Source organism: Limanda limanda, chromosome 3 (genome assembly GCF_963576545.1).
Source record: "Limanda limanda chromosome 3, fLimLim1.1, whole genome shotgun sequence".
Taxonomy (NCBI): domain Eukaryota; kingdom Metazoa; phylum Chordata; class Actinopteri; order Pleuronectiformes; family Pleuronectidae; genus Limanda; species Limanda limanda.
In genome coordinates, this window is record NC_083638.1 from 11,987,250 (window position 1) to 12,125,648 (window position 138,399).

General features: G+C 42.1%; 5 protein-coding genes across 5 annotated transcripts; all 5 read left to right on the forward strand.

The window, feature by feature from the left end:
* The first annotated feature begins 28,213 nt into the window (after nt 1–28,213).
* LOC132998061 (cytochrome P450 1A1) lies at nt 28,214–31,876 on the forward strand. The gene is given in 8 exon segments (XM_061067548.1): nt 28,214–28,333; nt 28,741–29,244; nt 29,246–29,612; nt 29,704–29,830; nt 29,922–30,011; nt 30,144–30,267; nt 30,441–30,527; nt 30,806–31,876. Coding segments are annotated over 7 exon segments (1,563 nt in total). The 5' UTR covers nt 28,214–28,333; nt 28,741–28,774; the 3' UTR covers nt 31,104–31,876.
* Nucleotides 31,877–32,080: 204 nt separating this feature from the next.
* Nucleotides 32,081–53,492, forward strand: LOC132998639 (enhancer of mRNA-decapping protein 3-like). Its single transcript, XM_061068366.1, has 7 exons — nt 32,081–32,146; nt 34,297–34,476; nt 35,640–35,836; nt 41,835–42,197; nt 49,158–49,311; nt 51,578–51,795; nt 52,229–53,492. Exons 2-7 carry the CDS (start codon nt 34,313–34,315, stop codon nt 52,561–52,563), a joined length of 1,431 nt encoding a protein of 476 aa, XP_060924349.1. The 5' UTR covers nt 32,081–32,146; nt 34,297–34,312; the 3' UTR covers nt 52,564–53,492.
* A 2,908-nt stretch (nt 53,493–56,400) lies between these two features.
* LOC132998300 (tyrosine-protein kinase CSK) lies at nt 56,401–96,395 on the forward strand. Its single transcript, XM_061067856.1, has 13 exons — nt 56,401–56,643; nt 81,478–81,561; nt 82,418–82,531; nt 83,141–83,253; nt 86,904–87,123; nt 91,246–91,339; nt 92,202–92,267; nt 92,393–92,492; nt 92,639–92,729; nt 93,530–93,603; nt 94,175–94,370; nt 95,650–95,736; nt 96,199–96,395. Exons 2-13 carry the CDS (start codon nt 81,547–81,549, stop codon nt 96,379–96,381), a joined length of 1,353 nt encoding a protein of 450 aa, XP_060923839.1. The 5' UTR covers nt 56,401–56,643; nt 81,478–81,546; the 3' UTR covers nt 96,382–96,395.
* A 27,219-nt stretch (nt 96,396–123,614) lies between these two features.
* On the forward strand, nt 123,615–127,310 carry cplx3b (complexin 3b). Its single transcript, XM_061068801.1, has 3 exons — nt 123,615–123,772; nt 126,757–126,844; nt 127,049–127,310. The coding sequence occupies exons 1-3, from the start codon at nt 123,615–123,617 to the stop codon at nt 127,271–127,273; spliced, it is 471 nt and encodes a 156-aa protein (XP_060924784.1). The 3' UTR covers nt 127,274–127,310.
* A 5,406-nt stretch (nt 127,311–132,716) lies between these two features.
* On the forward strand, nt 132,717–134,273 carry si:ch1073-459b3.2 (growth arrest-specific protein 1). The gene has a single exon (XM_061068625.1). The coding sequence runs from the start codon at nt 132,717–132,719 to the stop codon at nt 133,464–133,466; it is 750 nt and encodes a 249-aa protein (XP_060924608.1). The 3' UTR covers nt 133,467–134,273.
* Nucleotides 134,274–138,399: the final 4,126 nt, after the last annotated feature.

Sequence of the window (138,399 nt, forward strand, 5' to 3'; positions counted from 1 at the left end):
TCCTAAAAATATTCAATGCATCCCAAACATGCAACTTATAGAAAATAAGTAAATCATCCTAGCATTTATGTGGGAGGCTCATGCCCCCTCCTCATTGGACTGCCACTGACTGTGGGACTGTAGCGTGGCTAGGTGTCATTATAGGTGTAAGCATCAGAGGTCAGAGGTCAGAGGTCAAATGCCTGGGCATAAACAGCTGGAGGGATAATTATAGGCCGCGGGCTTTCTGAAGGGGGCCTGTCTGGGCTCGTACCCACCACCAAGCAGAGGGTGTTCAGAAAAGGAGAACACACACACATGTTTGATCTGTTGGGGCTGAGTTCACTCTCCCTGGCCTTACTGATGCCTTTGAGTCTTTGATCCTGACGCACAGGTCTCAGTGAAACTGTGTGTGACTGTGGGTGTGTGTGTGTGTGTGTGTGTGTCTGTAAGTGGGTGTGTGTGTCTGTAAGTGTGTGTGTGTCTGTGTTTTACTTGACAGGCTTCTCACCTAACAGCTCCGCCCCCTGTCGTGCGGTCACTGGTCGTTGCCAGGGGAACCAGGATCAGGAAAAACAACATGAAACAATTTAAGAACCATGTCAGTGAGAGAAAGAGATTATCTTATTTCCTTCACCACTTGTCATGCAACTGGAGGCGCTGCTCTCAGCCTGTAGGGGACGGCAGAGAGGAGGTCACCAGAGTCCAAGTGGAAGCAAAAAGTTCACCCGCGTCAAAGTAGTTGTTCATTATCAGATCAGCACTCAGAGCAGAGACTGTCTTACTGTCAGTGAGGCCGGCGTACCGCACACGTAGAACTAATATCTCATGTCAGCTTGTAAGAGTCATTGTCTTTTATTAGCTATAGAGTGAATGTAAATGTAGTTTCCTTTTGCTCCTCATATGATCATAACTGTGACTGTCAGTTCCATCCCATCTGAGGCAGTTGTGATGGCAGCCTCACTGATGTTGCACTGCGAGCAGAGTTGTGCAACTATTTGCTGGCATCTTCAGATGAGAATAAATACACAACAGATCAAATTTGGCCAGATATTTCCGAGTATGAGGGGAATTTCCGTACTGGCACACAATGGCCAACCATAAATACACCTCATGCACGACAGGGCTGTCACTTCAAACAGTCTGGGCCTCACTGTGTGTGTGTGCATGTGTGTTTATGTGGGAAGCAGCTTATGGGAGCGAGCGAGTTAGCGTGTCTGTGAGTGGGTGTGTGTGTGTACTGTAGTGTTATCGGGAATACAATTGAGTGCATTTAAGTACACACTCAGCTCAATTAATGCAGTTGTTATGGGCTCCCCTGCCGATTTGTGTCTGAGTCTTTTTGGGCTGCTTTCAGTTCAAGTGCATTGTTTATTTTTCTCCATCTCACTGTGCACCAGTTATTATTAATGTAAAAGACCAAGTCTAAAATATACTATGAATCACCCATAGTTCAAATTTTGGGATTTATTTTATTGATTCCAGGTGAGAACTGTTGTCTGCAGTAGTAAGCTACTAAGTAAAATCAACACACAAAAATGACACTGAAAACCTGTGTAATAGATTGTTATAGATAATCCAACGTAGTGATATTTTTAAATGTTTATTTGTATATATTTGTTACGCCACAATAACAATGTGATCTAGTTCAAGCCGTTTAAATCAGTCACACTTTTTGCCGAATTACAATGTAATTATTTCTTTCCTTAGAAAACACATTTAAAATGTCGGTGTCCTGTCATTTCATTACTGTTAATGATATAATACGTATGTAAAATACATTAATCACATTATCTGGAAAATGTCTACATTATACAATAATGATTTTGTTCTTCTATAAACACTGGTTGATCGTTCCTCTTCACTTCATGCTCAAAATCAGATGAGGTCATGTTAATATCTATGTGTGGGCTTTCTGAAACTTCCCTGCACTGTTCTATTAAAGCCTCACAGTACTATTAGGTATACTGTCATATGTGAGCCTACGTGAGAAGTATAAAAATTGTTTTCAGAATGAATGCAGGCCTTAGTAGCAAGTCAGCAGAGCTGCAAGTTTATCATCAATCGTTTCTTTGTAATACATGAATTCAACGCCTAGCGAGAGAAAGAAAAGATAGATTGAAATTGTGCTGATCTTTCGAGGAAATACCACAAATGTATCAGGCACATCTAGGTCAGGTTCCCGCTCATCAAAGGTCCAACACACATAACAATGTTACAGTTAAAATCTTCTATTCTACTATATACAGGGGGTGTCAGGGCGTCTAAGTGACTGGTTGATTGACACTTGAGACCCCCTGAAAGCCTCAACACCAAAATTTATGGTGGCTTTGGGAAATATTAAATAAATTGTCATTAATATGTCTTTTTAAAGCGTACTTTGTCCAAAATTTATTGAAGTTTACTTTGTGTGTCATTTCGGTTGACTTTTACTTGAGTCATATTAGCTTTGCCCATCACTGCTGTAACCTTCTTAGGAAACAAAGTATGACAAAGGAAACTCACACTGCTAGCCAGTTAGCCAAATAGCCAGTCAGCGTCTTTTTCCTTCCACTATTTGAATTTGTTGCTTGAATGGATCCCTATTATTTGCTGAATAACATTTAATATATTACCTCATCAGCGAACATTATTTGTGCCTGAGTCACATAAGGTAGATTTTCATCTGCAATGGTGGTGAAGACAACAAATCCTCATCATCAAATAGGTCTTTGTCCTGATTGAGAGACCCATAGCAGCTGAAGTTACATATTCTACACGTTCAAAGCTGCAGTAATTAATATTTGTTGCATTATAAAGGCTCAAATTACAATGTATAGGCCAAATAATTGTATCATTGAATATATGTGTAATATATGTAATATACATGTAGTCTAACAACAAGTACAGGTGACATATGGAAAACCAGCAACTAACAACAGCTGCAGACAGTTCTGGTTGGTGCAGCTTCAGTCTGACTCCATGACTAAAATTGGAAAAGATATCGTGATAATCGGCAATTGTGATATTCAGAGGTGACAACCTCAACGTGTATGTAATCAGATTTAATGACTCAGCAAAAGGGCGAGGAAGTTGCCTGGCCCAGCAGGGGAAGCTTTCCACTTCTTTTGTAAATACCTCAGGGTCCGCAGCCATCGCGGGCGTTAGGTAAATCACATGTGTCCATCATCGCTGGGGTATGCAGCTGCGTGCAACAAGAAAAGGAGCACACACATATGAAAACATGTCTTACTATCTAACATGCAGCCTCGCACACACACATATGATCTCCCGCACGAAACACAGGCATGCCACAGAACACCTGACAGGTGCAGGCGTGGTCTGCTGCAAGACACGCTATCTTGACACGCTAACTCATTCTTAAATCTGAGTTACATGCCTGAGGCAGAGTACTGAGAAACCTAGTTTACTCTCGGAAGCCTGTTCCTCTTCCAGTCCTTGTCTCTGGGCACACCCTCTTCCGATTGTAGGCTAACTTCTGTCACTCCGCTCATAATGGAGCTGCTAAGAGGCCTGAGAATATGAGCTCGTCTGATGAGTAATGGCCTTATTAGCTGTGTCAAAAGCATGCCACCAACCCCATGATCAGTATGTATTTACTGTTGTCCTGCAGGTGTCTCTTCAAGAAGCTACTGGATGAGACTCTTTGAGAAGCATTGATATCTCAATCAAGACCTGACCAGCGGTGGCTGGACTTAGGCATCCCAGTGCCATAGGTGGTGCCTTAGAGGATTTCTTTGCAGGTCCCTCTGAGGCACATATGGAAGCTCATTGAAGCTCAGTGGGTAAACAAATGGTTAAAAGACACAGTTTTAAAGTAAAAATGTGTGTGGTTTAGGCTGCCAAACCGCAAGCTTCCCACATTTTCTCACAGTTTGAAAAGCCAGATTTATTTAACATGTGAATAACACACATGACTTGATTCTCCAGATAGAACATTAGTACTATACCATATATTTAATAACGCATAGCAAAGAGTTTCCAGGAGGTTTCACTTTGCTTCACAGGACAGTTGCACTTGATTGGCATTGTTATTGCAGAATTGGAAAGAAGAATCTGAGAGGGCGGATTGATGGCAACACGCTGTGTAAACTCCCCTTGCCCGAGGCACTTGGTCTTTATACACCTTGGCTTCCTCTGTCATTAACAAGCTGTTTTCATGCGCGCACCAGAGCCAAGAGTGTGAAAAAACCGGATGAGCGAGTCCACAGGTCTCTTGTCTTTTGGGGAGAAGGAGAGCGTTGCCTCTGGTTAAAGAGTTGCATGCTTGCGTGAGGACAACAGCTTCATCATTTTAGACCTCCTGACCTGGCCCGTGGCAGCACGTTTACACCTTGCTTTTCTTCTTTTTGCAGGCTCAGAGGCATACAACTTCTCAATGACAGGTGTTAACGTGCATGTATTTCAGTTACACGTTGACAGATGCACATTTGTCGTGTGAGCAGCAACCCATGCAACACAACTGTGGAGATGTTGTTCAATGTCTGAACCTGGTCAAAAGTTTACAGTAGGCCCTCAGGGCCCTTATTGAGGGTGTAAAAACAAATAAGGTCCCAGGACAGCCTTCCTCAAAACAGAAGGGACACTACTCATTTATGAGAAGAACCAGGCTTGCATCCTAAAAAGGCTGCACAGACATTAGGTCTGCTGTTGCCCTCTGCTGCACAAACAGCTTTAGTGACTTTTAGCTAATTGTTTTGATTTTATGGGCCATTACGCTGCTATTTACTATTGTTTAAATTGTTAACATGTTTCCAGATGCAACACGCAGGCATTCTAAGCTAACCAAACAGTTTCATGATTAGCCAAGCTCAGAGGCGATCAGCTAGCGTCTGACAACGAATTAGCCTCTGGGGGCAACAGCCAGTGTTTTAGGGCTTCTGGTGTAGAAATCTAGGCCAAGACCATACACTTTTAACCATCCGATTAATTCTGTTTACACAAAACACAAAAACTGATATTTTTTGTAAATGTTTTAGATCCAGGCAACATTTTGGCTAATCTCTATTAGTCCAGCCTCCCTGGCTCTCCTTACATGGACTACCAAACCAACTAAAGCCTGCTCAAACGTGATTGGTCAAACTAGAAATTGAAACTTTCAGCCTTCTGCCAAATATCTTGTCCCTTGCACTAACTTTGTCATATGTGACCTTTGCTGCGAGGTCGCATTTGATGTCAGTCCCAGGATAGAGGAGTATCTAGGACCTGACTGTGACTCGGTTATACAGTAAAGACAGATTGTTACTTAATCCAATCAGAAGGTCAGCTGAGGGAGGCCTTTACCCTCACATTTACACTCTGAACTTGTTTTTGTTGGATGCAGTAATACATAGTTAAGTTGCACATAATCACCTATCTGCAAATAAGTTAAATGAAAACATGCTTCTCTTCCACTTCAATCCATCAAAACATCTATTAGCCTATTTCACAATGTCACCAGTGTCTTGTGCACATGATGAACACTGATTCAGAGAGATCAAGAGAGTTCCCACAGCCGCAGCCACTCTTTGCAGTCTGTCAGTCATTTTGCTGTCAGCAACATAATAGGAGTATTTTATACTGGCTTGTTTTATGATTATGAAAATGGCAATGTTGCTTTGATGACGTCTGTTCCTAAAGCCTTCACATTCTTCGAAACAAATGCAAGTTGTAACATCTCCTGTCAACAGTGTTTCGCTTTGCAATGGCAGTTAATCTTTTGTGTTCTTCCCTGTCAGTTGTTCTGTGAATTTGAGGATGTGTTGATGTGCTTGGGCCAAACCACAGCTAGATAACTGCGGTGGCATGCTGACAAATCCCTAAATCAACCTATAGCACACATGGAGGCAATACGAATTATCTGTATAAGACACCTGAAGCGTTCAATCTCAAATACAAATCACCTTGATTGTCAAAACTGATACATCCACAGTCATTCATCCTGCTGAGAGTGCAGACAAATGGACACAAAACACACACACACACAATACATAAAGACCCACCACACACAGCGCAATATCCCTGACTGTTGTTTTTGGCTCAAGCAGGCTGGGATTTTTGGCATGATATTGGTATCTATAATAATGGAAGTTCCAAGTGGCCTCCTTTTGGAAAACTGGCTGATAATTCAATTTGAACTTGGCAACCAATGTGCAGTCACTAGTAGCATTACGAAATTACTCCCACCATAACAAAGGTCTTGCTTAGGCAGCAGTTGGAGAGTGGCAGAGAGTCTGGAGCCTATAGTGCCTCTCTTTGAATCTTTATTTATCCATACTGCCAATGCACTGTCTTGTTATGCAGTAGTGTTACAGGTTGTTGACGGCTTCTTTTACCTGCCAGGCAGTGGTTTCTTATGAATCAACTTACAGAGACTTGCCTTCGGGTTAATCTAGGACTTCCTATCTTGTTAAAATTTTAATTAAACTTACCTTACTGACACAATAATTAAAACATGCGATAATGAAGATGTAAAAAAAATATGAAAGGTCCTTGGAGACAAAAAGCAGTGCTACCACGTGATAAACACGGATATGTTTAATGACAACAAAATACCATCAATATTAGAGCCAATAAAGAACTCAACACCAAACACCTCCAGTTTCAGTTGAATGTGTTGGTATAGGTAGATAGGTAGGTATATGTGTATGGTTTCACACATACTCAAAAGTAAGCACACAAACAAACACACACACACACACACACAAAGAGAGAGAGCTTGCCTTTCCTTTTTGCCTATTAAGGTAAAACAGCGGATGGCCTGCTTGGTCATGAAAGTTTGTTAATAAAACATGACCATGTAATTAAGCCTGGCTCTGCTCTCAATGGTATTTTTGTTTTGTGCTTTCTGTTATACTGCAATCAGCCACAATGAGGTGTAGAGCAGTGACTGAGGGTTAAGTACAAAACCTAAATGCCATTCACAGAAACAGGATACATTCATCATCTCTGTTGCATAACTGTGATTCACACACACTTGTTGTTGACTCATACAGTGAAGGTGATAATTATAATACGTTTTTTTGTTTTCGGCGGGAGGAAGTAGACAATTGTCGATGTCCTGTCCCTTGAATAAGGTAAAATCTGGTCCTTTTCACCTTTGAAATATTCCAGGTCTCTGATACTTGTTTGTTCTGGGCACCATGTTCTTGGGACCTGAATCTTCTGTCAAGGTGAACCAAGGCAAATGAGTCCCAGTTGACGGACCAGACATGATGATTCAGGAACACTTAGTACAGTACAGTATGAACACGCCAAAAGAGGCTGACCGCTTTCATTCTTGTTGTTATGTCACGGATGACACATATTTGTGGGACAGTGGCCTCAGATTTGCAAAGAAGACGGTGAAATTAGCGTTTACAGACACGCCAGAGGCCACGTGGGGATGCACGTAGACACAGGAAACAAAGATTTAATGACGGCAACAATCAAACAAAAGATTCACATACTGTGCTAATAGCTCAGCACAATTTTAATTGAGCGTCTTTTCGATCTACCAGACATTTTCATCAGGCGGTATCAAATCACCATACATCACGTACAGAACAAGGCAGTATGTATAGATGCAGACACATTCATCACGCACGTGTTTGGAATGTGCATGACTGGTAAACAATTAACTCTCAGGGTGGACCAATCAGAGCAGAGATGGACAACAGTGTCCTATACTCCCACATGAGGGACAGAGCACGCCACTATGAATGGGGCAGAGGCCACTAAAAACATCAAGATCAACATTATACAGTCAAATATAGGTCATCAGACATAGTAGGTTAATAAAAAGACTGATGTATTTATTTATTCTTTACCTGTGTGATTGATGACCTATGTTTGATTGTAGATGCTGAATATATGGGTAGAAATAGCTGTAGCTAATTTCATATTCACATTCATTAGGTGTTGAGATATTTCAGTTTGGACAGAAGCGGTTGAAGTGTGGGATTTACCGGCGTATACTGAGGTTGCTGTAGCAATACATTAATTAACTGGGTGTTGAAAGTCAGAGCTTTATGTTTACATTCTTGGCAGGAAGTTGGGCATGTCGGGAATGGGCACTGGATTCTGGCAAGGTTGTCACCTCTTTAATATGTGATATTCATACAGTCATTTGGTCAGGGCAGACAATACTTTAATATTTTTGATTCTTACCACTATATAACACATTGGACTGTCACAGGCGGACACATCATCTGTCAGGCTCAATCAACTTTTAGTTCATTTTCTGCAGTAAAAATTGATTTCATTTGCTTGTTTTGCCTCCCTCATCTGATGATTACACCATATAAACATGACTTGTTCAATCAAGTATGCTACAATTCGGTTTTTTTAATGCAACACAAGATCTGGGTTCAGTCTTGTCTGCAGTGCCTCCAGCTCCACATGGGTACAACTGGTGGTTTTTATTGCGGGCAGGCCCATAAGAGACAGTGTTTTTGTTGCACCAGTCACTCCCGACTGCGTAGCAAATATGAAAGCGCTTAGCATTGGCCAGGTGAATTCACATTGATAAATTGATTGCCCAACTGTGTACAACTATAATACCAGTGTTTTGTATATCCATTTCACCTAAATCTTACACATCGAAATCTTTCAAACTAAAATAATTACATAGTTAATCAAAGGCTATATTTCAAAGTGTTCCCAATCTTTATTGCCTTCTGGTCCTCAGTGAAGAAGCAAAATGGAGATGTATCTATTTATTTGTTCCTACATTGTACCTGCGTCGATCCAGACCAACATTACAAAACCTGTGAGTGCATTTTTTTTTTTGTTCCTTATGCAAGGAGAACCAGTTGAACTGAATTAACCTACTCGAGTGGTTAAGACAATAACAATGGTAAACAGCTCTCATGTCTTTACTGGCAGAGTTCTCCTCTGCCCTACAACTGCCAAATAAAACAACTTGTAAACAGTGCGAAAGATCCTGAATGACAGACAGAGAGAACACTTTGTCAAGCTGCCGCTGTCATTCACAAAAAGCTTTTTCATTCATCTGTTCCTGGGAGTGGCTCCAAGATTGTTTACATGCTCACTGCGGCGCTTGGAACTCCGAAATTACAAGTCGACTGTTCTGTTCGATGCTTAATTTATTTTTCTTTGATAAAAATAAAAACACAGACATAATATATTGTGCATTTTACCAGGTCAATGTATCTTTGTTAACCACATCATTAGTCTCTATGCAGGTTATCATCCTATATTTTACAGAACTTTTGTTGCAGCTGCTACCACCTCCATTCATAAGTTACATGTTTCCCTGACAACAGAGTGCTGTTTGCAGGATGGGAGTATTTGTTCTGATTGCTCAAAAGTGTACGTACAGTTCAGTTACACTGTGGCAACTGGACGGTGAAATAGCATACCTGCACATTGACTCACATGTCTTTGTGCATATACACGAAACTGAGGCGTATGCTTAGCAAGGACATAGTTTGTGCCACACCCATTCTTTTACATTTCTCCTTTTTATGACCTTACTTTATTGCCCTTGCTAAACTCACTACATTTACAGATATTTTGCATTACAATCCCAAATATTTTATATTATTTCAAGGATAATTCCTAACAGTTGTCTTGGCCTTTATTTTATCAATTTATTTATTTTGTTTTATGACAGGGACAATGCAGAGAAACCTTCCCTTATATCAAAATAGTTTTGGCCATGAGGTGGCCAACTCTGCCACATCCGGACCACATACTGCGTGGAGTGATGGCAATTTGGCAGTCCGCTTCTGATTGCCAGATCTGGGCCACAAGTAAGCCTGCATGTCAACCAAAGGTGGCCAACATTTTTTTTCTGCAATTTGGGCCAAATTCACCGTGTTCCACTTGAGCCACACATTAGGTTCATATCCAGCTTACAACTTGCCTACACCACCGCGTGCGTGCATGCCAGAAAAAGGCCCAAATTGGTTTGAGGATATTTGGGCAACATTTGCTATTTTACAAGTGGGACACTTTAGGCTCACATCCATTATATCCTGGGACACAAGGCGGACTAAAGTGGCCCACTTCAGGACTTTTCAATTTAAAAGGTCAAAGGCTGCATGATCAGTGACTGCAGGCTTGATGTAGTTTCAGCGTTTAACTCTTATTTTCAGCTCAGATCAGTTTGTGTTCGTATATATGTAGGTAGGTAAGGGAAATGTTTAGGTAGTGAATTGCAAAAATGATTTTCTACTATTGAGAAAGATGACTGACCGAAAGTAGTTTTTCACTGTGTCATCCTGCAATTACAGGTCTCCGATCCTCTGGGGGTTTACACATATACAAGCCATTTTTACTGGAAATGATTTGTTGTTATATGTGGATACAAATTTAGGGAGATTTCCAGTATTTTCCCAGGAAACACGGAATGTTATCCTTTGAAACAATCGCCGGCCTTTTAGGAAAGGAATCTTGCAGGTTTCAGTCGGACACTTTACTGTAACTCACACATGATTGTGTTGTGTCTACGTGTACAGTCACTTTATCGCTCCATACTATAGCTGGATGTGCTGTATGATTGTCGGTTGGACAATTCATACTGGGTCATGTTGTGTCATTGTGGCGTGACAGAAAGTGCAGTCACTGAGACTATAGACACTAATTATAATCATGTGGGAAACATTTGCTACTTGTGGTGGGATCACACGCAGAGATTGAGCTCACAGATCACAGAGACTGTCCTGCACTCAGTATATAAAGGATGTGATGTCATGGCTGCAATGTGAGCTCATAATTGTGTATGTAATTTGTTCAATTAAGTTCAAGTTCAAATTTGGCTTGCAGCAGCGCATAGATGAAACAATGAGAATATTGACATGCAACATAACACAAAACACAGCAATACAAAGAAAGAATACAAACAGTTTTTCATTTGTAAGCACAAGCATAACCTCAAATTTAGTGCAACATCTGAGGAAAAAGTTGGACAAAACCATCGGCACCATCTGCTCTGCTGCTGGTCGCTGCTGGCACAGTGTTTATAAGCCATGTGATGAGATTTAACACAAAGTCAATGCAAATATGAGGATACAAATGCACCAGCACAGAACTTGGCAATGCTCTTAAATGAACAACCTCTCCATTTCCAAACGAAACTGCATCAAGGCCACATAGCTCATATTTTGAAAAAAGGTTCAGTTTGCCAGAGCCGTCCAGGAGCTTGCACCAAAACAGGAAACTCATTCTTGACCCCGAGCAAATATTTACACAGGCTAAAGCTTGTGACTTCTCTACTTATCTCACTATCACAGCAGCTATAGTATCCACCTTTTCAGCTGATGTCAGCACTGGGTCAACAAAAGGTCTAGTGTTTATTTGACACATCAAATGACACACAACAGCTGATACCAGAACCTCTTTACAATTTAAGTGGTTAACATGAAAAGGGAGCATTGATTGAATGACAGTCTACAAATTATCTTTGAACAAACCTACATGTACAACATGTATGGGTTTAGATGACATACTGCACTATTTTAATGCAGCAGGGAGCTTGTAGAGGTATCCAGAATGTGTCAGTGAGCAGAACACATTATCATCAAAAACATCAGAGGCACTGAGTCCGACAGTAAAACGCTACAGTATATTCACCTGAGGCCAGGCAGTTTTTTTTGTAACTGCTACAATTATGATTGCTCATAAATTTCATTTGAAAGTTGAGAACTGGCTTGAGATCAAATCACAATAATTTCTCACTTGACTGGCAAGGTAATGGGCTGTTGGCAGATCTATTTGTAACCTCATTTGATGTGGCACTGGAGGGTAGACTGTGTGAACTCTTCGCCTGTCACCACACGTAAAATGACATAAGCAGCCTTTCTTCGAGTGATGGTCTTGAAATTATCACACAGGATTTCCATATCATTCATAAGTTTCTGTGAACCACATTCGCTTGAATGGAGAAGGCCTGCAGAGTGTAGACGTAGAAGGACTGAATGTGGAGGAGGAGCTTAAAAGTAAGCAAGGAGAATATTTCTTTGTTTCGATAACTACGAGATGTTCACATCCCAGAGAGGGGTGGATGACAAGCAGAGCTGCCCGGCGAGGAGCAAAATTTATTTAAGCAAGGTTACACCCATTGGTGACAAACAACTAGATTCTCGCCGCTGTCATTTTCACACACTCAGGTTTGCCTTTTACACGCATCTAAACCTTCACACATATCTACATAGACGATCACACACACACACACACAGACAAGTATTGCGACATATACATGTCAGGTGTGGCAGTTCCTCATGAATAACTCCAGTATTTTTTAACCTTAATTTCCCATGGGTCTGTACCTGTTAATGGGTAAAAGTGAAGGTGAAGTAAATGTACAAATAAATATACAAAATGTACTCATATAAAAGTCAAAGTACCACATTCACTTTTCCTCTCAAGTAAACGTTAGTAATACTTGCGTTAAGTAAGTGCTTGCTTAGAGAAGACTATTCCATAATGGTCTAATGCATCATTAACTGTGTCTCCTGTATATTATATATTTAATACAACAATAATACAGACTGTAAATTATTAGAATCAGAATTCTTTTATTTGCCAAGTATATTTACAAATACAGGAAATTGCCTTGGTGTGGTTGGTGCATTTGTACATAAAACAACAATCGGACATAAAACAACAATATATACAGTAAGAACAATATTTATAGTTATGGGCATGTGCAGTACTAAGGTGCAGTTATTGGTTTCGGGATAGTGCCAATAATATATAAATTATGTCCTCTTCCCCCATGATGCTGCTGCAGCAGGAGGCGGGGTCTAATGTTACCTGCCGGCTCTAATTGGATCAGTGAACCAATTCCACTCTCATTATTGATTAGTTTTGAAGATATAAAACAATTATGTGAATATGAAAGGCAATGCACTGTATGCTGATATATGTTGTGGAGTAAAAGTGAAAAGTACCTGAAAATATATGTACTTCAGTTAAGATGCATGAAAAATGTACTTAAGTACGGTGAAAGAAAATGTACTTTGTTTCATACAGCCACTGCTGGCAACAGTGAGATGCAATGTGATCTCATTGAAGGGTGAAAAAAAAAAGGTTCATGTTTGTTCATTTTGTGGTGACACAGTGACCCAGGACACAAAGCTCTCACAGATGACAGTTTTTACGGATAGAAACACAAGTTGTGTTACAAATGTTACACTGCACCTTGCTGACTATTTTGACTATGTTGAGCAGGATGAAGACCAGTTGTTGAAAAACGGAGAAGAAATCCTTCACCAAAGAACTTTATTCATGTAGAAAAAACAAACTGTTCAAAGAGCGAAAGTCCTGCTGCAGACGGAGCGCAGCTAATGCTATTAGCAAAAGTTATTGATGTTGTTGACCTGGCATCAGTACTTTGACACAGAAAAATGCCTCATGGGATTATAACGCAACCATTTCTCAGTTGCTGGTTACAGTGCTCTCTCTCTCTCTCTCTCTCTCTCTCTCTCTCTCTCTCTCTCTCTCTCTCTCTCTCTCTCTCTCTCTCTCTCTCTCTCTCTCTCTCTCTCTCTCTCTCTCTCTCAATATTGCGCTGATTCCCAATGTTTTTGTCCCTAATATTACCTGAGAAGAAAAAGACGAGGAACAGGGAGCCCAGGTTTAAAAATACCAGATTTTTCCTTTAACATTCCTGTATCATGATCAACATGTTTAATCTCCTGCTGCGTGAGGGTCTGAGAGCTAGCAAGCTGCTGGATTACTGCCTTTACTTATCACACATGCCGGCACAGCAGCCAGCGGAGTTATGTTACCTCCTCTCCTTCTATCTGCTTCTGTCTGGACTGCATTACATTTAAGTGCATAATACATATAAGATCACTTCTCCTGATCTAAAATAATATGTGAAACTGCAAAAATACACATCCACAGACATGCATCCTTGCAACACACACACAAACCTAAAGGCCACATGAATCATCCTTCATAAGTTTTTTTGTGTTTTTTTATTCACTTATTGTCATAAAAAGAGCACGTTGAGCCTAAAAGGTCCACATTTGCTCCACAAAGCACACGATAAACTCTATTCCCACAGGTACGAAAATGGGGCCGGCAACTGTAAATTACGCCACCGTCCAGCCGCTAAGTCAGCATTATCAGGCATGGTGTCATCATCCTGCCTCTGTTTTCCCACTGCGTGTAATGAATCCAGTGTGTCTGAGCCCTGGCGTGCACAAATGATTAACTGGTGGCAAAGAGAACTGATTAAGGAGATAAAGCTTGGCACACAACCGCCTCAGTGCTCCACGTGTACCTGCATAACTAGAGCTTCCTCACGCAAGGGAATTATGCATCTCTGCCAATCTTCCTTGTCGGATTCTTACACCCTGTACGACCAAGATTCCTTGAATGTAGAGGACAGAAAATGTAGACACTGAGATATACATGGCCAGCTCTCTTATTCACTAAGTCAAAATATACTGATCAGATTGGTGTGTAGATCTACTATGTATTGTCAAGAGACAATGAAACCAGAAAATGTAAAAGTACAAATTATTTTGCAAACATGTAGTAAAATCAATATACACTCTGTGGTATGATACGCAATACTCACATGAGTACTTACACTATGTTCTCCAGACCAAACCTGATAGTGTTCATCAGTAAAAATGAATTTTAGTCAATCAGAGCATAGACCACAGTGAAGCCAACAAAGTACAACGTGCAGCTGACTTCTGGTAGCTGTGTGGCTGGGGCTGTATGGTGCACCCGTGGGCGACATGGAAACGAGGTGGGCTTAGGAAGAAACCATTATCATACATTATCAGTGGGTCTGTTCACAGCTGGTTATAATCACTGACATTCACAGGGGCTTCTCTCATCTCCTTAAAAAGCTGAGCGTTCCGTCATGATGTAAGTTCGGTTACAAGAGAGGAGAGTCCAGACCACCTTCATTTATACCACTCTTTCTTTATTATGATGCAGTCGCAAGTATAATTATACAGCAGCTTAAATATGGTGGTGGTTGTATCAGCTTGATGGTGGTTGTGGACTCAAAGAGGGGGAGTTTGGACCCTTAGTCTCCACCAGTAACGTGGTGCTATCAGGTTCAGAAAAGTCACTGTATTGTAATTCGAATTCTAGATTATTGAAGATAAGAAAATACTCATTTCATCTCCCTTGAAGAAATTCCATTATCCAGTAGCTCACACATAACATATACCAACAGTAAGGCAGTAGGTTAAAATCAGGGGGAAGAGCATCCTCCCTAAGAAAGCAATCCTGATCCTCTTTAAGATGAAGCCATCTTCCCCCTCTCTGCTTCTTTCATTTTCATTAACAAAAGCACATACTTGTATCTCATATGTTGTGAGATCGTAACCAACACACGTGTCTGTGTCATCACCAACGAATTCGGACATTTGTTCTGTAGCTTCATACGCGTGAGCTTGTTTTTAACCTTTGATTTATGTTTTAACTCAGTTTTTATAGCTCACCCTTTTGTCTTTTCATCCTCAATCTAGGTGTTTCAATCTCCTTTTTTACTCACATCAGATTTCATTGTAGCTGTGTTATTATCTAAATTATGTGTGACCTTCTAAATCCTCAAAATGTTCCGTATGAATATCTATTCATAAAGTAATTGTGTTTGCTGACCATGCTGCTGACCAACCATGTTGTACTGGATATACAGGACTGTTGTAAATATTATTATTTTGTTGATGGGCTATGTCACATGAGACATCTATGGCACTTCGGTCCTGAGAGAGGGATCGCTCACCTGGGACTCTCCCTGACGTTTCTGTGCTTATGCTCTGTGGAAAGGTTTTTAGTTCAAGGTGCGACAGAGGACATCACACCTTGAACAGATGATTAAGTCCCAGGACAATTTAATTTGATTTGACTGTAGCTGCATTACTGGTATTCTCTGGGTCCAAATTCCATATGTACTAAAATATAAATAGCTGATTATTCATCTCCCTAATGCCAACAGAGGTGTCTGGCCACAGAATCCTATTGAATTCCTCCTGCAAATATAATTGTCAAAACCAAGTTGTCTGCAGGTTTCTGAAACCAAGATAGCCGGCAAATGTACATACACATTCCAATCACATCAAGCTCTCTATAATCTGAAAAAAACAAATAATTACCATTAGTCTGACAAGTAGGACGCAGTAACAAGCATGTTGTATGGATGTGTGACACGTGTCTTCCAGTCAATGCCTTCCGTTTACTGCCTAATTCAGATGCAAAACTGTTCATGAACCTTTGGCCAGCCTAAATCTCGTCACCATTTAATGAAGAGGTTTGAAATCAAAAAAGGATGGGTATTTTGCACTACTGAAACTTACTTTGTCATTTGTTTGTGAAGAGTTGCATTGAAGGAGGCTTTCATTTCTTCTATAGCATTACACTGTTTTTGGTTTGTAATGTTATGCATTAAAACCCATTGACGGACATGGAGAAAAGACAAGACAGCCTGGAAACCTATAGAAACATGCACTATAGGCTCCAAGGCACATCCAGTTGATATAGAACAAATGAGCTGTTGGCCTAGAAATGCAAAACTGCAAACTTTTTTTTTTTTTTTTTTCTCAACTTAGCGTGCTGTCTAAAAAAACGGCGGCTGATTGTTATGATAGAAAAGGGTGCCCGATACCTCCCTCTGCTCTTTCTGTACACAACCTCCCGACCCTTGGCTCTGTCCGAGCAAACACAGTCTGCACGCAATGCACAATGATTAACCCGCAGATCGTCTAGTGACTGAGGAGTCACTCGGTGGGCAGAACAAGAGCCGCTCGTCTGTGCACGCACACTGCTGCTGCTCTCTCTCTCTCTCTCTCTCTCTCTCTCTCTCTCTCTCTCTCTCTCTCTCTCTCTCTCTCTCTCTCTCTCTCTCTCTCTGTCTTTCTTTCTTTATCTTCTCTTGCACATTTTTCTGCATTTATCGTTTTAAAATTCTTATCTGAAATGTGGAAATAGATTTTTCTGGTACAATTAGATTGCACACGGCTCCAACTATACACTTGACAACTATATCACTCTGTGATAGTTTCAAAGCTAATTTGGCCTTAACTTCTGCTTTAACAAAACGACCTGGGTCCATTTTGATATGAATCTATAATTGATGATGTATCAATTGACTTCCTCAATTGATAAATTCAAGTGATTAATAAACGTTTTACATTTATGGAAATCCTCTGCAATCAAATAGCATAGGCCTACCATGTTCCGCTCCTTATAGTCTTCAAAAAACGTGTCAGAGTGAGACCTCTTTGCTGAAATCGTTCCCTGTGGATTAACCCGTAGATGATAGGCTGGTTGACAGCCCGTTGGTTTGCCTTGCAGAGAGAATGAAGGTTGTTGTGGGGGCAGTGTGTGTGTGTGTGTGTGTGTGTGTGTGTGTGTGTGTGTGTGTGTGTGTGTGTGTGTGTGTGTGTGTGTGTGTGTGTGTTTGCGTTCGTGCGTGCGTGTGTGTGTTCAGGGGGCACGAGGGGTTAACTTGTGTCATGCATGACTTCTTTTGCGTGCCAAGCTTATCCATATCTTATTTCCCAAAAGAAAAAAAGGATTGTATAGCGGCGCAGAACTATACACTGGTATTTATTCTATAGAGAGTAACTAGGACATGAGGCAACAGGCATGTCAGTTAACTGATGCAACGACCCACTGCTCATATAGATGAACATGGGAAGTTGTTATTACTGCTGACAGAGGCAATCAAACTACAACTTGATGAAGTTTTGACCGAATTAATATGCTTTATTTCTTATCTTTATGTGTCCCGAGAATCATTTATTTTTTATGTAAAAGTTTTCGACGTGTAGTCAGACTACATGTAGCTGTTTTCAAATCAGAGCCGGACCATGTGCTTTGCCAATGTGCACATACATGCGGGTGATAAATCCCACCAACATTTGGCACAATTTCTCAAATCTACAGGTGGTTTTAACACACCAGGGTGTTAAGAAGAAGAAGGCTGCAAGCTATCCACCAAACAACACAGGGATTTAAAATATGGAAAGTGAGCTTTTCAAGTATTTTATGAGGAAGAAAATACACATGTACATATAACTATATGTTTTAAAGAAAACTGTACAAGAATTTGCCTCATAAATCAATATAATCAGACAGCAGAAGAACAAAACACCAGTCATCAGAATTGCTTTATAAGAGGGACCACTCCAGGTGTGTCTTAAATCTGCCTCTCATGCATCTGTGTTTCTTTCCACTGTTTGTTGAATAGGTAAAGGTCAAATGTTGTCAGTAGTTTAAAGAATAGCATAAACATTTTTATTTTTTATTTTAAAATCAGTAAAGACAGAGAAACTGATCATCCTGCAATGGTCTCTATTTTTGTGCTTGCATTTATAAACATAATATATATATATATATATATATATATATATATATATATATATATATATATATATATATATATAAGTAGCTACAGTGGATCTGTGTGGCCTCTACACTGATGATCAGCCAAACCATTATAGTCTGGGATTGGTTTCAATGTACAAGCAGCAGAGTCCCTTGAGTCGATGTCTCACTGATGCTCTGAGCTCCATCACTTGATTGATATTCATTCTCCGTGTTAAGCTGATAATGAGGCAAATGTTCACACACGCACAGCGTGTGGGTCATGACTCTGCGCTGACACGCATCCTCAGGGGTTCCCCTTTATGATCTGGCCCTCCCCGGCCCGGACTATTTACAATTGGCTATGACACCTTCGTGCTCCGGCGGAGAGGGAGAGGTGACAGAAAGATTGATGACCGAGATATTTTTGCACGCAACTATTGTTATTGCAGCGCAGCTCGAATACATGGCTTGCATAAGGACAGAGCAGGGCTGTGGGGATGGGAGGAGGGAGGGGAAACCATTAGCTCAGTTACTAATCTGGTGTTCACGCCTGGTCAGGAAGGGAAGGTGATCCAACACCCCCACCCACCATTACATTCACACAAACACACACAGGCATACAAACACACACACACACACACACACACACACACACACACACACACACACACACACACACACACACACACACACACACACACACACACACACACATAGTGCTGAACAGTGTGTCTGTGTGTGCTCGTTGGTGATTCAGCTTATTTTGTCTCTTATGTGGCGACCCATCCTGACCCTGTTATCTATTGATCGTACCTTGTGTTCTGACCTTAAATTTAACTCTGTCCTTTAACTTAATGCAATCACCTATTGCAGCAGCCACTGGTGTTCCAAATCATACAGTATTATTTATCCTGAGATCAATTAAAACGAGAATGAACATCCAGCAGTTTATTGCTTTTAGACTTTTTGAAAACTCAACCTTATATCTTCCACATAATTTTGGTACTGATTTATAGCTAAAAACAACAACACAAAAACAATAGACTAAAGGTAATAAGATTAATTCAATATGAAATAAACATTATTGACCAAACTGACAACATCTAAAATATTGGTTGTAAGCCTAAAAATGAATGGAATGACTAAATGAAACCTGGATACTTTGGCAGCAAAATGAATTTGTCATGCTAAACTTAATACTGTTGTACTGAAAAAACAATATAAAAATCTGCGTGTATTACATAGTGTATTCAGTAATGAATTGAAATGACACCATTATTCCCTCACTGAGCTGCTTATTCAGTTTATTTCTTCATATTTTAACTGGTGATGACAATAACAACTTTTTGCTCTGGTCTGAGTTGATTTATATTTTATTTAATGTTGGAGGATTTCACCCATTCTTTAAGTATCATTTATACTTTGAGGGCTGTAACAATCACCTGACATTGGGCGAGAGGCTGAGTACACCCTGACCAGGTCGCCAGTCCATCACAGGGCCGAAATAGGACAAACAACTAACCAAGCTCAGAAGTAACTCCTATCAGCAATTTAGAGTCTATAAGTCTTTGGACTGTGTAAAGAAGCCGGAAAATCCATACACAAGGAGTCTGGATGGCCCTCAGGTTCAAGCCAAGATCAATCTTGTTGGGAGGCAACGGTAACTACTGCACCACTGTGCTGCCCATGGAGCATGACAGGGAGAAGAGAAAGAAGCAACTCCTAGGTCAGGAGAGGACTGAAACAGTAATCCAGGATTTTCCCTCCTAGGCCCGACGGTTCCCGTAAGGCTGATGTATTATCAATCCCGCATTTTCTGGGATAAAGTTTACAAAATACTAAATTTTTGTGACTGACCAGCAAGTAGCCTGTATACTGAGTTTTCAAGTAATGCAATGTCTATGGGTGACCTACGATGCAAATTAAGAAAACAACTTCATCAACATCAACAGCAAAAAGTCACAATACATGCAAATACAGAAATGCGCTGTAAATACCTAATATGCTTTGTGAAGTTATTAAAGTCTGCTACAGGTCAGTGGTTATGGAACTTCACAAAGCATTGAACTACAGCCAGGTTCATCACTTTTTTGGGTTCCCTGGAAACATTTCCGGTTTGATTGACCCTATTACACATTTTCTGCATTTGCATGTTGTCAAATTGATGAAGATGTTTTCTTATTTACATGGCTTTTCTTAGAAATACACCAATTACAATTCAGTGATATATTCTGTAAATTTGCATTAGGGGTCATCTGCAACATTCATGTGAAGTGTCATGACCTGCAGTCCAAAATAATCCCATTAGGGTTTGCTCGATTGGGCACAGGCAAAGGCATGAGCCTGTTCACCGTCGTCTTCTGGTCAAGCCATTGTTTTCCCCCCACTCTACGTATTCTTATTTTTTTATTTCACAAAGGTTCAGAATTATTGCATTACTAGACATCAGCAGTCACTCTGTGTCTGTAGAGGGAGCTTTACAAAGTTTGCCCAGAAGAGGAAGCAGGGAGGGTCCTGAGAAGAATTATGCAGAGTTGCATTATGGGAAATGTAGGGGCAGAGAGCTTGGCCCATTCTAGTGTTTCTGCCTCTGTTTCTTCAACTTTGGCAAAAATTTTTTTAACCAGCTTTGCACGCAGTGTTAGGCAGTTTGGAAGAATCAAAATTCCTTCAGGTCCAAATTCTGTGGCTGGTGGCCGCTATTCACTGCACAGTCGAGACAGCGTCACAGCAAGGCAACACAATTCTGTTTACTGGTTAACAGTCAGGAGAGAGTTTATACCATCAAATCAAAGGTAATTCTATTTCAACAGAAAGAGGTCTGCATGAACACAAAAGGTGAATGCAGTTTAGGATTTTAGGACAATTAAGTGTTCTTATGTCTCTTAAACCCTCAGCTGACCTGACGTCTCTGCTGGTTCAGGGGGGTTCTGGTAAATTGAATACACATGTAGGGAAGCAGGTTTTCTTACAGGTCAGTTGATTCTGTGGTTTCACAGGTACCTGATGTTGAAAGAAAGAAGTTTGTCTCAGCGCAGACCTTAGTGTCATATAGGGGAATAAAGGAACTGGATCTCCTTGCATTAATCAAATACAATTCAGAAGAAAAGAAAATATTGGAAAATGGAAAAAAAGGGAAACTTATGTTGTACATAATTGTTTTAAGATTGAAGGAACTATACGCATCCCATAAGCCATTGCGAATGATCCCAGTTTTCCAACAACTTGCAGCATTTCTACCTGCTACTTGTTGTAGTGATTTTCCTCCTTTTGACCCTTTTCCTCATCACCATCTATATAATCTGTGGTGAACATAATGTAATGCTTAACCATCCAAACATAGCCAACATGACTTTCAATGTTGTGCTAACACTTCTATGGTAACAGTGCGCTCCACCAATCAAAGACGTCTTCATTAAATCTGAGGATTGTGAGTAGTGTACTTGTCCTTGTGAATAAAACCCATTCATCTAAAAACACAGTTGAAATAATTTGAAGTTTTGGCTTGATGAAAAGTGAATACAGTACATAGGATGAATGTGTTTGCCCTGAGGCACTTGGTCGTGACTGATAAAAGAATTTAAAACACTACCTTTCCAGTCAAAGAAGCTCTGAAGATGGTCACAAAGGTACTTTGCATTCAAATTGTCAATTTGAATATAATGCACATGTGTGAGAGTCCACCTACACTGACAATTGTGATAATTCTAGTGTTCGTCTAGAGTCGTAGTGTCTATTACAGTAACAATGGTGAATAGTAAAAATGCTACAGAGAAGGGCAGAAGCACAATGTAGGGATTGAGTGAGAGGCAACTAAGACTTAAGTATGTTATGTTTTTTGGTTCGGGAGAAAAGAAAGAGACCAGAACAGATGGCCAGAAGGCTAGAGGAGCACCCAGCTCCCATGTCTCTTCTATAAACGGATATAGGATTGTTACCCAATCTCGAAACTTGTTGTAAGTCTACATCGGATGGTTACAATATAATGGCTAATAATGAAAACTGATGGGATTTTTACTTCTGGAACCATGCTGTTGACCTCTATAGACTAATGTTATTACCCTTTCTATTAGAAATGTGGAGTGATTAATTGATTAAAGTTTTGAAGTAACTTGCCATGCACTTCTTATGAATTCCCCAATTTTATCAAAGTGTAATAGTGATTTCCTGGTGTAGCCCATTAATTCCTTACCCAGGTAGAGTGACCACTACAGGTAACCAGTAAGTACAGCGGGCCAAAGGTCAAATCGTTGTTTTACCAAATTTTGGCATCTAAAGTAACTTGAGAAATGAGGTTGCTTTACCTGGAAACATAATGAGGATGCTTTACCGGGAAACATGTCTGTGTAACTTACAAAAGAGGCCTATTGTTGCCATTGGTTACCAGGGACACCGCATCACATTGCAGGAGCAGTAAATGTAATGTGATACGTGACAGATAATTAAAGGTTTTCTGTTTGTACACGTTTTCTTTCCTACTTCCTTCAGGTTTATAGGTCATCAGTCCTGGATCAGGTTGAGACTGTACTGTTTCAATATGGTGTTCCGTCAGGAAGGAGGTGATAGTGCTTTAATGAAGTAGACACTTCAAAAAGAGTCGTAAAGGAAGTGTAATCTTTGCCAAACAGACTCCGGAGTACATCTTTATCACGGAATTTTGATAATTTTTTATTTTAACCTTTCAAAAGCAACAGAAAAAGTATGTTCATATCTATAAACACAGAAGAAGCAACACTGACTATGTGTTAAATGATGCAAAATACAATGAGCCTCTTCTGTTTGTATTTGGCCTGGGAATTTTAGATTTGTTTTAAAGGTTTTATTGCTCTATGAAAACTCGAAAGGAACATTGGTTCTTCCGCTAATCATGAAAACCACCACAAAGAAAATGCCAGCCTCGGACAGCAGCGGTATGCAGAGAGAGATATTCACACAGTGGAGCGGAGGTACACACCTGCTCTGAAGGTGTGTGCGTGTCAGCCTTTGCGTGAGTAGAACAACCTTCACAGTGATTACACCTGCTTTTATGTCCAAGAATTCTTTAAGAGGTATATGGCTCTGGGCAAAACATATTTTCCACTTTTTTTTCTTCCTACCTGTTAAAAATGGACAAGGGCAAAAGCCAACAGACCCCCAGGCCAGTGTCCAGCTCTAAATGTGGCCCACTCTTTACACACGGCTTGGGATCTGTGCAGCAGCACTACTCCCTGTAGTAGCCTTTAATCTCTTTAATCGTTTTAAGAAGTTAGCAGACTACTTCACCAAAGAATCGGCCCACTGACTCACATCCGATCCCCCACATCTTTCCTCCTCAGTGGAAACAAAAGATCAGTATCACTTCAGTTTTGAGAGTTTTTTTTATCTATTGTTTGACTTACACGAGTCAGGTTGACTCTAGCTGATCACAAGAATAATTGCTAAATGCCTAGAACTTGAAATTAAAGGGCGGGGTGTATGGTTTTCAGTCCCTTGTGTGTGACATTTACAGTTACTCCATCTCAAGCTGTGGGTGCTGCTCACCTGTAGGGATCTGACACACACACTCCTGCAGCCTGAACGCTCGCTGAGAATGCAGCCATGCTCTCGCCTCAGGCAGTCCACACACGATCACAGGGCACGTTCATCTTTAATCAGGTTCAGTTTCATCCCTGGGGAGCGCGCACACACAGACACACACACACACAAACACACACACACACACACACACACACACACACACACACACACACACACACACACACACACACACACACACACACACACACACACACACACACAATGCTACAAACTGAACAATGTGACTCACAATCCCTTTGCTGAATACAGTAGCCGGTGTTTATTTAGACATGATGCTGAAGATTTCCAGTTTATCCAGGTTCAATACAATGTACTTCACTTGTTCTGTATACTGTAATGCTCAGCTCATTCATATATCTGCAACATGGGTTTGCCTTTAGTGAATCACAAGAACAATAGGATGTCGTATAGAATGCACAGATACTTCCCATGTATCCTTCTAACCAGTATTTTACTCTTATGTATGAACAACAATGTATTATATCACTGATGAAGAAATATGACATATATACTAACAGGAGAAACAATCTTTTTAAATTCACAGTAATAATAATTAGACCCAAGTTCTCTGAGCTACAGCCTTATTATTATATATATTGGATAAAGAGCTGGGTTTTATTTCCCATAATAGGATTCTCAACATATATGTATAATAGATGTTTTATATAGAGAGAGAGAACAGTTCAGAAGGTGAAGCAATGACAGGCATTGTTGCCACTGCCCTGAGAAATTGTATTAAAAACGTAACATAGTCTTGTATTAAGGAAAATAAAAAAAATAAAATGTTTTAATGACTGTGTGCACCCTCTCTACCATCATGTTCCATTGTGGGACCTTGGTGCGTGAGAGTCAGGGTGGCTGGTTCACCTTGTTTTATAACTTCCAGTTTTGTAACTTGTTTTGCCGTTTGGTGGGTTCTCGCATGTGTGGCTGCTCAGTCTGGCCCCACCGTGCTGCATGACTGCAAAGAATGAAGCCTGAGTGGCAGATTGCATGACTCCAAAGCCCCAAGATCCTCGCATTTACAGAAGCTATAGCGCGCAAATATGTGCACCTTCGTGCCCAAGCGGTGGGGGAAAGGGACTCTCGCGTCCTGCGCTCTTTGTTCTGGGAGTTTAAGACCCTTGTGTCTTTTCCAGAGGCTGCTGCCTTCGCGTGACTTGACCAAGCAGATTTAGGATTGTCCAGAAGACCGAGACCCTCCCCTCTGGACTGAAGCTCCGCTTCTCACGCAACCTGCAGCACCAGAGGCGCAGCGCCGCGGCGCACGGCAAGAGTCCCCCGAGAGTCCACACACAGTGCGGCAGGATCAGTGCGGATTACGCACAATAAATGAGCAACCAAAACGTTACCTGTCGGACTTTTTTGTTATGAAACTTATCTTGGCTGCACAGCTTCTCTCTTTTCTGGTACATTGTTGAGCTGTGGTAAAAGACGCGTCTGGCGCCACAGTATCTGCCTTTTACGCATTTCTACATTTGCTTTGTTTTTGAAGTTTGTAATGAATTTTTTTTTTAAAGTCCAACAATATTAATGATAACCAATAAAGTGACAACAGTCATTTAACCCCAATGATGAAAATGGTAACAGAAAAAGAAGAACTTGTAATTGATCAATGTTAGAACTACTCCTCCAACTGGCTGCTGTTATTGGATCTTTAAAAAAAACATAATGCAAACATATATCTTGGACACACATGATCTTATATTTTTATTATTGAAATAAATTTTGAGATTGAGGCTGTGAGGGACAGTTTTTAAAATTTCAGGAGACGTCAGGATAATTGTGGCTCCGTCAAATTCTACATCATGAAAATAAGATGTACAATTCAAGCACAGTCCCACAACACCTGCTGGATATTTTTCAAAGCTCATGTGTAAATTTTAATATATCTATACATTAACTCCTGTGCACTTTTGCCCCCTTTACCACAATCTATCTGACAAACTGTAGAAAATGCTTTATTCGTTTTATTGTAAAAGCACTGTGACATTTGTAATAGAAATAAAGTTACATCAACTGTTAATGAATAAATATCTTTTTTTAAAGATTTTGACAGTGACTAGTGTCTAGTGGCCTGCTGTCTGCTCTATTGTATTCAATTGTCATATTGCTCTGATCTTCAGAATTGTATAGTGTTCAAGTCCAATAAAAACCCAGTATCCCAAGTGTCAACATTTTTAAAGGTAAAATAAAAAATCTATCAACTTTATCTGAAACACCTCCGATCTTATCTGAAGAGAACACATTAACCAGTCATCTAGCAAAGATGAGACAAGTTTTAAGAATGATTAAAATTTAAAAATAACATTCTTATAGTTGTTGAAAAGCCTACAAAGAAACGTTTCATGATTTAAATTTGCAGCTGAAACCAAGTGAACGTGGACAAATAAACAAAAAAAAAAAAAACAGTGCAGATTAGAGAAGCATGTCTACGCTAATATTGTATTTTACTCGAATATATAGTTGGGGTCAAAGCTGCTATCACCATAACCGACAGCAGTGCTGGCGGAAACTTGGCCAGTGTGGCGCGTAATCCTGTTTTTAGAGCCATCAGTCTTTTCCTGCTCGTCCCACAATCTGAAACAGACCACAGATACTGTTGCACAATCCAACTATAGGAGCGACTGTGTCCCATGTGTGGTGAAGTCTCCACAACACAGTGGTTTGACAGATGTGGGATTTAGGTAGGAGTTTGAAAAGTCAATGCCGCCACAATTTCAATATTTTAAATCAAATTGTCATATACTTTTATTGCGATGCTGATTTTCTGCTGAAAATCCAAACCTGTCTTTTCTTTTATTAGAAATAAAGGGTTGCATGCTTCCAGTGGAACATGTGTTTCTTTTAAAGTCCAGGAAGGTTTATATATGTAATGAAACGATCAGAAATGTTAAACCCCAACAATCAAACCAGAGCAATGGCACATATTTCACTTATATGTGAGGGAGTGCTGTGGGTAGAAACACAGAAACTGATCTGTCGGTCTAAAAAGGTTCAAAAGGGTAAAAAAAAAAAAAAAAAAAAAAAAGACAAAACGGAGGAATGGTCATGAACTCATCTACCCTTTATCTCCAACAGTGTAGCCTGATCACCCCCTCCCTCCCCAGCATCCTCCTCAAAGGGGAGGTGAGGGTTTGATCACTGCGCTCTCACGCAACTGGTCAATCTTTAACTCCAGCGGAGAATCAACAGGTACAAGCACGCAATGGCATTTGGCTGTTTTAGAAGGACTTGGAGCTGTCCTGGTGGCTACTGCGAGTGGCATGTTGTCACAATCTCACATTTTCACACCAAACCTGTTGCATGAGGACGACTGAGGTCAGAGAGTAAAACCCCAAAGAGTCTTAAAGTGGTTAAAGTTATATAAAGTTATAAATATAAGCTGTGTGTGATTTTTTTTTTAATTAAATTATTTTGAATCATCTCCCTATTTCTCGTCTTAAACTGCACTAAATTAATACATATGTTCCCTGATATTGAAATTCATTTCCTTTAAAGACAATTGTAGTTTGATTTGTCTCATGAGTCGAAAATATCCATGTTTCTGATTACTATTTAAAAACCATGCCGCATGTTTAGCATTGATTCGTTGCAATGCACTGAGGAAATCTCCTTTGCATTTATTTATAGATCAATGAAAGATCATTAATCAATATTATGGTAAAAAACTATTTGCACTACACACGTTACTCTGCCAATTTGATTACATACGAGAAAGTTGTCTGAAAGAAGATTCCTGCCTCGGTCAAAGCGGTATTTTGAATATGGGCAGCGCATAATTAAAATAATATATAAGCCATATTTTATTTTATAGTCCAAACATGGAGTAAAACACAGAAGGCACGAGTGACGGCGGGGCATTGAAGTAAACAGTGCTATCGCCGATTTCAAACGGTTTTATAGTGGTCGAAGTTATACTTGTCCTTTATGGTTATTAAGTCTTATCTGTCCATAAAAATGACACATATACACCGCAGAGCTATTGAGTCCTGAAGGTTTCAAACTTTGCTTTAACAACTCGGAAATTTACAAATTGTGCGTGAGAAGGTATAGTTTCAAACTATTCCAGTACTCACTTACGCGCGTACACACACGCCACACAGACACACACACTCACACACACACACACACACACACACACACACACACACACACACACACACACACACACACACACACACACACACACACACACACACACACACACACACACACACACACACACACACACACACACACACACACACACACACACCTCCACTTTCCCCCTGCACTAAACTTCATTCATGACAACAGAGGGAGAGAGAGACAGAAAGAAAGAGAGAGCTTACGTCATGTGCAGCAGCCAATGAAGCTGTGGAGCGCACTATAAAGCCAGAGCTCATTCTCTGTTTTGAAACATTAAGAGAGTAAGCTCCGACAATAACTCAACTGAACTTTATATATTTTTCTGCAAAGCACCTTTTTGGGGATCACGTCATCGTTCCTCTCTGACCGTTTCGCTGAGGTAAGCTCAATATGCGCATGAATTAAGACGGGCTGCAGAGTCATAATGTCAGAGAAAGGAGCAAAAGTGCTGAGATAAGTTCTGCAAGAGAAACGTGTCTGAATAGGATTTTATTCTTTGCAGTTGCAGCTTTGAATTTGCTCGTTATTTTTAAATGTGGTTTTGTATTCATTGGTTCTCCGTGCGTCAATGTGTCGTGGTCATAAACGTAATCACTTTGCATGGACCATCACCTTTAGATAAGTGTTGCATGTAAGCTCATAGAGTCAGGTTAATAACAAGCAAATGGTTTGTGACAGAGTCTCTAGTAACTTTAAACTTCACGGTGCATATAGTCAACATGTTGCACAACACCTTTTCTCCTCCCTGCCTTCACTACTCTAATGCCCCACCTTTTTCATTTCCAGATTGGGTTGAAGGCAGAAAAAAAAAGTCGTCACTATGATGCTAATGATGCTGCCGTTCATTGGATCTGTGTCTGTATCTGAGAGTTTGGTGGCCATGACAACGGTGTGTCTGGTCTACCTGATTCTTAAGTTTTTCCAAACTGAGATTCCTGAAGGGCTCCGTCGGCTTCCTGGGCCAAAGCCCCTGCCTATCATTGGCAATGTGCTGGAGATGGGCAGCAGACCTTACCTGAGCCTCACTGCTATGAGCAAGCGATACGGCAACGTCTTCCAGATCCAGATCGGCATGCGTCCTGTGGTTGTGCTGAGCGGCAGTGAAACTGTTCGACAGGCGCTCATCAAGCAAGGGGACGACTTTGCAGGCAGACCCGACCTGTACAGCTTCCGCTTCATCAATGAAGGCAAGAGTCTGGCCTTCAGCACGGACAAGGCCGGCATCTGGCGTGCCCGCAGAAAGCTGGCCTACAGTGCCCTCCGCTCCTTCGCCACCCTGGAGGGGACAACTCCAGTACTCCTGTGTTCTGGAGGAACACGTCTGCAAAGAGGGGGAGTATCTCATCAAACAGCTCAACACTGCCATGACGGCCGATGGCAGCTTTGACCCATTCCGCCACATTGTTGTGTCTGTGGCCAACGTGATCTGCGGAATGTGCTTTGGCCGTCGCTACGACCACGACGATCAGGAGCTGGTTGGCTTGGTGACCCTCAGCGATGAGTTTGGCCGGGTGGTGGGCAGTGGAAACCCTGCAGACTTCATCCCTATCCTTCAGTACCTGCCTAGTGCAACGATGAAGAACTTTTTGCGCATTAATGGGCGCTTCACCGAGTTCGTGCAAAAGATCGTCACCGAGCACTACACCACATTTGACAAGGTACAACACTCGGTGTAACATTCAAGAAATCATATGTTTTTCAGTCACTGTGTAATCAAGCTTTATTGAGATTGTCTAACCATTCTTTCAGGACAACATCCGAGACATCACAGACTCCCTAATTGATCACTGTGAGGACAGGAAGCTGGATGAGAACTCGAATGTCCAGATGTCAGACGAGAAGATTGTAGGAATTGTCAATGACCTGTTTGGAGCTGGTAAGCCATATATGTTAAATGATGTGATCATGAGTGACCTCTGCTGAAATGAATGAAAAAGTCCTAACAGAGGTTATGTTTCTCTATCTAGGTTTCGATACCGTCTCTACCGCCCTGTCATGGTCGGTGATGTACCTTGTGGCGCACCCAGAGATACAGGAGAGACTTTATCAAGAAATAGGTAAGTACTGTTGTTTTAGGCAAGATACTTCCTCAGATGTTCAATCTTGCTTGATTCAAGGGTTCAAACAATTAGGAGATAGGACTTCAGTCCTCATCCTGAATTGTATTCAATGGATTTTTTACTTTTCAGAGGACAAAGTGGGTCTGGATCGCATGCCTCTTCTCTCTGATAAACCCAATTTGCCTTTCCTGGAAGCCTTTATCCTGGAGATCCTTCGCCACTCTTCGTTCCTGCCCTTCACCATCCCACACTGGTGAGGTTCATCTCTTTTAGATGATTGACTCTACCACAAATGATTTGTTAATGACATGCTATCATGGAACCATACAGGACAGACACAAAGACAAGGTGTTCACCAGTATGATAACATACACAGATCAAACTTGTAAATACACAATACACATACGCTTTGTTCTTCTTTTTCAGTACCACTAAAGACACATCTCTGAACGGCTACTTTATTCCCAAAGACACATGTGTCTTCATCAATCAGTGGCAAATCAACCATGATCCGTAAGTACTAAAAGTTACATTATATTTGTTTTATTAAAATATGAACTTTCCTGATAGAAAGACAGAGATAGAATGAGATGCTAAAGCTGTGGAAGGTTGCAAGTCTTGCTCAAGGGCACCCTATTTCGAGTCGTAAAGGAAGAGACATAGCAGCCTTCATTCATTTCCCTAATTGTCCAGACTGAATCAAGAAAACAAACCTCTAATTCATCATTCTTTCAGGGGCATGCATACACCTTTTTGTAATCGTCTTTTTCTTCATCCGCTGCAATTTTCAGAGAGATGTGGAAAGATCCATCTTCCTTCAACCCAGATCGGTTCCTGAGTGCCGACGGCTCCGAGGTCAACAAGCTGGATGGCGAGAAGGTGATGGCTTTCGGCATGGGAAAGCGGCGCTGCATCGGCGAGGTCATCGCACGGAATGAAGTCTACCTCTTCTTGGCGATCCTCATTCAGAAGCTGCACTTCCTCCCGATCCCGGGCGAAAAGCTAGACATGACACCTGAATATGGTCTCACAATGAAGCACAAACGCTGCCACCTGAAAGCCACAATGCGCGCGAGGAACGAGCATTGAAGCTCATCGTCATGTACAATATGTGACTCAGCAGGTCACAGTCAGATTAAGAGTCAGTGGAGAAAGAATAATCTCTCTCTGAATGTAAAAGGCTTGATTCCAGATTTGATGTTCAGAGCGTGTGGCATTGAAGCATTTAAGTGACATGTGTCTGTTGCGGAGTTTCAGAGGTGTCTGGGTTTTTGCGACCATATCCCTGCTATGATTTAAGTCGAAGAGATATTCCTGCACAAGGCAGATTCTTCTCAGTGAAGTATAAGGAGATCCTTGGTTCTTCTGTTGTGTTGTCCACTAATCTGCTTCCATTAAGAAGTTGTCTTGTTCAACTTTGGGACAGAGAGTATACGGTTTAATGGATAGGCATTATCATTGCAACATATTTTTTTCTATTGAGAACAAATATCCCCTTATGACACCATTTATACTCGTAAGCTACAATTTTTGAATTCCATTATAATGTCGACGTAAGACACTGAAGATATATTTGTATCCCAGAATGTGATTGTGTGTGTATATCAAGTTCTTTCGTATTTTTGGAAAATAACAATTTTTTGTGCCCAGTGTTTGTATATAATTGAGGTGAAAGTGTTTTTCTGTGCATCTACATGATTTATGAGAAAACCAAAAGAGTTCCAGTGATGTTTGGAATATATTAGTAGGCTATACATTTTTGTATTTCTATCCCTAATGTATTGATGATTGTCTGTGCAATGTAAGGATGGAGCATTCTTTAATCAGGCATACAAATAAAGCAAAACAAATGTTTGAATTAATCATCTTCCTAGTATTCTTTTGCTTAATTTAAAAAACAAACAACATCCCCGTGCATTACAGTCATGGATCTGCTTCTCACCAAACCACAAAGAGGATCAGGTCACAATGATCCACATGAAGTGACTTAAACCTCAGAGGGGGACAAAATCACAACAAACCCACGTGGGAGATGAGGGAACTGACGTCACGCAGCAACCCGGAAAACAGCCCAGACAATAAGAGCTGCAGCTTTGGCCTTCTTGACACCTCGCTACTGACTTATCGACAAGGTATTTATATCCGTTATCGATTATTATACTCCGGTTGTGTGTTGGGATTGTGAAGCATACTCTCCGAACACGCTTTCACAACTCTCCGCTGAGATCAAATCGAAACAAACAGGGCGGACTGGAGGGAAGCTAACGTTAGCTGCTAAGCTAACAACACTGTTTACTGGTTGTAAAGCTAACCCTTGATATCTGCTTCGTGTTTCTGAAACGCTCGCCTTTTAAACAAGTTACACTTGAGGTCACCCACTCGAATAAACCAATAATCATAATACAAACAATAAAAACAGTCCTCTCTAACCTAGCTATTAGCTAAGTTAGCTTTAGCTTGTATTTTTAGTAGGCTCGCTTGCGAAACATAAACCAAGACCTTATAATCAAATGATTACATTTTAATACGCCAACCGTTCATAACATTAACTCCTGTCCTAATGAAATTACACCTTTTAATTCATTATGTGTCGTTTATCCACCGGTGGGAGAAACGTGGACCTCATGTAACATCCTGAACAAAACCACACGTGTTGTATAACGAAAACTCACCTGTAGCAGAACGACACATTCATTGTAAACACGTCTTCAGCTTTCTTCAGGCGGATGGGTGCTTAGCAACAGTGAACTGGCACAGAGTTTGGTTTGAAGCTTCACGTCTGGGAGGCCAGATGATCTTAGCTGTGGACATGAACACAGACATTCTCTGGTCTTCTCCAATCCATAAACTTGTATTTACGTTTTGGTCTACAAGTATTCACAGTTCAATATGAGTCTAAATTGCCTCAATAAGCCTGGGTTATGTGTAGGGTTGCAAAATTCCAGGAATATTCAAAGTTGGAAACTTTCCATGGGAATTAACGGGAATATACGGGAATTAACGGGAATAAACTGGAAATGTTGTGTGTAATTTAAAATAACTGTATTTACCTTGTCATATACAGACATAAATATAAACATTTGGTTTTGAGCCCTGGGGAAACTTTGGGCACTTGACTATATGCTTCTGCATCTTTGTGTCATTCTTAACATTGGTCTTTGCACAGTATTTGCAAATGAACACAGCCTTTCCTTCTACATTGGATGAGGTGAAATGTCTCCACACATGAGAGAGTGCACGTGGCATTGTTCTGTAGAATAAGATGAGAAAAAAGTTTGTAAAAAAACACTAATGCAATGCCAGAGATATAAAAAGTTAGCCAAACAATTGGAATCGTCTGTAAACATATTTTACAATTGATGGATAAATGAATGGAAATAGGCTAGATGAACAGATGAACAATCCTCATTCAGCATGCTAATATATTTTCCCCAGTAATATCATCGAAACTTACCTGACTAGTCCTGCACACTACAGCAGGCCTCAATAGCCCTGCTGTAGAGTGAAGGCTGCTGGGAGTTGTCTGTGCATGTGATGGAAGAATGCACAGTGGAGGGTTGAAATTCAACATGCAGCATGAATGATGTTTTTATTGCTCAGCGTTAAATTTGCGTAGTTTTTTTTTTTTTTTTTTTCAAAATTCCCAAGCTAAACTTCCCATGGAGAGTTTCTGGAAATTTTCCGCCCCTTTGCAACCCTAGTTATGTGTAGAAGTTGCCAGAACCATTTAAATCAATGTTGTCAACAAGGGAAGCTACTCGGGCTGAGCAATATCTACAAGACCTATAACAAGATAAACATTTTCAAATTTGGTGATATCGATAATTATCACTATAAACGTCGTATTATTTTGTATTAAGGATTTTTGCTCCTATATGAAGGTTGTGCTTTTCAAATCAAAATCTGTTTATTGAAGAATTTTCAATATATATAAGTGCAATGCTAAATGGACGTTACAGAGACAGGAGGTAAACATGAGTACAACAATCAACACCAATGTGTCCAGACAGACATGGATTGGGCAATATAACTTCAGGAACAAACAAAAAAAACAAAACACAAGGTAACAACAGAAAAAGAAAAACAGAAAAAAAAGCAAATGCAACGTTTTACAGAACAGAAAGAAAATATATCAAATAAAATCTTCAAACGTAATCCCAGCCGTAATAACTATAATCATGGCTGAAATGTACCTAAAGCAATTGTTACACATATGTATAGCTTTTGACATAACATTGATACATTGAATATAATTAGTTTTGTTTGTGTTTTTGAACCACAGGATCACAGTGAGCAGAATGGCCAGCGACTGGTTGGGTAGCGTTGTGTCAATAAACTGTGGGCTGACGTTGGGGGTTTATCAGGGAGAAGTGTCATCTGTCAATCACGCCAGCCAGACCATCTCCCTCAAACAGCCTTATCATAATGGCACCAAGTGTCCTGTCTCTGAGGTCACGTTCAGGTAAGAAAGAAGGAAGATTTTATCAAATGTTTTCATCCAACACAGCCACTTTCACTTTTTTTTTTACCCCCCCCCCACGCAGTGTTTTAAGACGTCATTTTTAGTGGATATTTGTTTTGAACTTTTCCTCTAACAGTTCCCATAAAGAGCCAGAGGCCTTGAAATTATCACGTCAGCCTTGTAGTTTGTAGGTCTAAATGACATTTGGTGGGAAGTTGGATCCAGGTGTGCAAGGCTTCAGTATTTCCCATGTGAGACAGGCCATTACACTTATGAGAATGAGAAAACCCGGCAAAAATATTTGGAGCTCTTGCCTGCTGTTATTTTTGTTTTTAATCATATTAGAATGAAATAATCTCTCAATATTTTCTGTATGACAGTACAGTCATGATAGAGCTTGGAACTGGGACTGCTCTGTGCTTATCTTGAGCTTAAGAAGAAGTCCTTCAAATGTGCAGACAATATAAAGTGGATGAGAATTAGACTCTTAGTTGAAGCGTAAATGTTATCTGAGACATTCCAATGCTTCCTGTGGAGGTAATTATGGATGTGGCTGGTCAGAGAAAGTTTTGTTTGTAGCATCCATGGCTGTTCCAGAATACATATTCATGCATTTATATATTAATGAGTATTTTACACATTTCTACATGAATAGATATAGTCATTCACAATTGGAATTAATTTAACTTGGGTGTTGAGTCTTGTTCCACCGAAAGACCAACACAAACCAAATCTCTGCATGCCTACTGAAAATAGAACTCATGTCTAGTGATTTGTTGAATTAGAAAATAAGTGAAAAAGATGTGTAGTAACCATTGCTGAAGAAAAAAACTATTTTAGGCATACAGTTTCGCTTTGTATAAATACTTTAAACATTGATACACACTCCATTTATGCAGAGGAAAATGTCTTTTCTCATGAGTGTTGTAAATATAGTTTTTTTTAAACTTTTGTCCATCCTGGGAGAGGGATCCCTCCCTTGGGACTCTCTCTGAAGTGTTTATGTTTTTTTAATCATTCTAATCGAGGTTTAAGGACAGAGGATTTCACGCCTTGTTAAGCCCTATGAGGCAAATTGTGATTTGTGAATATGGGTTACTTGGATACATGTAAATTCTGATTCACTATTTCTGCAAAAGTTAAGCAACTTGTCTGTTTTCTAGTTCCATGGATATCAAGGAGCTGAAGTTCCTAGATATCCAGAATACAGTCAACAAGCCCAGTTCTGGTCAGGGGGCTGCAAGAGGACCCAGCCTCACAACAGCAGGACAGCGTGGTCAGAGTAACAGAACCACTCGGCCTCCTGTTACAAGCAGCAGCACTCACTCCGACATTCCTCCAATCACCATCCTAAACAGAGGTAGGTAGACGGCTGGCCTTGCGTTTATTCACCCTGCACTGAAAAGTATTTACAGTGTTTAGAGTCACAACAGTCATAATGGTTGATTATGACTAATAGTTAGTTATAATACCTAATAACATGGGATGTTTTAGAATGTTCTATGACTATTCGTCATTAGTTGAAAACAGTTTGTCAATGTGTCATGTTTTTCTGGTTAAAGAAGTTAGAACACGCTGAATTATAATCCATTTAATTTAAGACAGGCAGGACTGAACTGCTCCATAAACACGAATACAACAAGAAATATCTGGAGCGTGATTTACAACTATTGGTTAATTTACCCATGTAAACTGTGCTCTTTGAACAATGAGTTAATTTGGCTATTCACATCTGCAGCAGATACCTCATGTTCTGTACTGAAGTCCAAGACCTTTACACTCTACATGGCAAGTGCTAGTCAAGCTACAAAAACACAGCATGATTTTGCAGTGGAATAGAGGAAGACTGACTTTTACAATTGTCACGAAATATGAACACATGATATTTGTTAGTAGGGAAAGCCCAGTTTATTTAAGGCTTGTGCCTATTCATTGTGAAGCTGCATTTCCTTAGTGTCATATCACAGAACAAGGCTGTGGTTGTAGATTTCATATTTTCATGTTGAGTTCATTGACCACAGCTATGGTCATACAGTACTCCTCTGTTCAAGAGCAGAAAATAGATTGTTTTGTCATTTTAAGGAAGTATGACTCGAAAGTGTCACATATTACAAAACTCCATTCTAATCCCCAGATTGTTGTCAAAGTACGTATGCACCACGAGGCACAAAGCATAAAGGTATATAACAGAAGTCACTCAACATCACTGTTTAAGATTTTTCTGAGGTAAAAATGTGCAATGTTTTTTAAACCACAAAAAGTTTACACTGCATCAAACCACAGTACTCTGCTGCCACCAAAATAATGTTTCAAGCTATAAAACTTGTCTTTAATGAATAAGGCTGTCAGAATTTTAGGCTTTTGTTATTTTAAGCAAGAGCAGTGTAAATTGCTCTTAACCCCATGCCCAGTAATAATAGTACAATGAGCTTTATTCATACAGCACCTTAAAAAAACTGAGTTTATGAAGTGCTTTGACAGCAAGGTAAAAAGGCAAAGAGAGATAATGAGATAATTAACAATTGCCAGGATGAAAGAAAAAGAAAGGCAGACAACAAAGTTGAGATGGTTTAAAACTAAGTAGAGGTCATATTAAATAAATCAATATAAGACTGTGTCACATAAAAACATAGTAAATATTCCGTAAGTAAGAAATTCAGTGGAACACCAGACTTAAACGTGACATCCTCAAGATAAATATATGTCAATATCAATCGTATCAATCAATATCAGTGTCTTCTAACAGAGAACAGATGAAATAACTAATATATTACTAATATCTCATAACTGAAAACATATATTTTATATATAACTGTCCTTATATGTATGTGTGTATATATATATTATATAAATAATCATATATTACATGTGATGCCATTGATTATGGTGTTGGTCATACAAAGGTGTCTGGTCTGGTGTCTTACATTTTTTAGTAAATGTGACAAATCTTACTCTTTGGCAGCTGAGAGACATTTTCATTCATCTCTGTCATTGTAACTGTACCTCACATACTTCATATTTTCTATTATATAAATACTTTTGATATTTTGGGCTCTGCGCCTGAACAGATATAGTTTTACTTTTTATTTTATTTTTTACAATAATTTTAGGGTTAGGATTGATAAACCCCTCTACCCGAAATGTGATTTGATGAAAACATGATGACAAATAACAACAGAATATGATCAATGAGAATCAGTCCTGCTGTGATGAGATGAGGAGGTCACAGAGGTCAAGCACCTCTGTACTCTCCTGTCTTAACCCGCAAATGAAGCTGTAAAAATGAGAATGTCACTCAACCCTCCTGATTAGATAAGGGTTAAAAGCGGCATTTCCTCTCATCAACATCCAGTCAGCAGGAAGTCTGCTCGGACAGCTCTGTGGCCTTTGCAGGAATCAGTCAAAGTCTATTCACTTTCACACCGAGGATAGCTGAACAATGGCAAAGTCAGAGGCCAATAGACTTGGCTAATGGACACTGTGTAATAGTCTTCAGCCTGGTTGTAAAAATGACCTCTACCTCAGTGCCTTTTCCTGTGCATGGAAGTTGAAACTTGCACAATAGGAAACCACATGTTTTTGGTTTTATCTTACAAGAAAAAAAAACTCAGCTATTAAAAGAAATATGTTCTGATCTGAGTCTGCATATTTCATCATGTCAGTAAGGCTCGTCTAACACTGTCTGTTGCTCTTTCCTGTGACCACTAGTTCATATAAAGAAGCTTGAGCAAGGGACCACACTCAGTCTTGCCGTGACTCCCCCAGAGATTCCCATAGCGTGCTAAAGGCCTGTTCCAAAGTTCCTCTTTACAATATGTGTGTGACTAAGATCAATAAACATTCCCTCCGCCCTCTCCGTGTCTGCTCCTAAAGAGAAGGTTATGCAAAGCCTGGCTTTCGTGTCTCAGTACCCTCCTGTGCTCCCTCTCTCTCTCTCTCTCTCTCTCTCTCTCCAACTCCCCCCATATCCACTGCCTCCCTCGCTCTTGCTCAGCACAGGAAACCCCCTGCCCTCCCCTTCTCACCCCCGACAGGAAGCCATGTTGTCCCAGTGAGCTAGGAAGGCCAAAAGCGATATCAATTGTGGAAGCAATGTTTACCTTTGCAGTTTTTATTTTAATCTCCTGCTCGCAGGCTGGTGGCCTGGGAGCTAATGCCCAAATTGCACAGGGGCAGCGGCTGAGTGGCTTGGGCAGGGCTGGTCCATTCACACGCAATGCCATGCTTCCAAGATGGTCCCACTACCCCCCCGCCAACTACCCCTTGGCCACAATGAAGGGAAAGCAGGGTGGCCCATTGCTTATACAAGATCACGGATTCCAGAAATGGTTTCTGAATATCTGCACTGATCTTTCTGGGAGAGTAGAATGGGAATTCAGAAAAGGGTTGATCTTGTAAATAATGCAGAGGCATCCAGGTTCTGCCAGATTCTCCATCAGATCTCAATAGAATGGCATTTTGGAAGACACTGTTCCCATAACCAGTATTATACCTCTGTATATGGAGTGAAATGATGTGCAATGATGTTTGTTTTTCTCATGAACCTTAAAACAGTCACGGAGCACTTTAGGACCACCTGCTTATTCATGGAAGTACCTTTGGCACAAATCGGGCCCTTAATACCTATCAGCCATCCTTTGAATGTGTCTCACTATATCTGATATTACTTTTGACCATGTGCTGCCCCTTGTGGCCAAGGTTTAGAACCCTCTAATGGCTACTTCCAGCTTGTAGTGCTCCAAGTCACAAAGCAAATGTGACTCGTTTTATGAACTGGATCTTCAGTTCAGTGACCTCAGTTGGTCTCACCAGTCACCAGACCAGAATCCACTGACTGAAAAAATTCCCATGAACACCATCTCTAGTCAGAACAATTACTGATGTCACCAGTTGTATAAGTATAAACATAATTTTACAATTAACAAGAACTTGTCAAATATTGCACTTTGGCAGAAGCAAACTGTATAATAATTTCTCACAACCAAATAACAGCACTTTTTAGCCAATTCAGACGACTGATACGAGATATAATTTAGAAAAATGTCCGTCACAACTGATCCTTCTTTCTTCGGTATTCATTATTATGCAGTTGTTGGAAATAGGTGTCATTGTGTAATGTGATGTAATTAAATCTAAACATAAAAATATTTGCAGCATCTATATTCATGGACTCACTGAAGTCAGAACGATTTCTTAACATTTGAACTGGGACTTTCCGAGCACCCGCAAGTATAACACCTGTGTGAAGTAGAACAGGAGATTGGCAGCGTGCACATGCAGCTGATACATCTGCAGAGATGATGCAGTCGTGTGAACATAGAGCAGAATCTCAGAGGAACATTTCCAGAATCCTGTGGAATCCAGGACACAAAACTAATTTAGGCCCTACCTAGCGTTAGCATGGTGTTCTTAATAAATTACTCTGAGAGCTTCGCCATGTGCTCTAGTTTGTGGCATCACAGAGTTACTCACTCCAGTTTACTCTGTGTAAACTTAAATCAGTGAAGTTCCTGGTGTATTTTCATTAGCTTGTTTGTCTTGGAGTTCTGCCCAGTTCATTCAGATTTTTCAATCAAAGCAAAACAATTTCCTGTTAATAAAGACATAGCTGCCTTGTGGTTATAAGCATGCTGTCTTATCCCTGTTCACACAGGTGAGTTCACACACTAATCCACCAAGGTATAATATCAAAATCAAATCAAAAATATTCAGTAGAATTATTGTCTGTTACGGAGGGAAATTAGGCTCATTAATATTACTTAATGTCTTGTTGACGCACCAGCTCAACTGCTGAATGAAGCTAGGAAAAAAAGAACTAAATCATGTCTTGTGTCTCTGAGTGGTGGTTGTACGGTCGTGTTGTGGTGTTGAGTCAGGTCTCAAATAGACTCATAGCTGGCTAGTGGTTTCATATTATGACTGAGCCTCCCACTGTTTTGCGTGAGAGTCCAAAGCACCTTAGCTGTCACAGTGACAGTAGCGTGTGACTGTGCCTCTCTGTCTCCAGGTTAGCGTGAGAGCTCAGGGTGATTGGGGTTGAAGGCCAGGTTTTTCCGGTTTTTCTTTTTTTTCTATCTTCATTCATGGTTCATTTTAATTTCTGTTTGTGCCTACATGTATGTAAACTTTATTCAGCGCTGCTCAGGCGGCCAATGTATGTTTAGTGTGTCAGCTGCGTTTTCTTTTCAGCAGGTTAAAGTAACTAACTGTGAGAGGAGTTGCCAGTCAGAGTTACACAAGATAAAAAGCAGTTGCGAGCATCCCGTCGCAATTGGTGACAGCTAGTACTGAGTTCAGGAACTTTCTGTGTATGGAATACAGCGTTTACAACTCCACGATGTATAGTGTGACAGTTCATTGCTCATTGGTAATTAGGATGTGAGCGGAGCTGAGAGATGGGAGGATTTCTGGGTATCCTTGCATTTTTGGCTTGAGGGGTTGATTAGTCCATGCACAGCAGAGTTTCGCACTCTCTGTCTTGGACCCTCAGTTTATATAACTTTGTCCCAGAAACTCATACTAAGATTATGTTTTATTAATTTAGTATTTATATAGCTGGAGGCACTGTATGATTATGTTTCTCAAACTGTAGTGTAGATATATCTTTTTTAATTAAATTTGGAGTGATAACATTTTCAATGGGAACACTTTCCCTGCTTTTCACTGTCCTTTTACACTCTATATATTATTGCTTGAACTAAAAAAACAAGCTCTTTTTGTGTTGTCACATCTTGTACTCTGGTTTATATCTAAATCTTCTATTAGCGATATACAAACATTTGATATACGATTAATAACACACTTGAATGTTGTTGTATCCATCTCTAGAGATTTGAGGGTTTGTTAATCGACAGTTATTTAAGAACAATTCTAACTTTCCCATTACTTGTTTAATTATATAATCCTTCATATCTATTTATACACCAAATCCTCAATAACTTGAGTTGAAGGTAAGTTTTTCAGCTGCTGGTAGACATTGACTAGACTGTTCATTATTTTCTCTTTTTGATTAGAATTTCTAGGTCACCATGTTGTTTAGTAACTATTTTAAAAATGAAGTAAAACTGACTAAATATAAAATAATGTCAGATTATGAAAAAGCAGGTCAATAAATAATGATGGAAACACCTTTTATTTCTATCTCTAGTAAGATCGTTTTTTGGTTAATATGCAATAATATGCAAGTCTTGTACTGTAGAAGTGTTTATTATTTGTAAGGAGATAATACAAGGTTCACATTATGTGAAATATTTTACATGAGCAGTCACCAAAATGAAGAAGAAACTTACAATATGTGTTTTTGAACCTTACGTACAGAAACTTTCAGCTCTTGTGAAATTAATCTTTGTGTTTTTCAGCCTCTACAGGTTCATCCAAAAATAGAGGGGTGACACAGTCCACACCCAAGAAGAACAGTGCAAGAAATGGAAGCACGTCAGGGTTGGTGAGGCTAAAGGACGACGAGTGCTTCGGAGGTGGGACCGATGAGGATATGGAAACTGACTTTGACTTCGAGGGAAATTTGGCTCTGTTCAACAAAGCCGCTTTCTTCTCCCAGATCAATGGGACCGGTGGCCATGGCAGCAGGTCGCAACCTCCCAGCACACAGGTCAACCAGCATTCGCCCTCCTATCGCCATGATGAGAATGTCCTGGAGGGGAAGCCTGTCATATACCGACAGATAACAGTGCCCCAGCATGGGGGTAAAGAGTACTGTACCGGTGAGAGCAAGATGCATTCGCACCGGGGCACAAACACAAACAAACACAAATGCACATTTACATGCAGTCTATTTTAAAGATGTATGGAATGCAGCACACGCTGCACGTTGAGTTTCAACCCTCCACTGTGCATTCTTCCATCACATGCACAGATAACTCCCAGCATCCTGCACACTACAGCAGGGCTGTTGAGGCCTGCTGTAGTGTGCAGGACTAGTCAGGTAAGTTTCGATGATATTACTGGGGAAAATATATTAGCATGCTGATTGAGGATTGTTCATCTGTTCATCTAGCCTATTTCCATTAATTTATCCATCAATTGTAAAATATTTTTACAGACGATTCCAATTGTTTGGAACTATTTATATCTCTGGCATTGCATTAGTCTTTTTTTACAAACTTTTTTCTCATCTTATTCTACAGAACAATGCCACGTGCACTTTCTCATGTGTGGAGACATTTCACCTCATCCAATGTAGAAGGAAAGGCTGTGTACATTTGCAAATACTGTGCAAAGACCTATGTAAAGAATGACACAACGATGCAGAAGCATATAGTCAAGTGCCCAAAGTTTCCTCAGGGCTCAAATCAGCCTATGACAAAACAAAATGTTAATATTTATGTCTGCATATGACAAGGTAAATACAGTTAGTATAAATTACCCAAAACATATCCAGTTTATTCCAGTTTATTCCCGTTAATTCCTGTTAATTCCCGTATATTCCCGTTAATTCCCGTTAATTCCCATGGAAAGTTTCCAAGTTTGAATATTCCCGGAATTTTGCAACCCTATATGGAAGCAAAGCAAAAGTCGGTGAATCACAAGTTTTTTTTATTGAACACTCAGCTACAGTTTGCCACAAGAGGACTTTGTTATACACTTAAACATAGGGTTGGTATTCCTGGAAGCGCTCACAATAGCAGGCTACACTTTGAAATTATGCAACAGATACATCCCACCCCCTTCCATCAGCCCTCTCTTCGAAGCTACATCTCAGGACGGTTAGAAAAAGTCCAGGGCAGCTTACTCCGACATTTGCATTGTCACATACAGCCCCTGCAGAGAACTTCAAGAAATTGTCTGAACCTCAGTGCATGGCGGGAAAGCAGATGAACACTAGGTCAAGGATGACAGTCGATGGGAATCTAGCTAGACTCTATAGTAGGTGACTGGCAAGTTGCGGTACTGATGGTGTTTCTAGGACTTACATTGCAGACAGTCTTGCGGTAACACAGCGTAGCTCAGTGGGGGGGGGGGGGGGGGGGGTCAACCAATCAGCAGACAGCTGCCAAGCAGAGCCTCCTTTTCTTACCATGCAGGCAGATCTGCTTCCCAGGGTTGTCATCATAATCCCCATCCTCTGCCCTCTGTAATTAGCATGCCGCTGTACAGCCTTACATAAACAGCACCTCCAAAACAGGAACAAACTGCAGCGCTCATGACCCGGAATCTCTGCCAGTATACAGATAAATCCACCATACAAGAATATAGTAATGAAAACAAAGTGCCTGACTGTATGTTTGGGTTGCCATAACGCACAGGCATATTGGAAGTTTGACAGGCCTGTTTCTATAGAGCATTGTTTATTGTGTAGGTTGCAATCTGTGTAAGTTGAGTTCTGTTATTGTCTCGCTCTCCTGCAGGGGGATTGAGTCCAGATGTGCAGTCTACAATGCTAACAAGCCGGGCCGCAACACAAATCTCACAAACATGCCAAATATCAGCTGGTCTTCCAAGTTTTTTCTATTTTTTTTATTATTTTTTAAGGCTTTATCGCTTTTCAGAACGCAAACTTAAAAAATGTTGTCCTCATAAAACATTTCAACTGATCTTTTCCAGTTCAAGAGAAGGCCAGTATTGGGGAATTAGAGACATAGGGCCCACAGGAGACATGGGAAAGTGATGCATTTTAAGTTTATTTTTTTTTACTTTTGATCCTTAAACCCTGATCGAGGCCTTGCTTACAAAACTGTTTTTCCTGTGAATGAACCAGGACAAGCCATATTTCCAATGTCTCAATACTAGATACAAATATTTTTTTGTAATGACAGTACACATTTGTGCTTTACCCTAATGAAGGAATCAGTATCAAATGGAGTCAAAGTCATCTATGCGCAAGATTCTTGGTTTCTTCCCAGTCAATAGCTCGTGAACTGATGCACCTGTCAAAGAGATTTTACCGTTTGTAAAATCTTTGTAGGACTTTTCCAGCAATATCAGCCATAGGTTGTTTGGACATCAGCAGTGGTACTCACGTGGCTGGACACACAAAGTGTCAATATTGGCACCTGGTTTGATTGATAAGTGATTTGTGCAGTAAGCCACAACAATGAAATTACAGACTATTACCAGCTCAGGAATCTGACAGGTCACTGCATTGAGCTCATTTTCTATGCCCTAGTGATTCAGTGGCCCATCTTGCTCCCTCTGCAGCTCCTGCGGTGCAGCAGAGAGGAATGGAAGCGCCTCGCCTCACTCTCCCTACTCTGGCGCGAGCCTTAGTCACACATGGCCTGCATCCAGCCAGCATGTATTGCTTTCAGTCCCGTCGGTTTCCTTGTCATGCTTGAAGGATTGCTTCCAGCTCAGTTTATTTTAGATGCATACTCGAAGCTACCCGGCTTAGTCCGTTGACTCTTGAGTTTGTTTTCACACCACATCGTGAGTGGGTGTGTGTGCGCGTAAATCATTGCATGTGTGAGAGTGTCAGAAGGGAAGAGATGGCGTGAGTGTGTGCGGAGAGTGGTTTGTTCTTGTAGCGGCAGACTTCAGCGAGAGGGTTATTAAGAGGTGCACCTGGTGGGATGCTTGAAAAGCAATTAGTGCATACTAGTGCAACACCCACTTCCTCTGAGCGAAGCAGTCAAGGCAGTCGCTTGCATGATAGGAGGCAGTTAACCTTGCTGTGCTTACACCTCACATGAGGTTTGGCATGTTCCAACATATTAAAAACATATTAACAGTTCTTTGTGCGGTATCGATAAATGAATAGTGGGAGGGGTGATGGGCCACCTTAAATATAAACCAGAATTTTAATAAGGCACGGCACAAGTCTCTGTGTTAATATGTCTTGTGAGGGCGTGTGTGTGTGCGTGTGACTCTGTCCGTGTTGCATGCCACTGTAAAAAGTTTGGTGGGTGGATATGCGTTTGTACCTTGCCGTGTCGTGAGTGTGATGTAGGATGAGGTGTTTGTTAGCATGGGTGTGTGTGTCAGTATGAATTTGTGCATGCCAAAGAGGCCTCTAAGTTCTCAGCTACCAGGCCAGAGATCTGTTGGAGGCCATTAAAGACTTAACTGCCTCCCAGTAGCTTTATTTATCAAAGGGATCCTGAGCCGCGCAGTACCCCCAGCTTGACTTTCATTACCCCTCTAATGTGCCACTGGCGATATACAAGCCAGAGATTAGCACATGGCTCTTTAATGGTTTCCGCACACTTTAGTTTGCGCTGTGTTAAAAAGGCTGAATTGTCATTATGTAATAGAACAATACAAAAGCTACACAAAAGAGAACAATTCCGACAAAGGTTAGGTTACTTACTAACAAAGGGGTTTAAGCCTTTTCCTTAAAAGAAAGATGAAGACAAAAGATGAGGTGAACTCAAACAAGAATCTATTCTTGGAAAATGAGAGGTAAAATGTTGGAAGTGAGTAGAAATGTAATTTGTTTTCATCAAAGATGATATCTTACCTGCTTACAACATTATCTGTTTGAAAGCTAAACATCTAGCTTAAAATTGGCCCTTGACACTAAGGATGTCAGGCATCCTACCATACAACTGTAATAATATGGCTTTATATGCATAATTTATTGAATAGGTTATAACAAAATATAGATATCGTTTATGTATGCAACAAAATATAAGATAATATCGACATTAATCCCAAAACTTTTATTTTTGTTGAAGTGTAAATCCTGCACATGCTCTATAAATGACAAATTGAAAAAAAGTTGTGCATTGCTTTACACATTACTACATGTGAAACTGAGCTGACAAAAGTTCGGGTGACATGTCCCAACTAAAATTAGACATTTCAAGAATTACTATGGTTAGTTATCATTGGCTGATGAGTCAACAGTCTATTTTCAGATACTGAGTTGAACCCATAGTTTCTCCCGCTCACCTCCATACCTCCCCCATGTTTAGTCCTCCCCAATCTCTCACCATGAACCGTTGGGATACAGGTGCAGGTGTTCGTATGTACATGATGTTTTTTCCCCGTTTCCTGTCACGCTAACCCGCTGCATGCGTGTTTTGACTGAGACGGCAGCCAGTGTGGGGGGTCCAGCCCAGTGCAGCCCTGTCTCAGAGCTAGGGGTTGGAGAATGGTCAGAAAGCATGTGATGGTGCGTGTGAACTCAGGCCCCGGTGGGGAATAGGCGTCTCACTCGAGCTGCCTCATGTTTGTCATGTTTTGTAAAGGCTGCCAATCTTCCCTTTGTTGTGGCAGACAGCAGTGACAAACAGGAGAGGAAATGGAGAATCTTCCGTGATGGGAACAAGATCAGGTCATGAGGAGGAGGAAGGGCTTTTCCCTGAGGAATGGGTTCCTCACATGAGAATCTGTGTTACTCCACATAACTGCCAGCCCCTCAGAACCTAGGAGCGTTCTTATCTTTAGACCAACGTTTGTCCTTATCTCCGAGGTCAGGTTTCTGGGTTTTTACTTCAAGTCAATCTATTGTGTTTCAAGCTGCACAGGTGAAGATAGATACATATAAGATTGTGCAATTTGCTTCAGATCCACATCATAATCTGGATCTAGGGGACTGTTGCATGGGCCTTGGTGAAGGGATGCACTCTACTGAGTGCCCTTTTAGTTTAGAGTTGCAAACCAGCATGCAAGTGTGTTTCTGGAATCTGTCGGCCCATTATAGTGAATGCAACAATATGAGAGTAGAAAAATGTATATGAACATTATTCAGCTTTTTAATTCAAACATTTCCTCTAAATTCAATACCTCCTCTGTGTTTCAGAGAGAGAGTGTGGAAGTTATGAAAATATTACATTGCCCTGTTGGTATTTATTTACACCACTGATCAAAATAATTGCAACTCTAAATTTTAACTAGCAATATTTAGAAATACATGCTTTTTCTAATAAAATAACAGGAAACACAATTATTGGAATCTCATGGATGAATTTAAATTAATTTCACAATCAAAATATAGAACAAATTGATACACCTGTACTTTTGTCAATGTTTGTATCACCTGAACGATGATGGTTATCCTGTTAAAAAAGGAACTGGTTGTTTCTTATTACTTTTTCATAAGACTGGAGCGCATCAGAGATATTATTTGGATACAGGTTTCCTGTTCAACAGGAAACTTGCTAAAAGCAATCACCAAAGATCTTGTAATCCATGCTTCAACAGTTTGTAATGTTATCAAGACATATGATAATCATACAACTGTCAATGTTCTTGGGTGAGGTACTAAGAATAAACACAATGAGAGCTGTCTGTGAAGGCTGGCACGCGTTGTGTAAAACACACCACACAAGAGCTTCAGACAGACCTGGAGCAATTGGGTTTGGTGGCTTCATCCGGAACCAGATGACATACTATAATAAGAAATGCTTCATGGGCCAAGGACAAAGACATAAAAAGGCCAGACTTGTGTTTGCAAAAGAAGAATTCACTAGAAAGGCACGTTCTTATAGAAAATCGAATGGATCTCAAATGAAGCCCTTAAGGAAAGGATAACCCTGCCCATAGTAAAACATGTGCAGGCTAATGCTGTAGGGCTTTGACTTAATCAAATGAATGATGAAATCAGAAAGTAACCTATGTGTTACCCAGTTTCAGAAAACTATATTCGAGAAAAAGGTCTAGGATCCTTAGCACACATCCGACAGACACACATCCGACACACACACACACACACACACACACACACACACACACACACACACACACACACACACACACACACACACTAAAAGGATAAAGGAGTCCAGTAAAGTGCATAGAGAAACATATAAATCACTTCAATGCCTGTTTAAACAAGTACGTTTTTAACTAGTTTTTGAATGAATACACCGAATCATCAAACGTTGAAAAGATCCAAAACAACTTTGGATCTTTTGTCTCAAAAGCCCTGTCAACACAAGTCTTAAGACGAGTGCCTGGGATATTTAACAGTTATTGATTGTCAGATCTGAGAGAGCGAGCAGATGAATGAGGGTGGAGTAGATCTGTTAGATATGCAGGGGTTCCAAGGTGCAGTGATTGATATGTGAGAGTGAGAACTGATGCGATATGGGACCACCTGTTTGACCTAGTGAGCAGTCTAGTCCAGCATTTTCGATTGCTCATAGACGATCAAGGAATGATTTATGGAGCGAGTAAATTTAAACGAATGGTTATAAAGGAAAGGATGGACAGTGACTTCTAACACAAATATGAAATCCTTTGATGAGAGAGCCAAAATCTGTCATTGCAAAAAGTAGTCCTGCAAACTTCAAAGAGATAGAACACATAGCAGTGGATGAGTTTTCCGCGGAACATTTTATGTGTTTGTATAATTCAAGTTTTGTTGAATCGTGGACATGAAATTCAGGGCTGCCAATAATTTTGACCAGGACTGTACCAACCTACTTGCCACTGTGTCATGATGTCAGTAATACTGTGCAGTTCTGCAGAAAGTCAGAAGTGGACTACATTTACCAATAAGCAAGTCAAAGCTCAGCTGCCTGGTTTTGGCATGGACTGTGACGTGACATTGATACCTATGCAAAAATGTTGATGACTAATTAATTAGTCACAGTGAAACTCTCTGTCTTTGCCTTGTGTCTTTCTTAATTATCCACACCTCATTTGGGCAGATGTTTTGCCGCGTGATGTTTGTAGTAACCACTACACCCCACTGTCTCACACGTTTTCTGCTAACATCAGAAATAACACAAAGTAAAGACACCTAATTCTCTGTCTCACCCGATGTTTTCCCTCTGCAGACTCAGGCCTGGTGGTTCCCAGTGTGACCTATGAATTTCATCAGCATCTACTAGCCACTGCAGAGCGTTGGGGCCTCACTCTTGAGCGAAGGCTGGAGATGATCGGTGTCTGCTCCAGTCAGATGGCTCTCACATTGCTGGGTGGACCCAACAGGTAAGGAGCACCAATCTGGAAAGTGGTATGGTTGTGGAGAACAACGGAGTATTAGGGCCATAGCAAAAAAAGGAAAAATACTCAGATTTCAAAAAAATTGTTCTGTAATATTACAAGAATGAAGTCAGAATATTACGAGAGTAAGGTTTAAAAGAAAAAAAATCTTTAGCAAATAAGCAGCAAGGACAACTCGTGCTCGCCAGACTTTCCATTCTTCTGTATCCAAAATCATTGTTTCTTTTTCTTGGAATAGACACAGTTTCTTACACAATCTTTTCAAAGTCCTGATACTTCATGATAGTGTGGTGATGTTGTGCCAATGGATCATTACTTGTTAGACCTACACTGAAGTATAAGGTGAGAGGCAGATCTTTTGATATACACGTTGTTAAATGACATGTAGCTTATGGCTTTATTCTCATATATTTAAAACTTTTATATCATAGCATTACGAGTTAATTATGGTTAATTTAAAACTTTTCTTGTAACATTTCAACTTTATCCTTAGAACTTTACAAAATATTTTGGAATATTACAACTTTATTCTCAAAATCTCCAATATTAGCAGCAGAGCTACTGTTATTAGTATAAGAAGAAGTAGAAGAAGAAGAAGAATTTACAACAGTGCGCCAAAAATCCCTGAGAAGTTGTGCAATCTCAAGAGCTGGTCTGTCCAACTGATTGTTGTCGTGTAATGTTTTCCAGTTTACATGGCAATCTTCTTTACTACCATGTTTCTACATGCGTTAGGTGATGTAAACCTTGACCCCCCCCAGGGGTTTATAGAGGCAGAACTGCGACCGGTCAGGTCGAGAACGCCCTCACAGACTGACGACTACGGTGCTACCTGTGATGTTGTAGATCTGCACCTTTATGAGTAGTGGAGTCTCCTTTTCAGATCAAAGAGCCTCAGTGCAGGGGCTCATATAACAAACTGGTTCGTTTTCCTCACATCCCTTCTCTCCAGTTTACCACTGTAATACTTACGAGTCTCAAGTTTACTCTCTGGATCTACCAGGAGTTCAGGTCAGGTTTAACTTTGTATTGTAATACTAGGATCAGAGACACTACAATGGTGTTCCTCTATTTGTATTTCATCTGTTAAGTCTACAGACACTCAATCCTTAAATCAGGCTTGCAAAAAAGTCTTGCTCATACAGTATGTGCAGTTATTCATGTCTAATGGGATGTTTGAAAACTGATGGTGAATAGGATGGTGACCATAGTTTATGAGCTTTAGCAAAGTGCCATATTCATTACTAAATTTCCCATAATCTCTTTGAAGAACTTTCTGGTAGGATGCATCTTTTTATAGCAAAGGTTCACGTGTTAAGATGATAATCTTTGTTATTTGTAAAAGAAAATGTCCAAAAACAAAACAGGAGGAGATTAGGAAGATCCCCAACTGGCCTGGCAGTTACAGCAAGGTTCTGCATTACAACTCATTTAGTCTTTGACATTGCATGGCTCCTTGTTGAATATATCACAGCAGTCAGACAACAAGTGTCTTTTTGAATCACTCTGAACCAATCTAAAACTAATTCCTGATCAATCTCCAATATATCAACAGCTTTTCATTGTTAACTAGAAGTTTCTTATTTCCAACGACTGTCTGATGTAGCTCTGATAAATTTAAGGGAGCAAAATTTCCTTTTTTTATCTGACCTCTCTTTTGCCTTTGATAACCTGAAAATATGTTTTACCTCTAATAACAAAGACTCATTATTCCAACCAAGAGCAGTAAATTATGACAGGACATTGTTTTGGCAGCCAATGAAAGGTTTCAAATCTATCGCAGTAGTTAAATTGGAGACTCTTTATTTGGGTTTGGTAAGAAGGTGGCTAAAACCAGAAATACCGATTAAATAATCAATCATAGGATTGAAATTATTTTCAAATGTGTTTCAAGTATTTTATTTTCATGCAAAAGTTCTTTTTTTTAATAGTTTCTCAGCTTTATTTTCCTGCAACAGTTTTAACAAAAGACATGGACAATCAAGGTTTATAAGTCTTTTAACGATGTCCATCGTACATTGTTCCTTAGCACCTGGGTTGATCTCAAAGAAGGAAAGACCCAAAGACTTGCTGTGACAGAACATTCAACACACATCACCAGTGTGGATGTTTGTTAACATTTTCCAAAAGGCTTTCGATAGAAAAGTTATATGTCTAATTTGATACAGATTATGTGGTTTTGTGCATTTGTTGTTGCCTTTAGTTGTCCTCTTGTGGCTGAGCATCTATGTCGTCTCTAAAATGTCCCCAGACTCACCCCAAAGAACGTCCACCAGCGGCCCACTGTGGTTCTCCTGTGTGGGCCCCACCTCCAGGGAGCCCAGGGCATCAGCTGTGGCAGACACTTGGCCAACCACGGAGTGGAGGTCATTCTTTTCCTGCCCAATTTTGTCAAGAGCCAGGAGGCGGTAACCAGTGAGGTCAACCTCTACAGCAGGACCAGTGGCCAGCAGGTGGCAAGCATTAAAGGTACAACACGCAACAGAGGACACTTAGATTATTAGATCCCTGTCTACTCAGGATTCAGTGACACAGATAGAAAGAACCAAGTTTGTCTTAGAAACTGAGACAGAATGAATTCATTTTGTCTTGTTGGAAATGACTTGCACAAGCAAATGTTGCCCTCTAGTGGAGTAACAGCTTTTTGATTAGCTAAAAACTACAGATATGTTTGAAGCATGTTTGTAACATCTTTGCAGAAGAGAAAAGCTGATAGTGATTTATGATTTGTTATTATCAATATGGTTTGGACATGACAGACCTTAAGACTCTATGTCATTAGATAGAAAAAAATAACTTTTACCAAAAATACATTCTTTTGTGGTTTTGTGAGGCACTTTGAAACACTGTGTTCACCATTTGTTATTGTTTTATTTCCCCCTCTCTTTACGCTGTGTCACAGAACTTCCCGCTAGCCCAGTCGACCTGGTCATCAACTGCCTGGACTGTCACGAGAAGCCAATGCTGAAAGAAAAGTCCTGGTACCAATCAGCAGCTGAATGGGCCAACCAGAACCGGGCTCCGGTCCTCAGCATCGACCCTCCGGTCGGCGAGCAGCTTCAGTCGGTCGAGGCGAAGTGGACTCTCTCTTTAGGACTTCCTCTTCCTTTAGCCGAGACAGACAGCAGAGTCTACCTCTGTGACATTGGCATCCCTAAACTGGTGTTCCAGGAAGTTGGAATCCGCTACCTCTCGCCCTTTGGATGTAAATTTGTCATTCCTCTGCACCGAGCATAACAGAATACCCTCTTTCTTCTCGTTACTTAGATACAATTGTATAGATAACTATGTGACCAAAACAATTATACATTTTTTACAACTTCATGAGAGGGTGAGGGGAATCATGTGAAACACAGATCTGTACTTGTGCTCTGTGTTTGTCCTCTTAATGTGTTGCCGCATGTTGCGTGAGACACCTTGTTTTTGAAAGGGGAAAGGTTTCCTGTTCTTTTTGGTGTTTTGATAAGGGCTCTGTGACTATGTGATTATGTTTACAAAATGCTGACCACTGTGGGTCTGTCTGTGACCTCTGACCCCCTGACAGCAGCAGAGACTTAGTTCCTGTTTCCTCCTTTAAATTGCATGTGGAGTCTGGTGCTGACCCGGGGAACTGAAACAAAGCTCAGACTAAATGTGCCAGTCATGAGCCCCACAGTTTCTCTCCATGTCCACGTCTTTCAATTTAACAGATTTTCACTTTTTAATAATCACAAACGGATGCGTTTGTAGCATTTCACTGAAGATATGGTATTATATGAAATTTATATTTGTATTTTTTTGAATATACCTCAGGGCTTTTGTTTCGAATTCTTTATATTTGCATTAGATTGTCCCCTTCCTGCTCTGCTGGTCATTTGGAATTAATACCCACTGACACAGAAAATTAGAAGTGGCAGCAGACACCGTGGAGGATTTAACATGTGAGATTCAGCTCCACTAAGTGACAAAACCACTCCAACCAACTTCCTCTTTTCTGGTCAGCTGTGAATTTGTGTGAAAACTTATCACCACAATGTCAATATCATAAGGACAAATGAAGCAGGCTTATTTTTAGAATGGCAGCTATTCACTAAATTGCACTAGTAGGGCTTTGTTAGGGCTTTTACATCTTTGTGTCATGTACTTTCTTTTTCTTATCACTACTTTCATTAAACGCCTGAAAACAACACTGTCGTCAGTTATGAATGACAGCGCTCATCTACTTTGCAGGGTTCACACTTGTCGACCTCCTTCACCAAACAGCAGTTTCTGGACACATTGCTGTTCACACTCTGTTAATGTGTGCTGGTCAGATTTAGTGACATCTAGTGTTGAGGTTGCATGTGGCAGCTGAATACCCCTCACCTCATCCTCCCCTCCCAAACATGAAACAGAACTTGTGGAAACCTTCAGTTTTCTTAAAAAAGCTAAGGGTGTTTAGTTTGTCCAGTCTGGGCTACTACATGGCAAGAAACATGGTGGCCTCCATAGAGGTCAGGTCTGAAGATTGAGTCGATTGCTTTGCAGACCTCTGAAATAGCCGACATGCAAGTATGGAACAATAAGACCAGTTAAGCAAATTATTCAAACATATATTTGAGCCCCACATGGAACAAGAATAAAGCAAATTCAGTTTAGTTTGAGGTAAAACATCGATTACAAAATGAACAACATAATATTATACATTATATGTGTTATGACTTCACTCTACACCATGGACTGTTTATCAAAAGGTCTGCACACAACGTCCAGCACACAAACAATGAAAAGTGAGAGTATATTTTAGAGCTGTTTTAGGAGGACTCACTAAGATGGAATAATTCTGTAGCCCTGGAGCGGAGTCAGACCAGTGATCAGCAGGGATGGGGCACTGGCACACCTGGGGTGACCACTACTTAAGAGGCCTGCAGACTGGGCTCTGGTCTCTCATTCACCGGGTCAACCGCCACATGGACATGTGGAGGTTGTCGTTGTATTTGTTCTATGTAGTATATGTCCTGTAGAATAAATACTGTAACTGCAGAGCTTTTGTTCCCTGCAGTGTTTCTTGTTGCACCCATGATCCAAGGTGTAACATATGCAAAAAAATGATCAAATGTAAAGGTATGCATGTATAAATGTATATATAAATGGATGTGAAATCACAATGAAAGGTATAAGTACACTAATTTGCTAAATTACTTTTTCCTTAAGAAATTTTGAGAGTCATGATTAAAAGAGTGACATGAGAACAGCATTGCAGTATTTTACTTTTCATTCTGAATGAAGTTTGCTGCTGAAAGAGCTACCAATTAATAATAATAATGATAATTTAAAAAATGTTATTATCCAGGATATCTCTGATTACCCAAGGACACATTGCAATATATCCTAACTAAACACATGAATCATCTAACTAAGAACAAGCATTGAAATCCGATTAGGACACAAAAACACCCACCAATACAAAATATGTGACAAAAGAATAAGTCAAAGTAAAACCACATCCCCACTTGATAACAGTAATACTGGATGTCCTGGTATAAAACAACACAATGTATTCCTGGTATAATACAACATATTGTATCCATGGTAAAATACAACACACTGAGTACCTGGTACACTAAAACATACTGTATAGCTGGTATAGTACAACACACTGTAAACCTGGTATAATCGACAATACTGTATACCTGTTATAATACAGAATACTGTATACCTGGTGTAATACAACATACTGCATACCAGTTATTTTACGGAATACTGTATACCTGGTATAATAGACGATACTTTATACCTGGTATAATATAACATACTGCATACCAGTTATTTTAGAGAATACTGTATACCTGGTATAATAGACGATACTGTATACCTGGTATAATACAACATACTGCATACCAGTTATTTTAGAGAATACTGTATACCTGGTATAATAGACGATACTGTATACCTGGTATAATACAACATACTGCATACCAGTTATTTTAGAGAATACTGTATACCTGGTATAATACAACATACTGCATACCAGTTATTTTAGAGAATACTGTATACCTGGTATAATAGACGATATGTATACCTGGTATAATACAACATACTGCATAACAGTTATTTTACAGAATACTGTATACCTGGTATAATAGACGATACTGTATACCTGGTATAATACAGCATACTGCATAACAGGTTTTTTAGAGAATGCTGTATACCTGGTATAATACAACATACTGCATACCAGTTATTTTAGAGAATACTGTATACCTGGTATAATACAACATACTGCATACCAGTTGATTGATTGATTGAATATTTATTTAAGCCTCGGAAGACACATTGAGGGATAAGACCCTAATTTTCAATGGTGCCGAGGGTACAATAAAAAAGTTGATACATTAAAAGTTAATACATTGAATAAATAGGAATGAAATAAATATGCATATATATATATACACAGTAATACAAGGTATAAAACAATTCGTCAATAAAATACTGTGGCAAAATCAACTAGCAGTTACAGTCATTGCAGGAGAAGTCAGCTGTACATGAGACCAGACACGAAAACTCTGTCAATGAAACAAATGAGTGCAACTTTAATTATTTTATAGTTATATAAATATTAAAGTTATTTTCGAGAATACTGTATGCCTGTATACTGTATGCCTGGTATAATAGACGATACTGTATACCTGGTATAATACAACATACTGCATACCAGTTATTTTACAGAATACTGTATACCTGGTATAATACAACATACTGCATACCAGTTATTTTAGAGAATACTGTATACCTGGTATAATAGACGATACTGTATACCTGGTATAATACAACATACTGCATACCAGTTATTTTACAGAATACTGTATACCTGGTATAATAGACGATACTGTATACCTGGTATAATACAACATACTGCATACCAGTTATTTTACAGAATACTGTATACCTGGTATAATAAAACACACTGTCAACCTGTTATAATACAGAATACTCTGTGTCCATGTCCTGCAGCAGTAACCAGTCCTCCACCTGTTGGCCACACGGCTGCGCTCACACACCGCTCGCCCCCGTGGCTCTGCCTGCTGCACTGCGCATGCGCGGTGCGGTGACGGAGCGGAGACCATTTCCTCCAGCAGCAGGCCCTAGCTGCACAAACACACACACACACAAACACACAGTCACACGCTCACACACAGATGCAGACAACCGGACGACCGTCGAAGCGAAGCCACGTCTGGGGTTGTGTTCTCTCCCCGCTGCCCGAGCTGGATGCGCCCGCAGCGCCTGATGGGCCTTCGCCGCTAGTCTCCAGCCTCATCTGCCCGCTGCTGCCCGCTGCTCGCCGCTGCTCTCCGGGTGAGTTGACCACAGCGAAGCCTCTGTTGTGTCTCCGTTGTTTTCGCTGCTTTCTGTAGAGCCCGCGGAGCCGGACGGTGGAGAACCCAGCGGCCGGGGGTCTCTGTTCGTGGGGACACGGTGTTTGCATCCCCGCCAGTAGCCGAGGGGAACTGGTCCCATGCTACTCTGGGGGGTTTCTTCACAGAAATAACGTGAAACCCTGTTCGAGAGCCTTTAGCCTTAGCTGCTAGGTAACGTACAATGCAACGAGATCCATCATCGGACATTGTTTATTCCCAACTCCCTGGAGGTTGTAGCCCTTTTATTCAGGACACACAAAGTGAACGCGGCTGTGGCTCATCCACCGTTGTCTCGTTCCCTTTCATGTTCTCGTATATTCTTGGGAGATTTTTGCACAAAAGCCCCCTTTCGCTCACCTGGTTCCATAATCGGACACTTCGATGGTGGCTAAACGCCTTTTGGTCTTGACCTCCCACTGTGACTCCCCTCTCTACCCACAGTGGGTCTGGGGTTGTGGGGATGTGCAGCCATGGAGCTGGGCGTCAGGAGAACAGGAAACCTTGCAGCTTTGTCTCCCAGGAGGATGCACCTTTTGGGGGTTTCAGTAAAAGCTGGCGGAGCTGGCTTTAGAGAGGCGGAGAGCATCGAGGTCCGAGCCATGTGCATGGTAGAGTTGTGACTCTGCTTTGCTGTGGCCTTGTTCATTGGTTTGGATTTGACTGGGAACTGAGGACAGTCCCGTCCGAAAATAAACACAGGGCTGGAGCTGAGGGTTCAGCCTTCTCACTGATCTTGGTTGCTGGAGAATGTGTGTCAGTGTTTAGAACTGCGCATATGAAAGTGCTACACACAAGTCGTCCTGTTGATCAAAACAGCAGATCATACTGCCATGTTATGTTTTGACTCCAAAGTGAAATAGTTTTTCTCTTGCACTGCTCCAGGGGGAGGTCAGAGGTCAGGTTAAAATACGGAACACCATCCTGGAGCAGGTAGAGCTCCATGGTCTTGCCTAAGGACACTTAGGCAATGTGTATGCCTGCAAACACAGAGGTATTCAGGTTAAGGGACATGAAAAAGATTACATCCATTTTCAGACAGGACCTGAGGCTAAAATCCAGAGAATTGGCTTCGGAGTTGCCTTTCACATATGCACCACACAATCCTCCGCCTAAAGACCGATTCGTTATTCTGCGTTAAACCCTACGCAGAGCTACGCCGTGCTCTGATGTGCACCTCCCCAAAAATGTAACCGTGTCGAGCAGTCCACAAGAGCTGTGATTGGCCCACTTGGTAACATCCTATTTCCAGCAGACTCTGCGCCACTATTGAATTGAGTTGAAGGAACGAACATAGATGACGTCTTTTTTTTCTTCAGAAAAAGTTAAAGCTCTTCATTATCTGTAAGGTCCATCACGATGCGCTTAGTAACGCTTGCCATTGTTCCGAAGTAAACAGAGTGGCCAGAGAATTTGTAATAGGTGGACCAGAAACCGGGAGAAACTCCACACCAGCATAGAAACTCTACCACCAATAGTGCTTCAGTGGAGTAATTCCAGACAAACTCTCTTGGCATCTTCATCGATGTCTTCTGTGTTTGTGTCACTGCTTTTTCACCGGGAGAATATGTATTCTTTATATTTTTTAAGTTTAACGTCTGTCGCACATTAGAAGCGTCATCATCCCTCCCCAGTCGCCTGTGGTGAATCCAGTGGGGCATCCCCTGCTGGATTCACACATCGACTTCTCCTGGATTTCTACGGACTTTATACTAGATACGCAGCTACTCTGGAAAAGATACAGAGGAACCGCGGAGTCCAGTGCTTGTATGAAAGCTATTGGTTTTATCGTCAAATGTTATTAGTGTCAAATGTTGCTCTGGCCTTGTTTATGTTCTCCGACAGTGTTTGAAGATAAATGTCTGAGTGAAATGCTGAGATGTACATACCGATACAAGCTGTGGCATGACTGACCAAGCCAAGTGGGGTCTGCAGTGTATTGTTACATAGGGACGCAGCTAAGCACTTTCAGTCTCACTCCTGGGTTGTTTTTAAGGGAGGGAATCTCATCATTTGCTTATTAAAACAGTGGCTTTACACGTTGTGTGACATGCTACTGCTCAAAATCTAAAATACCAACCCATCAGATCCCGCAGCTATTATATATCTCTGATTTCTGCCGTCAGTTTGAAGGTGATAAGCAACTGGATTTTGCATGATAACTTGGATGAAGAAACAATTAGAAGAGATGTTATGATAGATAATTGTGATATATTATTTGCTGTCTCGCTTGCACAAATTTGTGTTCAGAATTGCAACTAGATTGTATATTATTGTTTTTAGGTTGATAACAAACCCAACCAACAATCAGCTATAAAAGTTGGTACTAAATAGATCTTATATTGCAGCCTATCGGTCTTAAATGCCATGTTGATCCCAGTGAGAGCTGATGTAGCAGCAAGGTGGATTTGTGTTTTCCATCAGAGAAATCTGATTGGTGCAAAGTGGGGGGTGTGAGAGCTTTGCATTCATTATCCCCAAAAGAATCTGGTGAACCAGACTGCAACGTGTTAGAGATCCATATGCTGCGTCTGTCGGCTCTAACCTGCTGTCGTCACGCTAGGATGTCCAACATAATGCCTTCAGGGTCTTTAATGAGAGAGGTGGCAATTAAGGCCATTTGTGTGAATTCACGTCTTCTATATGCAAAAAGAAATAGCTCTAATTGTTTAATTTCAACCCACTGTCCCAGTCCTGTAAACACCGTGTGACTCAGCTCTGTGTAGTGAGACCAGACATCCCTCCATCTGTGAAGTCAGTTCTTTCTCCACCTGTCCTCTGTTTGTCAATAGCTCTCTCCGTCTCACTGACTCACTGATGGCTCGATCGGAGTTGTCTTATCGAGGTGAAGCCTGACGTGGACTAGAGGTGACGGGACAAGTCTGAAGGCCTGGCTTCATGTCTGTTCTCTTCCTTTTTAGTGATGAGTTGTGTTGAGGTGGGGGAGAAAAATCTAATCCCTGTCCGGTCGATCCTTGAAGCTGCTACTGTCTCAAGCTAAGCTCTGAGTGTGTCCAATGTACTCAGCTGGGAAGTGCTGGTTCCTCTGTCTGTACACTGACCATCTCATTGCACATTTGAAGCCCGTCCAAGGCCCTGCTGATCTCAACACAATGCCGCCATTTAGATCATTTTTCCCCCTCCAGCCAGTTTTTCTCCCATGCCCACTGTCTCTTTAATCAGCCAGCACAACAACAGTGTGGAGATTTATCATGGTGCCTTTGGTGCAGAGATTAACAGTATATTGACACTCATGAGCAACAGGACATCACAGATGGTGCAGGACTTAGACTCTGCACTGTAGGCTGTGTCCCTCTGCGTAGAGGCATTCAGTTCACTCACTACATGATCGTCTGCATTTCAGCAGCCTGGGTCACTGTGTTTAATACCTGTAAAAGGTTATTTCATTTTGTCGTTAGTCTGTAGCCACACACAAAAAACACAGTGCACTATCTGCCACTGTGTATGATAGATAAATGCCCACTCTGAGCTATGCAAGTTTATTCTAGACATTGCCCGATGCAAAGTCGCGAGCACTGCCACGGTCTACTTATTTAGGAAGGGTGATGGAAAGTGGAACTGACAGCAGATTTGCACTGCACCTGCACTGCTTCCTCTTTTTAAACCACTGTAGCGACAGAATAGGTGCATCTGTAGCACCGTACACACACTTGTTGTGGACTGTACAACAGTTGCATTGTGTCAGCTGATTGATGATCAAAGCGGTCTTTGTAATTTGCGTATACCAGACACCACTGTCTCTCTCTCTCTCTCTCTTTCCTGTTAGGCAGAACCCTAATAGGCCTACTCCTAATCAGATTATTGTCAGTAATGCAACTAAATGATTATTAATCTGCTTATTTACTGTCTTTATTAGTCAATGACCTGTTTATAACATGAAACGTCAAAGTAATTACAAATGCCGGCTATACTTTCCCATAGTTGATGGGTTTAAATTGCCTGTTTTGCTCACATTCCATTTCAAAACTGTGCTCAAAACTGTAAATACTCACATGAGAGAAGTTAGAACCGGTAAAATTGAGTAATATATCTTAAATTAAGTTATGAATTAATCTATTATTGAAATGAGTAGTTGTCTAATCTACTCACCAACTCATTGTTTCTGTTTGGCCATTTAAACAGAGGTTATAATCTTTAAGTCTCTCACAGTTTGGTTTGAGTTCATTTGTTGCATCACTGATGATTCCATTGGAATTATATCATTTGACAAACATATTTAGTGCATGCCTGTTTTTGCCGTTTGTTTTTTGCCCATTGTTTTAACTACATTGACCACTTTTTGCACTGTAACAGGACTCCAAGCAAACACTTGTAATATTACTGGAAAAGTGTACATCAGATCATAAGTGTTCATGATTTGTTCTTTCTTAAAGTGTCATTCCAACATCTTTGTTCCTGCCCGGCGCCCGCTGAGCTGTGATCTAGGCACCCCCCCTTCACACCCTCCATCCTGGTTATCATGCTCCTCAGTAGAATAGTGGCATTGTAGCTGCCATCTTGCGTGCAAACTCGGGGTGGCCTCTCCATCTGGTCAGCGAGTGGTCAGTTCGGCAGCCCCTTGAAGGCCAGGAAGTGTCTGCCGCCACGCCTGCTGGCTGGCTGCACAATGTAGGCAATGAGCAGAGCTCGAGGCCTGACACATGCCTGGTCTTGCACTACACCCACAGCATCCAAAAGCTTCCTCACTGAGAAGAGCTTCACACAACGACATTGTTAATTCAAGAATTTGGCAAATTCAAGAATGTGCCATTTCAGACAAATTCATGTCATGTTTTTGTTTCCTGTTTTTAAACTGTTTGATGCTGGTGAAACTGTTGGTGTTTAAACTGCAGAGACTCCATCCCTGCATCAAGGAGAAATGTACTTGTACACTTTGCAAAAACTTTTTAAGGATCATGCAACTGTCCACAAAAACGAGTGAATAAAAGTCAAAGTGTGTTTTTTTCCCCCCTTAAAATCCTTTGGTGTGGCAGCATGCCTTCTGTAATAATAATAACGTCTGATCTGTCAGGCAACAGCCAGACAACCCCCCCAAGCTCCTGTAACCAGCTGAAGTGGTTTATTATCCACATAACCATGTTCTACCTGAGGTAATAATTTAGAAATGGCATAGTGAGGAATTCCTCAGGCCCATATCATAAATCACCCAAAACTGCCAAATCACCATGCAACTAAGTTATAGCTTATTGGTCCCTGCTCGTCCTTCACTAACCACCCTGCCTCTTTTCCCAGAACCCCCCACTGTGCGAACCAGCACCACACAATGGACTCTTATTTGAATGACAGATTAGCAGAATTCTCAGTATAGTGGGTGCTTAAGAAAAAGCAGGGGGAAATTTGTGGAATTTATTAAAACACCAACATTTGGAACAGTAAAGAGAAGAACACAAAAGAACATGTTGGACTTGAATTCCCATTTAACTAGATAAACAAAAATAACTAAAGAATAAGAAAGAGGTGATGGTGTGTGTCTCCCAGAGTCTCCACATCTGTTTCAGCCCCCCCCCCCCCACAAGCCCAACATAGTTCAGTTCAATCCAGTTCTTACCACGAAAAACAGATATAATCTGCTCCTGAGTGGTGACAACACGCTTTTGTAAAGGTAAAACAGATGATCCTTTCTGACCTCGTTGCTCTGAAGCTACTATAGTCACTTCTGTGTGTGGGTTGAGATTACGTGGGGTTGTGATTTGATTGGAGTGTGATTGGACACACACACACACACGCACAACAGGCTGCACCTGCTGCTGTGGCAGCGAGTGGGATTGGGCGCCCCTTACGGTTCCGACTTTGTGTATCTTGAACCAAATCCGTATACATTTGGATCCTGATTTGGATTTCGGCTCGAGAAATCGTTACAGGGCGATGAATTACAGTTTGTGTTTTAGGGCTGTGCGAGAACTGACTGGAAATAACGAGCAGAAGGATACATTTTCAGTGTAGGAAAACAGTTGGACTACTCTACAACTACCTCCTATATAATTACATGCATATACACACACAGTAAAAGACACATCTGTGCGTCATCCACGATCAAGACCACCTTGTAACACAAGATCATTTTATTGCATTATTTGTGGAGAACTGTGCTCTGTCACATACACACTGTCAGGTACATACAGTATATGGAGGATCAGGTATCTCTGAATTTTAGACAAATGTTCATTAGCCGAGCAGGAAGTAGAAAGTACCAAAGACCTGTGTCAACATGTCATGTATATTTGGGACTTCCCCGGCTTACCCCCACTGTCTGATCACCTATTCCTATTTCACTGAAGTGCCCAGTGTGATCTTGATGGAATTTGTGTCCGTTTATAGAGAAACAAAACCCTCCTGCCATGATCGTGACTGTCCTAAAAAGAATACAGAAGGAATCGCTGATGATGATGATGTTGGTGACAATGAGTTCCGTCTCAGCGGGGGGGCTCCAGTGGTTCCTCTTTTATCTGCTGCTGTGTTTGCTCCAGAATATTTTTGTGCAATTGAGCCTTCAAATCGACTTCAAAGATACGGTGACAGCAAACGTGTCTGCTCTGATGACGTCACAGAGGGTGACCTGAATTAGGTCTACTTTAACACTGGGTTTTCCTTTTTAAAGCACGATTCCATTTGATCATATCTATGCATATAACTCCCCTCAGGCTTTCTTTTTCATAAAGGCAACTTTTTCCCCCTGCTGTTTTTCAGATGAGAGATTAAGGCAGAAGATCTACGCAGTGTAGAGATGTTTATTGTTGACTGTGTCCTACATCTGCGCATATTTCTCATACACCAGTTAATGAACCCAGAGTTACTGAGAGGTATGTGGCTGGATATGAATGCATAAATAGCTGCGGAATGATTGATTTAGAAGTACACAGATGTGCTCCTCTTTAGGCCCTCTAGAATTTTATTGCATACAGAAATCCTATTAGCACCTGAATCTTGTCTGATTATTATGGCCCAAACCTCTTTACATGGCATGGGAATTTAGAGATATTGTCTTTATTTTCTTGTTGCACTTACCACTTCGAGGAAGAGTTGCTGCTAAAATGTAAATGTTTTGCTCACACTGAAGCAGCTGTGCATTCTGTGCCAACCCATGAGAATCAATACTGATGATTGAGTGCAAGTGCTGTTTCCATAGAGGTGCGAGTATTTAAGTAACACGCCATCAATGAACTCGGCAGGACTATTCAACAACAATCTCCATCTAAACAGCTCCCTGGAACAAACTGTTTACTAGGAAAAGGAATTTGCATGAAACAACCAGTAAAGACCTTATCCAGGATAGAGCTCTGTGTGAATATCAGTGTGCATGTAAACACACAGATTCTCTCTATCCTCTGCTTAGTGTACGCCTTGAAAAAATATCAATATCGAATTGCCACCTGATACAGGCTTTGCTTTATCTATCAAGGTGAATCTCAATACATCTAATTTCATGATGAATTTAGATGTCAGGTGACAGCCTAAATAACACACATGCTTAATATGTGACGTGAGGCTTTTGTTGGCTACCAAAATCCGGTGCCAATCAGGCACTGGTTCCTATACGGCTTGTATCTACTGAACCAGATCTCAATGCAGATTTTGGTACCTCATTTTGGGGAGCTCTATGCTGAAATAGCTGTCCTGCTTACAGTTGCGTGTGTCTCTGTCCCTCTTCACACACGAAACCGATAACCACATGAATTTGGTTATTAATGAATTACATCAGGTCAGGAGGGGAGTAAGGAGTACAGAGACTCTGACACCGGACCACCAGACCTTTTAATGTATGTCTGTCTAGTTCTGAAGCAGCGCTGGTTATTAATTCTTCAGCGGTGGGACATCGCTAAAACAATGAACGCAGAGGAAAACATTATTAGATTTATGTTCTGTCTCTGCATCGATGCAGAAGCGTCCACTTCCGCATCTAAGAATCAAGAAATTTCTCCACCTATGATGCGGAGCACATCGTCTGGGAATAGTGGCATTCATGTGGAAAGACAGTTGATGACAAATTGGGAGCTATTTGCTTTATTAAGCATTGACACAATTATTGAATATTACATTATTTGGGTTAGGTTTAATCTATTATATGAGTTTGTTGTGTAAATGTTGCACTTATTTTTATAACTGTAAACCATCAAAAAGTTTTATGTCCTCTTTATAATTTTTGCAAAATTATAGCAGGCATCTCTCCTTGCCTCTCAGAAACTTCTTAGTTCAGTTCACACCGAAAATTGGAGTGAGGAAGTGAAATTATTGCAGTCGAGTGTTTTGCAGTGATTATAGTTGATGGAGGTTTGCTAACCTCTTGACTTGAGCTTGTTTTCTCCCCCTCGCTCTACATTCACATCTGACTTTCCCACAACATGTCTCATTCAGCTCTCTAACCGCTCTGAGTTATGCGCACACATGTCCAGTCACCCACACCCATTCAGGTCCATATACTATTACTTGGTCACTCACTCACATACACACCCACACAGAGATTATCTGCTATTCGTGGCGATGTCCAAGCATCTGAGTAGACCACGCTGGGGTCAGTGACGGAGGAAAATACAACCACCCATCTCAAATTTCAGCAAAACTCCATCTTGAGTCTCCTGGGAACGTAAGAATGTACCAACCATTTAGGATACGAGGACCCCTCCCTGCATATCCCTCGCCTTGTTTCAGTGGTAACCTCATTGTGTCAAGTACTGGGCAGAGATTGTATATAAATTGGGTTTTAGATTAATTTCATGGTTGGTGCCAAATGACCCTCCTCCATTCAGCTTGGTCGGGTAACCAGAGGACTGTGTTGATATTGGCAGAAGAGCCTCTTAATGTTGTCAACTTGTCACCGAGATGTTATTGCATTAATAGGTAATTAAACGCACAAACAAATGTTTTATTCTATTGTCCAATCACTGGAAGTTCATGTTTTTTCTTTAGGCAAATCAGTGCACAGTAGTCATGTCAGGTGAAAGACAAACCTAACTTGTCTTGGGGGCCTTCCTTTTATTTGTGTATGTCTTTGCTGTGTTAGCCATCCTAATGCTACCAAGGGACTAGGGGTGCAACGATTAGTCGACGTCGTCGACAAAAATCGATGACCAAAATAGTCGCAGACGAATTTACTCGTCGATGATTCGTTGGTGACGTCATAGCGCGTGTTTCTCATGCCGCGCATCGGAACTAAACGTCGTTTTACCGGAGGTGCTGATGGAAGTAGCTGAGGAGTGAGCCATCTCGCTCCCTTCCTATCTCTGAAAGTCGCGCATGTGCAATAGCGATAAAACATGGACCGATGTCGGCGTCCGCTGCCGCGCGCAGTCGCGCACCAGGAAGTGAAAAGTTCGGGAGAACTTCTCTCTTGACATGGCCCGAAAAAAACTACCTGCAGTATTTGTGCGGCGGACCTGCTCTCCATGGAAGCAGGACACGTGCATGTGAGGAGGAGGCACGTGTGACATCGTAACGGAGACGATGCGGACTCGCCTCTGACAGACGTTATATATACACGTTTATACCTGCGCGCAGGATTCTAGAATCCATTACAAAAATATGGTTTAAACTTTTTATTAATGAGTTTAAAAACGTTATGTTATCCTATTGCCTGACAAACGTCTTTTTTTAATCAAAATGATTTAGTCCGAAGAAGACTAGTTTCGTTTGTTGATGTTTATATTAATGTTATTTTCCCTGTCCTTTTTGTTAACTGGAAAAATGGATACTTGATTTTTAATTTATTTTTAGTACCAGCTGTTCTTGGTTCACAGTAAAAAGGGAAACTTAAATTTAAATTAATTTTTTTTATTAGCACTTTGCCAGTCCTTGGTTTTAAATGGACAAAAACTTGATTTTTCTTTGCCTTTGGGTCAACAGTACCCTTATATGCAACAAAGTTTATTAAAAGACATTTTTTTTAATGAAGTATCAATCTTTATTGTCTTTATTTTCAGTCATCACATGCCTCGAACAACCTCAAGCTAAATTTAAAAGCTGTTTGCTAAATAAGAGCAATTAAGAATTTGTGTCATTCATAATCCGATTAGTCGATTAATCGTTTCGATAATCGGTGACTAATCGACTATCAGAATAGTCGTTAGTTGCAGCCCTACAAGGGACCCTGCAATGGTCCTTAAAAATTAAAAAACTCCCAGGTGACCATGCAAATTCAAGCAGAGTGAGTAGGGAGAGGTACCCTCGTGCAATATGATCTCATCCCGATAGAGGTTATATCAAGATTGAGAAAAGGTCTTTGCAGATGTTACGGTCTCCTCCTGTCCTGGGTTCTTTGCCATATGTCGTGTCACAGGTAAAATCTTCTTGCAACATCTGGGTTTGTTCTGAGCCCTCGACTGCACTTGTGGCTCTCACTCATAGACTCTGTATGTTTTGACATGGTTCTTGTGTAGGTCGTAAATGAGATTCATAGTCTGGTGTTGGGACCAAGCTGCAACATTATTTTCAAACATGAGTTTCCTGGTCTGTGTCAAACAAACCACAACTGTGTTAAAAAACTAACCACGTCTACAACCTCTTCATTGTGTCTCGGCAGAATAGCAGAATATATAACCATAAAGAGTGTGATTAGGAAATGTAAACGATAGACAATAATATGAAACCATGGTTGTTTTTTATTTCTGTGATGGCATGATATAAATCATCGTACTGCACAGCCCTAGGGAGAGGTTCATTCAGTTAAAGTACGTTTTCTGCAGTGTACACATTCTACACTAATGTTAAGTTCCACAGTTGCCTATCGTGAAGTGCACTATTTAATTACTATCAAATATTGAAAATGAACTGATATGTGAATTCCAAATCATACTGCCTAGCTCCGTTTGCTCAGCATTTTCTTCCCTGGTGCTTCGAGAGTGACCGAGGCTTATCACTGCACGCACTGTGTGTCTGGTGTGCAAGTTTCCGCGCGTGTGTGAGAGGCTTCTGTGAATTTACTGAAGAAATCCCGAAGCTGTGTTCTCCGCAGGCAAGATTAGCAAGAGCTGCCTCTGCAAACACTGCCTCTGCATTCACAGATACTCTCCTCTGTGATGCCTCACGTGTGCCTCAGTGTCCACATGGGGTTTCTCTCCCACATTATTACCATCACCTTATCACCCAACGTCCTCATCCACAGGTGAGCGCAGGCTCTGGATTTGCTGTTTTTCAACCTACACTTGAACACAGCAGAATGTTCTTTTAGTTTATGTGCATTTGTACATTGTAGGCAGGAAGTGTTTGAATTACACAGTGGATTTCAGGAGACTCCTATTTTCTGGTGAGCATCTGTCTGTCTGTGTGACCTTCATGCAACAAACAAATCCGATCCAACTTGTTTTGTTGAAAAGAAGTATAAGAGGCAGTGTAATGTGATGGGATGGCCATGCAGGAAGAGGCACAACTTTGTATTAATTAGTGGAGACATTTGTTGAAAATTGTTGTTTCAATTTGCAAATAACACACAAGGACAATATGCATCTACATTTGTTTGTTTGTTAGCAGGATTATTCAAAAAACTATGAAACAAATTTCACTTTTTTTTATTGTGGCATTCTAAAACATTTTTTGGGGATTTTTCATTGAATAATTCATGGGTCCTGATGAAAAAATTATGAAATGTTTAGAGGACTTGTATTTTCTGAATGGGAAATTTGGTGCAGATCCAAATAAAAATTTGCATTTACTGAACATAAATTTGGTTTTATAAGGTGACTCGTATGTTCTCTGAGTGCCATTCTATTTTGAACCGCACTGTACAGAAAATCTGAATCTGTAACCTGTAACAGAAATGGGCAATGTCTCAGAGTTTCCTCTAAAAAGGTCATGTCCTTTTCAAGGGAGTCAAGATCCTCTTAGCTCACCTGTAACTCAAACCACCATTGTAGGCTGTTGAGGATTAAATATACATGCCTCAGTGTTTTGTCTGCGTATGTTTGACTCTCACATATTAAAGAATCTTTCAGACATGCACTGAACGCCACAGATCTTCCATATTTTCTCCGGAGGTGGAGGAGCATGTGTGAACGTAAAAGAGAGAGGCTCCGGATTATTTGCAGACTTTCGCTGCCTGGCCTAGTCGTACAAAGTCTGTAGAAATGCAACAGAAAGTGAAAAAGCAGTGTGACACACGTAGAAAACGCACAGATGAAGATGTCAAGTGTTTGTGTGTTGTCAAGAGAATCACGTGATCTGGGCACAGAGTTAACATGTGCTGTACCCGGCTGCTCCACCTCTCAGCTGAATAATGCAGAGGATTTGATGCTGTTGGGAAGGCGTCTGGGTAAATTCCGAACCCAGTTCTCCGGACTAACCCGTAGGTCATGTCTGATAATGGCTTTAACCTTCACATTTTCACTTTTACTGATACAGTGTGTAACATGTCAAAGCAGTGTCAGGCAGATCTCCTCTCAGCTAATTAGGCTACAATTCTTAACGTAGCCTATTAAAAGAAACTATTGACCTAGTTAACATTGTGTCAAGGGATTTACTATTGTGGTGGAAATGGTAATGACTATTAACAAATTTTATTGCTACATATTGAGATGACAGTAGTTAATCACTCTGATCTCATATAAATATGGGGAAGCAAATACTTTACTACTTGTATTTTTTAGCACTGTATTCAGAATATCTGATACTGTCGTTAAACAATTTAATTTCCCATCACTTAGTATTCGTGCAAAGAGGAATCTCCTTGTGTTAAATGGCTTTGTTCATGTTTTGTAGACACACGCATGGTCACTTCCTGTGTGTGAGGATGCACATGTGGATCGCTCTAAGCGGGCGTACAGCATGTGTCTGTGGCCCACAGTGGAAAGTGCCCCACACCGAGTGCTAATGCAAGTCTGTGGTTGTGAATTAATAATTCAGAGAGCTGGCACAGTTGGGTTGAGCCTCTATTATTCATGCTTGGCATTGGAACTGACAGATGATGGCTGTTAATATTAAGGACCAGCAGATACAGTCCTCCGCCAAAGAAACCAAGAAGTATTGAACACTTCCATGTTTGTCTCCATCCGCCAGCCACTACACCCACCACTCCCCTACACTCCTCTATAGCATCTCTTTCTCCCTCACTTTGTGTCATCTACATATCTGTCTCTCCATCCCCCTGCATGCCTCTGTCTCACCGTGTCTATCTCGCGTCTCCTTTTCATTCCATCTCCCTGTGAAGTCTTGATTGAAATTCAAATGTGCTTCCTTTAGAACAAGATGTCTCTTACAAGGATGAACAAAACACCGAAATGATGGGGATAATTTGCAGTTAGAAAATGTTATGTAACAGAAAAGATATTCATCAGGGCATGAAATATAACTCGAAGACGATAATGAATGTGCAACTATGAAGGGTAGAGCGCTTCATTTGTTAAAACACCTTTAATTGAATTTGTTGAAATACTTTTCATATGCGGATAGTCATCAATAAATAGTCGTCTGGAGGAAAAAAGAAAGAAAGACAGTTTCTGTGGCCATCGCCAAACTGTAATAACCAGTACTAGTCATTTCCATTGGAACGAATGAAATGATTGGCTGGTGTACCTGTCAGTAAGCGACCGGCCTGCCCTTGCTCTCACTGCTCATGATAAGAGTCGCGGATAAGTCGTCTTCTAGCAGTTGTCAGTCCTGAGCTTTGACAAGAGGGCTGATCTGAGGGGCTGGGATGTAACCGTTGCATATTTTCATAAATATAGTGTAGCCTGCTCTTGATAGTTTTTCCAGGATTACCAGCCAAGATTTAATGGAGTGATCTGCCAAAACTTTGGTCTGGTTGATAAGACCAAACACTGTTATGTCTCATTTTCCCCTAAAAAAAGTACAGCTCTGTTTCAGGTTTGTCAGTGTCTACAACCGCTCAGTCAGCACAGAGGCCATTTCTATCTTAGTCTAGGATTACTTACCGCTCAGGTAATCTCTATGATCTCTATTTTGAGCAAAACATATTTTTCAGTGCCATTTGACACCAAGATTTTGCCTTGAGCCTCTCCTGCTTCTCTTTGCGACTTATATCCCTCGCTCATCTTTTTAGTCCACAGAGTGTGAATTTTCTCCATGGTGTCAGTGCGGCTGCCTCCGAATGCATCTTTTATTAAAGAGATTCGGAGCTCCAGTCACCACTAATGCCGCTGCCATATTGTACCAGCACCCTGCTGTGGCTGCTGCTAATGACATTCTTTGTGTCTCCATCCCAGTGCATTGCCTCCCTGCGTCCTCTTCCTCCTCCGGTCTGCAAAGAGGAGTTTTCATGTGTGGCCTTCAAAAGGAGGAGGGGGAGGAAGAGGAGGAGAGGCCATGAAAGGGACAGCAGACAGCTTCTCCTTTTCCTCCTCACTCATTCTCGCTCGCCCATGGGATGTTTGAAGCCAGTTCAGTAGCTGTTGGACGGCATACATATCAGGCCACGGTTGAAGAGTGTACATGCATATGTATGAAAGTGACGGTATATACATCAGGGCATTGTGTGTGCGCCTCTGTGGTTCAGGGAGAGTTCAGTGACATTGACAGGATAAGCCGGGGCTGATAGTGTGTTTGTGTGTGCGACTGTGCGCGTGCACATCCAGGCAGATATCCTGTCAGAAGAGCATGGAGCTTCCCAGAATCCCCAACACTCCGGCTCTGCATCCCCTCCCCCCTCCGTGTCACCACCTTTTTTGCGTATATCTGCCTCAACATACCATTTTGTACTTAAACCATAGTCGTCTTCACTTACTCTATCCTTCTGTTTCGTTCAGCATTTCAACACACCCCTGCATACCTCTATCAGCAGCAAGACTTCCTCTTAATCTCGCTTGTAATAGCTAAAAGATAAATGGAGCCAAGTCTGTGCAGCTACACGCACACCAGCATCTACAGTACATTTGAGAATGATTCACTTTCTCTGTTAATTACTTTACTCTCGCCAGAAACGCTCATCATAAGCTTGTGTGACGAGCTTCATATCCTACGATTCAAGACATGGGTCTAATTTTCTGTTAATCATAAGCTAATGTGCTCGGATAGATTAACCTGCTATTTCTGTATTATAACCCTAGAAGGACACAAACCAGTGCTCTTTTTATCTTTTAATAGTCACCAGCACCAGCCAGCAGCCCCATATTGGCCATGTTACACTGCACCGCTAGTTCCATGAGCTGTGTGGATTTAGTACAAAGGTCTGTAGATTTTCAAAGCTTTATTTTCCATGTGGACTACTGTGGAGTTAGCGACTCAAACAAAACCTAAAGGTCATGTTAGATTCAGGATTCAGGATCCATCTATTTTGAACTTGATCCCTACGAGGGACTAAAATCCTGTATTTCTCAGTCACGCCTGCTTTCATTATTTGATCTGTCTTGACAAGGCCAAGAACTTGCAAAAAGCAACGATACATTGCTTGTGCTCGGATTAACCACTCCCACTCCTAAGCTACTCCTATATTCAAGTAGCACTAACATTACAGAAAAATTAGGGATTTCAATTAGACTGTTTTAGAAGATTCATCTGTCTTTACTTTATATTAAAAAACACAGTGTACACTACGGTTGTGTAATAGGCACCCATCGCTGTGCAAATATGAATGGTGAAATTGTGTAGGAAAAGTAATGGAAGCCGGAAGACCCCCAGCAGGCAGACTCTTTCTTGCAGCGTCTCCATAATATATGCAATGATAAAAACGACTGCAGCCTGCCTCCGCCTGCACGGATATTGAGAGGATATTAATAGCCGGGGCTGGATGAGTGTGTGCGCTGAAACTGGAACCGCAGCACACAGAGCTCAAACAATAAGCTTCACCACAACCTTTCCTCCCCTCTGCTTTCTCCAGTCCAGCAGCCTCCCAGAGCTCAAGAGGGGGGGGAGCACTTCTCTCTCTCTCTCTTCCTTTCTTTTTTCCACTTCCTGCCTCCCTGCTTTTGTAATCTCTCATCGGTGGCGAGCCCAAGTCCGTCACTTGTTACGTCAGAGAAGCAGGAGAGAGGAAGAATGGCTGTCTACCCACCTGTCTGCCTGTCTGTCTGTCTGACTACGGTGGGAGACGCATATCTGTCACGCAACTCTATTTTTCATTTACTTAGATAAAAATAGGGCACAACTGCTGTAGACATGCACATGACTCCTCTGCTCCACCCCAAAGAAAGGGTGTGATGTGAAAGGCTGCCATTGTGTTTTGTTTTGTTTTCTCTTGTGTTCTATACAGAATTTCAGTGTTCTTTTTTTATTTGAACTTTTGTTGTCTGGCATCATTTTAAACCTTCAGTGTAATGCAGACATTTTGCCTGCAGAAGGTTAATGTTTGCAGCCTTGTGTGAGTTTTTGTTTGTCTGCTTATACTTTATTGCATGAACAGTCTTTCATTCTGTAACATAGGACTTTACATTTATAGTTTATTATTATTAACCATTAGGCCTCTTGGGTGTTTTTTGTTGGTGTTAATTTGTAACTGCATTGATGATTCAAAATGTTCCGATACCGTTTCCCGACCCGATACCGATTCTCACAACTACCTTACCTTATTCCTTCAACCGATGCCAGAATGGGAACATCTCTGTGGATAATGAATGATTTATTCAAGCAGATTCTCAAACTGTGCAGCCATCATGTCTTATAATCGTTAGGGAGAAGGAGCAGGACAAATTAATACCTGGTTCCATCTTTAGTCTTAGGATTGTAGAATTATACTTTGAAGGTTATTAGTTCAAACCTCTGATCCACCTGCTTAATCTGCGTAAAGGAAACTCGCACTCCTCTCCTCCCGCAACAATTAACAAGGTGACACCCTCTAGTGCAGCGGCTGGGGGATGCTAGAAGTCTATGGTTGTGCTGGGCAGAGTTTTAGTGTGCTAAATGTTTAAATAATTGTTTAAAAGACCGCTGAAGAACCTCAACCCAGGGGACTGCTTCCATCTGTCTCTCTGTTGAAGAGAAAAGCCGAACGGGGAGAAGAGTTTCAGTGGGACAGTGGAAACGGCACCACAGCTTTAAAATAAGGTGAAGCTCAGGAGAAATGTTTCATGTGGCAGATGGCAGAGGCAGACTCACACAGTTGTACTGCCTGGGTAAGCCACAGACTCCCTTAACTTCGTTCATGCCATTACCATCTTCTTTATTATTTACCATCCCTTGCAGCTCTCTCCCGTCTCTCTGCTCTGCTTGAGGTTTCAGTGTCCCCTCCATGCTCCTGTTCCTACCAGGGTACTTAAACAACTTTGGTTTCCTACTTCAACTTTTCTCTGGTACTATCCTAAAAATATGTTTCAGGAGCAAGAATCGGTCCATACTTAAAGTATTCTACTTTTTTATTTTTCTTGTAGGTAGTGCATTTTGTATTAAGTTGTATCTGATGTCTAAATTACCAGCACAGCATGTACTTAAGATTTTAGAGTGGAAAGAAAATACCGCAGCATATTTTTAAAATTGCATAACAGCTGTTATCTATTAAGAAGCGAACAGCACTGTTATACACACATATAGGAGTATATATTTAATCCTCTGGAACATGGTTTAAATTAAACATTAGTGTCTGTAGATATGAATGACCAGGGGGCAAGATTTAGTTAAGTATCAATCCACCTCCTACAGATCTCTTTTAAACACTGTATTGTGATCTTTTAGTTTGTTGTGGTGGAGAAACGGTGTTGTGTGGTCGTTTTTGCTTTATTCCTGTAATGATTACTCTTGTCAGAGTCATGTGATCACTGAAGCATGTGGAGGCTCCAGTAGCGGCTACCTGCTGTGCGAGGAGACAGCTCATCCACATGAAAAGGACATGAGGCTTATTAATAATGTCTAGGGACACTGCCTCCATCTTTGGGGCACATTATCCTTCTGCATTTGCATTCATTTGAAGCCTACTTCCTGCTTAGTTCCTTGATGCGGCTGGCTTGAGACGTGGTGTACGCAAAGGCTGCCATGTCTGCTTGTGGCCACTTAGATGTAACCATGTGACTGTTCGGGTCACGCAATCGCATTATAATGTCGTTTGAACGTTTGATTTATTTTTACTATTTGTGTGTAAGAGAAAAGGCCAGTGACAAATGAAACGTATCATTTAAAAACTATTTTAAGTGAATTTACAACACTTGCAGTTGCACAGTTGTGCAGTAGCTTGCCAGCTCTACCTATGTGTGTTGTGTGGGATTTGACCAGGTGCTCCGGCTTCCTTCCACAGGATATGCAACGATGGGTTTGGTTACTCTTAGTTAATGGGTAAATTTTCACCAAGTCACCTGAAAGGCTCTGTACTGGACCTGACTCTTTACCCGCAATAATCTTGTGATCCCAAGTGAAATCTGGACCTGCCCAGACCCTTGTGATGCATTAGTTGCTTTGCTGTCAGTAGTAGTAGTTATTTGAGCACATATGAAGGTGGTGTCATAGGCTTTCACCAAAAAAGGAATCTTTCCAGCTGACTAGACAAGACGTTTTTTTTGTCTGTTGGCATTGTGACAGGCAGGCGACCAGTCCTGCCACTCAGCCAATATCAGCCTCACGCTACCCTTCTAGGTATAGATAATGAATGGAAACCGGGTTAGCAAAAATAGACCGACCGCCTACAGATGTAGGAGTGGTGAAAAGAGCCAGGGTCACGCGTGGTTCACAGACCCAATAGATACAAATGTACACCAGTTAAAATGGCAGGGGATCGTCTCCGGCAGCTGCAACTGAGCAGAAACGTGACGTTGCCATATGCTGTAGAGATCGGAGAGAAGTTGTATAGAGAAGAGAGATGAAGGGATTTTGTCAGATTGGGCACAACACTTGGAATTGGCAGAAAGATGATAGCTTTTAATTGATTGCTTTAACTAAAGGACCAGAGATCATCATCATTGGTCTCTAATAGGAGAAGGAAAAAAACAATAGACTGACTTTTTAATCATTGATTTGGCTGATTGTGTTATGTAAAATAAGTATACCTCCACTTTTTCTGCTCACTGCAGCTCAGCTTCAGCCTCCGCTAAATGTCTGACATAATTGTGAAACAGTGAGGGCTAGTATGCAAATTGTGCAGAATATCAAAACTAATATATCTTACCTCACTTTTTAGCACACATCTGTATTTGCATATTTCCCAACTGGGTATCACTGTGCCATGACGACCGCCTGATAAACCGTCATGCTGTATACGGTCATAATAGTCAATATGCTGTTGCAAATTGTGTTTGCGCTCAACTGCTTTGCATATGGCAAATGATATGCATTCACAAGTCCTCTGTTGTTGACAGTTCCATGCTGTCCTCTTTGCAGAGCATGCAGGCCTGTGAACGTCTTCGTGAGCTAATACTTTATATTTGCATACCCAGTAGGTCACATTTCCATATTTCCCCCGTTTCTTTTAACTGCCAGTTCACTCTACAATACAAACTTTGTACTGATGCCTAACTGGGGTTGAATGTGACGACGTAGGTCAAAAATGTCATTCTCAAGGAACCAACACGAAGATGCAGTGTAAAAAACGTAAGCGCAATGTAAAGTGCTCTCGCTGCAGCATACAAAGCACTTGTGTGGCATTGCTTGACCAACCAGCCTTGGAATTTGATGGGAATGCTGTTTACTGGTTAGCGCTGTCCCTTGTTTAGTGGGATTGAAGCTGTTTTCCAATGCTGGTTCGGTAATTTGAATTTTGCTGAGGACTGATGATGACATCCTGATGTAAACAGACATATATCTCTGAGACAAGCCAAGTTGTGAATTTTTTGAGTTTAGTGTTGACTTTTCACTAGTAGATGTTGTGCTAGAGGCATTGCAATTTGTGAATGTCCACCGGGCTTGCCTCAGAAACTTCTTTTTACATCACCCAAATCTTTGTCAGTAGTTTTAGAAACTGACAAGAGTCTCAGTTGAACACTTTTGAAGATTTTTTGATGCAGGGGAAGCTGACAGAGCAACAAGCAGCTGAACATTCTCAGTTGCTTTCACACAGAAGTCCAGTACTAACAGCAGTGTGATTCTTAGATTGACTGTGAGATAATCAAACTTGGATTTGAGTTGAAGCTAAATGTCAAACTGTAATTTAGTACTCAAGCAGAATTATGGAAAGCAGAGGCTTTAATCCATCAAGTAACAAATCCTTGAATCATTCCCATATTTTATAAAATAAAGATGGAGGACATGTCTCCTTATTCTTCCCATTGGACAATAATGATTGAACAAGCAATCGCGAGTCAGTCCCAGCTGTCAATCATGATGTTTCACCCTGTTTTACAACAGTAACCAAATAAAAACTATCTTTGAGAAAAATCAAATCAGTCCCTCATCCAGCATCAGAGCAGTTTGTTTGTGCATGGTGTAAAATTCTAAAAAAGTAAAACAATTAATGAATGAATAGATATGATGAGCACTGGCATGAATCAGACTCCAGCGTAGCTTTCTAAGGGAACCCAGATGGCATATAGAATAGACGCATTACTTCCATTCCATATGGTGCATTTTCATTGATTTGTGATGAAAACAGCAACATTCAGGCTCAGGAAGTTGGATGGTGGATCATTACAGAAACACAACTTTAACATGTCAAGTTCCACATGATTTTGGACACAGTGATACTGAAAATGGCACATAAGACACAAACAGTAGTGATATCACTGTCATCTGGCATAGCAAAGGACAAGGCAGTGCTGCACTCTGGGAGGCGTTATATCAAAAGAGGACTGTTACATCACTGGGTGTGTTGCCATGACAGTGTCACCAGCCGCTCCTGTCACACAGAGAAAAGTAGGAGCCGAGCGGAGAAGGAGGTGACTTTCACTTGTGCATGGAACATCTGGTAGCTGTAGACTTTGATGTGTGACGTTAACACATGAAGAGCTGTGAAGTTACTTTTTATTATAAGGAATCAAGTGCTGGTGTCAAGTGCTCAGCAAGTCCTTGATCTTGGTTCGAATACGAATAATACGGCCGTGTTCAGACTCGTAATAGCTTTGTATCGAGAATACAAGCTCCTGGTTCATCTAATTGAGGCCATTAGATTCATGCAGTAGGAGTTCCACTGCACACAGCTTGGGATAAAATAAAAAGTATAGTCTGACAAAAGAGTGGATTCTGGCTCCATGTATTCCACAGCGCTAGGGCTAAATAAGCCAGCAGAGCATTCTCTCAAATCCAGTCTATGCCAGCACACACAGCTAGTATTCCCTGCACTGAGAAGAATGATGTTGAGGCAAAATATCATTGCTATGATAACTTTCCACAGTTGTAAAATCCCGTCTCAAAGGGGATATAAACTGATAATCCTTTCAAAACTGACTCACTGCTTCAGATTCCATCTTTCAGCATGCGACTCCAGCAGCACACCCAAACACACTCTTGTTTATTTATTTTTTGACGCAGTACCATTATCACTGATCACAGCCCTGGGCTTCTACATAGATATTCAGCAGGAGTTATGTTGATGCAAACAGTAGGATAACACCCATTGCAGGAGCACCACACCTTCTTTCTCAGCAAACGCACTGCATATTAATTTCATTGTGGGCGTTGCAACTATATTCTTCTCCGTGAGAAATCCGTGAAGTCTTGTGCCTTCATGTTAACAGTGTCATTGCTCCACAGTCTGCGATGGAACATTGAATTGAAGACTAACTCTTCAGTCGACTCCTTTACTGTGCAAGGTCTTCAAGTTCGAACAAAGTTTGAATGACACGCAGTTTGTTCAAATGAATTTGAATGTGCAAAGACAGTGGTGGCCCTGCTGAGTACCACTTGACTAACTTAAGAAGAGTGATGTGAGCAGCATGGTGCTGAAGCTCTTGAGTAGCTGGTAGGCATCCGTCAGCACTGGAGAGCACTAAGAATAGCACTCACTTGTCTCTCTCCTATTGTCCGACTAGTGCCTGTAGCCTTGTGAGCGTGGGGCTGCTCTGTTTCAGCAGCACTGCCTTAGACCTAAAGAGTGTCTTTGAGAAAATAAGCAAGTGCCCTCCGGGTGCACCAGAGCAGCCTGGCCGTGGATATATTTGTCCCTGTCAGTTTGCATGCAGATCTGCAATAGTCTGCAATTATGCCGTTTACTGTTTGAACACAGGATATTGAAGTGCAGTGGAGCTTGGCCATAGATGCTCTCAGAGAGCATGCCAGCTAGTAGCCAGGCCCTCTGAAGGAGTTGCATCATTTTCATGGATCTAAAATTACACAGTGCACCAAGTTACTGTGAGAGTGCTGGTTCGGAAACAACTAGTGTTTGCATACTGGATCTAATGTGAAGTACTTTCTGTTAAGATCTATAAGCCCTTATTTATAGAATACAGCTGAGACATGCAGGGCAAATCAAACTGTTGAAAAGAGGCTTTTCAGTTGGGATAATTGAGCTATGAATTATACTCTGGTTGTTTGTTGCCCTTTTATCATCCATGTTTATTGATTCTATTCTGACCGGACTCCATTAAGCTGTAGTCAGTCAGGGAAAAAGTGACGAGTGAAGCTATGATCACACTGGACCTCCAGCTACAGCCCCTCCTATCCTCATACAATGCACTGGAAAATATGCTTCAGCTACTTCCTCCTTCTTGCTCACCTCCCTGCCCATTTCCATTTCCTGTTCTCTGAGCTGGTCGGAAGTGAGATCCTGTTAATGGAGTCTTCAGCAGGGCGCCTTTTTCTCCTTCAGGAGAATCAGGATGTTGTCAATTCAAACCAAGTCCATCCATATTCAGCAGCAATTCATAACAGAAGTGATCTCAGGGCAGGTCTAGACTGTACTTATACAATATTATTTAGAGAGACTCACATTCCTTCATATTGTAGAAACCTTGAGCCGATCACAGCTCGTTGAAGGGCAGCAGTCTGCCCCGGCTTGTAGGGTTTCATCAAAAGAGGAGAGGAGGGAGGAGAGAGGACATAGCACAGTGAAGGCTCCACAGGAAGATGCATAATGGTAATAAGACTAATGAGACTTGAAATAACAATTGTAGTAATGGGTGTTGAGTAGGCTCCACGCGGCAGTAGGTATCCTGCAGATCAGTTACAGATCCAGATTCTTTAGCTCAAGAGAACCCCCAGAAAGAGAGAGAAATGAGAAAGTACAAACCACGGAAAAGAGAACAAGCAGAGTTAGCAATAAGCATTAATGGGATATAAATATGTATAGATGGCAAGGCAGAGGAGGAGGAAGGCCCCCGTCAATTGTAGACCTATGGCAGCAGTACTACGAGGTGGTTCAGGCCAGTCTGAGCCAAACTTAATTATATTGGCAAACCTGCATGCAATTCAACAGGCTTACTTATGGTTTCGGTCTGTATGCTTGGATGCAATTTAGTACATGAGTTCTACCAGGTTGAATGGATTTTACCCTTAAACATTTGTTAGGCCCTCATGGAAAACAATATTCATGATGCCTCCAGTCAAACATGTGCTCAGGGTCATCTAAACATTGAATGTACCAAGATGGAGAAGTTTGGGTGAAAGATGTAGGATGGAGTCAAAAATATGTATAGCAATGTTTGATTCAGTGGAATACTAATCTTATACAAACCTAAAAAAACATGTAAATCTTAACCATCCAATCCTGTTGGTGCTCGTTTTATTTATCTTGTGCCAAATGCTTGATGTATTTTGTATTGTACAATGAAATATCCTTAACTGAATCGATATTGAATCAAATCTGAAATCGAATCTAGACCTTGTAAATCTGAATCAAATCATTTTGGGAAATTAGGGGCGATACCCAGCCTCAAATACGAAATCACCAATGTTTATGTGAATTGGCAAGAAAAGGAATAAAAGGTATTTTAAAACAGGAAAAAATTGTAGGACTACCTAAATTATGTGCTGGTGCACCTAAATGAAAGAGCTCACCAGTGTGACCAATGTAAACAGTTAGTCTAGAGACCTGTTTAAGCTGTGGGACCGTGTTTGAAGCTATCGGCTTGGAGCTCGCCAAACAGAAAAATAAAGATATTTGGATAGCAATGCTGTGATCGCTGGCATACAGCTATAGCAATTTATTAATGGGAAATATTTACACATCCACATGTGTTGGAAAGTGTCTCTTGAGAAAAGGTCTAATATGAGCAAGAGCAATGTGATACATAAACGTTATTTGTCAAGATTAAAACAATCACATAGGATATTTTAGGGCTGTGTAGCATTGAGGAGACACAAAAAGGCCACATGCATATTCAGTTTCCATCTGCAGGAAGAGACAATAGATATACAGATGAAGGTTAATGTACGCAAGCATGGAGAGACACACCCGCAAAGGCACACACTTTCACCCACACACATGTTGACACACCCAACTACACATTTGTCTCCCTCCTCTTCCTTTCTCTTCCTCTACATCTCCTTTGTCACTGGATCAAGGTCACATCTAAAACACGAGTAATTGGAGTCAGAAATGAGATGCTCAACAGACTCGGCTTTTAACAGAGAGAAGCCTTTTGCTAATTTACTGTTACATTATTACTGACTATATTATCCCTAAAAGCATAATTAAAAAGTTAAAAAGCCAACTTTTAACTAGCCATGCATATTTTATTAACAGCTTTGTTTTTCTTTTTGAAAGAAAAATTTGAAAGGAAGATGCACGTGTATTTCCATGTGTAATTCTCTACTTAAAACCTTTTATTGCAAAAGGTTTTTACAAATGATTGACATAATATGCTGTAAAGTCGTTTCTAATGTTCATTCTACTGCCTGTGCAAGAGGAAATGTTAAGTTCAGTTGAGTTTAGCTCTGACTTGCTTTCTGTTCATTTCTTCTTTGTCTATACATACATATATTGCAAAGACATATCTGTTATGTATTTGTTTAAGATTATAACGTACATTACTTTACATTAACATATTATTGGTGGTATTTCTAATGCCTTACTCCTTTTTATTTACAGCTCTGATGGTACGAGTTGAACAGTGACCGCTTCCTGCCTGAGGAAACCTGCTGCAGAACTCCCTTCATCATGTCTGGGATTCACGTAAGTGCATATTTTAGTGTCGTTTATCTCATGTAAATGCAATTTTAATAAGTCTGAATATTAGTATCCTCTAACGCCAGCAGTCCTATACGTACATATTGTTGTTTTAATATGGGATGTCAGAAATAAATAGTGAGCTTCACTCTTGCCCAGCTCAGTTCTGGTGGTTTCACATTTCCAGGTTGACTCAGGGGTTTGACTAATGCCTCAGAGTAGGATTACTGTCTCTCCTGTATCCTCTGCCTTCACATGTTCGTATTGATCCAGGATGTTTTCATCTGTCACACCACAGCACTTCACCACAGTCGGGTGAAAGTCTAAAAGAAAAACACCTTTTTTTTAGGAATTTAGAAAGAGGCTGTGATCTTTGAATCGGTTTCAGTGTCGACTGTGATTCAAGTATGGAATTAATTCTTCTCGTTTGTTCCATTTTGCCTGATTTCTGGAGTTTCCATGATGTTTTATCTATAAATCTAAGCTACAAGTTACATTTTGATTGATCAGGATGTTTGAGACATTAAACCCTGCGGCTTGTTGCAACATACATCTATTGTAGATTTAGTGTGGTTCTGGTGACCCATTGATGGCAGTGTGGTTCTAAAATCAAACAATGGATTTCTGTGACAATGGCATAAGGTCATGGGTCCTTTCAACCCAGGATTTTAAGGGGCAGCAGTGTAGTCTATTGCTAGTGTTACCAAGTTACAACTAAAAGGTTAAAGATGGAGTAATAACTTATATGCACCCATCAGCACTATGTGTTTTCTCACACATTACTTAGTTCAGCTCCTTGTCCTGAACTAAGTTACATCTCTGTGATTAAATGCTGGTTCCTCCTTTTCTCTGTGTGATGCAGGCACCATGGTCGACTGGCGCAGAGTGTGTAGCCAAATACAACTTCCAGACTGCCAACGAACAGGACCTGCCCTTCTGTAAAGGAGACGTACTGACCATCATCGGAGTCACCAGGGTAAGCAAGCCAGTGGCTGAGTGCACACCTGTAAATTATGGACATTATCCTAGATAAACATAACAAACTTTTATCCTGCTCAATGTTCTGAATTTGGCTAAAGTGTAAATGCCAATATTTGACCCCTGTCATAATTTTAATGTTGATATTCATGCCTATATTCATTGGTATTCAAACATTTTACCTCTGAAGCCGTTCACAATGAAAGTGAGATGCTAAAAGACACAGAAAGAAAAGCTCACCCCCTCATGTTAGGATTCAAATAGATAAATATCACGACATGCTGCAAACAATCATATCGAGCCCAGTACCAAACAAAAAAGCCTTCATGATAAAGTATGTAAGCGAGATGCGAGTCCATCAAACAGCTTTGTAGCACCAGTCAGTGTGCTTCTCTTTTAGCTGGAGGCCCTCTCTGGCTCCCATCGGTGCTTTAGATAATACAGCAGAGCACACTGTTTGCAGCAGCTTATTCCCACTCATATCTGATTGAGCCAGTGGTGTTGAAGTGGACTGCAGCATCCATTCTGCACTGTGTTCTGTGGGTTTCTCCAGAATGACTCTGATTTATGTAGAGATGACAGCATATCGTGTGTTTGACTGTTTCAGGATCCAAACTGGTACAGAGCGAGGAACACGTCGGGCAGAGAGGGCACCATCCCAGCCAACTATGTCCAGAAAAGGGAAGGAGTCAAGTCAGGAGGCAAACTCAGTCTTATGCCGTAAGTACCAGAGGGGTAACAGGGGAGGCTCAAACCATATGTTCAAAGTTTTGTGTATATCACCGTCCTAGTGTTTATGTAAAACTGAGAAATGTTCTGACATTGTTTAAATCCATGTAATGTTTTATATACTGTAAGTCCTGACTAAATACACAAGAAGAGTAAATAAAGGTGTAATACGTAGTGTCTTTGATGAAAAGGTATTTAGAGAGAACATTGTATGAACATGACACTTAAGTGAAGTGCATTAAAGAATGTGACAGTATGCAGCCGAAATAGAAATAAGAACTGTAGATATAGTCGTGTGTCTCTGTTCACTTCCACGTGTGCTCTTCATCCCTCTGAACAAGATGATGTGCCACCACTTCACTTGCATCTGATTCAGAAGGTTCAAAAGAAGGAAATTCTTCATTCTTCACAGCTTCTGGTTTTTACTGGGTTGCCTCCTCTTGTCATTTTGATGCTGCCATAGAGGCCAGGACCAGCCGTGCACTTCCTTTTGAAACAGGCATTTTGAAAGTGCTGCTATTTTTAAAAAAAAAAAAGGAAAATGTAAACATATGCAAATGAACAGAGATGGGAAAGCTGAGAGCGTACTGGCTTCTCCAGGGTTCAAATTTTACAGATTAGTATAAAGTTTTTAATTCTAGTGGGAAATGTCAGATGATGTGAAGTCAGAGGATGGACTGCATTCATTGACCTGAGCTGGATTTACATATTTATTCCACTGTTAATGTGTTTTTTATTGATTATTGTATGCTGCATCTATATTACATTTAAATACAATGAGGTGTTTCATTTTAAAATGCATTAACTCTGCTACAGTTGCGTATGGCGTCCACACTACTCCGAAGTTTTAGAGCTCTTGCTGATTGGGTCTTTTGGGTAATGACGTAGCCTTCACTGAATCGTCAGGTTCCTATCACATGACCAAAACTTTAGCATTAGACTCGGTTACCAGTTTAGAACTCGACATGGATCATCTATCACAAGCGCTGCTGACCATGTGGGTCTTGCTAACAAATGTTGTGCAGTTCAATTCTGCATTTTACAATATCACAACTTGCATACGTAGAAGACATGGCACATGCATGCTCAGTTTACGTGTTCATGTGCTATAGTTTTCAGGCTTGTTGATATGTTATTAGATGGTCATTTAGACATAGTGAATGTATGAAATCCCTGAACAGTCATCATAGGAACCTTTTTCCCATGAATGAATAGTGATAAGTATGACAGTCTAACTGACAATGACACCGTTAATGGAGCTCACAGTAGTTGGTGGTATGACATACTGTATTAATATCTTGTCAGCAGGAATCGTTTAAGTGGACCTTTGACCCTCTTTGTCTCGCTTCATCACCTGCTGCTCAAAGCTTTAACTCTCTTCCCCTCTACCGTTCAGCCGACCTCTCCACACCATGTGTCACACGCTTTCTATAACAGTATGAATTACTCGGGTCTATTGCCAGCTACAACTTTGCGATAGCACCGATTTAAAAATACTTTGTTTTAACAAGAGTTGATATACTTCAGAAAAAAACTTTTTGCACCTGCTTACTTCTGTCATGAATTTTACGATACATTTCACTTTTAAGGAATGAATACTATGTTATAACCTATAACACAAGATTCTCTTGCTGATCTCCTGGCCTTCAAAATGCTAAAGCCGCCATCACAAGTTGTTTCTGTGGGGGAATGAGCTGTAACCCTCAGTGACTTGTTGACTCTGTTATGAATGACTAACAGATGTTTCAGAGAGCTCTCCCTCTCCTCTGGTTCACATGAGAGTTCAGTCGTAGTCCTCTGTCCCCACGGTCACTCTGACTGACTGATCCTGACCACTAGATACAAACATCACCGCCCTCATTCGCAGATAACAGCCTGCCCTCTCTGCCGCCCCCCTGTGGCAGACATCTTCATCAGATTACAGCACCACCCTCGAGAGCTGGGGTGTTGAACCCTGCTGTCCTTCTTCCTCGTTCACTGTTGTGTCCACCGAGGTTGTTGACCACATCCCCCCCCCCCCTCTCTTTCTTCTTTAAGTCTGTCATTTGCACAAAATACTGCACTTAATTTCTATGGACTGAACAACCAGTGTGTCAACCAAGAGGGGAATGTATCTCTCTGGCCAACCGCGCTTGGCGCCTGCTCTCAGATTAGTGGGAGTTAAGGAGCTGCTGTCCATCGGAGAAGCAGCCCGCACTGATCTAATCAACTCAACCCATATTAAGCTGCTTTGCCACAAGGGCTGCGCTGTCTGAGGATGAAGAGGAGGGGGAGGAGTTGGAGCACGGAGTGACGGAGGCCGCCACGGGAAAATGAGCTAAATCAATTATGGCTGTTGATTACCACCCATGCCCCAGCCAAGATGGATTGAGAGACCCTGTGGGCTGCTACTGTTTGCAGCTAATACAGCCTTTCACACAAGGAGTGTCATGAATCAATGGGATGTGGTGCAGTGTTTTGTGGTTTTGAGGTTGCTTGGATGGTTGTTTGTTAAAGCTCACAGGTCCACAGAGGTAGAAGAGAAGTGATATCACAATTCTGAATCGTGAGAAAGAGGACTCATCATTTTACACTGTAGTTTATAGTAAGAGGCTACATTACTTTTAAACAGTTTCATATTACTTGTAACAATTCATGTGCTGTTTTTTCTTTTTCTTTAAAGACACTGAGACATTTATGTTGGCGTAGAAGAGATTGGTGTAAACTATGGAGCAGGAGATGACAGTATAATCCATCCATTAGTGGTCTATAGATGTAACCACCAGGCCATATGGTGAGGGTGAAGCAGGGTTAGACAGTGAGCTTCTAGATCAGGAGGCAGGAGCTTTTATAGTTCTCAGTTAAAAGCACCAGAACTATTAAAACCAGCATTAATGTGTTTCGTCAACGAACAGTCATATAATTCCGTTTACAGCTCAGATTTAAGTGTGCTGTATCTTTTTTGTTGGTCTCCCTGAGTCAGTGGGTGACTTGGTTGTGTCCTACACTCCACCTCGTCTGAGCACTCTTTGCGTTTTCCTGTTATTGCAGAGTGCCTGTGTGTCAGTTTCCGACTCTGACCCCCGGCTTCTCGTGTGTGTCTGTGTGTGTGTGTGTGTTTTGGAGCAACATGCTTCCTGTTGTTTGGGTTCAGGTACTTTCTCGGTGACTCCTCAAGGCGAGACTGCCCCACAGCCCTGCTCCGCTTCAGTTGAGCAGACTGGAAATGCCTCTCCAACCTTCCCATTACCACTCCGCTGTTGTTTTTTTTACTTCTCATTTCAGAGCAGGCTGCATGTCTCTAATATGTGGAAGTGGATCCATTTGTGGGGTTGAAGTTGCAAATGAGATTCAGGAGAAGAAAAGGATGTGTGATCCGCTGCAGGAGCTGTTGAAGGGTGTTGAATAATCTGATGCTGTTATCACCGACACAAAAGAAATGAGAAAGTTCGGTCTCCACAAAAAAAAAGGCACATGTGAAATTTCCATACATGGAGCAAACTTGTCTCCTGATGCACACCACCAATGTAGCATTCACTTTTATGTGCAGTTTGTTTTTGTATATAACACCAACTCATCACCTGTTTTGGCTCTCTGTCCTCTTCTTTCCTCACTCCCTTTTGTCCTGTCCCTCTCCGCCTGCCTCTCTTCCGTCCCTGCAGCTGGTTTCATGGGAAGATAACTCGGGAGCAGGCCGAGCGGCTCCTCTACCCTCCGGAGACGGGCTTGTACTTGGTGAGGGAGAGTACCAACTACCCCGGCGATTACACCCTGTGCGTCAGCTGTGATGGCAAAGTGGAGCACTACCGCATCATCTACCACAACGGCAAGCTCACCATCGACGAGGAGGAGTACTTTGAGAACCTCATGCAGCTGGTGGAGGTGAGGGACGGTACCGAGCATGGCTTCCATTCAAGCTCCTGTTTTCTATTCTTAACAGTATAATACTGATACGCATAATAACCCTGTTTTTACCATGGCAGCTGAAAAGGCTGATCAGCTGTTATTATCAGTGCCAAATAAGATAAGGTCATCCTTTTATTGATTTCCCTTGGGAGAAATTGGGGTTTTACAGCAACCCAAGTATAGAACTAGAATGGCACTCAGAAGACTTAATACCTCTGCCAAGGCCCAACAGTCCTCTTATGAAAACACATTTAAATTCCCCATATCCAGATTTTAATTTAGATCGGCACCAAATGTCCCCTAAACATGCCTGATTTCTTTTTGTCAACAACCAGGAATTATTCTATTAAGAAATCTGTGAAAATGTTGATTCACACTTCTCACAATGTTAAAGAAAGAGAAAAAAAAAATACAGATTCTTGGGACCAGTGCAGTGGTTAGTGGTTGCACTCTTGTGTGTGTGTGTGCACATGTACTTATACCTTTGTGAGGAGCATTTTAAGCATAGACCGTACAAACTGAGGACATTTTTGGAAAGTGAGGACATTTGAACCGGTCCTCACGTTTTAGTGGGCTCTTTGAGGGTGAAGACTTGGTTTGACGGTCAGAATTAGGTTTGGGTTTGTGTTAGGAATGGGCATTTGGTTTGGATGGTTAGGGTAAGGGGCTAGGGAATGTTTAATGTCAATGAGTGTCCTCACAACGATAGAAGTACAAACACATACACATTTTATACACAACAAACATTTAAGATATCTGGTATCCGTATCGACTACTAAATGGTATCCTGACATACCAAGATGCTGGTCATACACTCTGTCCTAAGGTTGCAGCTTTTGCAGGAAATGTGAATTTCCACCAACTTTATTTCACATCAGAGTTTATATAGCGCTGAAACAGTTTAGCAGAAAACAACTGGTTATTTCTTTAATACATTTTTTTATTTAAAAAAATACTAGATATGCTTTAAAATGTTAAGGTATATGCTGTGATATCTGATACTAAACTGAATATATTTTAACGGACAAAACAGAGGTGCATTATTCTATTTATCAAATGACAAACCAAGAAAATACAGTGTAACAAATTACAATTCGAACAGACCGTAGTAAAAACCCATTGTAATGTGAATCAGATTTTTCTGATTATGTATTGTATTCATCAGCCCACTTATCCATCACCAATTACTGAAGCCTGGTTTCACACACTTAAGTTACCAGTTTGTTATCAGGCTCTTATATCAATGTTTTCTATTCACACAAATACTGTCAATAACCGTCAGTTTATTTTATTCTTGATTAACTATATACGGTATCTCAAAAGGATCCATCTTCCAATTATTTTATTTAAGTATTAAATGTAATTTATGTGATTTAATTGTGCTGCAGTATGATTACATAACTCCATGAACACAAATGGAACACAAACACATTCAGCGTCACCCGGTGAGTTTCTGAAAAAAACTAAATCAAGTACATTCTTCACCAAGCCGTCTGATCCTCCACCTCCCTGCCTGTTATCTGAAGGCCGGTTCACAGAGTGTGGACAGGGGAAGACACGATAGCAGAGGGAAGAAGAGAGGGGGGGCTGGGGTGCTCATCCTCTCAGATAAAGAGATGGATTGGCGGCTATCACACTTTTAATTGGACTTCATCTCTTTGCCTCGTGGGGCGTCGGAAGTGGACGACAGGAAAGTGCCAACTGGCACCGAGAGCATCTCCGTCCCCGGTGCATTCTTGTTATCTTCAGCCACCCAATATCTCTGTCTCTCTATCCCTCTCTCTCTCTCTCTCTCTCTCTTGTTCACACCCTCAAGGCATGGATCTGCCTCCACTTCCTCTCTCCACCTCTGTCCATACCTCGCCCTCTCTCTCTCTTTTTTCCTCGTGGATACCTGGCATATTGCTTCTTCTCCTCCTCTCTTTGTTATCCATTTCAACCTCTTACTTTGCTTCCCTCTCTGTGTGTCTCTCTCTTTCCCTCTTCCTTCTTCTCCTCCGTATGCATTCCCCCGTGTCCCCACTCTCTGTCTCTCTCTCCCTCCGTCTCTCTCTCTCTCTCTATAATAGCCTATGAGAGGAGGATTCCTCACATTCTTGTGTGTTTTCCGTCTCGCTCTCACTTCCACCGCTTGTGCAGCAGCTTCACATATACCTTCATATAGACACACACACACACACACAATATGCATATATGTAGACTCACAGACCCAGGCCCCCTTTGTCTGTCACATGCGTGCAGTGAAACAAAGATGGCTCCATGTGGTCTTTAGAGGGTGTAACAGCACAGTGAATGTGTTGTCAGCTACAATGCCTGTTTAGTATTTTTACTCACTAATTACAGCTTTCTATGTTAATTACATACGGCAAGATCCTGATTCATCTTTTTCCATTGTCTCCCTAAAATATCGATTTACGTGCATTTTATGGTAAACATTCTCCAAGGTGTTCAGATATGATGATATCGAAACCTCGCAGGTTTGATAACAAACGATCGTTTACTTCAACACTGAGGCACGCTTACATTTCAGTTGTTTATTTGTTGTTATTCTACATTTGTGGCTTCATTTATCAGCTGCTGTGCTCAATAATGTAGAAGAAGCTGACCCCTCTCTTGCATTATGCTGCTCCCTGGTGGCTGTAATGGCAACCTACACTCTGGTCAATTTTACTATGGTTTAGTTGATGAGAGAGAATTTTTTTTATTATTATTATTTTGTCAGAGGTTTGATGCCCTACTCTGATTCAATATTTTTACTTTACATTATTTTAATATTTTGATATATTTCCTTGTACGAGAATGTCACTGACACAAGACATCTGCCTGATTGTTGCTGGGATCTCAGCGGGTTTTATAATGAGCACATATCAACTAGGTCTAATATGGTTCCTTGTGATTCTTGGGGTGAAAGGTCAAAACGCTTTGCCCTCTCCCACACCCCCACACTCGTCCTCTGCTTCCGGTTCCCACAGTAAATGCTCACCAGCTCCACACCTCCCAGCAGGGGAGATACTCCACAAGCTTTTCTTCAGATGCTTTAAGTCTAGGATGACACATTGACATTAATACTGTTAGTCTCCAGCAGAAGTAAGCTTCATATGTTTGATCCCGTCTCCACATCTGCTGTATGATTGTGCTGCAGGTGCCTGCATTTAATCTCTCCATGGTTAGTTTTCATTGACATTTTGATTGTAGAAATATTTCAACAGTTATTCCACGTTTCAGGTGAATAATGTTACAATAGTGAGGTTCACTCTATGTTGGGATCTATTCGTCATGCTCACAAACTGAGATTATGATAAGAACACAAAGACTGGATACGTTTGCTTGAGATCGTTTTTTCTCAATTAAAGGCCCTTACAATGTATTAAAAAGTTAAATTCCATTTACAAAAAACTGTTTTCCTAGTTCAGTTCATCATTCCAGACCTCAAAGATATTTCATTTACAATTTTTCTCTTCGCAGGAACATATATTGGAATAAATATCTTATGCACTTGCTGTACAATTGCTTTTTTAAAATACATATTCATTTTGGTTTTCACCACATGAAGGTAAAGCAAAGCCTTGCTCCTCCTCCTGTTTCCCTCGCCTCTCTTGTATGGAAATGAGGCAGGGATTCTGTTTTCCCTCAGGACAACCCTACATCCCTTTTAACATTGATGCGTTGTGATAAAAGTTAAACCTGCTGTGCTTCATCTCTTTGTCGGAAGCAAGCACCACTGATATCTCGTTCATATTAAACAGGGGGACCTCCTCGCATCTAACTCCCAGCACAGTCTGAAGCTTCTTTTCATCGCTACCTTCATGTTCCGCTGTCGCATGCGGCTGAAAACAGCAGCCACGGTTTTGTTTTATATTTCAAAAGCTTGTGTGCGGACGCACCAATCAGAATTCATTCATGAATGTCAGTCCTGATCACTCATCACAGTTTAAAGATGGTAGAGGGAACTACTTCATATTTCAGACTATTACGCTTACGATTCTTTTTAAAATCAGACATTCAAATTTGTATTCAAACTCTTAACAAGACTCAAATATGAATTGTCATTGTTTGCATTAAATATTTATGTTTGATCTTCTCTCCCTCTGTCTCCAGCATTACACCAAAGATGCCGATGGCCTTTGCACCAGGCTGATTAAACCCAAGTTGATGGAGGGAACAGTGGCAGCGCAGGACGAGTTCTCCAGGAGTAAGGACACACTGAGCTCATTACACTGCTCTACAGGGACACTGGCACACAGGGGCATTACTGTGTGTGTGTGTATAATGTCACGCTAACCTCTCAAACACGAAGAGGATTATAGATGTGTACACACACCCACAGTGTACAGACTGTATACTGCATCTCCTTCAAGTCTCTGCTATCATCCCAATCCTAATAGCATTAATCAACATAGGGTAATTAATCTTTGTGTCTGGGGACGTCTGCTGGGCTTCACCAGCTCTCAAGGTCAATCCCAAGTCTTCATCCACCCCTGTCTCTCTTCATATCTCCACATGTACCAGTCTGACCCGGTTAATTCCTTCCCCAAACAAATTAAAAAAGATAAATGTTTCAATAAATCATTACAACTTTTTCCCACATGAGAGATTCCTCAATCAAATAGTGGGACCTCTACTCTGACCAGAAGATGACTGTCAAACTAATATGGTTTACTACTTCTTCTGATAACAATATAAATCATGAATTTAGTTTTTTTTTTAAATCATTTCCCTGGATCACACGATACCTCTTTTACACCCAAATTATCTCTCGTCGCTGTCTTAACAAAATAGCTTGTTCACCTGGGTGTCGTGTTTCCATCGCTGCGGCTCGGAGCCAGAGACGATTAAAATCTCTGTGCTGTGTCTACAGCAGAGTCATTTGACCTGGGTGTGAAAGCTGATTGAAGCCATTCCCGTTGCAAACACAACCCATATGTTCGCTGGTGTTAATGGTTTTCTGACCAGTGAAAAAAGGGCCTTACGATTTATAGGTCGATAATGAACCAGACGTTTTTATTTTTCCTCTGTGACGTCTGCTCACTGCGTCTTCTGTCTTCTCTTGACAGGCGGCTGGGCCTTGAACAGAAAGGAGCTGAAACTGATCCAGACCATCGGCAAAGGGGAGTTTGGAGGTGAGCAATCGAGCTTTTCATCGATCAATCGCAGCATTTAATTTCATATACGGGAGCGTTAATAACACGGGCCAAGGTCGTCTCACACGTTGTCCTGAAACTTACCCTGTTTGTGTCCTTCACAGATGTGATGGTGGGAGACTACAGAGGGACCAAGGTGGCGGTCAAGTGTATCAAGAATGATGCCACAGCGCAGGCTTTCATCGCTGAGGCGTCTGTCATGACGTAAGATCCTCCAGCTCTTCTGTCTTCGTCCTCCACACTACCTATAAAATACATCTGTCCTCTTTCAAATGTCTATGCAATCTTATAATGGGCTCTTGTGGGTTAACCCTCTTTCTGTTTCTGTTTCTGTTTCTGTGTTTTTCCAGGCAACTGAGGCACAACAACCTGGTGCAGTTGCTGGGGGTAATTGTCGAGGAGAGGGGCAGTCTCTACATCGTCACAGAGTACATGGCGAGGGTCAGTCCCATTTAGTGTAAACCCTTCCTTGAATTTCCCCCAACATTGACACACATCGTCATATTACAGAAAGTGGTGGAAAAGAATTGATCCACATTCCACACGTTCATCGGGATCTGCTCCAAAACTGGATGGTGTCTTTCTTGGATCACGCCCGACCACTTCATAGAATTGAATGGCAATTGGTTCAACAGTTTTTGTGTAATCCTGTTAACTAACAAACAAATGCAGATGAGAACATGACCTCTTTGTACTGCTCTCTTACAGATGCTTGAGTCCTCCAGCAGCAGTTTGGTTCTGATCCAGCCCTTAGCTGCGTGTCGACCCCTGTTGTCTCTCCCCATTTCAAGCTCGCTGTCCATTTTCCTATCAATAAAATAAAGATGACAAATGTCCACAGAATATATTTTAAGTGGAGTGAGGCTCAGGTCGCATCCAAACACTTCAGTCAATATGTATTTGGTCCAAACCCCGACCCCGAGCCCGATGCAGTCAATATAAGCAGCGCTGACTTTGTGTCACCCTGTCCCTCACAGGTCGTTGCTGTTTTATCACGATAACAGACATGTAAAGTGTAAAGAATCAGCCCAACCAGGCCCAAATCAAAATATAATTTCTAAATTTGTTTCTGATTCCAACCTGCTTTAATTTGTGAATTAAAAAGCCTAATGTGGTGCCAGGTAGCTGGGTCTGAGAACACATTCACACTTTGAGGCTCAGGGATTTGTTCTTCACTGCAGCATCACATGGTTTAGTTGTGTCCTCCACATGATGTGTTGATGATGTGATCTGTGTCACAGGGCAGCCTAGTGGACTACCTGCGCTCTCGAGGACGGACCGTGCTCGGCGGAGACTGCTTACTCAAGTTCTCACTGTGAGTCCTCTCTCTCTCTGTTTGTTTGTTCAAAAGACTCGAGTCAGCACAGATCAGGGTCTACAGCTTAACGGCTGCTCTTCAGCTGCCAGGATTTCAAATGAATTTCAAAAGAACAGTGTCAATGCACTTGACTGGCAACATGAAAGACCCATTTGTTTACACAAGCAGCATCATGCTGGGGCAAATGGCTGCTTTATCTGCGAGTCAAGTGCCTTAAAGTGTTTTTTTATTTTTTATTTAACAGTCATGGAGCTCAGAGCTGCTCCCTCGCACAAGCTGAAACTATTATGACCATTACTCTCAGATCAGTAGGCGTAAAATCATGCATTCACAGGGAAGTTTCATGATTCATTTCAGCATGAGCCACAAAACTTGAGCATTAACATCTTAGAGAATCATGAAAGATTAAAGAAATAGATTTCAACTGGACGAACGTTAAGCAAACAAAGAAGATCCGAGTCAGTTTTTCTCCTTCCATTGTAGCCACAGATACGTCCGTGTAGATTAAGAAGCAGACATCGACCTATGGGCTGACATCAGTTGTCTCACTCTTTATCTCCCCTGCCAGTGACGTGTGTGACGCCATGGAATACCTGGAGGCCAACAACTTCGTCCACAGAGACCTGGCAGCTCGTAACGTGCTGGTGTCCGACGACAACATCGCCAAGGTCAGCGACTTCGGCCTCACCAAGGAGGCCTCCTCCATTCAGGACACTGCCAAGCTGCCTGTCAAGTGGACCTCCCCCGAAGCACTTAGAGAGAAGGTGAGAGGACGGAGGGTGGGCAAGTATCACACTTATGTGTTCTTGCTTTTGTTGCATTTGTTTCCACCTATTTTAACTTGAGCACCGGGCAGGTAACAGAAATCCGGTGACAGAAATAAAGTGGTTTAATAAAGCATGTTTCAGGGTTCCTACGGTCATGGAAAACCTGGAAAAGTCATGGAATTGTAAAATGTGTATTTCCAGGCCTGGAAAAGTCATGGAAAAAAAATTAAATCCCCAAAGTTTTGGAAAAGTCATGGAAATTTGTTATGTTCATATTTTATGTCGTTCATTTACGCTGAGTTTTAAATAATTCATATGCTTTTAAAGAAATACGCTCAAAATATAAGCAGGCATACGCTATTATACTAACTGAGTTAGTATGAGAGCGTATGCGTAAGGTATACTGTGTGCCTTGGAATTCTCATTGTTAGTTTAAATACTACATTTTGTCACTTTTTCATGTATACACCGAGTTTTCACAAAATGTTTGGACATGGAAATTTGGTTTAAAGTTGTTGAAAAGTCATGGAAATCCATTGGTCAAAATCTGTATGAACCCTGATGTTTATTATGTTTAATTTACTTCAGATTAAGGTATTATGGCTCTTCATTTATTATGTAAAGAGAGGAGACTATCAGTGCATGACTCATACAACAGGTTTTTATAATTTTGTTTGTACTAAAGAAGAAATTAAGTATGAAAGACTTGGCAAATGAAAATTCTCTTAAATCAGTCAGGTTTGCCAATAAAGGGAGGTTCTCTTTGGTATTAATGGTTCTTTCATTAGGCTCACTATAAAATACATTTGACTGCTTTTAGCCAATATTTCGCTCCTGGCAGGTTCAGGTGGACTGAGCTGACTCTACTCTCTGTTATGAAAGCAGTGTAACTCATTTGGAGATTACATCTTTACATATCTCCAGTAAAACCTCTGTCACTTTGCTCCGCCTCACTTTATTTGAGTAGAATGTGGCACACATACTGTTCAGATGTTTTGGGCTTCAAATTAATGAATTAATTTGGGACATGAAATCTTTATTTTCTATACTTACGATCCATCTCTATTTACTCTGGTCCAGTAGCATCTATACTGATGCTCACACATCTGCAGAAATCTCATAAGAGTTACCTTTTATACAGATACCAACATTATTCATTTAGACCCTATGGTGCAGAGATATACTCGACTCATTTTGGGCTTGTAGTTTTCAAGCAGGAGCCTGAGAACAGACCTGATTTTTAGGTGTTCAACTAATCTTTTTTTTTCTCCCACAGAGGTTTTCCACCAAGTCGGACGTGTGGAGTTACGGGATCCTGCTTTGGGAGATCTACTCGTTTGGGCGTGTGCCTTACCCTAGAATTGTAAGTAAAATGGTCAATGCTCTGTATTTATATAGCGCTATTCTAGTCTTGATGACCGCTCATTACTTAACAGGCACCTGAGCAGCAGGTCTCTCTGGATCTAGCAGGCTTTAGGTTTACCAGCAGATGGCAGGCTTCATTTGCTGGGACCCGTTTTTTACATTTTTTTTATTAAATTTATTTCAGTAGAAGATGAATGAAATGAAGTCTCGTGCGTCAGAGATGACCTCAAAATAATTAGATTTCTGCCCTTTAACTGCCGGAGCTCACGATGAAAATGTGATGTGTTGCGTTCTGTAAATTATGAATTAAATTATTTCCTCCATGCCTCACCACTTTGTACATATTTCCCATTAGCATACTTATTATAACCTTTTGTTGAGTCATTCTTTTGCATCAGCGACCGAAACTCGCTCCCGCTGAGAATCTGACGTGCACTCTCGCCCCGTCTCTGTGTCTCAGCCGCTGAAGGAGGTGGTGCCCCGGGTGGAGAAGGGCTACAAGATGGACGCCCCGGACGGCTGCCCGCCCGTGGTGTACGACCTGATGAAGCAGTGCTGGACCCTGGACGCCGTGGTGCGGCCCTCCTTCCGCATGCTGAGGGAGAAGCTGCTGCATATCAGAACCAAGGAGCTCTACCTGTGAGGAGGGGGCACGGGAGAGGGTGGGCTGGGGGGGAGAGAGGAGGGGGGGTGGGGGGCGTGAGACGCAGCCGAGCACAGCTGTGAGGCGTCAGGAGGAGGGGGAGGAGGAGATGAAGAGGGACCACAGCGCCTTCCTCCTGCCCGCCCCAGCCTGTTGACCTGTGGGACTGCCGCACCGTGCCCCCCCCACCACCCACCCTCCCTCCACCTCGGACTTCCTCCACATCCACACACGGACTGTTTCCTGTTTGTGTTGTATAGCTTTGGCCAGTTTCCTGGTCTCTCGATGGGCCAGCACTCTTCCCTCCTGCTTTACCTCCCACCTCACTCACTCGCTCTCTCTCTCTCTGTCTCCTCTATCACGGTTCTTCCTCTTGCAGATCCCTCTTTCTTTATTGTTTTCCTCCTCCTCTCCTGAACATGGCATTACCTGGAGGGGAGGCTGGCCTTTTCCTCCACGTTTGTCAGGTGCTCTCTCTTCCTCCCCTCATCCCTCCTTCATTCCTGGTTCTCCGTGTCGCCGTGTGGCTCTGCATGCCATTTCAGCCCATCTCTCTAGTCATTCCATCCTTCCCTCAATCCCTCCCTCCCTTCCCCCCCCGTCGGCGTGGTGTCAGGTGTGGGGCCTTCGCTCTGTGCCAAAGTGCCTCCAGTCTACAGAGCTCCAGACCTCCCTCCAGCACTTCTTTCAATGGACTTTTTGTGGTTTGCTTTTTTTAATTACTTTTTTTATGAGAACTTTTTTTATTGCTTTTTTTTTTTTTTTCAGGGAGGTTATCAAACCAATTTTAGTGCTTTCTCCCCCACCTCCAACATGTCCCCATCAGACTGTATGCATTTTTTTTTTTTAAATGTCCAAAAAGAGAGAGCGTGACGAGGAAGAGGGAGGATGTGGGGACCAGTATCATGTTTGTCCTCCGGTCGAGACAGTCCAGAGGAGCCGGGACAATACCAGGAGGAGATGGGGGGAAAGGCAGTTCTCAAACATGGTCAATTCATCATACGTGGGCTTGTTTTTATATCAAAATATATTTAAAGGATTAAAAAAAGAACAAGAAACAACTGACTGGGGCAGAGAGTGAAGACGAGGAGGACTCTAAGAAGCCAGGAGTCTCTTGGCGTTAGGAATGTTCAGTGTCTCTGTGAACGCTGGGGTCAGGGTGGTGCATGCTGTGTGTGAGAGGCCTTGGGTTCAACTGTCAGTGCTTTCAATGTTAATTGTTTTATTATGCTATCATGATTATGAATAAATCATTCCATCTGAACTGTGTGTGATTGTGTGTGTGGGTATGATTGTGTGTGTATTAATACTGGGATGATGATTTTGAGCTTGTGGAGTGAGGACATTAAAAGTGAGGACAGTGCTATGAGGGGCACTGGCACGTGGCAACTGTGAACAGTTTCTGACCCTAATCAACCATAAAAGAAAATAAATTATAAATAAGTAAATGAGATAACTACATCAGAGAAGGTTCAAACGACCACAGATGGGAAAGCGGGAGTTTTCGTTCTAATAAAAGTTCTCCTGAACTCCAAGGCCTTTTCCGTGGCATTTTAATTAAAAAGATAAGTCATTTATAATTAATACTAATAGTAAATAACAGCAATTTGGAGATTTTGAAATCACTGCATACATGCACACCAGTGAAAATCGATACTAGGACACTAAATATTTGGCTTAAATGAAAACACTTGTATTCCTATGTTTGATTTGACCCTACTCACATTAGTCCTCATCCACACTGCAGCTCCACAGCTGCCGGTCAGAACCACAGGTCACTCTGCAGATCCACTGGAGCAGCTCAACGTGTTCAACAGCACCAGGATATGATGGATGTTCACTTCCTTATCATCCATCATGTCATGGGAACGGTTCCTTCATTCTCTCCCACCAGATGTTTCTGGCCCATCCATGGTTTTAAAATAGAGACCATAATCCCACAGGTGACATTACTCTTGAATAGAATGGAGATATGAAAGTTGTATTCCTCTGTGACAGCCAGTGGCTGAAGGCATTGTGTTTTTGGGGTTTTCCGTCACATTATTACTGCTGGTTTTTGGTGGCATAGAACTGCAGGGAGGTAATTCTACTTTATATGTTTACTTAAGTATTCAATAAAAATAGTTTTTTTAGCCCCTTCTATAGCTCTCAAACTAAGTGTCTGTCCCTTCAGTGTTGTGAAAGATCATTGTAGAACACCACCAAGCAACCTGATTTAACTTTGTAACACTACATCATCATCGTTGATTTAAAGACGTGCGTCCTGCATCTGTCTCCTAATCTCTTCACAGACTATAAATAATCTGCTGTGATCATCTTTGGAGAACACGAGTGCTGTGAACAGGTGGGGAAGTGTCAGCGGAGCCTCACAGGCGTGAAGAGCTGTTTTCGTGTTATATCTTTTTTAAACTGTTCTCAGCACAGAGTTGGCTTCACCCCCCCACCCACCTTTGCTCTGGTAAAGTCGGTCCACTTTCCTCCCTGTGCAGTGACTTACAGGCTGAGAGGGATCCTGAATCTGATCCCTCGGATTCAATTTAAACTCATTCTACTCTCATCTGTTAGACTTTAGACAAAACCTGTCCTGTCTGTGTCTGCTGCCGCTGCTGCACCCCCACAGTTGTGTGGGGGCATAATCACATGAGATTCCTATGGATCTTAATGGCAGTGACAGGGCGGCAGCACTGGGCCTGGTTACATAAGCAAGGCAGTTTGTGCTCATGGCCAAGACTGTGCTGCTGTCAGGACCTATCATGCCAGCGCCGATTTACCATCCCGCCATGGCTGCACGAGAGCGGCCTGCTGCAGAGAGACCACCTCCCACCCCTCATGCACACACACACACACACACACACACAGTTTGTCTCTTTGGCTCACTGGAAAAAAGTCCAGCCCATTGGGTGTTCTGGGGATCATTTGTGGATGTCGCCTGGCGGCCAAATGACACCACTGGGAGGCAAGGTTCCCAGGGGAGCTTAAAAGGAGCTTTGAGTTTAGATGGAATTTAAATTGGAAAGTTTTTACGAGACATTAAAGTTGTGTCTGCATTCAGGGGCTGCCTTCTTCAGAGGACATCCTTCCGAGGGCGAGGTCTGCTTAGACCACGAAGGCAGCCTCCTTGATGGACCACAGAGACAGCGAAAGCTGAACCAATTCACCAATCTGGTCTACAGAGGATTTGCGTGATCTGCGTCACCAGCTTGCCCCCCCACACTGCTGTTGCATAGCAATAGAGCTGACGTCAGAGAACCTGAGAAAGTTGGAGAAGCCTTTTTTTTTTTTTTTTTTTTTTTTTTTACATATTTACCATAAGCTGTTGGGTTGAGTTGAAGCGTGACATTCAAGCATTGGACATCTTACCGGTGTCATTACCTCTTTGAATAATGATTTGTCATTGAAGCGCAATGGACCATGGGATAGGTAGAGGTCAAAGGTCGTGGCATCCGGTTTAACGATGCTTGGAAGATCAGTCAGAAAGCTGTGATTCTCTCTCGCCTCTGCAGCATCTGCCTCCACCTCACTACATTCCCTCCTTTATTTTTCACGTTTACAGAACAGTAAACCATTATAATGTTGTGAAATATGATGAATTATGATAGTACATTTCAAAAATGTAAAGCCCTACTTGAGGCTTGTGGTGAGAGGAGGGAGAGTTAATGCACATCTCACACGTCTGGACGGCTCGCTCCTCCGCTCACACTTAACTAATCCTGACAACCACCCAGCTTCACATTCTTAGCGGGAGGATTGATGTGTTAATCAGCTTTTGATGAGTTATGAATCTGTGCTACTGACGGCAGCCAGGCACATATTAATGTGATTAAGCCAACACAATATTTTTGGGGGGTAAGTCCGAGGAAGAGGAAGGGCCAGGCACATTTTTATGGAGTTGACATGTTGCATTGTCCCCCTGCACATCAAGCCAGACCTGACAGATGTACATGTGTGACAGAATGAGGGTAAGGGGGGGGTTCGGTTTATATTTTTATTTCTTTATTTCTTTACCTTCGGCCCTGGCTTCATGTGCTGCTGCTGGGTAATGTGATGGCTTATTTTCTCTCCACCATGTTCACGCCGATGGAAACTCTCCATTAAAACCAGTTACCCTGCAGAAACTGGATTATACAATGAATTATCAAAAGTACCTCAGTGCATACTAACACAAGTGAGTCATTTTGGCATTTGACATTTCTGACAAATATGTAAATCCATGAAACCGACTCCATGTTTTTACACCCAACACGTTCACAAAAGATTTTGAATGCGGGTCTCCTTAAGTATTCACCAGCAAAATGAACCCCTCAACAGTATGTGATCTAAAGGTTTGAATTTAAGTAGATATATTGGATGTTGAGGGAATTGACTGGACTGTGAAGAGGTTGAGGTGAAGCTGTGTGTTGTAGATTGGTCATGAAGGATGCACTGGTGGCAGTGTCACATGCAACAGCCTGCATATGCACCCCAAAGACAGACAGAGAGAGCGGTATCATCCCATCAAAAAAGTCAAACAACAAACTTGTCCCGTGGGCTGAACCCTGTGATGCAGCAGACTGCAGGGGGGAGCTACTGACGCACACTGAGGGGTTTTGCTGGTGCAGCCCCACAACTCTTACTGAGTGACCCAGGGTCTCTGCTGTTTTCAGGCCATTGCGGTGACAGGGAGCAGCCGTGGAGCCGAAGGAAAATAACATTGACGTTATCAGGCCAACGCAGCCTTGGTGACAGAGATCCTTTCACAAGGACACGTTTTGTAATTTTGTCGATGTGTTCAGTTACACAAGACAGCTATCGCACTTCTGTCCGGCCTGGGAGAGGGATGGCTCACATGTGGCTCTCTCTGAAGGTCTCTACGTTTTGTTCCCTTGCTAATAGGGTTTGGTTGAGGGTCAAGGACAGAGGATGTCGTGCCTTGTTAAGCCCTGTGACACAAGGGCCTCTTTTCTTGCTGGATGTGCCACTCAACATCTCGCTGAACAAACCATAAATGAGCGGTTTCCTGCTGCAGGTAGCTTGTATTTGGGAATGCTTGGATAGATGTTTGTCAGTCATGGAAAACACTCTTTTGTCCATTTGCAATCAGGCCTAATTGTGCTGTGTCACAGCGGTGAAGTGATGTAGGCGCCTGAATAGGGTTGCAAAGGGGCGGAAAGTTTCGGGTAAATTTCCGGAAACTTCCCGGAAACTTGCCATGGGAAGTTAAGCTCGGGAATTTTGGGAATTTTGAAAAAAAAAAAAAACTATGCAAATTAGACGCTGAGCAATAAAAACATCATTCAAAACTGCACACTACAGCAGGGCTATTGAGGCCTGCTGTAGTGTGCAGGACTAGTCAGGTAAGATTCGAGGATATTACTGGGGAAAATATATTAGCATGCTGATTGAGGATTGTTCATCTGTTCATCTAGCCTATTTCCATTCATTTATCCATCAATTGTAAAATATGAGCACAGACGATTCCAATTGTTTGGCTAACTATTTATATCTCTGGCATTGCATTAGTGTTTTTTTACAAACTTTTTTCTCATCTTATTCTACAGAATAATGCCACGTGCACTATCTCATGTGTGGAGGCATTTCACCCCATCCAATGTGAAAGGAAAGGCTGAGGACTCAAATCAGCCTATGACAAAACAAAATGTTTATATTTATGTCTGTACATGACAAGGTAAACACAGTTAGTATAAATTATCCACAACATTTCCAGTTTATTCCCGTTAATTCCCGTTAATTCCCGTTAATTCCCATGGAAAGTTTCCAACTTTGAATATTCCCGGAATTTTGCAACTCTACGCCTGAATCACGGCCCCCATCTGTCATATACATACAGACCTTATTCCACATATATGAATCTTATTCTCAGTCACTGTTTTGTTTTTGAGTTTCTGATTCTTAAGTGAAATAATGAAGCATATGACTTTTGGTTGTACCAACAACTCAGTGTGTGTTTTAATGTCAGACAGCAGGAGGCGTGACCTCGTCCGCTGAGCTCCTCCTCCGCAGAGAGACAGAGGGCGTCATCCTGTACTGCAGAGGGAAGGAATATGAAGCTACTAATTACATGCATGGTTTTTCTACTTTTTAATTTCCTTTTTTTTCATGCACAGATTTTATTTGGTGCGTTCTATTCAATTATAGGAAAGGTTATTTTCTTTCCCCGTCAAAACCATATTCACATGTCTACATGTGCAGTGAAACAGTTTTTAATGGTTGTTATAATTTCTCCTCTCTATATTATCTGTGTATAGAGATCACTTCCTCCCAGCTTTGTGAAATGGAAGAGGGACAAAATCCACAGTCTTTGGTTCTGCAGCCAAACCTAATATGAGGCTTCAGCTTCAGCCTTTGTTCAACAAACTAGATGGAAATCTTCCAAAATCATCTTTTTATTAGCACTTTGTGTTTGTCATGGAGTGTGGCTCCTGACTGAGCTGCAGCCGAGGGAGAGGAGCACACACACATACAAACACACACACACACACACACACAGACACGTGATGACACCACATACTAAAGGTGCACAGGCACGCTCGCAGCTCTGTGAGGCTGTTCTCAGGCACAGCAGTGCACCGAGCTTAATGCGAACATCAGCATATTGTTTGTTTGCTGATAGACTAGAAATGTCAGCCTCACGGTGGTGTTGAGTGGAAAGTCATGGGAGAGTCAGTGGTGTTATTCATCTTCTGAGGACCATAAATGTCTCTACAATTGTTACTTTTACCATTTGTTTGTTTGACAGTTAGCGGCACTACACAAAAACTACCGCACAGGTTACCAGAGAAACTTGGTGACAGGATGTGGTGTGAGTCATGGAAGAACTCATTGTTTTTGGTGTGGACCAAGATAGATCCAGGAAATATGTTTTACCTTCTCTAACACCACAGGCACTGTTGGGCCTTGGCGGAGGCATGCTGAGGTCTGTAGTTGGTGATATTTTCAGTCCGGAGCAAAGTACAACACATGTACATTGCTTATCAGAGTTTAATCATGGTAAATGATAAATGGACTATATATAGATATAGCACTAATACATGCTGCTCTATTTTTTCCGTCCAAACACCATGGAGACACAGCAGGACGTCAGGAGCAAACTGCCCAAAGGCTAGCAACCAGCACTGCAACAAGAGCTCACAATGACATGTATATTGTAATCAGAAAGTAATTTGAATTATTAAAGCTGGAGGTTGAAACTGGTTCTTAAGAATCCGTGGTGTCCCGCTGCCAATCAGAGCTCCAGCTGTGGGCCGCACAGCGGGTTTGGCGAGCTGGAGGCAGATAACACACGGCTTGTGTCCGACGGCGGAGCTGGCAGATGAGAGTGTGCAGCAGCGATGCCGTGATGAAACGTAATGTGAAGCGGTATGTGTCTCCTCCTCCACTGGCCCAGCCTGGCTGCGTCTCACTCTGAGAGTCGGTGGTGGCTCACAGACAGAGGGAGGCTGGAGAAGGAGGATAACAACCACAACAAAGGCCAGTCTTGTCCGCTGAGCTGCACACAAACAGTCCCCGCTGCCTGTGACGTAACACCAGCCGGCTTTCTGAACCTCCTCTTTAAATAACCCAAAAGTTGCCCTGCAGTGTTGGCTGACATGTTCATTTGACTTTGTGAAATATCAAGGTTCCCTGAGTCGCAGAGAACATGTTTTCTGCACCGCTTGTCAGCATGAATTTGCATTTTGCTTTTGACATTTCACCTCCCCCCTGCCCCGGGCCCCTGGCCTACTGGTCACCGGCGGGGGGGAACTGTGCCAACACACATTCCAATGAGGAGAGGGTGAAGGGCCCCGCGGCCCCTGGGAGCCACCATCATGATACCACTGCTCTCCATGTAGGAACTTTCCTGTGCACATTATCCTCTTCACTGTCTAGAAAGAAGGAGGACGGTAGAAACTTAAGAGAAGAAAAAAATGCAAATCTGCACCAGTAGAAAAAAAAATAGATTTACATTATTAGGGCCATATTAAAAAACTAAATTCTAAGATTTCTAGAATAAAGTGTTATTACTATATTACGAGAGTATAAGGTCATAATATTATGGTATAAAACAAAATACCTAGCACAATCTACTTCAAAGTCAAAGATTCCCCTCTTCAATATGTAGCCTAAAATAATGACTTTATTGTCCTTTATGATTTTTTTCCTTGTTGTATTACAACTTAATTATCGTATATTTACAACTTTATTCTCTTATATTATGGGTTTATCCGCGTAAAATTACAACTTAAAATTTCTTACCGTAACTTTATTCTCAAAAGCTGCGATTTCTTTTCCTTTTACGTGACCTGAATTCTCTGCATCGGACAAGAATTTGATGTCATCCAATCTAAGTGTTGTAGATGATCTCTTTAAAGCTGCTGTAATCAGTAACTGCATATTAACAATGAAACATGTTCACATATGAGATGTGTCGCTAATATTTGTAACTGTGGCTTTCCGCTCATCTCTATGGAGATCTGTAGCAGCTTTGACTGTTGTGGTCTCAAAGGCTGCAGTGGTTTCCCTTCAGCCAGCCTTTTCTTATTAACCTGGTTTTCTGGGCAAAGCTCCTTCACTGAAAAATCTCTGATCAACCTGCTGCACGGCTAATACCAGCCGTTGTTAACATCCAGTGCTGATGAATATATTGGATCAATTAACAGCTGAAGATGCAGACTTTTCTCTAAATAAATAGGAGACAAAAACAGAGCTAAAATAAAATGTAGCATTTTGCCAAACCAGGGTTTTGAAACTAAAAAACATTTTTTTCCCAAGGGCGACTCAATGCCGTTTGGAGACTCAACTGTGCAAAGCTTGAAAATGTCTTTTCCCCCCGACGGGCCTGGCAGAAGATGAGAGGTTTTATAACGTTGTATGAGCAACAGTGTGACACTGAACACTTGTCATGCTGTCAATCAGCAGTAGGAGTTTGTTATCACTTTTTATAGACAGGCGACAGGCTGTGTGACAGGCTGTGTGAGCGGATGGCGTCCTTGTATACCATTTATTCGCAGAGTGCTAAACACCGCACCATGATAGAACCTGCTAAGATCACGCAGAACTTTCTATAAGTCATCCCATACAGGGGTGTCAGCGTTCACAGGCAGAAGTGGGAACAGCCACGGAGACTCAGTGTCCCTTCCGACATGCCTGGTGTGACAGTTGTAGAGATAAAATGATTAACTGAAGAGGAGGAGGCGTCTGAACATTTCCTGTCTCGGGAAACAAAAATGAATGTTCCGTCTCACAAATGAGCCGGGCTTTGTTTTCGGCGGCGCATAGCGAGCATCCGCAGAGGACAGACTCTAAACTGTTGTGACACATGAGGAGCTGCAGCCAACCGGGAGTAATTTTGAGGTTCATGAAATGCCTTGTAGACTCCAAATAAAACCCCGTGCAGTGAAAAGGCTTGTCACAACGACACGTTCACGGCCACATTCTTAGACTGTGGGTTTTTTGGGGGGGGAGATGTGGGTAATTGAAAGTTTGCCTGAGAGCACATTATCACACCCCCGCAGCAAGAATTTCCTCAGGTCTGGGTTATTTAGTCTCATTAAAGGTAACCAAAAATATATTAGCTTTCAGAAGAAGATATATCACAATAACGATGGAACAACAGTTGTTTCTCCTTTACCAAGCAAGGACCAACTATATGGGATTTAAAGGTTTGAATGGAAATTGATATATTGCATATTTAGGAGAAATGAATGGATGTTGAGGTGAAGACGTCTCTGATCGGCTGGTGTGCGAGGACGCACCGGTGACAGGGTAGAGGCATACTCCTTCCCCAGACAGTACCAAGAAATAAACATGCAAGAGGTACATTAAATTACATACACTTTTATCCAAAGCGACTTACAATGAGTGCTTTCACCCCCGAGGGTACAAACCAAGAACAACAAGAATCAAGAAAGTACAATTTCTTCAAAAATAAAGCAAAACTACAAAGTGCTATAAGTGAGTGCCATTTAAGTCCTACTAAATTGTTAGTTTCAAAAATTGTTAGTATATATATTTATGTTTTTATGTTATGTTTTTTTTATTCAAGGTATAGTCGGAAGAGGTGTGTTTTTAGCTCATATTAAATATTAATATTAGCTCATTCCATCATTTAGGAGCCAGGACAGCAAACAGTCGTGACTTTGATGAGTGTTGAGCTCGCAGTGAAGGAGCAACGAGCCGATTGGCTGAAGCAGAGCGGACACACACTAACTGAATAAGAAGGGATGGGTGAGGGAGGGAGGGAAGAGAGGATGGAGGAATGTGGGTAAGGACGAGGGATAAAGTGGTATGTGTAGGAATGAAGGTAGGGATGTGGGAGGGAGGATGAAAGGATGAGGGGAGAAACCAGGGAAAGAGGATGGATGGATGTGGGAGGAGAAGATGAAGTAACGAGGGAAGGAAGGATAAAGGGATGAGGCAAGATGGATCAAGGGTAGTGATGAAGGATAAAGGGGTGTTGGGTTGAGAGAAGGAGGATGAAGGGAGAGGGTGATGGGTTGACCAGGTAAATGTGGGCTGGAGGTGTGGTTGAGGCGTGGCCTTGCTCCTGAGCCGAAGTGAACCAGGTAACCTGATTTGTTTCGAGAGCTTTAATGGCTTTGAGAAAAACAGAGCCTCCATCCACCCACCCAGAGAGCTCAGGTCGAGTCCTGTGAGATTCATCTTGTAGCCTGGCACAGGGGTGAGGGGGGGGGGCGGAGGAGATGGAGACACAGATCGGGGCTAGAAGGCTGCGCCGGCTCGGTAACCAGCCCCTCTTCCAAACACAGGAGCTAATGAGCGCAGCCAGAAGTCAGTGTGTGGCTGAGCAGCTGCAGCTCCACGGCTCAGACCACCCCACCCCACCGAAGATGCGCCAAGAAAAAAAAATAAACCGAAAAAGGGGAAGGAGTGTCTCACGGCTCACTGAGTGAGTGTACAACAACCACGGCGGAGGATTGTCTCGGAGAACATGATTACAGATAGATAGGCAGGAGAGCATGTCTCCAAATAGCTGTGTGTGTGTGTGTGTGAGTGATGTAACAGCCTCTCTACCGTGGGCAGGAATGACCCCGGGCTGCTCCGAGCACATTCACATTAATTAAGTTGATGCATTGTGGCAACTCACATGTGAGCAGACATGTATAATCACATAGCCGCAGCAAAGCAAGCTGTTAGCAAGCGTACGCATACACGGTCACGGCCGGGGAACGAGGCGGCACGCAGCAGTGCAGTTCGGACGGGAAGCGTAAGAAAGCTCGTGTGGACATAGATGACGCTGCTGTGTGGGTCTGACATGAACTATCCACTCAGGGCAGAGCTTGACCCTTTCACTCCGTCCCTTTGTGTTCTCATGTTAACGGATCACTGCCTCAGTCGCTCCTGATGCTGATGTATTTCTGTGCTGCTTCCTAGGCCTCGGTGCTATTTTATTAGAGGAAACTGTGATGATGTGACCATGATGCAAAGCAATTATTTAAAATCGTGATGCTGATCATTACGGCGTGCTAACCACACTGCAAAGGTGTGTGTGTGTTTATAGTTAAATGTTGTGTAATTGCATGGTCATAACTATCCTGATAGGACTGATTATTAACTGCGCTTTTTCATTGAGATTTGAGATTTGAGAATATTCTATTGAAATCCCAATTAAGCAGATATGAAATGCAACTACCTTCTGATACATGTTAGGACTGGTTATATAAAGGAGTCTAATAGTAGAACAAAGGAGCTGAGACTTATTTTGACATTCAGAAAAATAATTACATATTAATATTTAGAAAACGTATTCAGCTGTTGCTCAAACACTGCAGTGGCTGGTGATCTTGATTGAAGGATGAGGTGTGTAAGCGGATTGGTGGAGACGAGACAACTAACCAGGGCCACGCCCAGTAAGCAGCACACAGGCAGGAAGAAACCGACTCCTTACAATTAAAATAACAACTGTTCCCATTATTATTGAATAAAGCTATATAATCTAATCTGAATACAAAAGATCTCCGTCTGTTGTTCTGTTCTTCAATTTTCTAAGTGGCTGGAGCCTGTGTTTCTGAGGAATTATAATCTGACTAATGTGGATTTTTGGGGCCATACCCATACTAATGTCTGAGGATAAAAACTTCAAGTGTTGATTTATCGATCAATATAATTATAGAATATGATTACTATAATATGTCATAATCAGAGACTTATGGCAAACTAATGTCACATTTTAAAGTTAATAAATAGAAAGAAAAGACAAATACAACCTAAAAAACTAGTATGAAGAAAATATACATCTTTTTTTAACATCTGCGCTCTTTATTCTGTAAAATAAAAGTTTTTATAGTGATGGATAACAGCAGACGAGAGGGCAATATCTTGAAATTGAATTAAATGGCAGGGCTCTAATGTGAACGATTCTCCAGACCCCCACCCAAACCCCCAGTATCATTTCACCTCTGTTGTATTTTATTAACTGTCACATCCCAACCTGTGCTAAGTGATGCCCGCTGCTGCTGTGGGACGTCAGATGGTTGAGTGGTTTGGACCGGCTGCCGTCTGACCCTGGATCAGCTGATAGCAGCGAGCTCAGTGCGCTGATACACTTTATGTAAGAATTACGTGCAAACCTTTGTTGTTCATGCAGCCAGGGGCCGATTTGACATCAGTGCTGCCGTGTTCCGGCAGCTGCTCTGTGCCGGATCATTCCTGCACAACTCTGACGTTTGGTTCAGTGAGTCAAGAGTCAGGACTCCATTCCCCTGCTCAGCCGGATGTAATAAAGAAACGACTGTCCCATTAATATATAATTAAGACATTAGCTCACTGAGACTGAGACAGTGAGCTGTGCAACCTAAACAGGATCAAATCTGCACCGCATGGCATCATTTTTGACCGAGGTGACTGCCTCACTGTCACTGGCTTCAGATTTGTATTAGCACCATGTTTAGCCTGTGCTTAAGCATTTCCCCTTTCTGCTGAGCCTCAGCTTCAAAGCTTCCTGCCTCAGTCCAAGCTGGATTACTCATCAGTCCCCACACACAGACGTGGGCAGCGACGTGGAGCGTGACTCACATGGCTCTTACGAGTGTTGATTTTAGCACCGCACTGCTTAAAAAAGAGGCGTTGGCATTAGCTGTGGCCGAGGTGAAAAACTTAGAGGTGGATGAAAGATGTTTGTGACTTAGAAAAGACTCCTGAGTGAACCGGGGAGGCATTAAAGGTGAATCACTTGGCCTGGTACATTCAGTCACTTTGTAAGTATATGAATTAGAATCATCTACGTCACCACAGATGTACAGCAACACCTAAACACAGTCATACATCAACAATGACTGTTACCCAATAAGACTTATTCACATCCTCTCGAGTGGGCACATAACAGCACCACCCGGGAGGTTTTTAAATGGATAGTTTAATTGTCAGGGCTTAAGGACACTTGGATGACACCACATGATTAGTATGTATGAAAACAAAAAAAATTCTGTTGAGGACTCGGTAGCCAGTTACTTCAATTGTATTGAATATGGCTGTTTTTTGGATTCTCCCATCGGCATAGCAGTGAGTAGATAATCGTTGAATTTTCATTTTTCAGTGAACTATCCCTTTTTTACTTAAATAAGTACATATTTAAGTCCATCTTTTCTGGTCAGCATTTTTTTCTGTTAATTCACAAAAAAAAAGTGTTGCTTCATTACTGGATGCTTCCTTAAAATGCATCATGTCATCTTCAGTGTCCAATTTTTTTCCATAGCAATAATGTCTATAACAAAAATACAAGCTCAATGCACTTGTAATTGGTTATATTGAGCCCTTTTCAATGGTGCCTCAGTAGATAAATCAAGTACCTGCTTCTTCCTTCAAACTGTGAGTCATCCTTTGTGCTTTGTGCCGTATGAACAATCTGTAAATTGAAGGAGGACGACAGCGGGTTGGATCAGCTTTACACCTGAGGAACCCTGAGAGAAAAAGAGCGAGAGACTGTCTATCATCTTAACTGACATGTGAGAAGAAAGGATGTGAAAGCTCTGCTGCTGTCAGTCACATTACACCGGTAGGAACGAGTAAAAGGTGCCTGATAAAAATAAATAACATATAAATTATACAACAAACGCACACCAGTGCAGAGGAAAGACACACAAGTCCTAGATGTGATGTAGAAGTATATATCGTGATAAAGAATTTGCCCAATCCCTTGTCTGTAATAACCTCTGTCAAGGTCAGGAAAGAACTCATTGAATTATCTGTGGATAATTCATGGATTTTGTTGAGAAAATCTGGCACATTTAGGGAGCTGTGTACCATTCAGTGCTGCCTGAGTGAATTTATTTAAATCTATTTCATTTAAGGGCACTGTTGGGCTTTGGTTGAGGTTTACTATCTACTGACTGCTATTCAAATTATTCATGTTGTGATGCTACTGCTTGTGACTGTGTGTGAATGCATTAGGTTCAAGATGTTTATCTGCCGTGCAAAACTCAATACATCCATGATACACACAAGGAGCAAATGTATATAAACTATATAAAAGCTTGTAAAGCCGACCACTCCACAGCTCTGGTTTGTACCATCCACTCACTCATATGCATTCATTAGATGAAAAGTGAGCACATCACAGGTATCTGGGGAGGATCTACTTTCTACAACTCTTTGATTTAAGCTGATAGGAGGGGGTGGGAAGAATGTTATTTTTTCAAAGTGGAGCCTGCTCTCATGGATTACCAACTCTAGCTATATTTTCATGTTCATGTAATGTGCTACACCTTTACATGTCGTTAGTTTTCTTGATTCTTAATCAAAGTGTGTCTCTATTACAGTTTTAAATGGTTTGCATCATGCTCATGATTTCTGCAGCTTGTCCTCTTGTGCTGTGTGTCGTGTGATGTGTCAGGCCAGGTGTGTCGTGCCGGAGCGTGACAGGTTGCATAGTTAGCGGGGACAGGCCGTGACGGACACTCTCCTGGCTCCGAGGGAAACATCAAGGCTCTCTATATGCATCATGTGTCACGTGGCACGGGGCCCATCGCCCTGGTGAGGTCCATGACGCCCAGGAATGCTAACGTCTTCGGGCAGCCTGTCACATAGATCCAACATCCTGTCCAGCCTCCGGAAGTTTGATGACTCCACCGCTCGGCCCTGACTTTTCAGACGTCAACGGCCTACTTTGGCTCCCCTTACCTTTGTGGTAAATTCAGCTATATAGATCCCTGTAACCTGGGTATGAACCAGGATCACATGTTTAACCATGCAGCCCTCATCTTTAGCTTCTCAGTAATTCCTCATTATATTTTTAGTCAGTTCTCGCCTCTAGGGAATGATCTCTGACCTGTTAATGGATAAGCATAGAACATGGGTCTTTGTCTTTCTTTACGAGGCATGTTTTTATGGATACACCATTTCATTAACATTATATGCTTGGACACATGCAGTTGTGTCCGGCTGAAACACGAGATTTGGGATGTTGTTTTGCCTTGGGTTGCAACCTCTCTATATAATGTGGGCTCGACTCCTGCAAAGGCGGGCTTCCACTATTGGCGTGTGGATGTCTCCGGATCTCGAGAGTCCGTCCTGACCTGCAAGACTTTTGTGTAATAAACTTTAAACTATACAAGCAAGTTTTGGGTCCGCGGAGAATTCTTCCTTCAAACATCAACTTCACCATCATCGACACCTCTCGGCTGCCCGAAATAGACGATACCTTCACCTTCAGCCGCGCCGCGTGCAGAGACGCTCTGATTGAGCCCGAGTTAATTGAATTTGGTGAACAACGGTCTGAGGGAGGGGAAGAAGGAGGAGAGGGAGGGACGCCAGCGCTCCAGCAGGGACGAAGATGATGAATTTGCCTTTGGGGTGAGGGCTTGATTCAGTAGAGCATATGAGCCGGTTTCAGTGGGTTTCATCAGAGCTGGCCTTATGTTGGCTTGGTTGGGTAGAGGGCATGGGAGGTTGGATGGAGACATTTACCAATACACAGGGTCTTATGTAACTCCTCCTCGTGCTGCACTGGGTCAGTGGCTGCGGAGAAACCTGGTTTGAATGCTGGAGGAGAGAGGGAGTTCTCGTATTCGGCTATCTCAATTTACAGAAACACACAGTTTCTGAACAACCTCCACTGGTCTCTACCTCCATCCATCTATCAACACTTGTCCTTTTGGGGTCATGGGAGGGCTGCAGCCAATCCCAGCTGACTTGGAGCGAGAGACCCTTGACATGTCACCAGTCCATCACAGGGTGGACATACAGAGACAACAACAATTCACACTCACATTCACACCTACGGGAGATTTACAGTCTCCAGGCTCCATGGCACTGGACTGTGGGAGGAAGCCGGGTTACTCAGAGAAACCCCACAAAATAAAATCCACATAGAAAGATCAATTTTTGTCCAGGTTGTGAGATTTCTGCCTCCAACACAACACGATGGAACTGAACAGATTGTCCTTTGTGAGACTCAAAGCACTGAAGCGACATCTCATTTAAACGAAGTTAATCCTCAGTCACATTCCATTCTACGAAAAACTCAACTGGTATTTCTGTGCTGAAATATTACTTGACCGGGGCTTTACTATGTGTCATAGTTTGTGATAAATTGACACTAATTTGTTTAACACAATGCGAGAATAATATCAACTTGAATATTAAAGTATCACAAGACTGTAGATTTTGATACAGACCTTATACAAGACAGGGCCTGGAGACTATTTTAAATCACAGGAGTCTGATTGAGGTCATTATTACGGAAGTTTATCATTAAATCAATTAATCAAATCTAGATGATCCAGAGCAAGTAAACAAAAAAAAAGAGAGGAAAAACTGCTGTTCCTGCCTGGCTAAATACCAGTCGAGATATCCCAGGTATACTGGCCCTTTGGTATCTTTCTCCCATCAAGTTTACTGCATTTGATATCCATAACAATCAATTTATCATATAAAAAAATGTATAGCTTTATTTCTCATATGTATTTTTAATTATAATACATTTAAATGACAACTTTGTTTTATATCATGGTTGTTATTAGCTTTGATTCCTGCTCTGCAGCTCTATTCCTTGTAGCTTCTAACTTGTTGATGTATCCAACAAATGTGTTTTTTTGAGGAAAAACAACGTTGAGGTCCCGGAGCAGCTGAGGGATTCGTCTGTGGCTCTATAACCTTCTCTCTGTCCGTCGTCTGTTGTTTCTCCGTGCAGTCGTTCCAGAACCTGAGCAGACAGAGGAACAGAGGAAGTGACAGGATGAGGACGATGAGCCCCACCTCCATCCACCCTACTGCACGTGCACACAGACACACACTGACTCACACTTCCTCCGCACATGGGGAACAACACAGCCTCTCACCAAATTACTGTGCATGTGTGTGTGTGTGTGTGTGTGTTTGGTGTTTACACATATGAGTTATCTAAGGATAACAGGGATTCAGAGGCAGTGATGTGTGACGGCCGAGATCAGATGAGGTCATCGGCGATGGCGAGCTCAGAGGAGTTTGTCTGTGCTGAGAGGAAGTCAGCTGTGTGTGTTTCGGGTAGAGCAGGGGAAGCTCTCAGATAGAGCATATGTCAGAATGTTTTGATTTTAGCGTCGGCTGACCGTAGAAATGATTAAATTTGTGCAAATTTAGCAAACAACAAAAACAAAGTAGCTGTTTTTCAACCTGGCAGTTCAAATGAGTGGATATGCACATTTAATCTGTTTTGTTCCCCTTGTAATTGAAAAAGGTCAAAGTCTTCATGCTTCAGAATATTCAGAATTAAAATGCACAATTTTCAAGCTGTTGTTAATAAGCTCACAGAGCACCATTTGCATGAGTGGAAAAACAAATGAACACCTATTTATAGCGTACGAGGGCACATAGGAGAGCATTAGCATCGAGCTGTTACTGTGAGAACACACACGTTGGCACATATAAGCAACATGCCCCCCCCCTCCATCCGAGGCCTCACGTTTGCGGGGGTTCAGCTGTTTCTCAGATGGGCCGCGTCCAATGGGACGGTGCGAACATCAGCGCTCGCAAGCTTCCAGTGAGCAAACAAACTCTTGGAGCTGGGTCAGTGTGGCAGACAGCAATGGCTCCCAGCTTTGCCATACCGGTCGGAAACAGTACAGAACATCACTGACGCTTCCTCTCCTGCCCTCTTTTGATTTGAATCTTGGTGTCGAGCCACTTGAGGGGAGCAGGCCGGGGTAAAGACGGGTCAGGGGGCCGGGTTTCTGAGGTCAGACTGTGGGAGTTGGTGCTCACAGTGTAAACACACAGAGAGCGTGTTTATTTGAACGTAGGAACAAGCCGTGCTCTGCTATGACTCAACCGTCACGTCAGCGAATGTGTATTTAGTGTGTGTGTGTGTGTGTGTGTGTGTGTGTGTGTGTGTGTGTGTGTGGGAGTGTGTGTGTGTGTGTGTGTGTGTGTGTGTGTGTGTGTGTGTGTGTGTGTTTGTGTGTGTGTGAGTTATGGCAGCAGATGAAAAACGTGAGTCTCCACCATCGTAGCTGCCGTTGCTTCGGTAGCTAGTTGCCAGAAGATGTTTTTGAGACTTGTTTGAGTGCATCTGTCACTATTTCTCAGTCTGTCTGTCTGCTGTCAGTGTTTGTGTGTGTGTGTGTGTGTGTGTGTGTGTGTGTGTGTGTGTGTGTGTGTCTGTGTGTGTGTGTGTGTTTAAGAGAGAGAAAGAGAGACACAAATTAAGCTGCAACTCTCAACACATCATAGGAAACAGATGGAGGCTTCTAGCAGACCCCAGGGTCACAACAAGATGGCAAGATGTATGGATAATATGTGGCATGTTGCATCTTGGGAAATATGAAGTAAATATGAAGCATACAGTGTTTGTGGTGTGTAGCGAGACCACTGAGAATTGCCCTGCACAATAACAGCGTATTACGCGACCATGTGAAGGGGTCACGTTCAGGGCAGTGAACATTCATCACTGATCTGATGGACGTTCAGCACCTGCTTGTGTTTGTAGAGAAACAGGGAAGAGTCTTGTAGACATATAAAATCCCAAAGCTCCATGTGACACTCAAAGCAGAGAGTTATTGAAAGTATAAGGAAAAGGAGGACCTTGCACAATCTACAGTGGATTGTTAAGCCACAAATTTAAGTTCACAATTTGTGGTGGAAATGACTTCTGGAATTAAAAACTGTCATCGTTTTCTGTCACCACCCCTCCACTGACCTTCACCCCATCTCCAACCGTCACCTCAGCAGCCATCTCTCTCTCTCTCTCTCTCTACATATCCCCGTATCTTTCCTCTTTACTTCCCCAGACGGATTTATCTCATCCCTCTCTCCTCCGTTCACCCTCGCACTGCCAATTGTTTGCATCTATTCATGAAAGAGAATTTTCCGGTTTTCTCATTCCATTTAAGCTCAGCCAGCACTAACCCATTGTGCTCTGATGTTCCTCTCAGGCAAGAGGTCTAAATCAGGCAGGGGCAGACAGCGAGGGGGGATGTGAGGATGTAGGGAGGGAGGGAGCATGGTGGGGATTTGAGGTTAGGGTTAGAGGAAGGGGAAAGCAGAGAGGGAGAGGTGTAAAAGATCTAAGAGGGGAAAGAAAAGCTAAATAAGCAGAGATGTTACAGCGCCGACAGGCTCAGCAGCCATATGCTCAAGTGAACTTAAATTTCTCCCATGACCTCTGCTGCTCTCCGTCCTCTGTCTCTCCTGAAAATGTCAATTTTCCTTGCATGCTAATATCTCTCCGCTTCTCTCTTTTCTACCACTATGCATAATTTTCCTTCTCCTAATATCAGTTGTGGATAAAAATCCGCTCTCATGTTTTTTATCACTTGACATCCAGCGCACAGACTGTCTCACAGACCGTCTCACTGTGCGGTGACTTAGCCCACTTTGCAGCATCCTACAAAGCTCCAGTGCTTATGAGGTTTTAAAGCCACCACAGCTACTTCCACTAATGCAAGTCGGATGTTTGAATGTAGAGAAGTGGAGCGGCTGTGCAGACATGGAGAAAGGAGCTTGCTTAAAGTAGATTTACAGGATGGGAGCAGAAAAAGAAAGAACAGTTAATTCACAGGATGTGGATTAAAATATAACACTGGATTGAGAACAGCGTTATTACAGTCACCAGAGATCACATGTAGAGATGAATGCAAATTATCACAGCTATCAGTACTATCGTGGTTTTGTTAAAATGTGCCGAAAAGTAGTGATACGCCAACTGAAGTAATGCCATTAAGTATTAAACAATATATTTATTAATAAAATATAATAAAATAATAAATAAAATAAAATGTATTAAAAAAAAAACACAAACAGGCAGAGCCGGAATGGAGGAGAGTCAAGACAAAATGTCTGAGCTTTGGAGACAATGGATGTTGCTCGCTGTTGCCAGAGCAGGAGAAGCTCATTATGTTACAATAACAACCAAATCACCATGGCGATCCCAGAAGATTGACAAGGAATATGATCAGAGGAAACCATCAACTACTAATCAGTCATGATTGCCACAACACGAATACCAGTTACTGTTTGTAGTGTTTTGTAATGTTAATGTGATTATTCCACGTTGTTTAAATATATATATATAGGGTTGTAAAAATGAAGCATTCACTTAAATGAATTAATTGTAAAAAAAAAAAATAAAAATAGTGCACAAATTAAGCACACCCTCTTGACCTTTGACTCCATATGTGAGCGTCCGGGAACATCTGCCCTCTGGGCTCTACATGACCTGCAAGACAGTTTGATGCAGCCTGTGAAATAACTGAATCAAGGCAAAAACACAACTCAGGCCCACAAATAAGTTTAGCTTTCTCTGTTTTGCTGCTATCAGGGACAATACTAGACTCTCGTCCTTTAGCTGTTCACACATTCAGTTTATTTCAGTCATGATTTGTCTTTTCGAGCTCTGCGTTACCACCCCAGTCTGATTGCCATTTTGGAGGCGGACAGGTCTGTTTCAGCCAACTCTCTGAACATTTCAGTTTTATCTTTCTCACTTTAGCTCGGCTGTGAATGCTGTCGCCGAATGTGTCTCTAAGCAGCTGCTCTTCACACGTACAACAACGCCAATGTGTAATTTGAATCCCAGTCTGGGTCCCTGTTTACTGTCCACACATTGTCCTGGGAAAGTATTTTTTTCAGAACAGCCATCCATCCTAAGTGGATGGATGATGGATGGATGGATGGATGGATGGATGGATGGATGGATGGATGGATGGATGGATGGATGGATGGATGGATGGATGGATGGATGGATGGAAGGATGGATGGATGGATGCATCGATGGAAGAAAGGATGGATGGATGGATGGATGCTTGGTTGGGTAGATGAAAGGATGGAGTGATGGATGGATGGATGGATGGATGGATGGATGGATGGATGGATGGATGGATGGATGGATGGATGGATGGATGGATGGATGGATGGATGAAAGGATGGATGGATGGATGATGGATGGATGGATGGATGGATGGATGGATGGATGGATGGATGGATGGATGGATGGATGGATGGATGAAAGGATGGATGGATGGATGGATGGATGGATGGATGGATGGATGGATGGATGGATGGATGGATGGATGGATGGAAGAAAGGATGGATGGATGAAAGGATGGATGGATAATGAGGAAATGGAAAAGCTCTCATAGTCTCACATCATTTCATTTTCATATTGGTGCACTGCTAAATGAAAGATGAAAGGATGGATGGATGGATGGATGGATGGATGGATGGATGGATGGATGCATGGATGGAAGAAAGGATGCATGGATGGAAGAAAGGATGCATTGATGGATGAAAGGATTGATGAATGGATAATGAGGAAATGGAAAAGCTCTCATAGTCTCACATCATTTCATTGCTAAATGACACCAGGTTGCTGAGCACAAATTATCATCCACAGAAACAAGTGGATAATTCTCATACAAGTTTCCTGAAATGAGCTGAAAGAGAATCAGAAAAAGTTAATTATTTTATTGTGTTTTTATTGGTTCATGTACTTAACAAAATAAAAGAGAAAAAATTATATTTCCCAGCAACACTTCATTCCCAGAAACGTCATCCCAATTACTGTGGATAATCCACAGACTTTGCTGTCAACAGTTTTCATTTGAACCATTTTCTGCTGAAGAAATAGTTGCTCTGAAAATGCTCTGCAGTGAGGGCTGTGGATTATCCAGACTCATGGAGACACTGATTTTAAAAAGACGTGATGCTTCTTTCACATGTACTTATTCAGTTGGTTTCTCTGTAATCTGGGTGAGCATGAAGTTCAAAAGTTTAAAGGTCCAATATTGAAGAATGTGTGATTTCCACATCTAATCTGATTATAAAACACATCTAGGTGCTAAATACAGAGCACATATTCAGAGACTGCTTAAAAAAAAAGGGCTGTAACTGAAGTCGTTTTAACGCATGAACTCTGGAAATGTCCAAATATTTGTCTTCCGCATATGAAGAATGCACCAGGAAACAGTCCGGTCAGATGCTATTGCAGCAACTGGAAAAGCTCCTGAACATTCAGTTGAGGGGTTAGTGTAACTAGAGCCTTGCAGGAGGAAGGACATAACATATAAATTCCACAATGTCGTTTTCTCTCCAAGTGGAAATCTCATTAGTGTCTTCTACATGTGTGGCACTACTTTTTCATTTTGAGATATTTGCATTCTTCCAGTTTCACGTCCAGCGCATATTAGAAATGTCAACAACACGCCCACTCGCTCTCTCTCATGCTGACATATTACCAGTGGGCTGCAAGGACACGTTTTTTTTTATTCGATCTCTGTCTCTCATTGTCTCTTATTTATGTCTCATTCTGCCTCTTAAATGATTTCCTCTGCTTCTAATCTTTTCATCATTATTCTTCTGCTGATTGGTGGATCGCCTTCATTTAGCTGTTTTAAGCTTCCTGTTTTACCCATCACAGTGAGTTACATGGTGTGAAAACCAGCTGCCATTACCACAGTGTGTGTGGTATGAAATCTTGCTTACTCAAGGGATGAAATCCAATCGCCTGGAGTCAGGGCTTTGAAAAAAAGGATAAGCTGCTTGACGGCTTTGTCTCCGTAGCTGCTGCCCAGGCAAAGCATATTTCTGATATTTTCCCTACATACTACCACCTTTCAAACACTCGCATTAATTTCACTGTCAGTCCCTCGACACTTCTTCCAATCAATCGCATTCAAAACTCTACATGTTCGGGCAAGGAAACTATTCCTTTTCCTTCTGGTAACCCACTCACTATATTCCACTCTGTCCCAACTAACCGATTGTTCACCTCCATGAAGTCCACAATGGTGATGATGCTTCTGTGACATCTGGGACAACACACACTCCCCTGGCTGACCTCGGTGCACACTGGCACTGTGCTGGTCCGTCTGGAAAAGCTGGAGGCAGGGGCAGTGGGCTCTGCCATTATTGCATTGGAACGGGACCCCTCTTACCCCCACACCTCCAAAGGGGTAACCAAACTGTAACCAAACCCAAAGGTCTGGTTCTTCGATGCTCCACACCAAATCCCACCAGGGCATTTTTAGCACAGAAAGCTGAGGCGCAACTCACTGTCTTGGCTAATTAACTCGTTGACCCCGGGGTTTTCCATCACTGCCAATCAAAGCAGATTAAAACCCTACTACTGCAGAAACATCATCAGGCTCCACCCCCGTACCTGTGGTCAGCCTGGCCAGGTGTCGCTCAGATAACTGACCTTTTCTTATTTAAACTCCAGTGAGAGATGTGGGAGAATAGATGTGAAACAACATCATCTCAAAATCACAATTATATCTTCTTATGGAAAACCAACCCAGAAATGAGTAAAATATGTGACCTTTAAATCCTCTCTTTTTTTTCCTCTGGATCAGGGCGGTAATATTCAGGTCACGGGGAAGCAACTGATGTTAGCTGGGGGGACAGTTGCCATTCTGATAAGTGGTGTAGTTCAACACCTCCTGGACAGCCTGCAGGGCGTCAAACCACCTCTGCCGGGGCGACACGCTCGCCACCATATGGTGCCATCCCGCGACCCCAGCTGTCTGTCTGATCTGTGGTCAGGACCTGACCACGGTCGAAATTTACCTCAGAGAATCAGCAGAATCTCTAAACGGCCTCCAAAGCTTTCCTGATGAAGAGGAAGAAGTTTCATCCTCGAGTGCACAGAGCACTTTTCACTTCTAATGAGATTAGCGTGATATTTTGTCATCTCATGAGGGGGTCGCCTGCCACACACACACAATCACACACACACACACACACACACACACACACACGCATGCTGCTTTCCTTAAAACAGGCATCCCAGTGACTTGCTAATGGCGTCATCTCCGCCCGTGTGAATTAAAAAACCTCCCTCAGTGTGGATATTGTGTGCTGCAGGGCACATGGGTTTGATGAGTCTAATCCCTTGTCTGAAGAAACAAAAAGTGTTAAGTGTAAAGTGCTGAGGATCAGTGTGAGTGATGGCGTACAGAAGCCCATCTCTCCCAATCCCACACAGGCTCCTAATCCGAGAAGATCAAGTGTAACCAGGCTGGAAATGTGACTGGGCGGGAGCCAGTGTGATGCTGTCGGTTGTGTTGACTCACAACGTGATCACTCCTGACGCACGACAAACACAACACGTCATGCCTGTCTAACCTTTTGTGGCTTTTTTCCACAGAAATGAATCTCACTGAAATAGGAAATTGACTATATCAAATGCACAATCTGCATTTTTATGTTTTTCCTACATCTGAATTCTTTTCCCACATTCTCCCATTAGATAGTTGAATCGAAGCAGTTAAAACCTTTAATATTTGTGAGGAGTAAACACAGATGTTTGTGCATGGGGGCAGAATAACGTGCCAGGTTCATGTGCAGCCATGCATGACCTTTTCCATAAACATCTGGGTGAATACTCTGCATGCTGATATGTTGCTATACATGCTCAACGAGACCTCAACTGTTAATTTTCACACTCCAACGCAGCATCATTCAAAGCCGAATGGCAGTGGAATTAACTGAGCAGATGCAAAGAGCGTTTACATGAGTCTATTTTTAGACCAGGTGTGAATTGTTTTTGCTTTGAATCTGTCAGTGCCACACGCTCTTATTTAATAAATACAACGGATTGCATTCACTCTAATGTTACACTTTACATGTCAAAGACTCAAAAATGTCTCATAATGTGGAATAATTTTACTGTTATATATTGTTTAATTAGACAAAGGAATTACAGGGCAGTTGAGGTCAGTCTTATTTCTAAGATTGGATTTGTCAGAAATCAGTTTGTAAGAACAAAAATTTAAAACACAAGTTATTCATCCATCATCAATACCATGTCATAGGGAGCTCAGTTTGGGGTGAGAAGCCCCTTCTTTTTTCGGATCAGGTTGATTCTTCTGTTCTGTGAGACTGTTACTACATGCAGTGTGTAATTGTCTTTATTGATTTTTTATTCTTAATTGTATGGATTTAGCTATAAAGTATGTGTGTGATAAACATCATGTTGCATTTTATCCTTCCTGCTGTGTAGCTGCTAAAGCAATTCCAGTCGAGTCTCAGTAAGAACTCATGAAAAAGTGAGTGAGACCTGTGCTGGGAACAAATCCCATCGGTGTGAACATCGAAAAGCAAAAAAGGTGAGAAACTGATGTTGAAACATGCTGTTTGGGCAAACTCTTTCTTTATTATTCAATTTCACAGAGATTACAGTTCTGATCTGATTCACCGGGTTACATTTCCATCTATTTACCGCTGGCAGCTTTGAAGTGGGAAGGGGGGGCTTCAGAGTGCGGCAGGTGTAGGCTAACAAGGCCTCGCTAAGCCTGCGACAAAGAAGACACAGAGATGTGTAGTGTCACTCCCGCTCCACAGGCACTGGGGGAAAAGTAGGCCAGGCTCGGTGTCAGACTGCTGCGAGGATCAGGACGCTGAAGTTGTTGTTGACTTGTGATCAAAGTTCCTTTTCCCACTTTGGATGTCAAGAATCTCATAGAGAGGAAGAGCGAGAGAGAGATTTTAAATATTCTACACACACACACACAGGTGATATTTTCTAGCAGTGAGGCTTTTCCGCTGAACACTGCGTCACACACGGTGTCACCCAGTATTTTAATTAACCATCTTTTCTGCTGATGAAAGCTGAACTCTTCACCTCACCTTCCCCATTAGAAGACACAGCAACACAGAAACATGAGAGGACGGAGCACAGAAGCATCCTCTCGGAGACCAAGGAAGCAGACACATGAGTCACTGTAGGAGTATTAAAGTGATGCAACTGGAGACAGCATTTCTAATTTTAGGATGTCAGCTCCAGTCCCTGAAAGGGGCAATGGATATTTACAAGGGCACTGAGTACGACTGAAGCAATGGATATTTTCAGGTTTTAGAGATGCTTCATCATTTCAGTCTCCTCTCATCTTCTGGGAAGGAGCTCGTCCATGTACATCACACACACACTCCCATGGAGAAGACACATCATTTCCGACTGACTAGGCTAATGAATGGATTCATGCCCGGAGTTCATCGACAGCCATTTGACTCATTTGCAATTAGAAGGCTCTTTTGTGAGTTGACAAACTGTTCGGCTCCAGCGCGCACACACAACACTGGAAGAGACTGAGGCACTCGAAACAGCCATGGGGGGGCTGAGGCTCGTCACGTGTTGTTTGCCCCCCCACACCAGAGTCCTGTCTGACTCCATCCCGGGTTAGAATCAGACGGCGAATCACGGGATCCCGTGAGAGCCCCGAGGATGCCGACGCGCGCCCACCCCGTCCGGCGGTGCCTGGGATTGGGTGGTGGGGGGGGGGTTGCAGCGGACGCAGGGTCGGGATTGGGTGGAGGGGGGAGGGGGATGGGGGGGCGGACGCAGGGTCGGGATTGGTGGAGTTCGCCGCCAAACTTGTTGACTCATAACCGCGCAGCTCTCCATCCAACCTGCACGGCGCGGAGCTGTCCGGGGTCCAGTGGTGCTGAAACTCTCACCTCCCGACCGACGCGCCACAGGAATAATCTCCTCTTCTGTTTTTCCTTCTTCTTCTTCTTCTTCTTCTTCTTCTTCTTCTTCTTCTTCTTCTTCTTCTTCTTCTTCTTCTTCTTCTTCTTCTTCTTCTTCTTCTTCTTCTTCTTCTTCTTCTTCTTCTTCTTCTTCTTCTTCTTCTTCTTCTTCTTCTTCTTCTTCTTCTTCTCGGTGTCACGTGTTCTCAACGAGCTTGTTAAAAGTTAAATCGCTCTCTCTCTCTGCGCGACACGTCCAGACGAGTCGTGTTAAGCGTCACCGCTCTCGCCAGGAGCGAAACCCAAAAACCTCAACTTCTTCCTAGCCGCTCACAGAGAGGAGTCGCGGAGGCGCAGCCATGTCTTTCTTGGTGAAACAAGTGGTGGGGGGGCAGCTGAAGAACCTGACGGGCGGGCTGACGGAGGAGAAACCCGAGGCTGAGAAGACAGATGCCGCCGCGCAGGGGATGACCCAGGAGGAATTTGAACAATATCAGCAACAGTTAGAGGAGGAAAAGTAAGGCGATGATTGAAGCTTGTGATTGTGAAGTTTTAGTGGAAATGTAGAGTCTGTGTGTGTGTGTGTGTGTGTGAAGCGGTGGAAGCTCGGCATCATATTTAAACTGTGTGTTTTCGTGGGTAAATAGCTGAGCGCTCCCAGTGCGCCGTGCGCTTCTCTTTACGCATCAATGCAATAACGCGGGCGCTCCACACGCAGCTGCTCCTCTCGCCCAGGGAGCTCGCTCTCTCTCTCTTTGCTCCGGCAAATTATGGAGAGTCGTTTTTAATTTGGGATTCCTGGAATCATTCTTCCATGGAAATGTCCACGGGGATTGGAGCCTGGGGACAATTACGTCCCCATTGCTGTGCATGCGTCTAAATCATGAAGAAAAATATTTGGATAAAGAAGGATGGCAAAAAAAAACAACAGAAACTGATATCAATTATTATTGGCTTTACTTTCTTAACTGACTTTCATCTTTCGCTCATAAGTGTCTTTTGAGATGATTCAATCAATTTAGAGGCTATTATATGAACAAATGGCTAAACATAGATTGGCATTGCTTCTATTATATCTATCTAAATTTCATTCATATATTCACAGCTATGAGCCTTTTAATTCTTTATTCTTTATTCTTGAAGTCATTTAACTCTTTCCTCTGTGTGTAACGTACAAAAGTGGACTATTTCAACATAATTTTAGATAGTATGTATTTGTTATGGTGTTTATCCCCTGAGCCTATACTCGCGGATAATTTTACACAACAACAAGGTCATTTGGCAAAGACTTCACCCAGCAGACATAACTCACTATTGATTAGTGTGACGCTTCCCTTACAGCAGGACTCCACATCCCATATCAGATGTTCTCCATCCTGAGATACCACTTAAATTATGTGAAAAACAGAATCTCCCAGTTTTGAAGAATAATACGGTAGATTCAGATTATAGCCTAATCGTACCATCCGTCCAACAGTTTCATTTAGAAATGTTGTATTTTGGGACACGTTGTGTTTTCATATTGTCTACTGTAAAATGTCTTTTCAGAAATGTTGTATTTTCTGAAATGTCATGTTTGGTCCCTTGGGGCCACCGTAGGTTTCAGTTTGGTATTTTACAGCTTAATTTAGGGTTCATGATGCCCCAGGTTGTAATTCCCCTTGTTTTGCTTATGTTATGATTGAAGACAACAAAAAAAACATGTTAAATTTAGGAGGTCTAAATTGTATCTTAAGCCGCAACATGTTTGTGTATAACGAGTATACGTTTAATATGATTTCATGTGATAGGAACCAATTTAATCAATATATGTCTGTGAGCTTATAAACCCAACCTAGGTTTATTAAATGGTAAATTGGCATGAATTTATAATCCCCCTTTCCTAGTCTTATTGATCACTCAAAGCTCTTTACATGACAAGTCACATTCACTAGGGGGCTGAAGCCAATCTCCCTGCACCATGTGCACTTTAAGAAGGAGTGGGAAGTGAAGTCCTAACTCCAGCAGCATTAACACTGACTCAGCTCGGCCCACTGAGCTCCACAGGAGGCTTGGCAAGATGCCAAGCCTCTGCTGTCGGAATGTGACCTTCGGTGGAAGTGACTTATTAGTCAGAGGTGCTAAACATGAGCATAGATCACCGAGACGACCATACTGCTCAGATTAAAGCAGAATAAGGTTTGGGGGGTGGAGTTGTGGGGGGTGGTGTACTGCTCACACTGGCATCTCACATGTAGAAAATACATTTTATCACCTTGAGCACTCGGGCAACAGTGACAACCCAGGTCATCTGATGCCCTTGAGAGGGGAAGACACAGAGCTCAGCTCATTGGCTGCATCACTGAGCTCAGTACGGGGGCTGTGTGACGTTCTTTGGTGCTCGGCCCGTTCATGTTAATACAAAGTGAGCTCACGCTCACACGGACGGCACCATGAATACTGCATCCTCACATAATGTGACCTTGCCCTGACACAATGGGTACAAGCACTTCAGACCAGACTTGTGTTCCCAGCTGCTGATCTGATCCTTGCAGACGTACAGTGTGTCCTCGAGCTGCCACCGTAGTTCTGCCTTGAAGATCAGCATCCAGGGTGTGTGAGAATAAAACTGTGGCCTTGTGACATCATGCTACATGTTTGGCCTCGGGCCATTGCAGCAAGTTTAAACAGCGTTATGTCATGTTGTTGACTCTGATTTCAGTAAATTTAACAATTCATGAGGAACAGTTACCAACCACACTGAAGCAATAAATATTCCAGTGATGTTGATGGGAGAGATTACTTCCGGCAGCCTGCCCTCTGCTGGAGGCATCACATACTGTAGGCTGGTGTCTTCACACAAGTGACTTCTATGAGACAAATTACAGAACACAGATTTCAAAAACCGGACTTACGTTTTAACTCACTTCTTGGATAGTTTAGCCCACACTGCCCCATGTTGCAAAGATACTTCCTCCGCTATTTTGAGGATTTCCGGGATTAAAGGATGAAAACACAGTGACGCTTAATATTAGCTCTGCACAAAGGGAGTTGAGTCCAGGATTTGTGTGGAGTGGGGAATGGGGCAGCTTGTAGAAGCGGCGGTGAGTCAGCAGTTAGATTCGTCACCTCCGGCAGTCCACATCCCAAAAGGCTTGAAATCCCTCAGAGGAGTGTTGGACTGACAGAGTGCTGCATCTGGGGCTCCTGAACATGAGCAGAACATCTCTCTCTGCTTTTTGACCCCATGGCATCACTGCTGCTCCACCTTCTACGAGTCAAGATGAGAACACATGGCAATGCTCTGCTTCAAGGGCCTCCAGGGTCCAGAGCTCATGATGCCCTTTAGCAGATTGCCAGTGCACATGAGCAATGCAATGAGGAAAACTGATTTTCGTCATGTGTGGTGCTCGGTGTTAGGAATGTTACATCGAAGCTTAGCGTCGGTGCAAGGTGATTCAAGTCATACAGTTGATTGGAAGCTGAGATGATCTAAAGTAATTGTTTTCTCCTTTCTTGCAGACAGGAACGAGAAGCAAACTTTGCCCAGAAGAAAGCTGAGAGAGCTACAGTTAGAACTCATTTCCGGGAAAAGTACCGGTTACCAAAGGTAAACTAATCCCGCTCTGCTTTTGTAAAGAAATGTTAAGTCACCAAGAAAATTAAAAAAAATAAACAGAATAACTGCATGAATAAAGGTTATTCTTGTAGTGCACCCCTTTAACTGTGGAGGAATTTGAGTCCTTTGTTTTAGTATTAACATGCATGTATACATATGTCTTCTGTGTGTCTTCAAACTTGTGGACCACCTCAGAACGAGTTGGATGAGACCCAGATCCAGCAGGCGGGGGATGACGTGGAGCTGCCAACAGAGCTGGCCAAGATGATCGCTGAAGACAACCAGGAGGAATCGCACAAGCAGTCCGTGCTGGGCCAGCTGACCAACATCCAGAACGTGGACATGGACCAGCTGAAAGACAAAGCCCAGGCCACGCTGGAAGACCTGAAAAAGCAGACCGAGAACTGCAGCCTCATGTGATCCTGCAAAACTCCCAGAAGCTTAGAGTTTGACTTGTACAAATATTTTTTCAGAGGCAGAGCTGCTCTAGAGATAGAAATATTCGTGTTGCTTCAGTGGAATGTCAGTTGGCAGAGCCACATAATAACAGTTTTTGTAGCTGTGCAAAGTTGGACAGATGCCCCCGTGGAAAAGAAAGGAAAAGCTGATATTTTGAAATCTTGGGCTCATATTACAAACTGGAAAGAAAGTAGTTCTAGCTACAGTGTCATCTAGGGAATTTTCTTGTTGACCCTCAAATCTCCTATAAGTCATGAATGTCATTCACATATTTTTATCGAATCAGCTAACTTGCACTCTCAAAGACTGTGGTTCTTGGGCTCCTCCTATTGATTTAACACATGAGACTATTTCTGCATTTAGAACAACTCCTCCTCTGAGAAAACGTTATCTCGTGTATCAAATCCTTTCGTTCCCAAGCCTCCCTCGGTGTCTGTACCTCACGTGACCGGTGATAACACGATACCATCCTGCAGCAGAGCGCTCAGGTATTTGTGCAGGTTTTGTTGCTTCCGAACACACAGCACAGCGTCTGATTCCTCTGATGCATTAACAACAAGAGAGAGACGGCACTCATCGGTAAAATCACTCACAAGACTGATCTGGCTTGTGTCAGGAAGGCATATATGTGTGTTTAGTTGGATGTAGGAAATTTGGTGATTCATTTCAGGGTGAGTAAAACAAAAGAGCCATTTGTGGGGTTGTTTAGATTCCACGTTCAAAAGCACAAAATCTTAAAACAGGCAATATTCATTTCAGGGCAACAATTCAGGCAGATCTTTGTTGTAAGTAGCTTACTAATGTCGGCGCCCTGGTGCCCAGACTAAAGCTCCCTGTGAGCTGCGTTAATCTTACTTTCAATATTTTGCTGAACATATCATTTTACAGGCGTTTAAAGCCTTTTCCGTACTTCGGTGTGCCTCTGACGTCCGTACAAGGTTGGCGTCTTTATAGCTTCAAGATCTGTAAGCTACTTTTTACAAAAACAGGCTTTTTTGTTTGCTCCTCTAGGGAATTTCAGTTTTTTTTTTTAAGTTGAATTAAAGGCAAACAATATATAGTCAGGCACATATGATGTCTTATGTTTGCTGCTGTAATTAAATACAGCAAAAAGTGTATTATAACTGCGTTCCTGAATTTAACCTGGCAGCAATATCAAATACATAATGAGTAAATCTGTTTTTGTGCTGCATACAGTAAAAAAAAAGAAAGAAACGAAGGCTGCTCAGATGAGAGAAATGTAAATGCTTAAGAAGTTGTATGCCAAAGGAAATGGCGTAAATATGTCAAACTGTGTAACCGAAGTGTGTGTTTATGTGTATAAATCCACATACAAACATTTATGTTGTAAAAGATGTAAATGTATCTCCTGTTTGCCTATAATGTCAACAGCGGGTCATCACCCACATCGCTCTCTCATCGACTCGCTGGGTCTCGTAGTGTTGTGGACCGCCTCGTGTGACCTTTGACCCTGTCCTCCATCTCACCGACCCCGTGTGTCCTCGGTGGCTCCCGTTGTCGTGGTGGTGGACTTTGTGATGTTTAGACGATGTGATATGTCGAGTGGTGTCTTTGTATAAAAAACAACCTGGTCCCGTGTGCTGAGGGTGCTGCTGGTAGTGTTCCACATGCAGCACAGCCACGGGGGGGGTTCTGTCTGAGCTGTTTTCCGTGAGGCGTGACAGCGTGGGCGACTAAAGAGGGGGTGTCGTTGGTGTCGTGTTACGTTCATATACATTTTTGCCAGTGTTTGAGTTTACGTAGCAGTGGTGTGGAGGGTGATGTCAGCTGCCCCCTACTTTGATTCCCGTTATGGTTCAACTGCCAAAAAAGTTATTATAATTTATCCTTTTTTTTTTACATATTATTTACATATTTTATTTTAGAGGAAATAAGGGAGAAAACAGATCTTGCCTGTTTCTTCTAAATTTGTTGGCAATTTCCTTTCTGTCGAAGCCACACAACTGCTGAATGAAACCTGAGGCAACCTGATTTCGACATTTTCAGAACAGTGGTTAGTGCCCTGTGATAAATAAACAGTTTATTCATTACATTTCAATAATATGAAGCAGAGGAAAAGTTGCAATAAGTCCTTTTAGGATAAACTATCATGTTTCATGATAAGACAACATTGGTGGGTGGAGCAGAAGCCATAAAGCAAACTGTTTGCTTTGTATGAGTGTGTATAACCTGAAATAAGAATTCAGAAACTCAATAATACTACTGCTAATAATAGTGATATATAAATGTACGTTTGTGCTGTCATACTGAGCAGTTGATTGGTTTTTCTTTCAGGAAATGGCTGCAAAGACACAGTCTCTCCTCCTTCTTTGTTTATCTCTGTCATTCTCTCTCTGAAAGGATTTCAGTGAAGTTTGAAATGCAATAAACAGATTTCTAGGATAATGTACGTCCTCTGTGTTGTGTGGTTTTTACAAGGGGCCGCCTCAGATTGTGTTCACTCATGTATCAGTGTTGTTGCATCTGCAGAGGCTTGACCACCAGGTGGAGACAAAAACACAGTCAGGACAGTTATCCAAGAGAGAGGCTGTAGAGTGACGTATCAAGAAGCTGACTGATGGTTATGACTGACAGCATCAAAGATTGGATGCTGCTGTCAATAAGTATTTGTGAATTACGTAAATAATATATATATATTCATATGGAGGAAACACGTTAATTCTGAGAGAACGTGCACAGACTAAGTGGAATAGTCCATATGCATGTGCCCAAAGCCTTCATAAAGTGAAATAAATATACATGCTTAGATGTATGTAAGTGGATATGATGGATGTAATAATAATACAACCAAATATGTCTTTTATTTTGTAAATGTACTGCCCACACACCCAAGACCTTAGGCCAGCTCTATCAACACCCTGCATTCTAAAACCCATGTAACAACACAGCTATCTTTCCTATTGTATTCACGAATAGACACCAGGTTTGGGCATACATCTGGTTCTGTGCAGTTAAACTGGCACAGCCTTGGTGTTTGGGGGGGTGCAGGGGGAAATCAAGTTAGTTACCATTTCAATGGAAGGGAAGCCTGAGCTATTGGTAGTCTTCAAGTGTTGTGTGAAAGGGGATGGCTGTAAAATATATTGATGCTGAGACCCCTCTCCATTCATAGGCCGCAGTGCGTGAACAATCTCCAGCCCGGGGACACACACACTGGGCCGCTGCGTGGACACGCTGACACAATTGGGGTGAAACGGGCCAGAAAATACTATTCTCTCCCATTCTCCTCCATCAATCGAGGCTTTAAAAACCGGTGCAGAGGGAGAGAGAGGGGCAGAGAGTGACAATTAGCGAGGGTCTTGGAGAGAGAGAACCCCTCCACGGTAATCACCCCCTCCACTCTCTGTGTCTCTGCTCAGTTTATGGCTATAAAAGAAACAGATTTGTTTTTCCGCGCTGAAAGTTGGAGCCGTGAAGTTGCAGATGTGAGCTCCTTCCAGAGGAATGCAAGCCCCCCCCCCCCCTCCTCTTCTTCCTTTCTCACTTGTGTTTAGCTCCAACAGAACAGAGAAGGATGGAGGGAGGGGGGGACCACACAGATGCACGATGCGAGGAAAATTGATAAACATCTTCATCCAGCCCATCTGGATGAACATGTCCTCCCGTCTCTCGTCGTGCACCCGCGAGGATTTGTGCGTAAAGCTGCAGGAGATGGGTCCCACGAGTGACTCTCCAATGGACGACCAATCCGGTGGCCAGGATTGTAACTGAGGGGAGGGAGGGAGAGAGAGAGAGAGAGAGAGAGAGAGAGAGAGAGAGAGAGAGAGAGAGAGAGAGAGAGAGAGAGACTTTTTTTGACTTTCTAAGTTAACTTTTATTTAAATCATTTCATGAAATAAATGTAATAAATAACACTTCGATCATATCATATTTTACAAAAGACTGACTCTCCAATGGACGACCAATCCGGTGGCCAGGATTGTAACTGAGAGAGAGAGAGAGAGAGAGAGAGAGAGAGAGAGTTTTTTTTTTACTTTTAAGTTAAGTTTTATTTAAATAATTTTTAATGAAATAAACGTAATAAATAACACTTCGATATTATATCATATTTTACACAAGAAATCTACATGTCACACACCCACACAGAATTTAAAAATGAAGGATCAGTGAACCGTCCTCCTCTACACACACACACACACACACACACACACACACACACATGACCACAGAGAGAGGGAGAGGGAGAGCGAGAGACTTTTTTTTTACTTTTAAGTTAACTGTTATTTAAATCATTTCATGCAATAAACGTAATAAATAACACTTAAATCATATCATATTTTACACAAGAAAACTACATGTCACACACCCACACATGACCACAGAGAGAGAGAGAGGGAGAGCGAGAGAGAGAGAGAGAGAGAGAGAGAAGGGGGAGGGAGGGAGAGAGAGGGGGAAGGAAAACTTTTCTTTCTCTCGACAGGAGGAGGGGTGATGTGTGTGTGTGTGGTGGGGGGGAATGCTCGGCGGACCGTGAAGCGTAACCAGCAAAGGAGGGGGGGGGACAAAGACGGACATAGCGGGACGAAAAGGCGACAGATAGAAACCCTGAAAAACAACACAACTCCACAACAAGAACACACCGGGATGCGTGGATCGGTGTTTGTGGAAGTGGCAGAGCTGCAAGGGACGAGGACTCGGAAGTTAACAATGGAAGGAGAGAGGAGTTCAAGTGTGCAAAGTTGTGGAAAACTGCGATGGTCGGACTGCGCGTAAACTTCGGGTAGCGCTGCGGTGACGCGTCGCGGTGTCCTGCCTCGGATCTGCAGAGGACAGGAGAGGACTGGAGAGGACTCGAGAGGAGTCGAGAGGACAGGAGAGGACTGAAGAGGACAGGAGAGGACTGGAGAGGACAGGAGAGGACTGGAGAGGACAAGAGAGGACTGGAGAGGACAGGAGAGGACTGAAGAGGACAGGAGAGGACAGGAGAGGACTGGAGAAGACTCTAGAGGACAGGAGAGGACTGGAGAGGACAGGAGAGGACTGGAGAGGACTGGAGAGGACAGGCGAGGACTGCAGAGGACAGGAGAGGACTGGAGAGGACAGGACTGGAGAGGACTGGAGACACCGTTTCCTTGTTTTCCACAGGACATGCGTCCGGGATCACTTCTGCTGCTGAGCTGTTTCTCTCTTTTGCAGCCACGCGTGGTGATTTCCCGGAGTCCGGTCCCGACTCCACCGGGAGTTCGACCAATGCACAAGTTTGTGGATCACCTCTAAATGGTCGAATGTGTGTTTTTTTTGCGCTTTTAACAAAACTGATCACAAAAGAAACTCATGGAATACTCGTGTGAACCTTATTCTGTGTGAACTGCCCCCCTTTTCCCCCCCTAATGTGCTGGTGGTGGAGAAAGTGCACGTCGCCGAACTAGAACTCCATCCAAGCATGAAATGTGGGTGCAGCGCCCTGGCTCTTCTCCCCTGGGTGCTGGTGGCCATCGACGCGCAGTACATCTGCTGGCAGGCCATGCTGCGGTGCCACGACGAGCCGGAGTGTGACCTCGCCTACGGCCAGTACCTAGCGGCCTGCGAGGGGAACATCAGGGGCACCCGGAGGCAGTGTCCCAGCCACTGCATCAACGCGCTGATCCGGCTCAACCACACCCGCAGCGGGCCGGACCTGGAGACCTGCGACTGCGCCCAGGACCTGGAGTGTCTGAGCGCCAAGCGGACCATCGAGCCGTGCCTGCCGCGCCGGTACCCGAGCGACGCCGGCGGGATCGGCTGCATGGAGGCCCGGCAGCGCTGCGAGGAGGACAGCAGCTGCCACACCTCCCTGGCGGCCTACTTGTCATACTGCGGCCAGCTGTTCAACGGCAGGAAGTGCTCCTCCAAGTGCAAAGCCACCATCCAGCAGATGCTCTTCATCCCAAACGGCATGCTGCTCAACCGCTGTGTGTGCGACGGGGTCGAGCGGCCTTTCTGTGAGGTGGTCAAGGAGAACATGAGCAAACTGTGTTCCATAGGAGACCACAATGTGATCTCGGACCAGCCTGAGGTGGATGACATGTACGAGGATGAGGACTATTACCCTAAAGGTGACAGAGAGGAGGTGTACACTGACCACTCCTCGGCCCAGAGGTTATCCAGCTGCATGGGGCTGCTGTTCCTTCCTCTAGCACGGATTATTTACTGAGATGGTGGGTTCTCCCAGACACCTGTTGGGTTTATGAATGACTGTTCTACAACATTTATTGTGTTGCCAACACAGAACCTGAACCTGGGTCTGCTGGATAAGGAACTTCGCCCACAGCAGGACTTCCGGACATCCCAGTATAGTCGCATGGAGACAGAGCACAGTAGTGATTTGTGTAGGACCTTCCACAATGTTACAATTGACATAGCAATTCTCCTTGATGCACATCTCCCTCAGGAATACTGCTCTTCTGATTTGTGATTCTCCTGTTGCCACGGATGGCCTTGTCGTTCTCTGAGTGAACTGCTCGTTTGCTAAGTAGAAGAAAGCCTGTCGTCAAAAATAGAAATACATACATCCAGGAGATAATGAGAGGAAATGAACCAAAACCAGACTTCCTTTTTTTTTGCAGGGCCATTACCCTTTTGTATGTCTTTAAAAAAAAAAAGCTCCTGTTTGTTTGGTCTGGTTTCAATGCCACTTGGAGTGTGTGGCTTTATTAAGACCTTGGGCAAACATTGGACCCTTACAGTCTCTGTTTGCTCTGCTCTCAATTCCAGGGGCCACATGCATTGTTGCAGCAAAAGCACACTTCAAATATTTGTAGGGAATGGTCTGAGGACGGGCAAGGGTGTGGGATCAACTCCTTAAATTAACTGAAGTGCCTCTGTAGCACTCTGTCTGTTTGAGATTGTTTTATTGAACTTTTCCTGCGACCCTCCCTCTCCTCACCCTCCCCTCTCTGCTGCCTGCCCCCCTTTCACGCCGTTAAAGGACCCCCGTCTTTATTACTGTTCTGACACTGAAGCTATAGGGAAACCTGTCGGCTGCTGGTGTGAACGTGTGAACACATCGTGAGTGAAGTTTGTTCGCTCTGCTCATGACAGGACGTCTGTTATGTGGATATTCGTGTGTGAATGCAGCTCTTAATGAATGTGTGTGTTCCAGTGTTGCAATGAGTTTTCAAAAACTACGTGAACAAAGAAAATTAATTTTATACACATTAAAGATTATTAAGGTAATGATTGAATCTCGTGCAATCAGGGAATGTGCTTTTTTGTGCACAAATACAAATGAAGGTCAGAAGGATTGAAATGTTATTGAGTACAAATTCCTCTTAAACTCTACGAAGGCTTTTATTTTGAGTTTTAACTGTTGTGTTGTTGTTACCTGGTCCCACAACCGACATACAGGGATTCAAACCAGCAGCCTTTCAGTCTCATATCTTTCTTCTACTGTTCCATGTGAAGCTGTTTAGCAAAATGGGAAAGTAAACAGTGTTTTTTTTGTTAGTTTTCATTACATCTGTAACAAAGCTGCCCTGTTGTGTCTCTGCCAATGGAACAAAACTAATCTTTTTCGGGTTTTTGTTTTAATTTCTTGAACAGTGATACATGTTAAATTATGAAGCTAGACTATAAGGAATGTTTATTTACTTCACAATTATATGCAGTTAAATGAAGCCAGTGCATAGCCACTGTTACTTACAGCAAAATGCATTTAATACACTATTGTAATGTAGCTCAGATTTTGTCCACAATGCTTGACATGATTTAGAGTTTCAAACTTTTCAACTCATCTTGTGGGAACATAGCAGTAACCACCTCAGAGCAGTGTCTCTCATGTGGGAGGGTACGTTTATAATAAAAATGTTTATGAGCTAAAGTTGTGTGATAGTGTGATTTGAGCTCAGAGAAATCATGAAAGGAAGAAATGTGAACAACAATGTGTCACTAAGAAGCTTCTAAAGAATTGAGCTTGATTTTTGTTGATCATACATCTATAGTTCTGAAGAACTTGTGAAACTATGAATATGTCTCATGATTTAATGAAGGAGCTCAGTACATGCTTCAGTGGTGCATGGAAAGTAGATTATTATGGTTATATTGTGTATATCTGAATGTACCTGCCCTTTACAACATACAGCTTTTTCCTTTATTGGCTTTCTGAATCGAGTACCATTTCTTTACATGAATTTTATATCATAAACCAGGATGTCACTCAGTCGAGTGAGAAATAAATGAACATGTTGCAAAAACGCACTGTTAAAGAAAGTTCAAAAGAAAAATCCTGGATCCGACCCCTGATCAAGATCCAAACTAGAATTTAACGGGTTCTTCCTGGGGTCATGACCCACCCCTCCACAAAATAATAAATAAATAGTTTAAGTATTTTTTGCATCATCCTGCTAACAAACAAACGCAGATGAAGATCCAAACCTCCTTGGAAGAGGTAAATATTTAGTTGACGACATGTTACAGCTGCAAATTGAAATCCAAAATAGAGTTATTGTTAAAAATGTTTAAAATATTGTTTTAAAAAAGTCTCCGTAGTAAGCTCTGCATGTGACTGTCTCACTATCTAATATCCAGTGGATTAGGTCAGTGGAACTAAAAACCTAGTGAGGAATTTGAAGTGCGAGTGGGAAGCCAGGTACAGGCAGCTGTGGAAACACCTCGATTCATCCAACTGAGCTGGTATCAGGAGGAGTTTCCTGTAATCAGAGGACCCAACTTCACCTTCTGTGTATTCACAAACTTTGCTAATGATCAGGAGCCATTTGGGACTTGTTCCACACCTACGTTGGTTATTTACAAGTCATAAACAAATTGTAAAAGAGTCATTTAGTGTTGCTGATTGATGTGAGGTGCAAACTTAAGTCACGTTAAAGGGGAACAAAAGTGCAGAACAAAACAAGAGTTGAAAAACAAACAAATGATTACTGCTGCTCTTCTTTTATAACAGTGAATCTTACACGTGTGTTTGTCCCCATCCTTGCGTGATGAGAGAGGCCAATGACCTGTCCATTAGAAGTATGTTACTTGAGTAAACAGGTGGCCGGAGCTGCAGTTCATACTTCTGCAGCTTCTCCTGTTTTTTTCTTTATTTCCAATCGTCCATTGTGCCATACAATGTAAACGAAGTGGACTACAGCTATAGATTAGCTGGATTCCATCTGGTTTAGTTAGATTGTATTTGCTCCAGTCGGTTGTAACCGCTGCCGTACACCTTCAAATCCTCCAACCTGCCCCCGTCCAAACCCCCTCACCCCACCTCCTCATCCAGATTCTGGGAGCAAAATCAAAACAAGCACGAGTGGAGCAGCCTCGGGGAGCTGAGTGTGCAGAGGGAGGAGAGGGGGGGATACAGAGGCAGCACTGTGCTGTAGCCCATTTTCTAAATTATCTTTATTCAACATTTCGCTGAAACAACCTCCCCCCTCCGCCGAACCCCTCACTCTATCTTCACCGCTCCAAAGTGGGAGTGACCCTGCAGGATTTAGGAGGCTCTTGTCTCTCGTAGGTACAATGTTCCATTCATGATAGCCATCAGTGAATGGGCTGACCTGCTCTCTGTTTCCAGGGCAGGGGGGTGCTGGAGTCAGGGCCACTAGGGTTCCCTCAGGTCTAGAGCACAGAGACCCCTTTTGTAGACCACCGCCGCATTAAGAGCATCAACAGAGAGAGAGAGAGAGAGAGAGGGAAGAGCCTGAAGGGGGGAAGCCCGATCGAAAGTGTTTTTGGATGTGCAACAAGATGGAGGCTGATTAAAGCCACAATGCTGTAGGTTGCGGTTCGGATGAGGAGGGGGGGGGGGGGTGTCTTGGAGGAGGAGGTGGGTGAAGTTTTTCCATCTCAGAATCCCCCCCCCCCGTCTGGGTTGCATTACTGTAATGATATTCTGTGCACTTTTTTGGAGGCAATATAAATTGGCGGTGCTCCCGGAAACAAGCAACATAGCGAGCGCAGGGGTCACAATTGCATCCAAAGTTTTCCCGGGCGGCCACATGCGTTACACCGGGGGCTCCGTCAACCAATTAGAGCCCCCGCCACAGCGCAGCCACAAATGCAGCACCCAGCGGTTCTCCATCCTGTTGTTCCAGGACCCGAGGGCCCGCTGCTCTCTGTTCTGGCACGCCAGGTGAATGTGATTACCCAGATTGTCGGGGAACAAAACAAACATTACTCCGAGAGGAAAAAAAAACACAGTGTTTTTTTGCTGTTTTATGGAGAACTTGATGTGTTTTACCCCAAATCAGTGATGATTTTCCACAGGATTTTATTGTCTCTGAAGTATTTTAAAGAGACTCACAAGAAAGAGATTAAAAAAACATTGCTCAACATGGAAAACCCACAGAGCAGAGATATCCTGGATTTGAGTCCCGAGTGTGGATCAAGCTCCCCAAACACTATCACACAATGACTATGATGCAACTGGACAGTGTCTTTATTGAGGCTACATCCATACTAATATGTTTTTGTTTTAAAATTAAAATGATCTACGTCCACATGAGCGTTTTTACCATAGATATATATAATAAAGACTAGATGTCTCGTTCGACGGACCTGGACGTCCGCACATGGCGGCCATCTTGCTAGGGGGCAGCTCGCTCACCCATAACAATTTGTTGGTAGTGGTAAATAACCATAACTTGCTCAATTTTCAACCGATTTTTAAACGATCTGGTTTGTTATAAACGTCAGAGATGTAGTTATGACACTGAATAAATTATTCAATTTTTTTAGAAAATAACGTAATAATTCATAAGTATGCAGTGTCATATCTACATCTCTGACGTTTATAACAAACCAAACTGTTTAAAAATCGGTAGGAAATTGAGCAATTATGGTTATTTACCACTAACAACACATTGTTATGGGTGAGCGAGCTGCCCCCTAGCAAGATGGCCGCCATGTGCGGATGTTCGTCTCTGTTGGCCAGCAACGCAGACGAGACATCTAGTCTTTATATATATCTATGGTTTTTACTATCTCCTGGAATGGTCGCACTTACAGCAACTACTGCAAACAAGTTGTGAAAACTAAAAGCAGGGTTTTCTTAACTGACAATGAGGTTGAACTGTTATTAAAGCTGCTTTCAGACTTGCATTGAATTCCGCAGATCCTGCATATCTGATGTCTGAATGAAAGCC

Excerpts from the sequence above, each read along its gene's own strand:
- LOC132998639 (XM_061068366.1), top strand. The coding sequence starts at position 34,313 with ATGGCCAGCGACTGGTTGGGTAGCGTTGTGTCAATAAACTGTGGGCTG. Across the intron at positions 35,837-41,834 it reads AATCACCATCCTAAACAGAG|CCTCTACAGGTTCATCCAAA; the intron begins GTAGGTAGACGG and ends TGTGTTTTTCAG. Across the intron at positions 49,312-51,577 it reads TTGCTGGGTGGACCCAACAG|ACTCACCCCAAAGAACGTCC; the intron begins GTAAGGAGCACC and ends AAATGTCCCCAG.
- cplx3b (XM_061068801.1), top strand. The coding sequence starts at position 123,615 with ATGTCTTTCTTGGTGAAACAAGTGGTGGGGGGGCAGCTGAAGAACCTG. Across the intron at positions 123,773-126,756 it reads CAACAGTTAGAGGAGGAAAA|ACAGGAACGAGAAGCAAACT; the intron begins GTAAGGCGATGA and ends CCTTTCTTGCAG. Across the intron at positions 126,845-127,048 it reads AAAAGTACCGGTTACCAAAG|AACGAGTTGGATGAGACCCA; the intron begins GTAAACTAATCC and ends GGACCACCTCAG.
- LOC132998300 (XM_061067856.1), top strand. Across the intron at positions 92,730-93,529 it reads TCACAGAGTACATGGCGAGG|GGCAGCCTAGTGGACTACCT; the intron begins GTCAGTCCCATT and ends TCTGTGTCACAG. Across the intron at positions 95,737-96,198 it reads GTGTGCCTTACCCTAGAATT|CCGCTGAAGGAGGTGGTGCC; the intron begins GTAAGTAAAATG and ends TCTGTGTCTCAG.
- si:ch1073-459b3.2 (XM_061068625.1), top strand. The coding sequence starts at position 132,717 with ATGAAATGTGGGTGCAGCGCCCTGGCTCTTCTCCCCTGGGTGCTGGTG.